A 144179-nucleotide genomic window follows, 5' to 3' on the forward strand; every position below is an offset into this window, starting at 1 on the left:
TTAGTTTTGCAGCAGGAACAGAGTGATCGCATGTGGAGAGGCATGTTGACAGTTCAGTAGCTTGAGGCTTGGGAGGCGTGCCAGTGGGAGGAGAGTATGTACACGTGGAGAGACAAGAGAGGGAGGCAGGAGGTTCACCTGCTGTCTGATCCTTACTCAAGGCTTCCAGACAGGACTCCTTTCCCTTCTCCCTTGATGTGGTTGAATGTTGAATCTGTAACAAATAAGATTGCAGAGCTCCAAAGAGCATATAGTCCTGGCATCTTTGAATGAAACTTTGATGGGCAACTCGAGTAATTTGGTGTTGTATCAGTTTTTTTTTAAAGTTTCACAAGAAATTGACTGTTTTGCTAGAGGTGGTGAAGGAAACGGCCACACAGCCAAAGATACCCATTTTCACAGCCTTTTCGTCACTGCAATGTCCTCTCCCCATTTTTCTTCATTATGGTGTGGTTAAGTCTGAAGACTGTTTTTGTTGCCTTAGACATTTTTTTGCTGGTTTGGTAATCCTGGTCATACTGCGTTGTTTCCTGGAAGCTTTTGCTGCCTGACTGAATTGTTTTTCATATTTTGTAATCTGCCCTGAAGTTCAGTAAGGAAGCCTACACAGGAAAGTACAATGACAACAACAATAAATAGAAGAGGATTCACATATGGGAGCCCTGCTTATTAGCAGCAATTAAAGAGAGACTTCTATGCAAAGAGAAAGGTACTTCTAAACATACATGGGAAGAAAAAGTGGTAAGTAGAACATTGAAAACTATACTTTAGAGAAAACAAACTTACTCACAGGAGACACAAAACATACATGAAGACTGAAGCACCATTGTAAGTTCACTTTCTGCTAGAATTGCTTTAAAAAGCTGATGTGGGCACATTAAAATCTGCACTCTACGTTTCACACATGCACACTGACAGCAAGAGACCCCATTCTTCAGGCTTCAATAACCCCAGAAGTGTCATGATCATGTTGAATAGGGTTGGGGGTATGTTAGGAAATACAATCCCATAACATTGGAGCAGATGCCTATGTGATAACTTATAATTTGATTTGTATTAAGCCTTCTTCAAACTGAGAATATATATAGAGAAGTAATCACTGAAGAAATATTGGGAAAATGGGTTAGAATACCTAGGACCCCATTCTGGTTACTCTACACATTGGAATTAACTTTTGAGAGACTTATTGAGCACATAAGAATTGATTTGTCAGCCTCCTGATTTCCTTTGCTTTTTCGTGGACTTCTTCATGAGGAATCATTGGTTCATTGCTGAATATGGTTGGGAAGCATAGCTGTGTACATGCCCACCTGGGGCCCCTCCCTTTCCCACCCCCTCCAGGCCCATCATTGGCTATTTTGAGGTCAACAGGACCTTATATGGTCATATCACTCAATAAATGTTTAACAAATTAAAATATATATTAAAAATTTACACCCACCCCTTTGGGAAATCCTTCCAGGGCTGTCAAGAAACCCTGGTTGAGAAAGCCTGCTATAGATGAATACTTTTGGATGATGTCCTTGATGCAAAGTTTCCAAGGCTGAAAGTTCAAGAGCACTTAAACTGCAGTCATGGCCTGACAATTGAATGATGGGAACTCTAATGATGTGAACTTTAAACATGGTTGCCTCAAGCAATTTTGATTTATGGATCATGTGCTTACTTTCTGTAATAAGAACAGAAAACAAAACATACTGCAGACTACTTACACAGCATGGCCAGTACCCCTTAAAACAGGAGGTATTTACATGCAAGTCATGTCTGCAGCACATATGAATGAACAGAATCTCCTTTCTCTCCTTTACACACCATATACATGCATGGATCCCATTTATACCATGTAATCTGATGCAGTTCCAGCAGGCACACCTCAAACACTGTTTGAATTGAATCCATCACATGTTTGGACCTCCAGCTTCATTCTTCCCGAGCATGATCTTCATATTAGTTACTACACACACGGCTACATATTTAATGCTTCCGCAGTCTCTTGTGCCAGTGGCAAGACCAAAATCATTCTAGCCCATGGAAGTAGAAACAATAAAAAAACATCTGATCCGGTGCAAAGAATGGAAGCATGTACAAGCTGCAAGAACCAAAACACAACAGCTATCATGTGGCTGAAACCTGGTGTAGCAAAATGTTTAACTGGAAGTTCTATCCGCTTTTCAGCCAGTTTATTCCTCTCTGCTTACACTTCATAGCAGTCATCTTGATCCATCAAATTTGTTTGCGAGAAAGACACAAGAATCACCTTAAACTTCTACTGTAGGGAATACAGACACACAACCACATGGAGAGGGTTTAAAGTGCACACTTTTATTTTCTATTACAAAGGCTAAAAGAAGCAAATCTGTCTCATTAAGAACAAGAAAGTTGTTAGAACATCTACATTATTATCTTGGATTCTAGACCTTGTGAAGGTACTATTAAATTCTTTGTAATAGTAAAGCGTGGTATTTGTAAAATATATTAATACAAAGACATTTTTGAAGGACTCTCCAACTTATTACAAGTCCAGCTTAGAAACAGAGCATCCCTCGTGGCTGGCTTTTCTCTGTATGTTTCTGTCACCATATTTCTTAAAGATAGCCTAGCTAACCAGCAACTTGTTTGCATAATAACCTTTCCTGGACAAAAGCCTGAGAAAGGAGTTTGGCTTGTTTCTTTCCAGCACCTTATATGATGATTGAATTCATAACTTTCATATTCATAACTTTTTTCATATAAAGAAAGGGCATTGCCAAGATGGGTTTTTTTTGGGAACATAGCTGCAGTATTAAAAAACAGAACAGTGACCCAATTTTATTATTATTCTCAGATGTGAACGCCTTCTGAAAACTTTACTGGTTTAACTCAGTTGCTCTAAGTACTGGGGTTTTCTCAGCAATCACTGCAGAAGTGATAGTATCGTCGAGACAACAAGATGGAATGGCAAAATCAAATAAGTTTATATATCATATTCAGGCTGGGGGAGGAATCAGGAAGGCAAAATCAAGCTTCCTGACCTCAACAATGCCTCTTTTTTCCCCCAATAAATTAACGACTCTCTCTTACAAATTAGACTTCACCTAGGGATTCAGGCTGACAGTCCTTTATGAAGAGTAGGTTCATTATTCCAATCAGAATCACAATCACCTCTCAACGACGATTTAAAAAATCCCTAGTAGAAATATTTTTCTCTTCCCAACATCAGCTGTCTATCAATGAGAGATGCTACATTCCCCAGCTAGAGTCCTTTTCCTTAACCCTCAACAAAAGATGCCTTCAATACCACATACATATATAATATTATATAGTGATATATTTAATACCTGTGTATATATGCTTTATGAAAGAGTTACATATATACACACTAGAACAAGTCTGGTGACAAAATACTGCAACATCACATATCAGGTTATCATACCAGGAAAAAAAAAAGAGTTGATTCTCATTGCAATGTCCAAGAATACGTGCTCCCCACCCCACTACTCTGCCTCCATTGAACCTCATCCATTTCTCCCTGCATCAAATAGTACTGACCAGGGTAAGAAGGGCCACAAAGCAGTTTTATTTATGAATTAACGAGGAAAGGAAAACTGTCCACCCCATAATCTAAAATAAATTCACGTATCATAAAGTAATGGCAGAGCATATATAGTTACATATCTAGATACAGATAGTTTAAGAATTTTAAACATCCATTTCTTATATGTGTTTTCCCACTATCTGCCACAAACAGCTAACAGCTCAACCCCAGAAGCTAACGTCAGTTGCTCTTGTCGGTGCTTTCCAAAGTAAGACCAACAGGTTGAAGGCATAATGGTTAATGTAGGCAACAGGCAACTACTCGAAATGTCTGGTGTATGGGGAAGGGGATGATTTGGCTCATTTCATTGCAGTTGGATTCCTGTGGCTTTGCTTACTCTAGTTTCGTATTAATTAAGACTATTAAAATAGCAAGACAGGAGACAAGTACACTCCTTTTATATCAAAGCAAGGACAATGGACAGCACCTAACATGATCTAAAAGGTCTCATTTCAAATTTCAGAACAATCAACTCAACAGGATGGGCCTGCTTACATCAACACAGCTCCCAAATGACGTGTATGCATGGATTTCCTCTCCCTCTCCTCTCCCTTTCCTTAGAAGGTTGTGAAGGAGGAGAGAAACATGACTTTCAATATCACAGAAATAAACCAAAACAGCCATGTTTTCATGGGGAACTTCAGGCTAATTTTAAGATCTACAAAAGTTTTGGAGTGAAGGTCAGGCATTTCCTAACACAAGCGAGACAGCAACAGGGGATCTGATCATCAGTTAAAAGCAGACGGCATAAAAGGGAGCTTTCAGAGACCCACTGACTTTCCCCCTTGGCCTACTCATTCCATTTCCAATCTTTTCTCTCCATATGAAGTGGTAGCCTATTTTATACTTTCATATTAACTCGTCAGTGGAAATGGGCTACAAATAAGGGAAATATTAAAACATCTGTTGGAAAGTTATAAAAAATGAATAATATCTAACCAAAACTGCAGATCTCTGAAAGAAATCTCACCACTTAAGTCCTAGTGCCATACTTCAGCTTGCAGAACATAAATTGTATCTCAGCTGTTCTGTGGATCAAGCATTTACATTATCCACAAATGCATTCCCTCCTAGAACCCAAGGAGACATTAGGGCAACCAATCACGATACTTAACAGAAGCATTGAGCCTTTTAGTTTGCAAAAGCATTTTCATTCGGAACACACTTCTTTTGGATCATGTGCTCCCTTACCCACATTACATGTTGCCACTGCTCAAAATAGTGCCCTGATAACAAGGTTTTTCCTCCTACCATCCCTTGCAGAATGACCACTCCACTGAAGATTCCTATCTGTTTTTTGCTAATTTTACAGCCCAATCCTGAACATCTGAAAGCCCCGTTGAGTTCATTCCTTTTAGGGATGCTTCTCATTATAGCTTCTGAATATTCACTTCAGAGGCATATTAAATATCACTGATACATAAAATGTGTAAACAGAAAGTTGTTAGTGGCTATTTTGGGGTATTCGTTTTGCAAACACCAGCTAGTCATCTTTCTTCCTTTCACTGATATTCTGATTAAATCATATTAACTCTTGCAAGTTGTTTTCTTTTCAGGAAACATTGTTTTTGTTGTTGCGGTTTGATTGTTTGTTTTTCCTCCCTGTTCAATTCTACTTATGATTTCAAGTGAAGTTACATTTCTCATAATCTGGTGCTGGGTTATTATGTGGCAAAATACGGTTCCAGGCCTCATTACTCTTAAGTGATATCCGTGGATTAATCGTTGTTTTCTTGGAGGCAAAATACTGCATGGTAATTTTAAATCCTTTTTTGCCCATTTCCACTATCAACATATTTGGGCCCGGGCACACAATTCTGCAGTCAAGTAATCAAGGGCAAATTTTTATGCACAGAGGGCATCACTGAACGTGGAAGACGCAGACCTTCCATAATGACTGAGGGGGCTCCCCCAAGGCTTCAAGCCCGTTATCCACTTTTCTTAAGCCCAGTTTGTGTACCCCGGCATAATGGTAAGAGCATCTTGATTTTAAGTGGCTGCTTCTTTGTGTCTGTGCCATAGGGAAAGACATTCAGAGCTATGCTTAAACTAAACAATAACCAAGTTTAACTCAACAAACCAGTATTGATTTACTTTCTGTATAAAATACAATCTGTAAACGAGGGGGGAGAATCAACCACTGCCTCTGCAAAAGACAATACACTAGCTACACAAAGGCCAGGATAGGAATCCAGTATCCTCCCTGACTTGATAGGGAATGGACAACATTGATCCTAGAAGAGAGAGAAAATTTCTCTCACTGCAATCTACAGATTATCAGAGTCCTTTTTCAAAATTTTAAAATCACACAGATTTATAAGACCTCATTGGCTACAGAGCGGATTTGGTGCCTGTGAAGATGAGGTACACAATAATCTATAGGGACACCGCCCCCCCCAATAAAATTCCACTTCCTTTTCATGTTTCTCCTATACTTGTTTCCATGACACTGCAATATCCCAAAAAAACTAGACAGTCCGTAGTAAGAATTCAGGAGGAAGGGATTCTGAATGAAAAATCTCTCCCTCAACCTTTTCCTCTCATGTCATCACTGCAAATAGCTTGTTTTTTAAGGAGGGGAAAATAAAGAGACTAACGGTGGCAGATTGGGGAAAAAATTAAAGGAAAAATGTAGAAAAAAAATCTAAAAGCATGATGTTCATTGGCTATTGTTGTTGTTGTTAGGTGCAAAGTCATGTCTGACCCATCGCGACCCCATGGACAATGATCCTCCAGGCCTTTCTGGCCTCTGCCATTCCCCGGAGTCCATTTAAATTTGTACCAACTGCTTCAGTGACTCCATCCAGCCACCTCATTCTCTGTCGTCCCCTTCTTATACGGATCAATTTATAATTGCATGGAACCCCAGTAAATTATCTTGATTATTTTACAACAGAAAGTAAGGTTTTTGGGGAACTGTTATTAGCTTCCCTGTCACAGCCCTGTTCCTTCCATCCCCAGCTCTGCAAATCTGCCTGCTTGTCCCCCGCCCAGTGATCATATGCTCTCCCGCAACAGAAAGTTGTATTTGCCAAAGTCGTCGTCTCTGGGGCACAGCAGCATATCCTTGCGGGCTTTGGCCAGCTTCTGCTTCATTACTTCCCTCCGATCCAGCCACTCTGTCAACTCATCCTGGCCGTGAGCAAAGCGACATTTTTCCCCTTCAGGGCAGGATTTTGTCTTCTGGAATCTGCCAGGAGGACAACACATGGCTTAAAATGGACTACAGATTAAACAACGGCTCTCTGCTATCTGTTCAATTCTGCTGCATTTGGAGACTGAAAACTAACCTCACTGCTTGGGGGGGTTTTCACTAGATGCCAGATTTCTTTTTAGTATACCAACCCAGGTCACAATAGCTTCAGACATGAAACAGCCGTATACAACCAGGGATACAACTGAATCTAAACTAAGAGCCTGACAATAACCAATCCAAATTTAGAGATGTTGCTGGGCACGATGAAAAAGCCTCTAATAGTGCAATCCTATGCAGAGTGACACCTTTCTAGGCCCAATGAAGTCGATGGGCAGTTCATGGAAGGGAGTAACTCTGCTCAGGACTGCAATAACAGGGGAAAAAATCCTAATATGATAGACTAAGAAGCACATGGGGTGCTGGTGCCAAACATACCAATCCTACTAGAACCCAGCACTGAGGGTGGGATTACTGTATATGAACTGCTTAGTGCCTTAATTCAGCATGTCTAATATCTTCAAAAGAGCCTCTTGTGGCGCAGAGTGGTAAGGCAGCCGCCTGAAAGCTTTGCCCATGAGGTTGGGAGTTCGATCCCAGCAGCCGGCTCAAAGTTGACTCAGCCTTCCATCCTTCCGAGGTCGGTAAAATGAGTACCCAGCTTGCTGGGGGGTAAACGGTCATGACTGGGGAAGGCACTGGCAAACCACCCCGTATTGAGTCTGCCATGAAAACGCTAGAGGGCGTCACCCCAAGGGTCAGACATGACTCGGTGCTTGCACACCTTTAATATCTTCAAAGCCCCTTTATTAGGAAGCACCTGAAGATCACTTAAGGAGATCCTGCTTTTGGTTTGTACTTTCATCACCTTTTATCATTTTAGTGACGCAGCAGGCTGAATGCAAGGGCACTGCAATCAAGAACTTTGTCTTAGCAATTACCGGCAATAATGGTTTTAGGACTTGAACATTTCCTCCCATTCCAGATATCTCCATTAAATCTGGAGCTACTTAACGTGACCACATCCCACGCCCTCCTTTCTCAGCCGTAACCACCACGTGAGAAAGGGGAAGCTTTGTGTGCTGTACCTTTCACACAGCCGGAACTCGCCCATGGGGAAACGGTAGCTCCAGCAGCTGGAGTCATTGTCAGACGTGAAGACTTTCTCCTTATGCTTTTCTGACTGGATGTGCTGCTGCCATTGCTTCTTGCTGTTGCTGTTCTTTCCACAGAGCCAGCAGTGGTAACCCATCTGGCAGTCAGAGAACAACACGTGGCCAAATCTGTTACTTTACCTGGCTCCACTGTCCAACTTCTCTTAAAAGGTAAATTAGAGAGGCTTTCCCCTGGAATGTCCTATTTGTCCTATTTACTGGAATGTCCTACTTGCTTCTATTCACGTTTATACCCATCATGTTTTATGGATCCATTTTCCAAAACGACTGGCTGTCAGCTGGGTTCTTTGGGAAGGACAAGAGCCAAAGGGATAAGGCTGAAGGGGAAAAGGAGGTACCCTTCCTTGAGGTCCATTGGCACCTGGCTCTTCAAGGCAGCATACTTCCCTCACAAAGCAGCGCATTCAAGATCTATTTTCTCACTTCATAATCAGAGTCGCATATGGCCTACTGGAAAGGCTCGATATGGTTTCCAGCAGCAACCTGACTCTCAGACTTTACTCTATGCAACTGAGTCCTGTAGCACAAGAGCTGAAATACAGGTGGGATGACCCTGCTCCATGTGAGCCTCTCAGGAGGTAACTGAAGGAAGTATCACCTGGGAGGAAAAAGGGTCATCAAGGAAGGCCCCAAGCATCTTGAATAAGACAACTGGCCTAGCCTCATAACATGGCCTCAGGGAAGCCACTTCTGCATTAAGAAATAACATAATGCACAATGAGAGCCAGCTTAGTGCAGTGGGTCTGAGATTACACTGGAGAGATCCAGGCTCAAATCTTTGTTCAGTCATGAAATTCACTGGCAACCTTGGGTCAGCTATTACTCCCTCAGTTTCACAGGAATGGGAGAACCATATAAGATGCCCTGCATGCCTTACATTATTACAGGAAGGGCGGGACAAAAAAACGTGAACAATAGCTAAGACATGTTTGTATTTCACTATATGTGCATGTGCTGAGTAGAAGAAAAGTTGGTTCTTATATGCCGCTTTTCTCTACCCAAAGGAGTCTCAAAGCAGCTTACAATTGCTTTCCCTTTCCTCTCCCCACAACAGTCACCCCGTGAGGTAGGTGAGGCTAAGAGAGTCCTGATGTTACTGCTCAGTCAGAACAGCTCTATCAGTGCTGTGGTGAGCCCAAGGTCACCCAGCTGGCTGCATGTGGAGAAGGAGCGTGGAATGAAACCCGGCTCACCAGATTAGAAGTCCCCACTCCTAACCACTACACCAATCAGCCATTTAGAATCAGTAAAATATACAAAATGACATTCCAAAGAGAGTGCTATAGGTTTCCTAAAAGACTAGGGATGAGAAAATGCAAACGAGGAAGAAGGATCAGGAAAGAGAGAGACCATACCATGTCAGCATAGTCAGTGGGCATCTGAATTTGCTTCTCTCCTTCCCTTGATGTTAGTGGCGTCCCCTCGCCTGGCTTTCCAGGGTTGTGTTTTTTCAGCCACATATCATAGGTCTGTTGCATATCCAAAACTGCAAGAAATAATAAGTTTGATTAATCAGAGAGTCTCCTTCCCATCATTCCAAAACTGCTACCCCTCTAGATAAGAAAGCTTTGAAGAAATCCTACTCCTAGATGAAAAAAGTGTTTAGCTGTCCTGAAGTGTGTGCAGGGTTGCCTAACAGGAGAAGGGAGTTCCTCCTCCAGCCCATCAGAGTTTTTTTGTTTCAGACAGGCTTTTAAACAACATCTGTTTCGAGTGCCCAGCACGTTCACGCCGTTTGTCTGTAAAAAGTCAACTTTAAATTCAAAAAGAAACCGACCCCGAAACGATACTTTGAGCAGAAAGGAAGGGGGAGGGCAATGCTTTCATGACTGCCAAAAAGCACTAGGCTGGGACAAAAGTTGCTCTCAAGCTCAACTCTGCTTGGTAGTTTGTGCATCTGACCAATAGGAGTTGAGTGTCAAGACACGGAAGGCTCACCACCAGAAGTATGCATGTCTCTATGCAGCTTCTGCTAGGCTTGTGGCCTATTCCCCATCAAACGCACTAGTATTCAAAGGGTTTTTTAAAATGAAAACAGGCATTTTCACTCAACACCCTGGAAGAGACCATCAGTCTGTTCTTTCTGATGCCACCAATTATACTTTGTCTGTCCAGTCTTCTTACTTATGGCAGTGGGGAAAATGGGTGTCTGCCTTTCTAAAGCAGGCTGGCAATTCAAGAGGAACTGCCCAACACTGTTCCAGTCATGCATATGGTCATGTGATGCTCAGCATAGATTTCAGGATAATATCATAGCAAGTCTGCGTTGGATGCCTAGGACTGGAACAGCTGGAACAGATCACATGGAAGTCAGGTGCAGGATGCAAGTAAGGCCTGGCCCCAGCACAGGGAGCAAGGTGGTGTTGCATAACATTTGGGCAACAGTGTCACAGCACATACTTGACTCCACATCACTGCTGATTTCCTATAAACACCCATGTGTAAATTTGAAGCCAACCTCCACTGACTCCCCATTCCTGAGTGATTTCCACCCAATCCCCTTTCCCAGAATTAACCATGATCTCACATTATGGAGGCGTTGACACAAACCGTAACAAATGCAGACCAGGTTCCTTTGGAATCCTGCTTCAAATCACAGTTTTTCTCTCTGACCGAAGAGGGATATTTCGCTGGCATGCAGTGGTCCAAGTGTGAAAGCGGCTTTTGAAAGGGAAGGGGAACTGATCCAGCGCACCCTTTGCAAATTGACACTCAGCTTGCAATCTGTGATACACAGGGAACTACTATTATGCCTGCAATGGGCCTCCTCTAGTTCCCCTCTTCCTCTCACTCACTTTTATTTTCTTTCATGAAAGTCCACATATCTCTCTCCTCTGGACTGTGAGCAAAGGAGCAGTTTCCAACATACTGGCACTTCCTCCCATTCTGGGCATGGATACATAGCTGTGAAGAGACAGAAAGCATATCACAAACGTAAATGCACACCCCTGCACTAGTGAGGAATGAGGCGGAAACCAGCCAAAAGGTCAGATCAAGCAAATTAATTCATGCTTTTAATTAGGAGCAAACAAAAGGATTGTGTATTCTGACACTTCAACAGCTGCAGCTTCCAGATTTATCCCTTCAGCTTGACAGATGATGGTGCCCTTGAGGAGCTTTGAGCCTTTTAAAGAGACCAAACAGTGGCCTTTCCCAGAGTATTTCAGAACTACTTTTGTGTTCTTCCTATTCTTCTCTTCTACCTCCAAACACTTTCCATGCGCTCTCAGATAAGACACTGTTCCAAACATATTGCTTATCTACTGTTATATTTACTTACATCACTTAAAGTCTTAACTTTCTCTCCAATGGGACCCAAAGAGGACTACATGATTCTCTTCTCCCCAGTTTTACTGTCGCAACAACCCTGTGAAGTGGACTAAGCTAATGTTTGTGATTGACCCAAGGTCTCACAGGCAAGCTTCCTTAGCAGAGTGGGATTCAAACCTGAATCTCCCAGATCCTAGTCTTACACTTACGTAGCCACACTTTGGGATAAAGGGCAAGGCCTTTTCCACAATGGCCCCTAATCATGGAATTCTCTCCCCAAGAAGCTCTATTTTAATTTGAAGAAGAGTTGTTTTTTTTACCCTGCTTGTAACTGCCTGAAGGAGTCTCAAGGTTGCTTACAATCACCTTCCCTTCCTCTCCCCACGAGAGACACCCTGTGAGGGAAGTGGGGCTGAGAGAGCTCTGACAGAACTGCTCTGTGAGAATGGCTCTAAGATGATTGTGATTAACCCAAAGTCACCCAACTGGCTGCATGAAACAAGCAGGGATCTAGGAACGGAAGGCACATTCATTCATTGTTGACATGCTGTGTCTAATGTTTTAAATATTTAAATTTTATCATTGTTAAGGTTTTTAATGCAAGTTTTGTTGCTGTAAGCCATCACGAGGGCTCTTTGGAACCATATGACGATATCAATCCCAAAGCCAAATTGAAAATGATGCACTGGAGGTTCATAAGGGTTATTTAGTTGTCACTGTGGTTGCCAAGAAGGTCTCTACACAGAATGCTGTGAAATGATTCCTGTACTTTCTGCCACATTCTCAACCTTCTTGAGATTGCTGGCTGTGGCATTTCCAGGTAAAGGCTTTTTGGACAGAAGGCACATCAAATCCATGCAAGCCACATAGGAAGAACTGTGACAGATGGTTGTGCAGGCGCAAGTAGGACCAGTGGGAATGGCATAGTCCAAAACTGCAGCCATTATACAGAACTCTACGTAAACTGCTGCCTATGTTTCTCAACCCATTTTCTCCTTCATCTCCAGTTTATCACTGCAGCACTAAACCGGAAATCTAGGCAGGATTTCCAGGTATTACAATCCTTTCCCTTTTCTTAAAGTCTGAGCACATTTTATGTTCCGTGGGGAAACAGACTGATCCTGTCCAAATTCTTCAGTTTTCTATCTCTAGGCCCTTGTGCATGCTGCTAAAATGTCCAGGGCTTTCTTCCCCCTCTCAGGAATTGAAAAATTCCAGCATGCAAATCTCATTCACATTTTAACCCACCCATTGCCTCAAAAGAGCATACAGGGTTCCTTCATTTCAGTTCCACAACAACCCAGAGAGGAAGAAACAGTGACCTTTCCTGGAATTTTGAATCTACTATGATGCTCTAGTTCCATCAACATCAATTCTAAAGAGAACTGCTGGCTTGATAAACTGATAAATGGCTCACAGGGCTCCAGTCTGCTCCTTTTCAAGCAAAAGAGAAAAAAGAGGTCATGAACCAAGACCCACTTGTTGACCTAGCTGCCCTCTGCCTCAGCGGGAAATTATTCTGAGCCAGATCCCTTCTCTCATGCTGGAAGCAGAGACCAGCCTATGTCCAGTTCCTCCCATTTTATAAGTGGCTTAGAGTCTGCAAAGCCAGCTTTGGCTTAGCCACTTGAATCCAGCCTCACACAGCAATGACCCCAGTTTACTGCCACACAAGAAACAGGGCCTCCAGCTTCATTGCAGCTTCAAGCCAGTACTATAGTGGACTAGCACATACCGCCAAGGTCCCAAGACCAAGCAGTCTTCCTATGCGTGTACTGCCCAAGTCCCCACAAGAGGATCTCCAAAGGAGGCATTTCGATGAATGACCTTCAAGAGGCCAAAAATAAAATACCCGTATTTGCCGGCATATAAGACAACTGGGCGCATAAGACGACCCCCCAACATTTCCACTCAAAATATAGAGTTTGTTACATTACATTACAGTACTATGGGCCACTATGGGCAGCTATGTCTATCCCAACTGAAGTGCACCTGGTGTATAGGACAACCCCCCCACTTGGAGGCATATTTTTCAGGGGGGAAAAGTAGTCTTATATGCCAGCAAATACTCTAATTACCTAAGCTGCTTATCATTTTGACAACAGAAAGAAAATAATATTGTGTATGGTGCCATAGGAAGCTAGACCGAGTGAAAGGCTTCACAATTCAAACATTCTAACATGGACACTTCTAACACATTTAAGCAGGAGTAGTCAACCTGTGGTCCTCCAGATGTTCATGGACTACAATTCCCAAACTCTGGCAGGGGCTAATGGGAATTGTAATCCATGGACATCTGGAGGACCACAGGTTGTCTACCCCTGCATTTAAGAACTCCCTCAATTATTACCTCTTATAATTCATTAGCACTGAAGGTCAGCATTTGGGAGGCAGGCATTAATATCTATATAGAACACAGGAGAAGAGTTAAAGAGACACTTCTCTGGCCAAGACAGAATGCTGCCCCTTTTACAGTCCCTCTTCTACCCTCCTTGCATTCTAGAATCTTGGAATCTAAGAAATGAAGAGGCTTTGTTTTTAAAGACCACACCCTGAGGCTGCATCTCAATTGGCCATCTACAGCTGAAATAATTCATGTGTAATAGGAGAAGGCTCTCCAAAGCAACCTCTCCCCACTACCCCTATTCCCTCCCACATGCAAACAGAAGATGTTGGCTTTGGGCTCAAAGGAAACAGGCAGACGTTCAGATTAGAAACAGATTTCACAAATGCTTCCCAAAACACAGACCATCCTCTTAATAGTCAACAAAAAGACACAGCAGGGATACGCTCTGCCCCCTTGGAGCAACAGTGAGCAAAGAACTATAGTTGCTGTCACTGCAGCACATGAAATCTGCTGTTTGCAAAGAGCGCTGCAATAAAGCTTCTCCAAAATAAGATTTTGGCCCATGAGGAATGTAGGACACTTGGAGCATGAATGTGCATAGATGCGTTTGAAGATGTACGGGCACACAAAAACAAGTCACTTGCTCTTTATTTATTAAAGATGCTTAAGTCCTCTCCTTTAAATACATCAGTTCTTTCCAAAACTGCCAGAAACATCAGGAACTTGACGCTTCATTATATTGAATCAGACCATCAAGTCCATCAAGGTCAGTACTGTTTACTCAGACCTTTTGCATCACCTGCTACCTGATTCTTTCAGCTGCAGATGCTGGGGATTGAAGTAGGGAGCTTTTGCATGCAAAGCAGATGCTCTTTCATTACTGAATCACAGCTCCTCAGATTTGCAGGCCTGCTGCATCTCTTTTGGTGGTAAATAAACTTTGGAGTATCACAAACTTTTCTCTACCTCTGGCCCAGATTACATGAGGGACTGATCCAGGTGAAATGTGACATCTGAATTCCATCTTTACAGCCAGCAAAGTTTTTACACAACCAATCTGCTTGAGCAGTTTGAAAATGCACCAAATCACGTGATTATCTAGTCGTGGTTCATAGCCAATTTGTTTTCTCCCTCCAAAAACTTAGTTCATTTATTTAATTAATTTATATTCCGTCTTTTTCTTGAAAGTGGCTCACATTATTCTTCTCTCCTCCATTATATCTCTATGCTGTTGACAGACTGCCACCTTAATTCACCATCTGGTTTTCCCTTCTTGCTGCTCAGGTGTAAAAGGCAAGGTCAGTGCAATCCAAAACCAAACTACCTACATCATACTGCTGAGGGAAATTACGGATAGAAGGCAACGGTCGGACAGACACCCACTTCTTCTTTGCTTTGGACATCACTAGCAGGACACGGCGTTCCTTGGTCCAACTATATGATGGGGAGGAAACACATAGAATGGATGAGAAAGACATGATGAAAAGAGTCTGCCAATTACAAAGGAGCACATATAGTCAGCTAATCTATATTAGGAGAGTCTGGCTTTCATAACTACTAATAAGAGTTTTAAGTCAGGGACTCAAGAGTTCTGCATGGGAAGAGTTCTGTGCTGTAAAGCAGTGGTCCCCAACCTTTTTATCATCGGGGACCGGTCAGCACTTGACAATTTTACTGAGGCCCGGGGGGGGGGGGTAGTCTTTTGCCAAGGGACGTTCCACTTGCTTTCCCACTGGCGCCCTTGACTTCCCGCCGCCTGCTGGGGGGTGCTACCAGCAGCAGCTCTGCAGTGCCATGTCGAGGGGGAGCCTCACCCATGGCATCCACCGGAGAGCACCAAAGGTGAGCTGGTGGCAGGCTGGCAGGGCAGCCCCCAAGGCAGCAGCCAGGGAGGAGGACAAGGAGGAGCCGCGGCCCAGTACCGACTGATCCACGGACCGGGACCAGTCCCCGGACCGGGGGCTGGGGACAACTGCTGTAAAGGAAAACCACTCATCCTATCAGTGTAAGCTATATTAAGTTGTAAAAGTACATAAGAAAAAAAGTCTTATTCAGGCAGACCAACTATCTGTCTAGCCCTGTATCTTCGACAACAGTCAGGTTGATAATCCCCCAATAGTGTGCATATTGTACCACCCTGCCATAAAAGGGCCTGAAGAGTGGCTTGGAAAAGTAAGGCTTAGGGTGGACGCATCTCTCCCATCAGTGGTCCTCAGAACAAAGAGGTCCTGTGCTGCTCTGGTCCCTGCCTCTGCCAATACCAGAACAGTGATAGACTACTAAAAAGAGAGGGAGGGAGTAAGGACACATCAGGATTTTCTAATGCAGCCTGTAGCCAGTGACAAGCATGGGGGGAATTCCCTAAGGTATCATCATTGCTCAGAAAGCACAGTGGACTAAGTGGGCAAAGGACTGGGCAGGATTTGGGGCAACAACATTAGCCAAGATGCCTTTGCATTGTTCTGGAAGATGTTCAGGGGGTTTAAAAAAGATATAATCTTTTGGAATGTAAACAATTCAAAAGAAATTCCGTCTCAACATCCTGAAGAAGTTCCTCACAGTTAGAGCAGTTTCTCAGTGGAACAAGCTTCCTCAGGAGGTGGTGGGTTCTCCATCTTTGGAAATTTTTAAACAGAGGCTGGATAGCCATCTGACGGAGAGGCTGATTCTGTGAAGGCAAAGGGGTGGCAGGTTACAGTAGATGAGTGATTGGGATGTGAGTGTCCTGCATAGTGCAGGGGGTTGGACTAGATGACCCATGAGGTCCCTTCCAACTCTATTATTCTATGATTCAGGGCTGCAATTTTAATTCAGGAGAGGGGGAAAAAAAGTAAACCGGTGCCCCTTTAATAGAGGGTTGTGGAACATAGCATTAGAAGCTTGTTGAGCAGGAGGCTGGCATAGCCTCTGTCTATCATCTGTAGATTCCCTCATCCTCATCTGTTCACCTGGGCTCCTCCAAATACATCTTGTACCATCTCCATCAACAGAAACCAATATTGGTACAGTCCACTAAAAATGGAATTCCCAGCAGTTATTTAACATCAAGAGAGGTTTCCACAGTGTGGTTAAGGGCGAAGGCAAAATAGGTAAGGGTGCCTACCAGTGGCGTGCTTTGGCACTACAGTATTTGAGATCCTTGTCTGGTTCCACCACCTGCCCATTCCTCCAACACTGGCCACAAACAAATTTCATCTGGAGGTCAAACGTGTTTGATGTGGGAGTCCTGGTAGAAGCCTGACATTGGGAAGAGTGGAGAAACACAGGCACTGAGAATGAATTCAGAATGCATGCTGAGATTTGGAGATCTAGATTGGAGATCCTTCACAAGCATGCTATTTTATGCAGAAAGCAGCATAGTTAACATGTAACGGAAGCATACAACAGAGTAAGAGTGGACAGCGATTATGCTTGTTTCCATTCCCTGGACTGACATTACCATTCTACCCAAGCACAAAGGAGCAGGTTATCACATCTACTAGAAGTTAAAGAGAAAGGTTCACCATAACATACATGCTAACTATACAGATTCTGCTACATGTTAAGCAACTGATGAAATATCTGCTTCTACTTCTCAACTTCTATTTGTGCTGTTACAAGTGACAAAAAGGGTCTAAATTTCATTTGCTGCTGTTCCAGCAAGACATTCATGATCCTTGGCATGGCATACCTTGGGTCCATTCAATCTATTCTGACATTATACCCAGCACCAAAGTCTTCTCATGAAGACAGAAAATCCAATACAAAAATAACTCTTTTGAATGTAATGTCCCCTTGGATCCTGGGCTGAGACTCCTCTGCAGTCATGTACAGAGTTACAAGAAAGCACATTAATATGTGTGAGCAACACAGTGGACCTGGGTATACAAGCCCCAAGAAAGATCCAAACCTGGAGATTTTCTCTTTCAAACCTGGTATTTTGAATCCACTGGATTTTTAAATCCTTTAAATAATCATTGAAGTGTGTTTAATAGTTTCCAAACTCTATATATATGTTATATATTTTACATTGTTGAATTGAATTGTCTTACATTTTTGAACTGTGATCCTGATTTTTATACTAGTCTAGTTGCAAATAAATGTCTTCATCTCTCCCAAACCACCATGGATGTATTTATACTCCAGTACTGCTTAACTCTGCTACTTCACTTGCCATTTGGGGAGATGGCATGCTCTTTGACTCACTGCTTTGACAATGACAACTGTTTTTTGGCTTGAAATAACGTACAGTTTGAGCAGATGAAGCAAAAGATCCTAATTATTCCAATATTCCTTGTGTGGACACTGAACTTGTAAAAGGGGGAAAAATCAAGGGTATAAACTGATTAATATATTGGTATTTTTAGGATTGCAAATCTGAGGAACACAAATTTGGGGGGTGGGGAATGAAGATCAAGAAAAGCAAACATTTATGGGCCAAACAGGATATGATTCTAGGATTTCCACAAATTTAACACACACACCCTTTTAAACAGCAGACAGAGAGCCCAATTAAAAGTAATGGCACGAAACAAGGCGTGGGAGAGGAGGGGGCATGCCACACACCCTTTTCTCAACCTGAAACAGTCTGACAGACCTACCTATTTGCCATGCTAGAGCACCACAGGACAGTTCCAAATCAATGGCAAGGGGGAGGTTTAACTTTTTTTTGGATCACATTCCCAATGAGTTAAGGCCCCACAGACTTGCAATTTAAAGTGTGTGTGTGTGTGTGGGGGGGATGCTGGGAACTCTATTCATCATGTCTAGTTTGGCCCCCAGCAAGAGGGAAGGAGAAGTGTTCCATTCCAGTGTTGAGGGAGTCAAGATCCTCACTTGCACTATTTAAGAGAGTCAGGAACAAATGAAATCGCTCTCAACATGTCCCCTGCATTGAAAGCTGCTCTCAAGCAAACAGAGCCAACTACACTGTCCTGTGTAAGCAAGCCTTCAGAGTACTTTAATCAGGTCACCAGAGCACACCAAGTCTCTTTCACCGACTTATTGTCCTTGCTGGCTGCCGCCTTTCATGCCTTTCACAAACGGGTGCCAGAGGCCAAGGGGATCTCCCTACGGAGCAGGTTCCTGCCTGTTACTTTATGCATAACCTACTAGAATAATGCAATGTGATCTGATATAGTGGAAATGGCAGGATACTATAGAGTGCTTCTAGATGGCTCACTTATGCCCTGAAGTAGTACTCATAGCAGTACACAAAGACAGGCAGAATCTATGGAATTTCCAGGATGGTAAGTGCTGTACAAACAGTAAAATAGGGTGAAACTGGAATAGCACAGTCAAAGAGAGATTAAAATAAACATCTGCAATGCTAGACACGTCCTTCTGGGCTAGTTTGCCACAGCAGAAGCTACTGCCTGTCTCAGTGTCAGGATTCATAAGAGATTTTCTTCAACCAAATAAACCTACTTAAGATCCTGCAGTGAATGGCGCATGTTCCATAGATACCTGCCTAGCTTCAGTCCTTGCTAAGGGCATGCAGGGAACCATGCAGTTACCACACATGTTACTATTTTAAATGTTAGTTAGCAAGGCAGTTCTGTCAGACAGCCCTCTCTGTGTTATGGCAAAGATGAAATTGCCTTAGGGACTAGAGGCTGCGACATAAGAAGATCACACCGATTAAAGCCTGGAAAAGCTTCTTCTGCCCGACATCAGCAACTCCAGGTGGCTTGTTTGAGAACATCAGGCAAGCGCAAACTGAATAGGTTTTCTGAGGTGAGTTGCCAAAGGCCCTGCATATGCACATTCCCTTGCCAAATAAATCCATGTTCATGGAGGGGAAAGGAATTGCAACGAGCAGCCAAAAACACCTACTTACACATGACTGTATCTGCAAGGACAAGACACACATACCTGGCAGATTGCTAATAAGCCAACGTTACATGGAAATCAAGGGTTTTCTTAAGCATTCGGTGGATTACACTAAGCCCAAGAAGCTTCAGGTAACAGCAGCACCCATTGTTATGGGGCCAACTCCACAAAATAAAGCTGGCAACTAAATCACACCAACCCACATGATTAAAAGCTTTGCCACAGCAATGCTGGGATTTGTTATTCCAAATAAGGCAACTGGCAAGCTGCATGGAAAAAGGTGGGAGGGCAAGAGAAGTCAGATGTGACTTCAATGCAGAAAAGCATTCTTTTTTTTTTTGCAAGCTTCTTGTTGGGTTTTTAAAACCAATCTGCAACCGACCATGCCCATGCCAGCCAGAGTTAGTCACACCCAACTATTTGCAAAAAAACAAACCAACTGAGCCTAGAACTGTACCATCGGCTGTTGGAGGCAAGCCAGATAAATGGAAGGACCGTTCCATGTTGATCCAGAAGTGAATACTTTCAGACATGGCAGAATTAGCCCAGGGCAGCATTGCATTTAATCACGGGATGGCAAATATGAGATGACAAGTGGGAGACTAGCAAAGACTTGCAGTGGGCATCTCATTTTCCCCTTCCTGATTATTTCCTCTTTCCCTCTGCTGAAAGCCCCCGTAGCCTCTCCCCTTTTCCTGTTTCCTTCTCTTCTTCCCATCTGCCAGCCAACCTGTTTTTCTGCCCGTGTGTTCAGCATCTCCTTTACTCCCCCACCTACATCTGCCAGCCCAGCAACAGTGTCTAGCAAGTGTCTAGCATAGGGCATTTCACTTTATCATGTATCTTCCTCCTCACAGTATTTACTACTTCCTTCCTCTGACAATTCTCTTTCCTCACCTCTCCCGGCTTCCCTCATTCCTTTCCACCCACAAATCAACCTTTTACCAACCTCCCATCTTCCTCTGATTTTTATTTATTTCATTTCTACCCACCAATATCCATAATGGGGGCCCAAAGTAGCTTACATCACTGACCTCTCCCCCATTTTATTCACACAACAATCTTGAGATTGTTCAGTTAAGGAAGTGCAACAGGAGCATCTAAGAAAGAGTGAGAAATCAAACCTGGATGTCCCAGTTCATAGTCTGAAACTCTAACCACTACACAACACAGTTTTCATGAGGGTGACTGCTGTTCAACCATCACAAGTTGACAGGTCTGGATGAGTCACGCAAGTTGTGTGGCATTATTGCCTAGTAGTTGCTGCTGGGTCTGGCCCCAATGAGTCTTCCCTCAAAGGTCAAAACAGTTGTGGCAAGGGTCCTACCATCTCTCTCTTGGTCTTGCCAGAAATCAAGGCTTGAAGGCTGGCAATACTGTTACAGATTTCACAATGGCCACTGAGAGGGCATTTGTTTCTTAAAGCTGCAGGTATCATTTCTATTTGGGTGGGGGGACCCAGATTAATCTTTAAAATTCTGACTTTTCTGCAAACCTAGGGCTATTGAAGATTTGTAGAATGATATGTGTTGTCTGTTCATAACTCCAGTCTCTGGATACAAGTATTCAAAGATCTCCCCATGTTGAGAATTAGAGGTACTGATTTTGTGACTTTTTGAAACAAGCTCTCAAAGAAATCCACTTTCCTGCTCTATTTTGTAATTTTTCCATGTAGTCATTTTTAAATGAGTCAAGGAGCTTAAAAAGGAAAAGAATTTGTTGCTTACTGATTGGGGGGACCCTAGACCCATCCTACTGATGAGACGCGAGAGATTCATTCCACAACTTCCCTCCCCCCTTACCAGGGGGAGTTATTTAGCTGGGAGCACAGCTGAATGACCATAATACCAGACTGGAGAAACAGAAAAGCAAAAGTAAACTTTTCACTGTTGACTGAGCAACATCTTACCCTCTCTGCGACAGTCATTTGAGAATCAGCTAAAGGCTGGTAGGATGGTGCCTGAACTGTGGTCTAGGAGGGATGAACCTCTACGACAAATTAGCTGCATTAGTATTTCTGTTCCATTTTTTAAATGATCTGTAATACTCCTGTTCATCAGTAACTTGTAGAGTCCTTAATTAGCAGAACATCACAAAAAGGAATATCATTTTCTTTATACACCTTCAGAATTCCAGCTTTTAAACAATCTCCTGCATTCTCAGGTTTAAACTGTGCAGTAGCAGTTCCAACTTCTTATTAAGAGAAGAGGAACTTGAACACCCCATTAATTCTTCCTGTGCGGCATCAATTCAGGAGAGTATTTTTATAAAGGGAATTAGATTGTAGTTTTATGGCCTATGAAATATTTTGTAGGCTTTTTAAAAGTTGTTTATTGAATGTATTATGCCATTTATTAAATTCTCTAATTTTGTAATTTGGCCGTACCGCACTGTTAATTGTATTGTATTAAGTTTTTACTAGTGTATTATGCTATGTATTACATTGGTCTCTAATTTTGTAATTTAGCTTTATTGCATTTTAATTATATTATAATAGTTTTAACTAGGTTGCATTCACGTCTATGCCTTGAGCCTCAAGAAGAAAGGCAAACTAGAAACAAAGTAAACAACCTCATCAGCTAAAAAACCTGATCCACCAATTGGAAGACACCATTTTAGGATGGACATTTGCTTTGTCAGGCCCAATTATTAGGAGGACTTAAAAAGCACAGGGCAGAGCACCTACCATCTCTTTTCACTTTCCCCCCTTGTATTGTGGGATTCAGTGTCCCACTATAATCCTAAAGTAGGTGACATACAAGATGATGTAGGACCCAAAGTGGTGGTTGAAAGTGCCCTCAAGACAGAGCTGACTTATGGCGATCCCATAGGGCAGCCTTTTTTAACCATTTGACGTGGAAGAAATCTTTTTCAGGCTTCAAGGAACCCCCAGAAGTGGTGACATGCCCCATCAAAGATGTGGGCAGAGAAAAAAGTTTGTGAGAGCCAGTCAATCAATCGAACAACCATTTAAGGCTTCCCTTGAGGAGAAAGAGACTAGGCCAATGGGCTCCAGTGATGTCTCATGATGTCAATGGTTACTTGAACTCTTGTCTCCCTCCAAACACTAATCAGGGTCAATACTGCTTATCTCCTGACAGCAAACAAGACTGAACTAACCTGGACCATCTAGGTCAAGAAGGAACATCAATTAGGGAACCCTAATCTCCCCTCAGTCATGAAGTTCTCTGGCTGACCTTGGGTCAGTCACTAGCTCTCAGCCTAACATACCTCACATTGAGGGTAAATTGCAAAGATCAAAAAATGTAATAAATCAAATGAGTGGTACTTGTATGCATAGGCATACAGACACTTCCTTTCCCTCTGTCCTTTATCATTTATTGTTCTAGCTCTTATAATACATTTTAAAAAGTAAGAAACTTTGACAAAATCTTGCAAGCCAAAGACCTACACAAAAAACAGCATGATGGTCCTCAAAACATTAGGCAGCAGCATGTAGCAATTAACAGCCTCAATTATGATCTGCACAAGGCCAGTTCAAATCTCATTTCAGCCACTGCTGGTGGTCTTAAGACAGCCATCATTCATGAACATCAGCTGAGGATATCTGAGATGGAGTGAGAAGAAAGTTTACTTCACAAAAACACGATTTTAAAAATATCAATGTCCTTCAGCATACTTAGCAATAAGACACTCAAAAGTTTCACCCAATGAAAAGACAGAACACCACCATCTTCTCTGACAAGCAAAGGTTGGATACACACTTTTCTTGGATGCTTTAGGATGCTTAGGGCTGATCCTGCGTTGAGCAGGGGGTTGGACTAGATGGCCTGTATGGCCCCTTCCAACTCTATGATTCTATAATTCTATGAATGACAGAACATCTGGATCACCCAAGGCCTCTTTTCTTGCTCTCCCCAAGAATGCTGTTTCTACTCTGAGATAGGCCTGGAATGTCCTCTGCGGCTAACCATTGTTCTAGCCCCAACTTTGGCCTCACAGACTACTTGAGTTCTCTATGCATTCTTAGAAGCCCATGCTCTTTCACAGAGCTAGCATGGTATAGTGGCTAAGCAGTGGACTCTAATCTGCCGCACCAGTTTGTTTCCCCACTTTTCCTCCATATGAAGCCTACTGGGCAACCTTGGGCCAGTCACAGTTCTGTCAGAACCCTCACAGTCCCGCTTTGAGACTCCTTAGGGTAGACCCCACTTCTCTTCTTCTTTCACATACAAGAACAAAGAGGCAACAGAACTATTCCTCCTCACTTGTTCTAGGAACTGGCCCTCTTCATCCCAGTAACCCTCTCACCTGCTTCCACTAAGTTTGTTCCCTTTCCACCAGCTCAAGTATCTTGCACCAGTATCTCACCACATGGCCCACCTCCATGTACCCCTCCCAGTCTCAGGCATTTCACCATTTTAAGTGCAACAATGAAACAAACATCTTCCTTCATACTTCTTTCAGAAAGCCTTCCAAGCCCTGGAGGTGATAATTTCATATTTATTCACCTTCCATAATAGGATCATGTCACCTTCCCACGTTTCTAGTTCCCAATTTTCTTCCCAACTGAAAATTTAAATGTGCAGATATCCCCATAGCCATGTACCAAAAGTCTGCACAAACACATGAAGCTCCTCTATACTGAATCAGATGATTGGGCCATCAAGGTCAGTACAGTCTCCTCAGACTGGCAGCATCATTCCAGGGATTCAGGTAGAAGTGATCACATATTAACTGATCCTTTTAACTGGAGATAGTGGAGATTGAAACTGAGACCTTCTGCATGCCAAGCAGATGCTGTACCACTGAGCCAGGACCCTTGTCCCCACGAAGCATTAACAGAGCAAGGAGAAAGTTACTCTGCCTTTGCTTCTGATCAGAAAGTTACTCTGCCTATGCATCTGATCAGTAAACCGGGGCATAATAAAAACTCAACTTCCCACATGCAGACTGGATGCAACAAATGAATTTTTGTTAATGCAAAATAGATTAAGCAGGGATTGGAATAAACAGTCACGAATGGCTGCCCAATGGGCTGATGCCATTCATATGTGGCCACAGATGCCTTAATATATTTGTTCACTTCTTCCTCAGCAGTTTCTCGGTCCTTCCTTGAATCTCAAGTACATCAGACCTTTCAGCCATGCTCTTCCTTACGCAACACATGCCTCTTCTCAGGAAGCTATCTGAGGCAAGTGCAAAGTGCAAAGTTTAAATATCTACCCTTTTATGATGATGATGATGATGATAAGATGAAGAATTGGTTCTTATATGCCATTTTTCCCTACCAGGAGTCTCAAAGCAGCTTATAATTGCCTTCCCTTTCCTCTCCCCACTACAGACAGCCTGTGAGGTAGGCGAGGCTAAGAAAACCCTGATATTACTTTATGAGTGCTGTGACGAGCCCAAGGTCACCCAGCTAGCTGCATGTAGAGGAGCAGGGAATCAACCCTGGCTTGCCAGATTAGAAATCCGCACTCCTGGCCACTACACCAAGCTGGCTCTCTTATGGTAGCATCAAGGCACATTCTATATGTAATATATCCTGGTGTATCCATAATATGTCTTCCTAGGCTGCAAATGGCTGTCAAAAAGAACCAGAGACACCTAGTGACTGAAAGTGGAATGTAATCCACAACAAGAAAGGATGGGAGGAAGTAAGGCCCTCTTGCCATTTTTCTCTTCTTCTTGTCAAGCCACACCTCCCAAAAGCAATTAACTTTGTGTTCTTGTCCAAGAGCTGTTTTAATCTGATTCCAGGGCTGGGCTCTTTTTCTTACTCACCAGCTAGGAACTTGCCCTGTGTTTCAAAATGCCACTCAAGAAGAGTACAATCAGTCAGCAGTCCTCAAAAAACTACCACTCAGTCTTCAAACAACTACAGATCAATGGCACTCTCCCCAGCCCAGATCTTCCAATAATCAGTTTTAACCTGTCCCTCAGTCTAGCCACTGAGCTAGAAAACTTGCAAAACCTTATGGCCTATGGGCTACTGGAAGATTTAATTTTGTTGTTGCCTGTTCCCTTCCTTTTCTTATTTTAATCTTACAAAAAACTTGGAAGTATGACCAGGACTTAAAATTATACTAAGAAATCATTTCCTAGTTGCAAACATGAACCAGAAAGACAACAGAGCCAAATGGTCAATACCACATTGCTTTTCTATTGACTTTCCCCCTTATTAAATAGCATTATTATTTTAGTAAATTTGCTACTTCAATTGTTCTGGAGTACAGACAAAGAGCCAAGTCTAGAAAGTCTTTCACTAGGGATTTGTTGAATCTGTGTAAAGAAGAAAACAGGAGCCATTTTTCTGCAGAATAAGATACATGGTTCTAATTGTCCATTCTTCAAAATTATATTGTATCTTAAATTTCCATGTTAAAAAGGAAATATAAAGGCTATATCCACTATGTAAAAAGACATCCACTTATAAATATATACAAATGGTCTTATGATTAAACCATAATACAGCTTCATTCATTCATTCATTCATTCATTCATTCATTCATTCATTCATTCATTCATTCATTCATTGTTTCAATTTATATCCCGCCACTCATCATGGACTTGTGGCAGGTCACATAAAACAATATAAAATCCCCAATAAAACCAATCCAATCCCCCCAATTAACATAGACCACAAGAAGCAGCATAATCCCAACCTCCCTATCCACCGCCAACCATCATCACAGGGAGGGAATTCACAAGATGGCACAGCGTTCAGCCGGAGGAGGGGCCTCAGTTGTTCCTGGTCCCAGCCTCAACCATTCACCTGGCAGAAGAGTTCCGTTTTACAAGCCCTACGGAACTAAGACAGTTCCATCAGGGCCCTCAGCTCTTCCAGGAGCTCATTCCAACAGGTCAGGGCCAAGACTGAAAAGGCCCTGGCCCATGTCAAGGTCAGGCATGCTTCTCTGGGGCCAAAGACCACATGCTAAGGGTTTCTTAGTAAGTGGCTCTTGTGTTATGTGTGATAGCCAAAAATGCATTTTGTCTTCCGAGACTTCTTTCTAAAATTCAGAGGTTAGTGGAAAATTCAGATAGTTTCAGTGCACCAACCAGTAGACATCCTTGTTCTAGATTTCTTACTTGAGGGGAGCGCCCCTGGAATTTTGTTAAAGAGGTCACATCAGTATCTGATCTTACTTGTAAGTTATGGGTTTCATCACCTGTCTTCTCTTTAAAGTCTCTGGAGCAATATCCTGAAATACCTGTGTGGTTTTGAAAAAGAACAGATCCTCTTGATTCCGGTTCTTTGGGAATTGTTTGCTTTGTACTATAATGAAGGAAATGGAAATTATGCTTCTGAGTCTGATGGTAATATTTTGGATAGGTCAATTCTCCATGCACTCTCTACCGTAAGAGAATCTTAATCTTCTAGCATTAGTTGTGACAGCCACCTGGCCAAAAAGATTAAGATCATCTCATCTTTGGGAATTTTTAAAATATAATCTGTCTTTCTATTTTCTGGATCCGTTTTCTAGATCCACTTTCAAATCACCCTTTGGATATCTGAAGTTTATTTCTTTCTTCAGTTATAGACTTAATCCCATAGATACTTCAAAAATGGCTGTCTCTTGAAGAATCATATGCATGATGTAGGCAGTCAGTGGTTCAATAAACAATTCCAAGAAGAAAGCTGGTCTTGATTTATCTTGATTTCTGCTGCTAAACCCTTGTGCATCCTCTTTGGTGGCTATATGAGCAGACTGTATCAAGAACTGTGCAGTCACACCCTCCTTTTTTCCTTTCCTGTGCTTACCTCTACAGCTTTAAAATGATGTTATAATACATTTGGGATAAAAACCTTCAAGTTGCATTGTGGTACTTGGAGTTCTTTAATATGATTTCCCCTTTTTCTGTTTGGTTCATGGTGCTACTTATATAGAACAAAGAATTTGGGAGTGAACAGATGACCTCACTTCTCATTCTTTAGTGTTTTGTTAGACAAAAAGAAGTGGATTTTTGCATCTAATAGCTTCATAGAGTGTAACAATTAATGATAAGGCAAGGACTTTTAAATCAATGAAGCCATAACATATACTCAAACATAAAATAAAGTGCTTCAGACAATGTACCATATAACCTCTAGTCAGAAAAGCAGACTCCTGAGATACTCTGAAAACCTCCATCAGAGTATAAAGATGTATTTGTATTTGCCCATAAAAATCTTCCTTGGAAGTTACTTCAGGGTTGACCATTCCACATCCCAATTTGTACATTTAGTCATAGAAGACATAACCTTTACTCCATGCAAATGGTTAGTTTAACAAATATTAAACTAATACAAGACAGAAATTAAACTAAGAAAGGTGGAATATCATATACATTTTAAAAAGTTAATACATGAGAGTAGGACCTTTTCCAGCAGTTCCTATGTCTGTCTTTGACCGATAAGGATATGCGTTCATGAAAACACAAACCCAGCCACATAGAGTGGCTCTTTCAAACTTCTTACCATATTGTTGTTAGCCTTGATGGCATGTGCCTCCATCTGCTGCCAATACTTTTTAGATTCCTGAACAATATCTTCATGAGTCATTCCTGGAATGACAGAAGACACTTGTTAAGAACTCCCAACCTCTGGAATCTTTTTAGAGACTTTTAAAAAGTTGATTTCTGTGTTACAAAAAGGTCAACTGGCTGTAAGGATTGGAAATTCAAGTTAGCCACAGGTCATGCCTCAGTATGGCACGATATCCCTTGTCATCAAAGCCAAACCAAAACATCCTGTCTCTCTTGGCCCAGGCTGCTAGTAACATAAGCAAATATTCTTGTGGATGCTTCCTGGAACCACCAACCCTATTCTACACCTGAGTACCAAAAATCCATCAAACAATACAGGATTTTGGATGATGTGATGTATGTGGAGTATCAAAATAGTTTTAATCTCATGTGGAAGGTCTTCCATTGGAAATAAGTTTTCCTCTTTATTAAATTAGTTAATGAATGTTGGTTGAGTTTTTGCTTCCTCTACAGTAGAGGTGAAGGTAAGAGGGAACATCTGATCCCAGCTGTTGTGAGTTGAGTCTGGAAAGTAGCTAAGATGCTTATGAAGACATACCTACACGGTTTTGTTCTTGCATGAGGCTGCAGTATAATAGTTCAGGAGGGAGGTTTTATAAAGGAAACAGTATTGTAGACTATTTCACTAGTTTTTGTATGCAGTGCTTTTTTGTTTTAAGAAAATACCCAAACTCATATACAAGGTTGTACCAATTTCCAAAAAACACCTCCCCCTCAGCAGATTTCCACTAGGCTGTTCCTGAGTGTCCACTCTCTCTTTCTCTAACTAAACAGGAATGCCCAATGGATGAGGACCTGGAAGGTGCCCTACAAAGTGCTCAGTATTCTAAAAAAAAAAAGCCCTGTTTATACAGAATCATAGAGTTGGATATACAACCTTGTATATGAGTTTGGGTATTTTCTTAAAACAAAAAAGTACCCAGCTTAAAACAAATGAGTACCCAGCTTGCTGGGGGGTAAACGGTAATGACTGGGGAAGGCACTGGCAAACCACCCCGTATTGAGTCTGCCAAGAAAACGCTGGAGGGCGTCACCCCAAGGGTCAGACATGACTCGGTGCTTGCACAGGGGATACCTTTACCTTTACCTTTAGAGTTGGAAGGGGCCACACAAGCCATCTGGCCCAACCCCCTCCTCAATGCAGGATCAGCAAAAAGCATCCATGAAAAGTATCTGTCCAGCTGGTGCTTGAAGACTGTCAGTGAGGGGGAGCTCACAGTCTCCCTAGGCTGTTGATTCCACTGCTCAACTACTCTGTGATTTTTTTTCCTGATATCTAGCCAATACTGTTCTACATGAAGTTTAAACCCATTACTGGGGGCCCTATCCTCTGCTGCCAACAGGAGCCTTTCCCTGCCCTCCTATAAGTGACAACCTTTCAGATACTTAAAGATAGCAATCACATCTGCTCTCAGCCTCCTCTTCTACAGGCTGAAGATTCCCAAGTCCCTCAGCCTTTCCTTGTAGGGCTTGGTCTTACATTACTCTTATTGCATTGCTTTCTACTTCTATAATTCAATTTTTGTGCATTATCTGTGATAGGGGTCATCAACCCCCAGTCCGCAGCCCGGTGCCAGGCCGCAAAGGCCATGGTACCGGGCCGCTGGCAGCCACGCCTGCCTCACACCGCCGGCAGAAAGAAGGAAGGGAAGAGGCAGGTGCAGCCACCGGCACGTCGGTGACGCAAACACACAGTTGCCGCACATTCGCGTTAGCGCCCCCTGGTGGCGAAAATGCGCATGCGCAGCAACTGCGTGCATGCACATTAGCGCCCCCTGGTGGCGAAAAGACCGCTAATCTATGACATATCGTCCGATAGCTTTATTTTGCATTGTTTCTAATTTTTGTGATCCTACCACGATGTTTATTCAATAGCTCATGCTATTTATTGTACTGTTTACACCATGTAATCTGCCTTGAGCCTCAGCAAGAAAAGGGGACTTAAAAGTGATTTACATTAACTGGCTTAACTCAGTGAAGCAAATTCTCACTGACAGTTCAGTAACTGAGAGACTGTACAAAGAAGTCTGTACAAAAAACTTTCTGCCCTCCTCAGTTCCTTCTCCCTCTTGCCCGCAAATCAAGCTAGACAGAACACTCACCAGAGTACTGTTGTAGTAGCCAGACCTTAAGCTCTATAAAGCTGTGAGCAAAATGGCAGCTATCTTCACGCAAGCAGCCGTAGCGCACTTCATGCCGGCATACGTCAAACTGAAAGTGCTCCTGGAACTGGCGAATCTTAGAGTATTTCAGGGAGGTGGAACGAACAATATGAACTAAACACCTAAAGTAACGAGAGGAGTGTTTACGAATAAATACTGTTTGCAAAATGTGAGCAGTAGTAATATATATTGTATTTTCCTGAAGTGTTCCAATTGTTTTTCATAACTGTATTTTCTGACTCTGTTCTTACTTTATTTTAGAGCAATGGCAGATACCTACAAATCAGAAACACATGGGAAAGAGTTTGACTGAAGTGGCACCCGAACAGTTGTGCTGATTTTAATCAGATCCAGACAAAATTTTTCACTCACACAAGACAAGTCTGTCAGTAGAACACAACTTTCCTGCTTCCTAACTCTTGCTCCAGCCTCGATCTTCTCAAAATGCGGCTGGAGGAACAGTCTGAATAAGAGGCAAATCTAGAGTCTGAAGTAGATAGGGGGAATTGGTGAAAATGCATACATTTCGTTCTTTTACAGAAACTTTAATCTGGTGTGGTTCAACATGATCCAGTCATGTGGGCATTACTTCCCACAAGCTGCTTCCTAGGCAGAATGTACTACAATGGCTCTAATTTTCCTCAGCTATTATTCTGCTATAATATGTGAATTTGAAATTGGTTGAACTTTACAACAATCCTGTAAGGTATTACTTCATATTACAGTTCACAGCACAGGAGATAAAATCAAGAAATCCTCACTTAATGCCACCCACTGAACTTGTGCTTCAGGTGTAATTTGAACTAGGGACACTCTGTATACTGTACATTTAAATTATCAATTCATTTAAGTCCTGAAAGCTCCAGGTCAATGATGATACACAGAGGAAGAAACAAGGGACTACATAAGCAACAACCTTGCCAATGAATCCTGAAAGGCAGAAGATTCTCATCACTCTGCTATTAGAGAAACTTTCAGATGCCAATGCCAGGGAGTACATCTGTTCTACAACTAAGTTCCACCTGCCTTACAAAACAGTGATCATTTCTTTACTGTAGGCCAGGGTTTCTCAGCCTCAGTTTTGTGAAACCCTGGGGTTTCTTGATGGCCCTATAAGGTTTTCCTGAATGGATGGGAATTAATTATTTTTTAAATATATTTTTAACATTTGTTAAACATTTTCCAGATGATATGACCATGTATGGTCATGTCAACCTGACTCCCCATCCCAAAATGGCAAGTGATGGGCCTGGAGGGGTTGGAAGGGAAGGGGTCCCTGGGTGGGCATTTACACAGCTGTGCTCCCCAACCATATGATTGTGCCACTTCTGGGGTTTCTCAACAGTAAAAGGTTGAAAAATGCTGCTGTAGGCCAATGAAAACAAATGTAGACTATGAAGGATAATTTAAACTATCCTGGCTCACTTGTTATCATAAAAGCTATGTTTTGCAGCAAGATTGGAGCAAACTGCTAGAGAGTCCTTGGTTCCCTTGCTGATTATCCGGGGTTTGCTGTCAAAGCAGATCTACAAAACATAAAAGAAAAAGATAATCAGTTTCTTAACACCTCTACAAATGATTATGATTAATAATATATATTTTAGATCAGCTTCAGTATGCTTCATTCAACAGGTCTATGAGAACATAAGGACATCAGAAGAGCCATACTGGATCAGACCAAATAGATAGTGGCCAACCAGTTACCTCTAGGAAGCCCACAAACAGAATCTCAGGTGTCCCAGGATAAAGCATAGTAGCCTTCTCACTAGCAGTTCTCAATATAGTCTCTTAGAGAGACCAGGATCTTTCTCTTTCTCAACTGCAAATCTATTAAATGGATCTATATACACAACAGAAAAAGGGGTATGTAAATTGGCCTGATGGATTTCCATCCAAATGCATCTGAAGAAGTAAGCTTGGACGCATGAAAGATTATGCTGGGACAGATTTTGTTCGTCTTGAAATTGCTGCTGGGTTCCTGTTTTATTCTGCTGCCAGACTACAGCTATCGGTTTGGAATTGTGCACGGGTGAATGTTGGGAATTCCTTTATGTTCCTCAATGACAGTCTGCTTCTGAAGACTGAACAGGGCCGCAGGAAATGTGCAGCAACTGCAGTAGGCTGCAATTCCAGAAGGTTGCCAATAAAAAAAAATCAATCAGCATGCCTTTTTAATCTTTTACTTCAGGTTCACTCATGTCTAAGGCAAGCATTGCACTGGATTCTAGGTGAGAAAGACCAGAATACTAAGTACACAGTTGGAATGGACAAGTAAAGGCATGTAGTGAAAAGGCATCTTAAACGCCTTCTGCGTACCTCACAGAGAAAAGTGAATATGCCTTGATGTTCCTTCAAGATCTTGGCAATGGTCAGACTGCCCCGCTTGACCCCACCCAGAGGGTCAAAGAGGAGATCACGATTCAGGGTTCCCTTCCGTTCCTCTGTCCACACGTCGATCTCCTCCTGGTGGTACGCGAAGGTGCAGTTATCCCCGTACTTACAGTCCTGCTTGTTAAGCATATCTACAAAGCAACAAACATCACACCACCACACACGGAGTGGAGGCTAGGATCAGAAACAAAGCTCTCTTGCTATCCTTCATTCTGTTTCCTCCTCTCTCCCACCACCCTGAGCTTCAAAGGCAAATAAAAACATCTTCATCTTGACAACTATTCATCTTTTACCCATGACCAGTTTAGTCAGATTTGGCTGGCCAAGCAAGACGGGACCAAATCAGAGGCATAAAAACTTGGGTATACTTAACTTGTTGACAGCCATTTGACCATAGTGAAGCCTCAAAAACATAGCTGGTCCCCGAAAACAGAGAAACATAATATCCAAGACCACCAAGGACTTTGAAGGTGAAAAACAGCACCTTGCATTTGGGCCTGGTAGCAAACTGGGTCGGCATAGGAGATGCAGTGCTGGTTTAAAATATTACAGCAGCACATCTCAGGAAGGACCCTAGCTGCTGCATTTACTACAACCTGTAGTTTCTGAACATCATTCAAGGGCAGCACCATGTAGCGTTGTGGTAATCAGGCCCCACCCCTACCCTGAAAGGGCACAACTAGTGAAAAAGTATCCGCTGGTAAAAATAGTTTGGGCATCTTTTCCCAGTTGCTTATGCAACAGACATGTTGAGTTTAAAAGTGCTTCCAAGCACATAACAGCCTTTCAGAGAAAATGTGACACTACCCAGAATGACCTGGCCTTCCTAGACCAGCCTTTGTCCTCACTCACAGCACTTCCATCTTATCCAGATAAAAAATGTAATGTATTAGACCCTAATCCAGCCCATGAACAAATTCATACATCAGTTTAATGCTTCTACCATCTCCCTAAATTATGAAGGCAACTAGATTCAAAGCCTGTTCATCAGAATGGGCTTTGAAAGGTCCTCGCCACCGCGGCCTCCTTCCCCCCCCCCCCGGGCGCAAGGCCACGGGTGTGCTTCTAGGCCCGGGGGAAGGGCCTCCTTCCCCCCTCCCCCCCCACATCGTGGCCTTCCCCCCGGGCCCAGAAGCACACCTGCGGCCTCAAAGAGGCCGCGGGTGTGCTTCTAGGCCCGAGAGGAAGACCTCCTTCCCCTCCTCCAGGATGTTAACTGGATACAGACAGGAAAGTAACTGTGGAGGAGGAATGGAGAGATAATCAACTTTAAAGGAAGCTTGCTTGTCATTATTAAACTTCAAACTGAGAAAACTTTCATAAGCTTCTCAGGAAACCAGGCTTCCTTAGAATGCAGTCTGAAATCTATTTGTTTGGTACCACGGGAGAATCCTGCTAAATATTATTACAGGTGCTTTCTGCTTTTTATAGCCAGAGATTTTTCCCCCCTGAAGAAGAGTGGTACATGGGGTGGGGGGGATGAGTGTGTCAAAAGAAAGGAAGTACCCCTCCCCCATCAGCAGATTGCATGGAACTCTATCCCTGCTTGAAATGGTCCCCATTCCATTGTGGCTTTCTCCTTACCTTTGCACAAATAATAAGATCCCACAAAATTGGTCTTGGTTGGGCGTGACCGGATTCTTTTCCAGGTCTTATCTTCTGCATTACGGCGTCTGCCTAGCAGTATGTCCCGCTTGCACTTGTGTTCCAGACCTTCTCGATAGGTATAATCACCAGCCTTGGGTCCTACAAAGGGAGGACAAAATTAACAGCAGCCCAAGGGTGCCATTAAAATTAGGGCCAAGTCACCATGAGAAGATAACCTGTTTTAGGATAGCAGATCTGACAGGCTTGTTTAAAGATGTGTGTGGATGCCAGCGGGTTCTTCACAAGCAGGGCTGTGTTTGACATCACTGATTCCGGTTGAGACATCAGCAGCTCTACTACTTTGGGTACTGTTGTGTGACTTGGCCCACTGTGGTTGGCCTGAAAAGAGAACAAAAATAAGTCCATTTTAAACCTTACAGACCTCTAGACAAGCACTTCTACTAAGGTTCTTTGGTTCCCATCTAAAAGGACTGGTGCCGGCTAGAAGCAAGCAGTTTAAGAAATTATCACTGCTTTGTTTTCCATTATAAACACACGTAATTCCATATACTCATCAGGACAAACACCTCCCCACTTATTGCAAATTTATCTTTTCCCTTTTGCTGTGTTCACAGATTTACTCATACAGTGAGCTGTAGGTCTAACAGTTCTATATAAAGTTACTACCAAACATGTTTAATGTGTATGTGAGAAAGGTTGAGAAAAAAATCAAGAAGTCCATCCATGTTTCAGATAAATACAGTATTTGCTGGCGTATAAGACTACTTTTTTCCACAGAAAAGCATGCCTCCAAATGGGAGGGTCGTCCTATACGCCGGGTGCACTTCAGTTGGGAAAGACATAGCTGCCCATAGTGGCCCATAGTACTGGACTGTAATGTAACAAACTCTATATTTTAAGTGGAAATGTTGGGGGGTCGTCTTATACGCCCAGTCGTCTTATACACAGGCAAATACGGTAACTAAAACCCTCTGAAGTGTAGACTACACAGAAGAAAGATTGGCAGAACTTCTACAGGGAGAAGTCTCAAAGATCTGGAAACAGCGTGAAATCATTTGACAATACAATCCACCAAGTGCTCCAACAAACTCTAAGCCAACAGCAAAGAGGAGTTGGCTAAATGCTCTCCGTATTGTGTCAGTTCAGCAGAATAGGTTAGGGTAGTCAACCTGTGGTCCTCCAGATGTCCATGGACTACAATTCCCATGAGCCCCTGTCAACGTTTGCTGGCAGGGGCTCATGGGAATTGTAGCCCATGAACATCTAGAGCAGTGATCCCCAACCTGCGGGCCGCGGCCCGCTGCCGGGTCGCGAAGGCCATGGCGCCGGGGCGCGGCTCCCTCTACCTGCCCCCCCCCCGCAGTAAAAAAACTTCCCAGGCCGCAAGCTTGCGGCCCGGGAAGCTTCTTACTGCAGGAGGGCGGGGAGAGGGAAGCAGGGCCGGCTGCGCCCGTGCGGGCGCAACCCGATGCGCGGGCGCGGCCCGATGCGTGGGTGCGGCCCGCGGGTGCGGCCCGATGCGTGGGCGCGGCCTGATGCGTGGGCGTGGCCCGCACGGACCGCGGGCCGCGCCCCAATGCCCTGCCGGTCCCCAACCTCAGAAAGGTTGGGGACCACTGATCTAGAGGACCACAGGTTGACTACCCCTGGGTTAGATGACACCTAGATACCCATACCTGGGCACCACAACTTACTAACCTCCCTCAAATCACAGGTAGTTAACTAACTCACCACAAGTGGTGGCTTCTGGATACTAGCAGGCTGCCGTGACTCTTGGGTGCTGGTTTCCTCTAAGCAGAGGGAGGGAACAAAACGAGAAAAACTAAGATTATTTCCTAATACAAAACCCTAGCGCCAGCAGGAAGAGCATTATCATACACTAAAAATTTCCATACGCTCTCACAAACTGGTCTTCTCTTCAGCACCCACAGAAAATACTTAAAAAAACACCAAATAACTATTTTCAAAAATAAAAACATCACTGTGGCAATTTTAACAGGGCTCATTAATGTCAGTGTAGAGGTTTTCATTGTGTTGTTCCCCATGGTCTTCATTTTAAATTTCTTCAGAGATGGAATTTCATGAAGAGGGGAGAGAATGATGATCTGGACCACTAGAGAAGGACTTTCTGACACTGAGCATCCTAAATCATCCTGAAACCTCTTGAGTTCCTTCAGTGTTAATGTTCTTTGTCCAATACTTTCACTTATTTACTGTAATGTTCACCTCTAATTTTTCATCCAAACTACAAATCAACAGCATAACTGACACTCTGCATGCTTACAAACTAAAATAGACAATAAAGGGTTTGGGGAAGAGACCAGGGAGCAGTGTGGGAAAGGAAAAGAGAGAGTCAGATGGCAGTAAAGAATCTCCTAAAGCCAAACATGTTTTACTCTTCCTGCACCACAAAGGAACAGGATCCCCATGACCTGCATACCTACCAACACCAAAGGAATCCAGCACATCCAGTGATCCCCTGCCAGTTCCAAAAGCATCCAGAACATCAAGCCGAGACTCGGTGTATGGAAGAAGATCTAGGGAATCCATTGAGTCCAATGGGGAGCTGCCATCACCAACCACTGGGGATTCAAAAGCATCCAGAACAGATGAGGAGGAGAGCTGTTTGGTGGCATCCATGACCAGGCCAAAGGAGGCGGGCGGGAGTGGTGTGGAGACCGGAATGTTGGCTGACACCACAGGGGGGAGCAGTGGAGTACCGCCTGGAAAGACGGGGATTAGCTGTGGCATCTCAGTTGGCAGGTTGGCGGGGATGGCACCTTGGACCAGAGACTTTAACAGGAAAGATAACAAACATGTTCCAATTAAAGCAGAGAAATAAAACTATGGCAGACACAGATTTAAAAGGCGCTATGAAGTTGGGAGTCTAGAGACTAGATTACACAGTTTCCCTATGTTTATTTATGTTATTGATGCTCCATCTTTCTCACTTGGACTCAAGGCGGAATTATACAGATTAAGCCAGTACAATCAACAATACCAGCTTGTAAACGGATGCATTCATGCCCTACACTCCAGAGCACAAAACCAGCCTGCCCTACACTCTAGAACATAAAACCTTACATTGACAATAATGGTTATCTATGGTTAAGTCTAACTGAATATTGGGTTAAGTCAGGAAGCAGGTGGCATAATTATCTAGGTAGAAAACAGGCAGCAGCCAGGCAAACCAAACCAATGGGTTACAGAAGAGGGTTCAGGGAGATCAGGCTAGAGCAAGACAAATTAATAACACTGAGCTACTAAGTAACCTGCCAATAGCCTCTTCCTGCTGTTTTTTTAAGGAACTGTTAAGAGGGCAGAGCAGGGAAGTAAAAGTGAACCTACATTCCAAACAAGGAAGGGATTAGGAGGTATATGAACATATAGAGTCATGACAGCAGGTCCCTTCTGCTTGAGATCTTGGAGAGTTGCTGCTAGGCCAGGCTTTCTCAACCAGGCTTTCATGAAACCCTGGGGTTTCTTGATGGCCCTGGAAGGGTTTCCTAAATGGGTGGGTATTAATTTTTAATATATATTTTAAAGTTTGCTTACATATATTGGGTGGTATGATCATATATGCTGATTTGCCCACCCCTCCCCAAATAGTCAATGATGGGCCTGGAGGGGGTGAGAAGGGGAGGGGCTTCGGGTAGGCATGTACACAGCTGTGCTTTCCAACCATATTCTGCACAGTTGCACCACTTCTGGGGATTTCCGAAACCTGAAGAATGTTTCAGGGGTTTCTCAATGGTAAAAAAGTTGAGAAAGGCTGTGTTAGACCAAGTGGAGGTATCAGGCAGAAGCCTCTCTTAGCTACCCAAGAATCTCCAGTGAAGTTGCCAAGGACTGAATCTAGGTCTTTCTGTCACAGTTATAAAGATCTCAATTCCCAAATCCTCTTAACTGGGAATTGATTAAGAGGGACTCTTACTCAGCTTTGATCATGCTGGCGCATACATAACATGCTTCAACTTGGATCTGGCAGGATCTGGGGAGATGAAGCATACGATCCTGCAGCCCACTTCCACATGCTTTACTATGGTTAGACAACTATGATCATCATAGTAGTCTTTCATTTAACAAATAATATGCCCCTACTTTCTGCCCTCATCAGAGCCACCAGGTCAGCTAACAAAAGCATACACAATAAAAGCACATCTTAAAAACGCTTACAACCAAACACACCATTCAAACAATCAAAACAAAGTTGAAATACACATACAATTCAGTACACATACATGAAAACAACATGTGACAAAACAAACAGTGCCACATGCCAGTGTGTATTCCTTTAACTCTTTAGTTCATGAGCTAATGTGGATTTTTCCCTGAGAGTTACGTATCCAAAGCTGAAATAAAAAACAACATATACCTTGAACCCTCTTTTGCCCATGAAGAGAAGAACATAAGGAGTAAAAGAAGAGCTTAAAGGGGTAACTGAGAGCTGAGGACAGACAGATTGATCTAGGAAGTCTCCTCTTACTAGTGAGTACTGTGACCCCTCTGCAATTGAATCCAGGATCGAGTCCAATTCATCCCCAAGAACACCTCCTTCAGTGAAGTCATCCACACTGTCAGAGCCTGACATAGACACAGTGTCTGTAGAAGGGAGCAGGGTAACAGCAGGCAGTGAAGTTGAAGGGCCTTTTGTTTCCAAGTCAGAAGATGAAAAAGCAGAGCCCTCACTCACAGGGACACTAGTGGCATTTGGAGAGCTGACATATTGGAGGCCCACAGAGCAGTCTGCAAAGTGAGGAAATGGGTCAGAGCTCAGTAAGGACACAGGCACAATCCAATCAAGTTACAAAATACAGACCCCAGAGAACTGTAGTCTTCAAAGAGTCTCTATGACAGGGGTAGTCAAACTGCGGCCCTCCAGATGCCCAGCATTTGCTGGCAGGGGCTCCTGGGAATTGTAGTCCATGGACATCTGGAGGGCCGCAGTTTGACTACCCCTGCTCTATGAGCTTCAAAATACAATTGCTTGTTTTTCACTGAACAGTTAACTGGCCAGCAGCTTACATTCTAAACTTACATTTCTAACATCTTCTTTTTGAGGCGTAGTTCACTCAAATGTTAGAGCATTCCTGGGACAGTGTGTCTTCTGGAAATAAAGGTATTCTTGTAGGGGATTCCATTGCCACAGTTTACTGCACAAGGAGCTTCATCCTGCACTAGTTCTTCTGCCCATCCACACAAATGAACGGCAAAATTGAAAAAGGACCAGTGGCATACTAAAGCCGGAACAATAGATATCTCAGAAGAAATGGAACCCCTCACACCTTTGCCCAACACTACTGCTTGCCACTGCAGCTATGCACTTTAGAGGCACACTAAGCACATAACCAGCTTTTTTGTTATCTCCCTTAGCTTTCCCAAGGTCAAAGCTGCTCAAATCATCAAGGGGAACAAAAATGGCCACAAACATAAAATTGTCACCTGTTTCAATGTCATCTACAGAGCCCAAGCCATTGGAAACGTTCTGTGGGAAGAAAGAAATGATTAGTCAATTCCATTTTGAAAAGATCTGGAACCTCCTAATGTTCCACCTGCTAGTTGCCTGGCTCTTGCATTAGCAGGCAAGGTTGCTAGGTGTTAAGTGGAACTGGGCTCCTACATCTTCAATAGCTGGAGATTTTGGCACCACCACGACCACTGTGCTTACTGTAGTTCTCCCTGTTTCCATCTATTGTCCATCCTGTCTTCAAGGCAGCAAATTATACTAATGTCCTATTTTCATAAACAAATAATTGAAACTTTAGGTTCTCCCAGGTTTGTAGCAAAGAGTTTGATGTGTATTTTTGGCCTCATTAACTGGGTTTTGCCAGTTAATCTGAAATGCAATGAATTTCCTTTCATCTTAGCATCAGAATACATGCAAAAAAATAACGAATTAACCCTTTAAATCAAAAGCAGATTAGTTCTAAAGTAGTTAAAATAGTCATATTCTTATCTTAGTCATTATCAATTTTCGTCACTTGCTTGAACAGGATTTAGGCACAATTAACAATATGAACTAGGGCCTTTGAGGACTGGTATCTCACAATAGTGAGAAAGTCCATTAAATTAATTAAGCTTTATAATTCTAGCCTCCATGTATAATAGGAATCCTTTTGTCCAAGACAGATGCAGAGACTTCCCAAAATATTATTTTATATTCATGTTTCGTGCAATGAGAATTTTTAAAAGATGAAAGGGTTATTAAGAAAATCGTGATTTCATGTTTTAAAAGTACATTTGTTATACATTAAGCCTAATAAATTGTGTATGCTCATTTCATATGGTACTTTGCTTGCATCAGATATATCATACTCAAAATTTAGCTTCATTTAAAAAAAACAAACCTTTCTGCTAACTCACGCCCAGCACAATTGCTTAGGATAGTTCAGTCCCTTAACCACCCTTGATGAAGGGCACCAACACAATAGTCAATCAGGTATCAGCTGTGAGGCATTTGCAAGTCATTTCACAGACAAAATCTTGACACTCTGCTATGACTTCCCTCCAGCCTTAGAGACAGAGAGTGAACTAGAGGCCCCTTGGCCATCTCTGGAGAGAACATGAGTAACTTCAGATGACTCTCGCTAGCTGAAGTAGACAGGATGCTAGCTGCAACGAGGCCAACCACAGGCCCTCTAGCCCCCTGCCCATTGTGGCTTCTAAAAACAACTGACATAAGAATTGGGGGGCCCCTCCAGGAAATAATCAGCCTCTCCCTCTCAACAGGAGAATTCCCAGAAGGGCTAAAAGAGGGAGCGGTACGCCTGTTGCTGAAAAAAAATCTTTGGACCCGTGGGAGTCCAACAACTACCGACCCATCTTGAACTTAGCGTTTCTGCCTCACGGGAGGGCAGTGTGTGTGTACATACACACACACACACATATATTATATATAATAAAAATAAAATATATAACATAATATAAACAAACATTCAGACATATTTCAAGCCAAATACTATAAAGTAATTGTAGCTATACATACTCTCATCACCAGAAGAAGAAGAGTTGGTTCTTATATGCCGCTTTTCTCTACCCAAAAGAGTCTCAAAGCGGCTTACAGTTGCCTTCCCATTCCTCTCCCCACAACAGACACCCTGTGAGGTGGGTGAGGCTGAGAGAGCCCTGATATCACTGCTCGGTCAGAACAGCTTTATCAGCTTTATCAGCACCATGGCGAGCCCAAGGTCACCCAGCTGGCTGCATGTGGGGGAGTGCAGAATCAAACCTGCCTTGCCAGATTAGAAGTCTACACTCCTGACCGCTACACCAAACTGGCTCTCTCACTAGTCTTCTCATTTTAAAATGACATCAGAAATTACATCAGAAGGTTTTTTTCTTTAACTTTAACAATGCACTATTCCACTAATGTATTCTTTTACATTTATTATTAAAAGAACAGAAAGTACACATTCTAAACTCTTTCTGCAATTTTATGTTAGTCTCCTAAACCTTAAAAGGGATCTGAAGAAAACATATGGCAACAGAATGTAGGCAAACAATATCTGCACTATTCAGATAGACTAAGCAATGCTGGGAAAGCCATTCCCTAGTTGACTTCTAAAAGGAAAACAGCTTGGAATCCTTGCCAAAAATTCCAACAGCAACACATTAAACAATATCTTAAGTTCAACTGCACAGTAATTTACATTCTTTAAAAAAGAAGAAAGTAGAGGAAGAAATAATTAAACAGGTTTCAGCTTCTAAAAAGTAGTTATCACCTAGAAATCCCCAGTTACTGTCACAGGCCTACCTGATTTGGTAAGGTGGAGGACATGCCATTGCTGAGGAGAGAGAATGTTTCCAATTCCTGCTGCAAGGAAGAGAGACAAAGTAGCAGACACTTAACAGAACAATGAGCCATGAGAAAATTGCCACACACAGTCACTTAATAGCCATGGCTTTGGGGGGACATGGTAACTCTACATTACACACAAATGTGCAATCTAGGAACTGCAGCAATCACTAGTTTCTCAGTGTTGTACATGTAGCACAAGACATGCTTATACAAGAGTCAGACGTAACAGTCTAATTTAGGAATTTCACCCTTTCTAAAGTAATTTGCGCATCACTAATAAAAGACTGTTACCTGAATTCAGTTATTAATAAATACACTTACAATAATTTTACAATAATACAATAATAATAAATACACATACAATAATTTTACTCAACTGAGAACCATCATAGTGTACTGGCTAGAGCAAATTGACCTGAAATCCACCACTAGATACAGACCACCAGCTACTATGGTGCACCATCAGGAGACCAGTGAATTTCCTGGGTTTGGTGCCTACCTAGGACTGCAAAAGCCGCCAGGATTATTGGCCAGCAAGCTATTTCAGATCAGTGGTGTATTGTGAAGATAAAATGTCATAACTCCAGTTAGGCTCCCCTGAGCTAACCAGTACAAATGCTATACCTGAGGCCTCTTGTATGCCTTCCGGACCCTTAATCCCAGTTTCTGTGCAAGTTCCTGGCCAAGTTGTGCCACACTTTCATCCTTTAAAAGGAGAACACTATTAATGACATTTTCTTCTGCAAAGACAGGGTTTCATTTGATTCTTATACAGCTTGGTAAGTCTCTCTTATTCTAAATTGCTAATGGGAAGTAAAACAGATGTCTTTATGATGAAAACAATATGAGGGAAGCAAATCAAAACTTTTGGCACAACAGCCTAGTTTCTCTAACCACAAGTAAAGGACGCTTGGAATTCTTGGCAAATGCTGACTTGCAGGTTGCCTAATACACTTCAAAATGGCCACTGAGATATCACAACACAGTCTCATTAGAGTTTGCACACTTCTCTTAAAGAAGTAGATAATGTCTCCATAATTTAGTTTCCCCCCGCAAACTCCAGTTTAATTTTTTGTTGATGTGGAACACACCTTCTGGTACGCCCCCTGAAACAGAAATGGTTATGAATGTGACATCCGTAGTCCTACCCCAGGAATCACATCAGAAGAGGCAGGGAGGCAGCTTGCTGAGGAGACTGATGCAGTGACTGCACTGAGCCTGGAGGCCCAGGCAGTGGCCATGCCACTGCTGCCCACTGCCTGTCTTCTGAGGCCAGTCAGGAGAATGGGGACGGCCTTGGAAGATGAGTGGCTGTGGTGGCGTAGCCAGCAGGGCTCAGTTCATCAGCTCCCTCGGTCATTATGTGGAATGCTTTATGGCCCAGTTTAGAATTAAATATATCTAATTCCAAACCAGACCACAGAATGTGGATTCATAAGTCTGCAAAATGGACCTATGGGCAGATATATGAGATGAAGCCAAGACAATCACTTAAAAAACATCACAAGTAATTGTTACCAAATACTGCAACACATTTGTCAAGCTTTTGTCTGCAAAAACAAAAGGCTGGAGACCATGATAATGACCATATTTTATGCTAGGAGTTTGAATCTGTATTTACAGAGGGAGCTTTATACTCACTCTAATATTAGTTATATCTTCTGCTTGATTTAAATATAAAGAAGGGCATTCTTCTGAGGTTTGAATAGATGCACAATTCCAAACTAGGTGAGACAAGGGACTTCACTCACTCACACTTTCTCTCTATTTATTTATTTATTATCGGATTTATATACTACCCCTCTTGGACAGACCATTTCGGGGCAGTTTACACAGTCTAACAACTCGATAAAACTAATTAAATTAACAATATAAAATTTAAGAATTTTAAAAATCACAATCAATCACTGTTGCATCAGCCATAAATCTATCATAATTTGTAGCCAACCAGATCTTAGTGAAGAAAAATGGGGGGGGGGGGGTTTGGAAGCAATTGTTGTTGCTTGAGTTCAAATTTTAAACTGCAGAAATACTAAACTGGGGATCTCAGTCATGCTCTCTTTTGACACTTCTCCTCTATAGCTCAGAGATTGCTTATGTGACTCAGAGTAAACCTTCCTCACCTTTTCTTTCCCAGTCCTAGCCCCACTTACCTGTTGCCAGTGGTGCCACCAAGAAAATTCCCCTTTTCAGTCCCCCAGCTCTACCTGAAAGGTGTGCACACTGGAAACACTTCTGAGGTTGCTGGTTAAGGGGAAGAAGGAAGTGGTGAGGTGTTTGCTCCACACTAGCAACAAGTAAGTGGGGGTAAGAAGGAGGATGAAATAGAAAGATGAAATCCAAGCTACAGGTCTTGGGGAAGACACCTTGGACATTTGTACTTGTATTTTGGCATAATGGTTTCACTTTCCAAAATCATGTCCTAATGCCTAACTGATGGAGGGAAGCACAACTCTACCTGAAAATCTCATCTCTGTAAAACTGCTCCCTTTTAAAAGTCTGCCTGGATAACTTTCACATTAAGTGAAACCAAATTTTCTATAGACCAGGAAAAGAGTGTGTGTAAAGGCCACATTGTCTTCTTTTGAAAGAAGAATTGGTTCTTATATGCTGCTTTTCTCTACCTAAAGGAGTCTCAAAGCAGCTTAAAATTGCCATCCCTTTCCTCTCCCCACAACAGACACCCTGTGTGAGGTAGGTGAGGCTGAGAGAGCTGTGATATTACTGCTCGGTCAGAACAACTTTATCAGTGATGTGACAAGCCCAAGGTCATCCAGCTGGTTGCATGTCGGGGAGCACAGAATCAAACCCACCTTGCCAGATTAGAAGTCTGCACTCCTAACCACTATACCAAGATTAGGAACAGTAATCTTGACTTCAAGAAGAAATATATTGTTTTCTTTTCTGGTAAGATATGGTAAAATATGCTTTGTCTTATATACTTCCTTCATAAGTACTGTACAGAATATTTGTATTTATATTTTTAGCTTCTACTCAAGGAAAAAATATAAATAAATACAATTATATATGTATATTCACATTTCCAGTTCTAAAGGGCTGGGGGGTTCATTTAAAAAGATACAACAAAATCTCATGTACAGGTGAGGGTGTTTAGCTGGATGCAAAGTGCTGAAAGCAATGGTGTACAGAGATATAAGGCAAGGGAGGGGGGCAGAATTTAGCTTCCCTTGCCCACACACTCCATTTTGGGTTAAAAATAGATCCTTTCTCCCTGCATCCCATGCCAACAGGAGGACACATGAGTAAATATATGCAGATAATTCTTGTCATACCTAGTTTAAACCTAAACTACAACTTACATGCGGGAGGGAGAGTAAACAACAGCTGTTACATTCATATGCTTCCTTGTGCCTCCCTAGCTCATTCAAGCAGCGGGCTTTCCGGAACAGCGCACGGATATTCTCCTTGTTAAATCCCAAAGCCTTGTCACAGTCTTCCAAAGCCTTCTCATACAGACCCTTTGGGGAGAGGAGACCATTATTATAATAAATAATTCTGCATGAGAGATATTTCCCAAATAATATGCTGCTTGTAGATAGAGTTTTTTTTTTGGGGGGGGGGGGACGGGAGAAAAAAGGTAGAGAGTCAGAGAGAGAAAGAAATATAGGTTATAAAGCACAGCCAAGCTGGAGATGGGATAGGTATCAGCAATTCTCCTTCAGGAACATAAATCATACACAAATGCTGAATAACAACAGCAGCATTATAGCACTTATAAAGATTTACAGTGTTTCATGCCCATTATCTTCCCAACCCCCCTAGAAGTCAGGTATTATCTCCGTATTGTGGCAGCACCACTAAGACTGAGAGTGCAGAGTTTATTGAGATTGACCATTAGTCTTACCTGCAAAAGGTCCTTCTCCCCAGAGGAAGACATCCTAGGATGGAAATCACACAAAGATGTCTTCCACCTCTGGGGAAGAACAACTAGTATGTTCAGGGAAAGATAGGGTAGGTAGTTTAATTGCTCAGCCATTACTCTGTGCCCACTCACATCACAATAAACACATGGTTTCCAGTGGAAAAGGCAAGTGGGAGAACACACCCGGGGCTACAGGAATCCATATCAGCCAATTGGTACACCAACAACCCATCAGCAGGGTGTCATATCCACCAGCCAGTGAGAGACTGGAAGGGCAGAAGAGAGCCTGGAAAGTAGATGGGGAAATAGGAAATTCTGTTCCCTATCCCATGAGACAGCTGGCATCATGTTAAAGTGTGGATCAAGCAGAGTCGTCTGAAACTCAACCCTGCAAAGACGGAGGTCCTGCGGTTGGGTAGGAAGGGACCATGTGAGGAAGCACGCCTGCCCACCCTGGACGGTGTGCAGCTCCTAGCGACTCACTCCGCCAGGAACCTGGGTGTGATTCTGGATGCTTCCCTTACAATGGAAGCCCAGGTCACAAAGGTAGCACAGCTGGCATTTTACCAACTCCGCCAAGCCAAACTGCTAGCGCCCTACCTGGAACCAGAGCACCTAGCCACAGTGATCCATGCTATGGTCAACTCTAGACTGGACTTCTGCAACTCGCTCTACGCAGGCCTACCCTTATCCTTGATCCGGAAACTACAACTGGTGCAGAACACCACAGCCAGGATTCTCACTAAGACATCATGGAGATCTCACATCCGGCCGATACTCAAAGAACTCAGCTGGCTCCCAGTTGAATTCTAGATTAAGCTTACGGTTTTGGTAATCACCTTTAAGGCCATACACAGTCTGGGCCCAAATTATCTGAGAGACCGCCTCCCTGCCTATACCCCCCAGAAGAGCTCTACGCTCCGCCAGTTCCAACTGGCTGCAGATCCCTGGCCCTAAAGATGCACGCTGGACCTCAACAAGGGCCAGGGCCTTTTCAGTCCTGGCCCCCACCTGGTGGAATGAGCTCCCCGAAGAGATCAGGGCCCTGCTGGAACTTCCACAATTCCACAGAGCCTGCAAAAAAGGAGCTCTTCCACCAGGCATTTGCTTGAGGCTGACTGACCCATAACATCTACAGGTGTCCCCCCCCCCAAAAAAAGCATCAATTGTTGAGTGATCCAAATGCACGTACTCACCATGGCAAAATAGCAGGCAGCCCGATTGACATGCAGCTTGCATAAGAGATCCACTGGAATAGTCACTTCGTCTGAAGCTGCATATTCAGCCACATTCAGGCCTTCTACATACTGCACCAGCGCCAGTTTGAAATCTTTCTCTCTGAACAAGTCATTGCCCTCTGCAAACAGGTTCCACACCAGCTTTTGCAAAAAGGCCTGTCAGGAGGATACAAACAAGAACAGGACACAAAACTTACAGGAGACTGGAACTTCTGCACGCTCACCCTTCCACTGTATCCCTGCTGCAGAGCTCTAGAAGCATCACCCTGTTTCCCACACATTCAAAGGAGAATACACACACAGTATAGGTAACTAACTGCCTATACATTTTGTGACCTGAAAATTGAAGGAAACAGGCATTCCTTAACCAACCTTTTCTCCCCTGGCACAATGCCATTATTTATGCATTTAGCATATTTTTAAGCCATCTCTTCAGAGGCCACCTAGCAGCTTACAATTAAGCAAGAGGGAGAGTATTTTCTAGGGTGACACCTTGGCTTTGGAACACCTTCCCCCTTCACCTGGCATCTATTTTACTTTCTTCTAGGTGACAGGCTAAAACATAATTTTACATTGCCTTTTAAATAGGGACTTTATCGTCTGATTTTTTAATGGGCAGTGTTTAATGGCCTTTTAATACTTACAACTAAGGCATTCCTTGGACTTATGGTTAAAAGTTGGAGAGCAACCACTGGCAAAGAGTTTTAGAGCAAACTACTGTGGATCCTCTCAACTGCTGGACTCCAATGAGGGGTCCCAACAGCACAGTAGCGGCTTATTACATGAGCTGGGTCAAGGCTATTTAAATCCCTATTCATGTTTCCCCATAACAAAATTCACATATTTACTCTGGACACTGAAAACTGGTCCCCACATAAAGCAAAAGGTCTTCAGCTAAACAGAGACTCATTGATTCTGACCGGAGCATAATTAGGCTAATGCTGAGGATGTAGGCAAGGTCTTCCACATCAAAATATACTAGTCCAGACATGACCGGAAATGATTTCCCTTTCCACCCAAGCACTAATCAGTATAAACTACCCAGTAAAAAGAACAGCACATATTGATAATATAATACCATTTAGCACTTTCAGAGAACAAGTCTTATATTACCTCATAATCTTCCTGGCTGAGGGGTAATGTGGATCTAGAAAGAGATGAAGAGTTTTGAGAAAATCAGAATTATGCAGGTACATGTGATGCAGTCTAAATGTGCACACTGTAGGATCCATAATATATGCAGGGGAGCAACTCCAAATTGCTTAATATAAACTTAAAATGTCCCTTAGAGCTTGCTGGACTACTATTACACCGTGTCCAGATGCTTGCTTCTAAAAAGGAGCTCCCAGCAAGCATCTAAGCAACTTTATTCATTACCTCAGTGTAGTAGATTGTGTTGCCTTTTTGGTTACCTCCTACTGCTGTGGATTGTAGAGATATAACAGTGGTGACACAAATACTAAGCTTAGGCTTATACACACACCAGAATATGACCTTTCTACAGAAATCCATATTATTTGGTTAAATATGAATCATTTACATTTCTTTTAACTTTCAAGAAGTGATCAGAGTTCGCCTGATTTTAGCCACAGGATAATAAATGTCCTCCATCATAGCCAATGAGCTATGATACAATTAGTCACTGGCTACTGAACATATCACTTCCACACCCTCCAAGTGATTACAACTTTAACTAAAAGAAAAATAATGAATGGGAATGCTTGAACTCCTCTGTCACCAAATAGTAAAGATCAGTTGTGTGGATGACAATGATCAGCGAATACCCTGCATGTAAAGAGGTTGGTATCAATAATAGACAGTGTGTTTTAATTTTTTTAATTTTCTCAAGAGTATGCTTGATGCATTAATGAAAACAGAAACATCTGTTCCCAAAGCAGGTTCACTTACTGGATAAACTGAAGCCCCTTCTCTATTTCTTCTTTTCGTTTTTGCCTCTCCATTACAGTTACTGCGGAGGGAGAAAGAATATATTAAATCTTTACAATCTGGCAAGTTTGAAAACCGTTGTGACTACTCCAGACCCACCTTTTAGATGTAGGATCCACCTTTAACAGCAACACATGACACTAATTTTTTACAAGTCTATCTATCTCCATTTAACTCTCCCTCCTTTTAAAGATTGTTGAAAAACTTTTTTAAAGCAAACAAAACCCACTTAGGAAACAGCCAGAGCAACCCTCCTTAGGTTAGGATGTGATTTTATTTTTACCCAACCTTCCTCTGGGGATATGGCTCCTCACCCCATTTACCCCAACTAGAACTCTATGCAATAGGTCAAAGAGCTTCAGTGGGCAGTGAGTTGCTGAAATGGGCATTAAGGGTTGATCCGGAAAGTACGTAGGAAATCAGTACATAGGAAATTGGGATCTAAAAAATAATTTTAATATTTAGAAGCAGTCAGGAAGGCTGACTGGATGACAATCACAAAGTCATGTATCTCATACTAGCCTCAAAGGCTGTTCCTAAGAACGGGCTTTGAAAGGGCCTCTTCCCTTGGCCTCTGGCCAGGCAGTTTAAGGTGGCTTTGGGCCGCAGCTCACAGTCAGATCAAGTGGGGCAGGCAGGGGCTGGCCAGCTTGTTAGCAGGCCCAGGACAGAGCTCCTTAGCAGGCAGTCAGCAGACCTGGAGGCCCTCGTTAGCAGGCCCTCCACCACAACCCTCTGCCCAGGGCCCTCGTCCCTTACCTGCTGCTGGCTCCATGCACTGAGGTGCATCTGAGAGCAAAGAGGCTAGAGTCCAGGGATAGAGGGCGGGAGCTGCAGGGGCAGGGCCAGTCAGGGTGCAGCCAACTTTGCTGGCTGCACCCTGATTGGCCCCATTCCAACTTGGACAGCCGGACACGTCCCACCCCCCAGGCTGTTTCACAAATATATAGAGGAACCATGGATAATGATTTGTCCTTCCCCCTCCCCCTGCACATTGGGAGCAAGAGAAAATATCTACTGTACATCTTCTTAGACCAGACTTTTTCAATCTTTTGATCATGGACAAACCCTGAAATGAATGTTCAGGCTCCGAGGACCCCCAGAAGTGATACCAGCTGGCCATGCCTCCCAGTCATTTCCCCCACAAGTGACATGTCACCAGAAGTGCTATCATCACTCACACTCTCCCCCCCTCCTGGCCTTTACTACTACCATGGCAGCTCTGCCTCATGTAGGCTGGAAAGAAGGAACTGAGAAGACAGTTTGGACCCCACCCCTTGATTTTTACACCCATGCCATAGCCACCAAGCCCTCCGAGCAGAGGCAGTCAGATCCCTAGCTTGTGGCCAAGTCCATTAAGGCAGGAGGGGAAAGGTAATGGACACCTGGGGATCTGCAGACATCTGGTTGGGAAACCCTGTCTTAGACACTTTTCTCAATATGATATACTGAAGCAGTTTATCCTAATAGTACATGTAGCACATGCTATGGTCTCCACGTTTCCAGGGAACCCTCAGTGCTGTACTCTTATGTTTAGGTTATTTTCTTCTTTTTTATGCTAAGGAAATTTAAGTTCAGAATGATACCAGTAAATGTTTTCAGCAAAGTGAAGTTGTCAGTTGCTTTCAAAGTTGCAACTATTCCTGGGAAGAGTGCCTTGATATTACTTGTGCAGCACAAGTAACAATGCCATTTGTGCTCTGCTAAGGCCCCACTATTTAATCCTTAAACTGGCTTTGCTGCTACAGGTCCTGTGAATGATTAACCCAGGCTTGTTGATATAGGTTCCCAAAGGAGAATTAGAACTTGCCCAGGAGGGGCAAGTACTGATCCCAAACCTAATGTTTGTTGTTTTTACTGATGTAACAGGTAGAATGCTTACCTGCCCCTTTAACTAATTGTCTGTGTCTATTGTGTATTGAGTCTGCCATGAAAACGCTAGAGGGCGTCACCCCAAGGGTCAGACATGACTCAGTGCTTGCACAGGGGATAACTTTACCTTTACCTTATTGTGAGCCAAACAGATCAGATTAGGTCATTTTTACAGAGGCAAAGTATAAGAGGCAATGTTTTTTGAAGTTCTTGCATGGAAACCCAATGCACTGTAAGCATCTTTAAAAAATTTTAAATGTGACTTTTCAGAAATGAATCATAAATTGTGCTATAAAAGTAAAAAAATGAAGCTGCAGCATAAAAAACCACAATCCAGTATCACCTCCTGCAGTAAAAGTCAACTAGGAAAACAGCTTCTCCATCTTAGAGAATTGTAAGAGACAGACATGAATTAAGCCATATTTACTTGTCAAGTCCTGGAAGGTTCAATGAGTACATAAATTGAAGCTGCTAGTGAAATTCCTTGGGCAGAGAGGTCTTAGGTCACCTCAATGATGTCCCACCTACCATCAGTCATAAATGTCTGAATGGGCCTAGAGCAGGCTTTCGCAACCAGCGTTTCATGAAATCCTAGGGTTTCTTGACGGCCTTGGAAGGGTTTCCCAAAGAGGTGGGAGATAATTAATTTGTAATATTTGTTAAACATTTATCGGGTGATATGGCCGACACACACACACACCCCTCCCAAAATGACCAGATTGGCCTGGAGAGGGTGGAAAGGGGAGGGCTCTCAGGTGAACATGTGCACAAGGAGAGCATTTCTTTGAGCATTCTGCAGCACCCTGCAAAACTGATCACCACCAAGCAACAGATTTTATAATCAAACCTTTGAGACAGCAGGGAGTTGTGTACATGTCTCTATGCTTCCCAACTATATTCTGCATGACTGCACTACTTCTGGGTAGATTCAAATGAGTAGCCGTGTTGGTCTGAAGTAGCACAATAAAATCAGAGTCCAGTAACACCTTTAAGACCAACAAAGATTTAATCAAGGTGTGAGCTTTCGAGTGCAAGCACCCTTCGTCAGACTATGATCTTCTTACATGACAGGGAATATATAGCAAAAATCAGTTCTGTTACATCTGTGTCACAACCAGGTACAGCCAATGATAATCCTTTGTCAAAACAGCCAATGAATCCCCTAGAATTCAGTGTACTTTACAAAGAGAAACCAAAGAGAGATCAAAGGCTATCACCTCTCCATATGTTGCTTGCTCCATACAACTGGGAGACATTCCTCCCAGGGAATTGCTGGTCACTTCCCAAGGACAGGGAGTCAAACTCAAACTTCTGGGGTTTCTCAAAGCCCGAATTCTATTTCAGGGGGTTCTCAATGGTAAAAAAGTTGAGAAAGGATGGCCTAGAGAGAAGTTATTTGGAAATGTACATGTACCTCATCAGTACAGGTGGAGCCCACAATAAAGCAGCTCTCCAGGGCTTCTAGTAAAAGCTAATCTCCATTCCTGGAAAAATGGCACTTGGAGCATTTCTCTTATCAGAAGAATTTAAGTCCTTCACTCTCATTTTTGGGAGGAAGCATTTTTTATTCTACCTGGTGTTTAGGATTTAACAGGAAGAATTTTTGTATCATTGTGTTGTTTTTTGCTTTATTAAAAATTAAAGTGTTATATAATGTTACACTTATTAAAACTTGTACATAAATTGTTTTGGGAATGCTTGTGTGTAAAAGCCAGAACAAAATATGCTAAATAATAAGATCACTCAGAATGTGTGTGAGATTTTATTTATTTATAATTGAATATGTATGACTGCTGCTCCCAAGATTGGCTTGCCATGGTTTACAATTTCAATATACAATCCATACAATAACAATTAAAAAAAACATTTAAAAAACTCAAACAAAGCTATGACGATACACAATTTAAATTTATATCCCACACAAGCTTTGGGTGGACCAAAGACAACCAATGGAAAATTGGGATGATGTCACTGGAGACCTGTCGAGTCAGGCCAGTCTAATACTAGCCCCGGCCCTAAGGGGAGAGGGGAGCCCAATCTTAATGCTCTGTATAGAGAAAAGACTCCTTTTTAAACCTCATTGATACACTGGTCCCAGCTGCCTTCTACTGTGCACAAAAAGGAATTTCCTTCAACAGTTGTTTATCATTTCCAGGCATCTTCTGTCCTAGCCACTACCTGTCGGAATGACCTCCCAGAGCACATCCGGGCCCTGATGGAACAGAGTACATTTTCACAGGGCCTGTAAAATGGATCTCTTCCACCAGGCGTTTGGGTAGGGCCAGTGAATTAGATAACATCTACTGGGACTCCCCATTAAAGCCACCTCCAGATTGCAATCTTGTTCTAAGAGAACTGAACAATATAATACCTGCCTGGTTGATACTGACACGGTTACACAATTTCATTTTAGTTTAAATTTTATTTTATGTTTTTAATTAATAAAGTCATTATGTTTACATGTTATACATCACCCTGAGCCAATGCACTGGGAGGGTAACGTAGAAATCAAATAAATAATAATATTTATAAACATTAAATGTTGTACACAACTATGGGGGAGGAAATTTCACATCAATGGAGAATGGGTTATGCTACATCACAATTCTCTTTCTGAAAACACAACACTGGCCCATTAACCAATATCACCTGCATCTGACAATTTCACAAATATGGGACCCTCCTAACTATCATTACTTCTGGCTTTTTCTGTTCTACTGTGTGTACAACTAACCTTCTACAGTATCTCTCCCCACATGCCTTCTTGTTATGCAGTTCTTCCTTTTCTGCACCTTAGTCTATCTGCATAATCTTCAACTTTCAATGTCTACAGAATATTTTCCTTTACCAAATGCACACCAACCAGTGTCAGGAACAACTGCTGCAAACATGATTGAATTCTATTCAGCAAAAGAATACCGAAGCCACAGGAAGTCAAAGTCATCTTGACAGACTACAAAAATTCTACGAGTCTCAGGTTATGTTTAAAAGAAACACAGAAGAATAAAAGCTTAAAACTGCAACGGTAAAGGAATTCTATGTGCTTAGAATATGCAGAGAATTATTACTGCTTATTAAATCTTGTAAAAGGCATACCTATCTCAGAATCTGAGATAGGTATGCCCCCTGGGATGTTAGTAATATAACATCTGGGGTCAGTAATATAAATGGGATTAGTACAAGGAATCATCTAATTGGAAACCAGCACTGATTATGAAGAAAGCAGACTCTCTTTCCAGACATTTTAGAGATGGAAACACAAAAAACACAACACTGTGCTGCTCATTTGCTTTACATAAATATTCAAGTACAGCTTAGCCATGGTCATCCAGCTCAGTAGTGGTGCCTTGAGCTGCAAACCCTAATTTAAAATTATTCTTAATGACACTCATGTCTCCAAATCCCCAAATATTTACAAGTACTGTTCAGACCCTTGCAAGATGCAGTGTGAAGGGAATGGATGAGTTTGTTCCAGAAGCAAAATCTTAACGAGTTTGCATTTCCCTGCTCTTCGTCCACCTAGTCTTCATTATATGCTCGTTTTAACTGTCAAATTAACACAACAGGCACAGAACATGGATTACTGTAGCCCGTTTGTGTACATTGGCTATTTTCCTTTTCTCACATTTGCATTTCCTGCCCTGCTCCATCCTAAGGTTTCTCTGACCTTGCCCTCATTAACGCCCCAATAGAAACAACTTCTGTTTTAATTTAACTTAAAGCAAATCGACCTTTCGCCACCACCAGCTCAAGGCCTCCAATCCCCGGCCTCGCTTAGCACAGGCCACCAGCATCACAAGTACATCAATGGCGGAAACAGGCAGGAGAGCGCCGGCTGCCTCTAGAAGCCACAATTTCCCTACGTGCACCGAGTGCAACCACATAAACTGTCTAGGGTGCTTTCAGGCAGAAAATCCCACAAAAGCTTAATTTTTCCCCCCATTTCACCCTATTCGCACGATGACTTTTTCAAGTCCGATTATAAAACGATTCTTTAGCAAACCAAGCCTCCCCTCATCCGAGATAAGTGTTTATTTAAGGTCTTTTTATGGCAATTGGACATCGCAAAAAGGAAGGGGGGGGGGCTCAAAAACAGAGACGCTACATAGCGGCAAGTTCCCTTCACTCCGGGATCGCCATTAGCGGCCAAATGCTGCCATATAGCCCCCCCCTCCCGCCCACCCACCAAAGGGGGCCCCGGGGTGGGAAGGATAATCTGGACGAATTCGTTACAAACTACACCGACGACATTTCTGGGTCTTGTATACCATATTTATTGCGGGCTGGTGTGAATAACTGCGCTTAGTCAATATGTCCTCTACTCCTCTGCAAACCCATGCAGCATTTCTTCGGAGGTATTGCTCAAATCTCCATCCACCCTTTTACAGAAAAATAACAAAATTGTAAGCAACTCACCTCAAATTAGGTATTCTCCCTATACTAAAATCAATTCTCCTTGATAAATGGTATGATATTACTAGAGATATTATTAGAGTATTATTACTGTTAGTAATAATACTAATAATTGTTATTTAATTACGGAAGGCAGCATTCTGTTGCTAGAGCTGCTGCCCCTGCAGCTCCCTCCATGTGCCTCTTGGTCTTTTTTACTTTCATTTCCAGGTCTCTGTAGCTCTGCTTCGCCAGTCAGGCAAAATGCTTCCTTGTGATCCCTCCAGGTCCTAAAGCCTATTGGTTTATGCTCTTTACCCCCTCCCCCAAACTTCAGTTATTACCAGAAAGTAAATCGATTACTTGGAATGTATAATATTAAGTGGGCAAAGGAAACAAAAATCAGTAACATCCAGGGTCAGTCTAAGACAATAAACCACAAATTGGAGTAAGTATTATTTCTCAGCATGACAAGTATATAGGGGGCATATTCCCAGTCCAATAAATTTACTTCCATAGCCCCCAAATCCCGATTTAATTTGTGCTGCAATCCCATGCATGGTTATTTGTGAATAAAACTCAGAGTTTAGTAGGATTTACTTCTGCAGATATTTGTTGTGCTGCAAATACATATACAAAAAGTTTATCCAACCATCTTCATGTGGTATTTTCCCACATTTGTTTTCCTAATTATTTTTATGAACAGGGGACCCAAAAGGATCTGCAGAGGACATATCATTTCCCCCCTCCCACAATTTCCTCTTTCCCTTCCCTGAAAGCATCAATAACCTCCGCTTTTGCCTGCTTCCCTTTCTTCTTCCCATCCATCAGCAAGCCTTTACATACCTGTCTTCCCACCCCCTGGCAGCCTCCACCAGGGAAACCTCTGGTCCAGTTGAGCAGTATTATCCACAAGGGCTGGGGCCCTGAGGCCAGTGGTGTGCCAGGATGCCTACAAGGACTTGCAGGGGAGACTGAACTTTCTCAGTTTCCTTTCCCCACACTATTACCTCTTTCTGTCTCCCTGACAAACCGCATATTATCCCCTTTCCCTGGTTCCTTTTCTCCTTCCCACCCATCTACCCACCAACCAACCTTTAATCTGCCTCCCAATATTTTGCTATATTTGTGATTTATTTACTTCAGTTATACCCCACCTTCCACCCTCCCCAATGTAGACTCCAAACAACTTATAGCATTATCTTCCAGTTTATTTTATCCTCACAACAACCCTGTGAGGTAGGTTAGGCTGAGAATGCATAACTAACTCAAAGTCACTCAGGGAGCATCCAGGACAAAGTGGTGATTCAAACCAGGGTCTCCCAGATCCTTATCTGAAACTCTGCAGCACACTGACTTTTCTGAGGGGGCTGCTGTTGCACAGTAGACAATAGCCACTGCTAGGTAAATCATGCAAGTCGTGTAGTATCAAGTCTCCTAGTGGTTGCTTCCCAGCCTGGCCCTGGTAAGCCCTTCCTCAAAGGCCAAAAGCAACCCCAGAAAGGACCCTGCCTTCTACTTATAGAAACCAACTGTGGAAATGTGGCAACACATCTAGTTGGCTAGCAACCCTCACAATGACCACTGCATTTCTTAAAGCTGCAGTCACTGTTTCTACGATTTGGGGGAGAGGTTAAGCCCCCAATGCAATTGTTTAAGATTTCAGATTCTGTCTGTTCATGTCTCTAGTACCTGGATTGAGATATATTATTGATAATCATGATGTTACTAATCTGCAGCTGGCATTGAAAGGCTTTGTGCAATCTATACCTTTTCACAAAGAATGAATTAAAAACAGTGCCTTTGGAGGTGGCAAATCCAGTTGAAGGATTCCTGGATATTTGGGGGTGAAGCTTAGGAAGAGGGGGGGGGAGAGGAGGAATCTCAGTGTGGTATAATTCTATAGAAGCAATTATTTTCTCCCTTCTGTTCCAAGGAATCTCCAGGCAGTACCTGGAGGCTGGAAAATATATTTCTGCCTCATGTGCTGTGCTGATAAACTTAAGTCTGCAAAGGCTCTTGTAAGTAACCTGCCTATGCTGAGCATCTGAGGGCACCTATACATTTTTCCAGATATTTTTTTTCATATTAGAGGGAAATTCCTACAGCATAAGTCTAAGCATGTCTACTCAGAAGTAAATATCACTGAGTTAAACTCATCCTGAAGTACAGGAAAACTTTCCGAATCTAGACCTCACAATGTTAGCTATTCCAGTAAGAAACGGCAAAACCTTTTATTTCTTCCTGTAAGCGGCCGTGACTTAGGAAGAGAGAGAAAAATAATGCAAGTAAATTACTGGTGTCGTCGGGAAAGGGTTGGACCATGATCAACGATGTCAATATGAGGGGCTACTATCAGGAGATGGCTGGCACTTCACAAGGGACAGAAAAAGTATTTTTGGGAGAACCCTTGCACACCTGGTGAAAAGATGCTTTAAACTAAATCCTAAAGGGGGAGTGAGATGAAAATTCAGAACCTGGTGTGATGGCAAAAACTGAAGATGAGAAGATTGGAAATCTACAGGGCACAGCACATAAGGAGGGAACTACTAACTTTTACAAGGAAGTTCAAAAAACAAAACCATGGGGCACATAAAGGATGGATTACAAAGTCTCTACACTAATGCACAAAGTATGGGAAACAAGCAGGAGGAACTAGTAGTCCTAATAGAGGAAGGGGACTATGACCTAATAGGAATCACAGAAACTCGGTGGGATAATGCTTACAACTGGAATTCTAGAATTTTGGGGTACAATCTATTCAAAAGGGACAGACAAGTAAAGGGGGAAGGTGTAGCAATATATGTTAAGAATCTGTATACTTGTGAAGAAATATACCGTAGGTACCTGAGCATGAAAGTTCAGTTAAGTGTATTTGGGAAAATATACACACACTTGATCTTAGCCAAAAGGCCAAGAAGCGATATTTGGGAAAATATAAAAGGAGTAGGAAATGAGAACAGTATTACCATAGGGGTCTGCTATAGACCATCAAGCCAGTCAGGGGACTTGGGTGAGATATTCCTGGACCAGATTACAAAATTGTCAAAGAGGGGTGAAACAGTGGTCATGAGTGACTTCAATTACCGAAATATCTGTTGGAAGACCTGCTAAAAATGCAAACTCCATTAATTTCTTGACCTGTCTTGCTGACAGCTTCATTTCCCAGCAGGGGAGAGAGAAGGAGGGCCAGCGCATGGAAGGGAAGCAATTGAGCTGTTCTGTGCATCCCTCTTTGAGGGGAAAGACATCCCAGGCTCAGAAACCAGTAGAGGAGTGAAGGGGGGGAAAGGTGCCACCATTACTGCCCAAAGTCACAATGGCCGTGGAGATGGGAGGCAGAGTATGTATGTGTGGGGGAGGGTGGAGGGACACCGAGCTCCCTTCTTCTTTTTCTCAACCCATGAAAGGAACAGTATCATAGGAGAAAAGCACCCTTTGGATTTTCAGAAACAGCCTCTCTTTCATTCCTTCTGCTCAGCCCTGCCACTTCTGTAGGACGTGCAGGAGGGCATGAGAACTGATGGTAGGGGATCTGGGACAGCCAGGTTCAGACTCCCCTCCCTTCCCGAGCCAAGACCCTGTTGTCTGGGGTCACTCATCATGGACCACTTCCCAGGGTTATTGTTGATGAAGATGGAGTAGTGGAGGGGGAGTGTGCTACCTCAAGATCCTCAAGGGTAGGACAGGGAAAAAGAGGAAACAGAGCAAGAGACAAATTATAGCCATGCTTGGCTGCTGAAGATGGGCATATGGGGTGTGTGCCAATTTATGTATATAATGCAGCCAGGAGGTCCTAGGATTGTCTGGCTTCCAGGCAAGAGACATTCAGAGGTGGTTTGCCATTTCCTGCCCCCACATCACAACCCTGGTATTCCTTGGAGGTCACCATTCCAAGTACTAGCTAAGGCCAACCCTGCGTAGCTTCCAAAATCTGACAGGATTGGAGTTGCCTGGGTTATTCAGGTCAATAGTTTACTAGCAAGAAAGATGACTAATCTCCTGAACGTGCTATATATACCCCAAATTACTACTTTGTATGGAAATATAATATCCAAAACTACTAATTTGTATGGAAATATAAAATAGCCCTTCTTGGAAATAAAACAACACATATGATTACATTCACTTATTGGGGCTTTTGTGGGTTCTGCAGTAAATCAGTTTCTTTCACTCTTAGGAATCAATTGCTTTGGTTTGTATTTTGAGTAAAAATAATACCATTGATTGGGTTGGCCTGCTATTTATAAAAGTTTATATCACTGGTACTTAGCATTACATTTTATGGCACAAATGGCCAAACAAAATAACTTGTATGTCAGGCTTGACCCTCATAACAAATGAGTTTGACACCTCTGCTTTAGGGTATGCTATAAATAATCATCACTTGACAAGATTCAGCATTATTTGCTCACAAATCTATAGTTTTAAATATGTACAAGACAACCACGTCACAAATACACAATGAAGTCCTACCTCACAGTAAGGGAAATGCAACCAATATATATTAGCAGACTGGCTCTGACCTGGATGGGCCAGGCTAGCCTTACCTTATCTTAGAAGCTAAGCAGGGTCAGTCCTGCTGAGTACTTGGATGGGAAACTACCAAGAAAGTCCAGGATGACTGCATTGAGGCAGGCAATGTCTAACCACCTGTTTGTCTCTTGCTTTGAAAACTCTAGGGGTGTCTCCATAAGTCAGTTGTTACTTGACACACTTTCCACCACCACTTTTGGCAGAATATACTGTTTCGTTACATGAATTATCATAGTGATATACTAAGACAATTACTGAGTCACGGGGCTATTAAAAGTCCTACCTCTATACTGAGGTAGGACTTTTGCTGTTATACTGTGTATGAAAAAATACAATAAAACTACAATGTCAGAGTCAATGAAGCAAGCTTTCATAGTGCCTTTATAAGCAAGAATTATAGTTAGAAAAGTATAAAATGACAAACTCCTTGGAAAAAGGGAGAGAGGATGTGTGACAAGTACTATCCTCATCTCTCCTTGCCCCTTATAAAAGGTTGCCTATCTCACCCCTATTTTAGATCCTACTTTATGTAGGTTTACAAAGTGGCCTCCCAGAAGAGTTCATCTACCTTTAACAGCAGTATGTGAAGAAAACTTTCAGTAAAAGCAGCTTTTAGTACATCTCTATAAAAGAAGTATCTTTAGCTTTTTAATTTTTGTATTATGTCAAAGTTACAGGTGCAGGAACTGGTAACTTAAATGTTAGGATCCCATGAGGCCTTCATCCTCACTCTAATCAGCATCAACTTTTGGTAGATATCCTGTATTTTTTCTGTGATGACTCTTATACTTTTCTTAACTTAAGGGAAGAAATATAAAAAGTGCAAGGCTCTCTGAGATGCAGCAATGAAAACCTGCTGAATTTCCATCAGACACGCCGCCGTTAAGGCAAAGTTGCTTGGGGGGGGGGGGAAGAAAAATTAAAAGCCCAGGGTTGCCAACCTCCAAGTGGGGCCTAGACCTGCGATCCCTGTGTTCCTTGAACTCCCTCTTTCCCCAGCTCCACCAAATCTCCAGGAATTTCATCACCTACAATGACAACCCTAGTTTACAAGCGTCAACACTACTACACAACACTCACAACCACGTCTCCATCTCCTAGCCACAAATGTGACGAACAGCGATATTTCTTAACGGAGTCCAACCCCACGCCCAAAAAATCTTTCACAGAAAACTACAACTCCCACAATGCGGCTCAGCTCTAGACGCGAAATTGTGATCGTCCATCTCCGGTGACTGAACTGCCACGGCCTACATTGCCTCGGAGCGGTTGGGAGGCGCGGGTGAAGGGACACAAAGCGCCTGCGCAGCCACAGGAGACGGAGGGACTGAGGAGCGAATCACAACGCCGGAAACAAAACTGCCGGCTTTCAAATCCTCCGCCTCCCGTAGCGCCATCATCCTCGGCAGTTGTGGCGGCGGCAAGTAGTTGCAGCGTGACAGGCGGCACTCGGACCCCGCGGCAGGTAAGCGAGCGGCCGGGCGGGGGTGTTGTCTCGCCCAGTCCGTGGCCCCATAGCGACATGGGCACCGGGGGGGGGGGGGCGCCGCCCGCCGGGCTTAACGCGTGCGAGTCTCCGCCCTGGGGAAAGCGGCGCTTCCCCTCCCCGCCCGCATCACGTGTAGCCGCCTCGGCGTTCCTGCCGCTGCACACGTGCCTGGGGGAAATGCTCCCTCGGGAACACGAGAAGCTACCTGAGGAGACCTGCCCACGCTAGGTCTCTTCCCTGGACCAGGTGATCCCTTTTGGCCGGCGGATGCGGGTGCCTGTTAGGAGTGCAGGATTGTGTAATTTCGGGTTGCGTATGTGGAATGCTTTCATCACACAGAGAGGATCCCGGGTGGGCTCCTCTACCGCTGTTTCCCATCACTGCTTGGCTTAAGAACACACTACGGAGGTAGCTGTAAGAAAAAGAAAGGGAAGACCTGCTTAAAAAAAAAAAAGACTTAAGTGTACCCAGTTTGGCCAAAAAAAGAGACATGACATACGAAAATAAGGATTGTGTCTAGCAAACTAAATCTAAGCGACTGACAGTAACGCTGGCATGCCAGCAAAGGAAAAAAAAGCTATTAAAAAACAACAACAACACCAAGGACCCTTTGATGCTTGCCTTGTGGCAGTGACAGTCATGCTGTCAGTGTTGCAGTGAGTTTTGTGGTTTGTTTATAGATTAATGAATGCATTAACTTGGCAGATGGCAAGACACATACAGTGCTACACACTGCAGAAGAAGGACAAGTCAGTGGAAAGAGTCCAGAAGTCCTGGTATCCTGTTATCTAAGTGTGTTACCTTACATTGCACCGCACAGGTGAAAATGAGATCAAATTAAAACAGTAAATTATACTGTTGTAGTGGGTGTAGACAACTTCTAATTGTTGATGAATTAGCCAAGCAGGGTGAATCTGTGTAATGTACCTACACTTGTCAGGAGGAGCTAGTGTGGTTAGAACATGTAATGAAACTCCCTGGGTGACCTCTCTCTGCTTAACTCTGTCCCACAGGGCTGTGAGGCTAGAATTGAGGAAGGGAGACACCTGCTTACTGCCTTGAGCTCCCTAGATGAGGAAGAGGATAAAATTTTACTCAGTAAGGAAATACTTTGCCAGTTCATCAGTAATTGGTAGTGGTCCATGCTGACTGGATCTTCTCTTTTGAATGGATATTTTCCATGTGAAATGAAGCATCTGTGTCATGGGATGTTGGGCCCTCTGGAGTCTCTTTGCAATATTTTCATGGACTTTTCTGCTGTTCATAGCTAAAGTATAATATATCTGCCAAAGTAATGTAACTTTTATGCATCTGATTTGGCTTGTAAGTACTTATGACACAGTTAAGCAGTCTTTAAGAGAGCATTACAGAGGCTCAGTGTTGGTTGCAGCAGACTAACATGGCGTCTCTTGTAGAATCTCAGTGCCAACTACCTATATTTTGTGACATGTTTGCGTTCAAACAAAATGGCAAGCATCATTTGTTGCTAACATGCTAGAAATAAATCATTTATGATGACAATAAGGTCATGTCTTTTGTTTACTTTGTAAGCTGCGTCATGCTTATGAGAAGAGACAGGCATAGATGTGGACTTTCTGGGGAAACTTTTCAGATTCAGACTTAAATAATTTAAATATTATCAATAGAAGGCAAATACACTGTGTAAAAGCCTGGACCATGTATAAACCCTGACGTTTATCCATGCTTCATAACTCATTTGTAGCCCATCATATATGACTGGACTGCAGCACACAGCCCATATTCATGAGTTTGGGGCAGACAATTTTCCATGGGAGAAATATGGTAAAAGAAGACCTATTTGTGATGGTGTTTGTTTTGGAAAATTTTATGCCCTACATCACTGGAGACAGGATATATAAGTGTTATAAAATAACTGCAGTTTAAATATACCTGAATTTGCTGTGATCTAGAGCAGTGGTCCCCAACCCCTGGTCTTTGGATCAATCAGTACTGGGCCGCAGCACCTCCTTGTCTTCCTCCCTGGCTGCTGCCTCGGGGGCTGCCCTGCCACTCTGCCGCTGGCTCACCTTTGGTGTTCTCCAGCCGCCGCCATGGCTGGGGCTCCCTCCTCGGCATGGCACTGCACAGCTGCTGCTGTCAGTGCCCCCCAGTGGGTGGCGGGAAGTCAGGAGCACCGGCAGGAAAGCAAGTAGAGCAGGGGCTCTGGCAGCGGCGGCAACGTCCCTCGGCAAAAGACTACCCTCCCCGGACCTCAGTAAAATTGTCAAGCGTTGACCGGTCCCCAGTGAGAAAAAGGTTAGGGACCACTGATCTAGAGCATAGCTCTCATATAAACACAGGTAGTTGCATTGTACCGAGTCACTTCTCCAGGGTCTCTGGGAAAGGTCTTTTCTAGCTCAGTTGAGTGAAATAATCACATTTATTTGTTTTTATCTCATCCTCCTCCTGAAAAGCAAAGTCCAAGATGGTGACTTGTAATAAAAAAAGCATACCAGTGAACAGCATCCACAATCTCAGTTGACATCAATCACTTGAAATGTCTGGGCTTGAAACTGGGACATTTTATATGCGAAGTCTGCTGTTCAGCCCCTCTTCTTGACTCAAACATTGTGTCCGCTAATACAGCTTTTATGCATGAAGACCAAACAGGCTGCTTTCCTTGGTCAATTAATAAAATATGTTTTCTCATCTTTAAGGTGCCATTGGATTTCTAATTTTACTTCCAAACTAATGGAAGCTTTGCATAGCCAATCCCCTTCTGCCTGTTAAATATGTACTCCTGTTCTTCCTTTTCCCTTTTGAATGTCTGTTCCTGGCATAAAAGAAATACTTATTTTTATCTTGTGTAATTGCACGTAGAGAAATTCAGTCAGTTCACTTTTTCATTTAAGAGCCCTCTCATGAGAAAGGATTGAGAACCTTAATTAGGGGTTGAGAGTATACTATTCTCACTATGGTTTTTTGAGGGGGGGGGTTATATTATATTCTTACCATGCTTGCTGGTTCAGATTGTCCAAACCTTAAGAGAGATGGTTGGTGAAATATATAAAGTAGGATATTTTTTCTGTTCATTTCCTTATCCTCACAAAAATGCTTAACATTTTTCATGCTAATCTATTCCCTTTTTATCTTCCAATTCTAACTTAAATGTTTAGAAACTTTTCCCGTGATATTTTATGTAATGCAGGGGCTATAACAACATAAATCCTACATGGGACAACATTTTCTTAACATACCTTTTTAAAATGTGTTACCATATGATGTGGACTCTTGAAAGCACTGAATCTTGTACAATCACTAGAAAATGTAATAACCTGTGATATAGACAGTGAAATATATTCAGGGCTTGCAAACACTTTATTGGGGGGAAAGCATTCTGACTTCAGTCTTCCTCCTGACAAATGTATTGAGGAACTGGTTATTATATTTGAGAGCTTTACTGTATTTGTTAGTATGCCCTAGTTCATTGCTGTCAAATATTGAAGAGGAAGAGCTGCACAAGGTTTTCTGTAGTCTCTAGTATGTCCCTCACTACTTCTTCCACACTCTATGGTTTGGCCTTTTTCCAGATCAAGGAAATATCGCAAGGAGGGTCTGACCTCACAAATGAGGTTGCTGTATGCCAGGGGGAGTCAAACTGCGGCCCTCCAGATGTCCATGGACTACAATTCCCATGAGCCGCTGCCAGCAAATGCTGGCAGGGGCTCATGGGAGGGCCGCAGTTTGAGTACCCCTGCTGTATGCCTTAGCTTCAGGTCCTAATTTATTTCTTCTAGATTTGTAATGTTGAGTGGTGTATAGTGTGGTATAGCATGAAGTTTGGTATTTTCAGGAGAGTTCCTTGGATATTTTCCCCTCCAGTTTTATTAGCATCTGGCTCAGTTGGAGAATCGGCGTGTATGGGTGGGAAAATGGGAGGGAGCGAGGAACAGGGCATTTGTTGGAAAATCTAACACAGCAAAAATAACATAGCAGAAATGATGCAATACAGACATGTGTGTTTAGCGTCTAATAAAAACTTTATTACATAGGGTTACATGGGGGAAGAAAGAGGAGGTGAAGCCTGTATTATTTTTTTATTTGCCACTGGAGTATGCTTGGGTTTTAATACTTTAAATTTGGTCTTTGTAACCTGCCACGAGACAATCCTTGATAGTGGCAGGTAATAAATCTATAAATAATATAATATAATAATAAATGGAAGGGGGGAAAATAGCAGAACAGATTTCAACAGATGCTATGTGGATGTTACTAATTTTTAAGTATGAAAGGTATGTGGCCCTGAGGTTCTGCTGAATAGCAAATTGGACCAACCAGCTGACTTGGATTTGACACTTGCCCTAGCTTATCCTCTGTCTCTTGCCAGCAGTCCATTCTCAGAATGTGCTGACACTCTGAGTGCAAAGCTAAGCCATTTTATTTATGTGGAACATCATAGGAGTATTATAGTGTGCAGTTCTCATCAACATTTGTTTTCTAGCTTCCCACTACCTGTTTCCCACTAGCATGTGGGAACTGTGTACTTCTATATTTCCCCTTCCCTGAACGTGTAACATGGAGTTTGCTAGTAATAGTCTGTTTCAACCCTTTCTGTTTTCTTACATAACTAGTAAAAAAAGCCCATTGTATTCTTTATACAATGGGCTCTAGCAGGCAGCGGCGAGAGCGAGGGACGGAAGGCTACCTGAAAGAGGGCTGCGGCTCCTCGGTGGCTCCTCGGCTGCGGGTTGGGCTGCGGGTTGAGCTCCTCGACGCGCACCTCCGCGGCTCTCCTGAAGTGGCTCCTCGGCATGCTGCCGGCTCTTCGGTGGCCCGTGGCGCTGGCAGGGGAGTTGCTGCTGCTGCTGCGGCTTGGTGGCGAAGCATGGGCCCAGCGGCGATCGCAGCCCAGGCTCCGCCGTTCGCTGGGAGGGCGGCGCCGCTTCCTCCGTTGATGGCGGCTCTTCCGGCGGCAACAGTCATGGCGGCATCGTCCATCGCGTCGCCGCCGCCGCCGCCGCCCGCATCTGATGTGGGACCTCGTGTCAGGCCGCCGGGCAGGGAGCCCCCGGCAGCCGCGCTCTGCGCGACTGCCGGGGGCTCCCTGCCCGGCGGCCTGATGCGAGGTCCCACATCAGATGCGGGCGGCGGCGGCGGCGACGCGATGGACGATGGCGCCATGACTGTTGCCGCCGGAAGAGCCGCCATCAATGGAGGAAGCAGGGAGCCCCCGGAAGCCGCGCTCCCGGAGGCCTGACGCGAGGTCCCACATCGGCGGCGGCGGCGACAGCGCGATCGACGATGGCGCCATGACTGTTAGCGCCGGAAGAGCCGCCATCAACGGAGGAAGCGGAAGAGCCGCCATCAACGGAGGAACCGCCATCAATGGAGGAAGCAGGGAGCCCCCGGAAGCCGCGCTCCCGGAGGCCTGACGCGAGGTCCCACATCGGCGGCGGCGGCGACAGCGCGATCGACGATGGCGCCATGACTGTTAGCGCCGGAAGAGCCGCCATCAACGGAGGAAGCGGAAGAGCCGCCATCAACGGAGGAAGCAGGGAGCCCCCGGCAGCCGCGCTCCGCGCGACTGCCGGGGGTTCCCTCGAGCGGCGGCCTGACGCGGTGAGAGGCGCTTTGCGCCTCTCGCCGAGTCAGGCCGCCGGGCAGGGAGCCCCCGGCAGCCGCGCTCCGCGCGACTGCCGGGGGCTCCCTCGGGCGGCGGCCTGACGCAGTGAGAGGCGCTTCGCGCCTCTCGCCGCGTCCGGCCGGGAGCAACTGCGAGCCGCGCTGCGCGCGGCTCGCAGTTGCTGGGAATCAGAGGGACCAATCGGCAGGCGCTTCGCGCCTGCCAATTGGTCCCTCCGATTGTCTGTCATGAGGAAGGGTCCAGTCCGGACCCTTCCTCATCCCGGACACATCCCGCCCCAGGAGGGCTTACGGTTTTATTTAGTCCGTGGCGCCCGCGGCGCCACGGGCGGTGTACAGATGGCGCCCGCGGCGCCACGGGCGGTGTACAGATAATATGTCACAAAAGAGCCACTGTAATTCTTCAGTTGAACCTGTTGACTTATAGACCACCTGAATTCGTAGTTTAATTCCCTGCTTCCGATTCATGGTGTTTTTCTTCTGTGCATACTTGAGAAATGAGGATATACTTGCTGGAACCCTCCCCCTGTGCTTGTTAATGCTGTGTAACTTTTGTTTTCAGTGCTTTTCTCAACTGGTAAGGCTGGCACAGCCCAGAACATGGCATCAGAAGACATTTCTAAGCTAGCAGAGTCGCTTGCCAAAACCCAGGTGGGTGGAGGACAGCTGAGTTTCAAAGGGAAAAGCCTGAAGCTCAATACAGCGGAAGATGGTAAGAGGAATAGGTGGTGTTGGGAGGGTGTGACTTGGAGAATATGAGCTTTGCCAAGGACATGTGAAGATGAAGAGGGAGAAGGTATCTAAAGCAGGGGTAGTCAACCTGTGGTCCTTCAGATGTTCATGGACTACAATTCCCATGAGCCCCTGCCAGCAAATGCTGGCAGGGGCTCATGGGACTTGTAGTCCATGAACGTCTCGAGGACCACAGGTTGACTACCCCTGATCTAAGGGACTGTCTAATTCCTTATGCCCCCTGCAGAGCTCTCCACTCTGTTAACTCTAATAGATTGGTAATCTCTGGCCCGCATGAGGTACACCTGGATTGATATGAGCCTGTGGAGTCAGGAATTTTTTTTTGGGGGGGGGGGGTTGGTTTTCCATCGTTAAAAGTTTTACTGTATTGGATTATTATAATATCACATTTTATTGTTGTAAACTGCCATGAGCCAGCTGGCCCGAGAACAGTGGTCATAAATATATAATAAATAAATACAAAGTGTTACAGAAGTATAAAAGCTCAGTCTCATTTAGGGAGAGGAGGATTTACTGACACATGAGTATTCCATCTCCCTTTTAAGAAAAATAGACTGCTATGCATTTGCTCTTCCCATCCTTCACTTGAGCAAACTCACCCCAAACCCTGCAGCTATATTGCTTTTATCTCCAGAGACAAAGGCTACCACAGTGGAAGGAGACGGGGTCTGTGAGGTCCAGTGACAAAGGGCTGCTGAAACAAAGACAGAGGAGTAACCAGCCACTGGGAGTGATTACTAATTCACCCTAGAATTACCAATTCTCCTAGCTACACTACACATACCATATGATGAATAAATACATAGATAACTTATTAATTTAGAATATTTCTATGTGACCTCTTCAGAGTTGTGAGGCACTTTACAATTTTAAAGGACAATTTGAAAAACCAACTTATTAAAACTCAAGTAGGCCATTTAAAAGCCCCTAATTAAAAGCTTAGGTAAAAAGATGTGTTTTAGGCTGGTGCCTAGAAGAAAGCAAAGTAGGCGCCAGGCAAACCTCAAGGGAATTACACTTTTTGCGGAAATGGCTGTAGCTCATGAAGCAGCTAATAAAAGACACTGCATGCTATGGTTGAGTCCTGACCCTCCAACTATAAACCAGGATCCATTAGCAATGCCCCTAGCTACAAATGTGCTCCTCTGTGAGAATGCAGCCTTATCCAGTTGATTCTGAAGACTGAAGGTGGACTTCTTTAGGGCCAGGGATCCTTAGCTGGTTGATAGCATGAGCACCTTCAAAGCAGAGTCTTCTGTATTTGTACACTGTGTAGGGCTGCTGTCAAGAGGGTCAGACACCAGTTGGTGACGAAGGGCAGGAAATCTCTCAAAGGGATTACAGCCCATTTAACCAGGAGTGCAGCGACAATTCATATATTTTGCTACAATCCATCAGTTCATATATTCATATATTTCGCTACAGTCCATCAGAGAGCCAGCTTGGTGTACTGGTTAGGAGCCCGACTTCTAATCTGGTGAGCTGGGTTTGATTCCATGCTCTCCAACATGCAACCAGCTGGGTGATCTTGGGCTTGCCACAGCACTGATAAAGCTGGTCTGATCAAGCAGTAATATCCAGGCTTTCTCAGCCTCACCTACCTCCCAGGGTGTCTGTTGTGGGGAGAGGAAAGGGAAGGCGAATGTAAGCTGCTTTGAGGCTCTTTCAGGTAGAGAAAAGTGGCATATAAGAACCAACTCTTCTTCTGTAAATCTGTAAAGCAACTATCTGAGCTTCTACATCTGCCATTTGTATGCCATTACAAAACATCTACATCTGGTTTGCAGTTTGAGTTGCAGGAGTAGTGTCCATTAGAGCTTCATAAACAAATGGTTTCTGATTGCTACTCCCGATCAAAGCCATGCTAGTTGTGAGAAGCCCGATCCAGGGCAAAAATTACAGGCGCATGACTTCAGCCTCTCCTGATATATATACCTAGGATATATATACCTAGGAGAGCCTCCAGAGCTTTCAAGAGTTTCATGTGGCACAATTGGCTTACTTAATACCGCAATCTTAACTTTGAAGAGTAATAACATTCTGCTCACTCCATGCAGCTGAAGAAGTAATTAAGGAGATCGAGGAGTTTGATGGCATGGAAGCACTGCGTCTGGAAGGAAATACTGTGGGTGTGGAGGCAGCAAAGGTCATAGCCAAGGCTTTGGAGAAGAAACCTGAACTCAAGGTGAGAAACTGAACGGATGATGAGCAAAAATATATTCTCTATTGATCCTGAAAGATAAATTTATGGTTATGGAAACGCACTTCATGTTCATTAACTCCTTGAACTGGCAGATAAAATTGGTCTATTGACATTCAATCTGTGTGAATGACAGGCAAACATAGGAGTAACTTAAAGCAGCCTTACCAGTTCTGTGGTTAAGTATGATAGTAACCACAGGGCTTCTTGCAAGTCTGCTGAAGAATTAAAACCAGTAGCAAATTGATTTTGATAAGCACTGCTGTTTAGCTTTAAAGCATGGCTCATATTATTGGAATACATATAGACTGAAAATCATTGTTTTTCAGGGGGGGAAATTAACTGGGAGGAAAACTCATTTAATTCAGTGTTTGCTAGGTTTTTCTATTGGGATAGTACTTCAACCCTTCTCTTCAATCAAAATCAATTTCTGTGTCTGAATGCTTTATGTAATGGAGGAAGAAGATAATAACTGTACAGATACTCAGTGGGGTGGATGCTTTCTTCCTGAATTTATTGTTTTCTACTCTTAGAAATGTCCTTCCACCTCACCAGGAATCTTTTTTGTGCTTATTTGCATTGTTAAATTGATAATTGGCATTCAGGGGCCATTTTGGATTTTGATAATCTTAATTTACTTCTTGTACTATTGTAATATTCTAGAGATCAGATTGCCAGCATACGCTGGATCATAAAGAAAGCTAGGGAGTTCCAGAAAAACATCTACTTCTGCTTCATTGAGCTAAGAGGAATATGCATAGTATACCCATAGTAGACAGCATCCTAAAAAGCAGAGACATCACCCTGCCAACAAAAGTGGGTTTAGTCAAGTCTTCCCAATTGCAATGTATGGCTGTGAAAGTTGGACCATAAGGAAGGCTGAGCGTCAAAGAATTGAGGCTTTTGATCTCTGGTGCTGGAGAAGACTCTTGCGAGTCCCTTGGACTGCAAGGCGAACAAACCAGTCAGTCCTAGAGGATATCAGCCCTGACTGCTCCTTGGAAGGCCAGATCCTGAAGATGAAAGTCAAATACTTTGGCCACCTCATGAGATGGAAGGACTCCCTGGAGAAGAGCCTAATGCTGGGAGTGATTGAGGGCAAAAGAAGAAGGGGACGACAGAGAATGAGATGGCTGGATGGAGTCACTGAAGCAGTCGGTGGGAGCTTAAATGGGCTCCAGGGAATGGTAGAGGACAGGAAGGCCTGGAGGATCATTGTTCATAGGGTTGTGATGGGTCGGACACGACTCCACATCTAGCAACAGCTATTTTAATGCACTCTACATGAGTCTCCCCTTGAAGTCCAGTCTGAAACAGAATGCCATGGCTTCATTACTATTGAGAGCTAGGCGGAATGTGCTTAGTATACCCATTCTACAGTCAACTCATTGATTCCTGATCAGATACCAGGTTCAATTTAAGGTACTGACTGTTGTTTACAAAGACCTTCATGTTCTTGGGCCCTCATATCTTCAGGCCCACCACCCCTGCTGTCTTACTCTGGAACAGCTTTGCTCATATGAGTGCAATCTGTACCACAGTTTTTGTTCTATTATCATCTTCTCACTACATTGTCTTCTACTTTTATAATTCCATGCCCTGCATTTGTTTTATAATCTTGTCTGAAATATTTTTGCATTGTTTTTACATTTTAAAATTTATTTATTTATATTCATATTTATTAATCCTTACTCCTGGACCCTGCTGGCTTGTGGCAACTTACAATAAATATTTAAAATCCTCCTAAAGTACACATCAGTACAGTATAAACTGTAAAACAACACTGGCAGCAAAAAACTATAAACCTCCCCTCTCCCACCCATCCATACCCTGTAGTATCAGCCACTAACCACGTCCCAGGGGAGGGCATTTCCTGGTGATGTCCTGCCCATGGGGCCTATACTGGGAGGGACCCGATCTTCCTAGCCTGGCCTCAACCGAATGCCTGGCAGAAGAGTCCTATTACGTTGGTTATCGACTGTGGCGTGCCATTTGATTGCATTGATTTACATGCAGTATTCTGCCCTGAGTCTCAGTGACAAAGACTGGCTACAAATAAACATTGCTTCTGGTCACTATTGAATAGCTGTTGCAGTATGAAGCAGCTGTCTTTTATTGAACAAACAAATACATAGCTTATGTAGCTCTGCTTATTGTTCAGCAGATTATTCACAGGTAAGTAGTATGTAATTGTCATTTAGGCCACTTTGATTTTCCTAAACATATATAACTTACATCTTCCAGAGATGCCACTGGAGTGATATGTTCACTGGAAGGCTGAGATCTGAGATCCCTGCTGCTCTGGTAAGTGGATTGCTTGTATATTTAGGAGTTTGGCATGACTTCTTATGAACGTGGCTCTAAAAGTGAAATCCTAAGAAAAGCCTACTGATTTCAGTGGGCTCAAACTGGAGCACCCCAAGTATGGGTCTCTATAGGCCTAGGGCCCATGCTAGCCAGATCTCCAAAGCTAAGCCCAATTGACCCTGGCTGTTATTTGATTGAGAGACCTCCAAAGGATACCAGGAACGCAGCACAGAGACAGACAGTGCTAAACCACCTCTGAACCTCTCTTGGAGTGACTTCAGAGCTTGATGATTAATTTTTTAAATTATGCTAAGTGGAAGAAGGTGTGCAGCTAGTGACCAGCCAGCTGTAAATAATCTTTTAAACATTCTTGGAGGAAAGTCTAGCCTGCTCAGGTTCTAAAATGGAACTCCTAAAATGAAACTCAGTTACGATCTACTCCTCCAAGCAATATGAGATTTCAAGCTTCTAAGGGTGAGCAATACAAGGACTGGATAACGGTGACTTGGGCTGCATGAAGATTACAAAAGTAGCTGGAAGTTTATGTCCTGGAGCATAAATGCCGTGAGCTGTGAACAAAATTTCTGTCTTTGTTCTGAAAAAGAAAGCACTTTGTCAGATGTAACCCTCTGGCTCTCTTGCAGATCTCTCTTGGGGAGGCCCTTGTTTCTGCAGGCTGCCAGCTTGTGGAGCTGGATCTGAGTGACAATGCCTTTGGGCCAGATGGGGTGCGTGGATTTGAAGCGTTGCTGAAGAGCCCTGCTTGCTTCACTCTGCAGGAACTCAAGCTAAACAACTGCGGCATGGGCATCGGTGGTGGCAAGGTGAATGGCTTATCTCGGGCCTTTAAAAAAGATAGGAGAGGCAGATCTCTGGCTTCTGACCCCCCCTCCCCCCACCCACAATTGGTTTTCATATTAATTATTATTAGTGAACGTGATTGGGGATTTGAGGGGGTGACGGTGGCTTCTGTTTATTTCACAGAGAAGATGTGCCTCATGGCAGTCACTTGGAAACCATTCCAGAGGAGAATTGTGGTAACCTATTGTAGCAAGCTTTCAAAAATAGTGTCTGCCTACTATTGCAGGGAATTAGGAGAAGGGTAAAAATAAAATCAATAACTTGTCAAGATTGGCCAAAAAAAGCTGCGACTTTCTCAAGAACAGAGGTCTGAATTGATGATCGGCATTATAACTGTAGCATCTTTCTGACTTAAAATTCCCTGCTTGATGATACAACTTGCAGTCGCATTGTTGTTGCAAAATATATTTAACAAAGGCTGATTCCTCTGTTGTATTTAGGAAGTGAAAGCTTAACTGTGCCTTGTATGGATGGAATCCTTCAAGCTGCAACGACATTACACTAATGTAAACTGTCTGATAATCTCTTAGATCTTGGCAGGAGCTCTGCAAGAATGTCACAGGAAGTCAAATGCTCAGGGCAAGCCTTTAGCTCTGAAAGTATTTGTTGCTGGACGGAACCGGCTGGAAAATGATGGTGCAACTGCTCTTGCTGAGGCCTTCAGAGTAAGTACAGACAGAGAGGTCCTATGATAAAGCAGCTTTGTTGACTTGGGTTGCATCGCAAGTGAGAGTTTGAGCCTCTTTATTAGTGTTTGAGAACATAATATATGATTTCTCTGAAGTATATCATACTTAATTCTCTAAACAAACAAAAAGCATGATTTTGGCCATATCATGGTTTTGCTCATGCTGAATGCCATTGAGTGCTGGGAATCTGGTTAACAGCATCATTAAAGCTCATTTGGTGCTACCTTGGCTACAGCTGATGATTCTGTTATTAAGGTCCTATATGTCAGGGGTAGTCAACCTGTGGTCCTCCAGATGTTCATGGACTACAATTCCCATGAGCCCCAGCCAGCATTTGCTGGCAGGGGCTCATGGGAATTGTAGTCCATGAACATCTGGAGGACCACAGGTTGACTCCCCCTGCTGTATGTCATGTCTTGTTCTTGGAAGAATAAATTTACTGTTTGTTAGCCTATGCTCCCTACCGCCATCTTGAATGCACAGTGGTATATCGTAGGAGGCTTGTCTACATATCTTCCTGTTGAGTTTTCTTTATGGAAACTATAGTGAGCTGAGCTATGAGTACCCCCCCAGTTTCCCTGTGTCATTGTTTTGCTTTTAGTAGTCAGGGCATGTTGCAGCCAAAAATATGAATTGTAAATATTCAACATATGCTGGGAGAGTTTTTAGTATGCTAGCATCCTTGTCACCATCCCTTACTCATTACAGAAATGCCAATAATACAAAAGGGGTAACTGTACTATACGTATGAGTACAAGGCTGTGTAGCATTTGGGTGGTTTTGGGTGTCTTCCTTTTCTGGTACTACGGCAGGCCCATCCCTTGCCTGTCATGTCCTTTCATCTACTGCTAAACCATAGAGCTGAGATTCTTTGGTAGGTGCTGTTGTCCAGAGGCATTCTCAGACTACACTGGTGCTGGACAGCAGCCATCCTGCTGTGCAGCTTTCTTGATAATTGCGTGGTGTTCTTTTGTTGCAACTTCTGTGAGTCTGGTGTGAAGTCTATAATTGCCTGCTGAGTGTAATCACTGCTTCCATCCTCTCTGTCCGTACAGCTGTTGAAATAGAACAGTTCTCTGGGTGCCAGTGCTATTTGAATAGGTCCTAGCTAAATCTCTTCTGGGTACAGAATGGCAGTTCTTTCAGAAGGACAACAAGTCTGGATTTCTAGGGTTTCAGAACAATTAATCTCTTATCACCAGCCTTCTCTGTAACCATATGCAGAGAGTTTGTATGATACTTAATCAGAAATGTGTTGATTGACACTTCATGGTAGAACAGTGGAAAAGCATTAAGGCAGCTTACTGTTACACATGAGTCATTTGAAAAGGAAGGCTAGGTAAGTTGATCTTTGAGAGGAGAGTTCCCTGCTGCTGTTCCTTATCATCTGTAGTGACTAAGCATTTTCATAACTCTGTCACAGGTATTGTTCCAGAAGTTGCTTATTTTGCGTTACATTCTGGTTTCAGGCTTTAAAAAATGTTGGGGACTAGCTGTTTGATTTTGTGTGATGTATTTTTGAGTGAAAGTAAAGTTTCCCGATTTAAGAAGGTCACCCCAGACTATAAGGTTGCTTCAGATTTCCAACGGTGCATGCTGGAGTAAGAGATTTTTGTTAGTTATTCAGAATATGCTGAAAAACTTGTCTCCTTCAGTGCTTCATGGGGTTCCAAAATATTCAGGCATATTATCTAAGAGTCAGTGCAGCTGACACAATAATCATTCTCTTTAATACCATTCTTGGAGAATCCTGATTATATTAATATATTCGACCATGTTGGTATAATGCCCTTCTTTTTTGTTGCTACTGCTCAGATTATTGGCACATTGGAAGAAGTGCATATGCCACAGAATGGAATCAACCATCCAGGCATTACGGCTTTAGCACAGGCCTTTGCTCTCAATCCCTTGCTGAGGGTGATAAACCTGAATGACAACACTTTTACAGAAAAGGGGGCTATTGCCATGGCAGAGGTGAGTTTCTTTCAGTTAGATGCAATCCTCTTAATGTTAACAGCAGTTACAAAGTCCTTGTATGGTCCGTTTCTGTGACTTTGCTTACATGTGATCTTTGTTCTGCTCAGACCCTGAAGAAACTCAGACAAGTGGAAGTGATCAACTTTGGTGACTGTCTGGTCCGTTCAAAAGGTGCTGTCGCCATTGCTGAGGCTGTTAAAGAAGGGCTCCACAAACTGAAGGTATTGACTACCACTTATTCCTCCTGGATATCTGCGTATGCCTCTTTTTAATCAGAATTGTTGAAGGGCATCTCAAATACATACAAAATCTTCTGCCCGTTTCTCCTCGAACAGGGGCTGGCAAAGTATATGTGATCAATACCCATGCCAGCAGTTGTAATCCATCCTCATACTAAAGATAGCATCTCAAACTGAAGTGCAACCACTGTGACTCTATGAAGCTTGAGTGCTGCAGTTATGGCAAGCTCCTTGCTTTTTGTCCTTTCCAAATGTAGTTGAAGTGGAATGTACTGGGTCTACAGTTACGGTGAATAAATTAAACTTCACCTAAGGTTAGGTTTTGTGATTCTTGGACTGAGTCAGTGAAAGAACAGAGCACTCCTGTGAGATTTTGCAGTTTGAGTCGTACTCCTTTTCCTTCGATGTCCTTTTAAATAAAGCATTACTGTGTGATCAGCTTTAAAATGTTTCTTACTGAGTCCATATGCAGGCAGTCCTCAGTTGTCCTCTCCATCTCGATTATTCCTAACAAACACACCATCTGTCTCCTAGGAACTCAACCTATCCTTCTGTGAAATCAAGCGAGATGCTGCTCTTATTATCGCTGAAGCTACTGAGGATAAGTCAGAGTTAGAGAAGCTTGATCTCAATGGTATGGAAGTATGGTGTTGATATGTACCTTAATTGTGTTGTGGTGGCAACAGATGTTTGTAATCCAATAATTAGCTTATTGGTTCAGGTCAGTTTGTGGTGTCATCTTTGTTCCTTGTTTCTTCTGCCTCAAGGAGGTTTCCATTTCACCTAGCTAACCTATGGGTGCCTTGTTCTTGGTAGATTACCTGCATTCTGTTACCATGGCCCTAGGCTCCCTATCCTAGTTTCTTGATTTCCTGGGAGCTTATCCCATTCCTCAGCTGTTGTGCTTGTGCTTGTGCTTGTTCTTAGGTATGAGTGAGAGATTAAGCCAAATGGAACAATTTATCTTTTCCCATTGAGGGCAGGTGATGAATATTCTGACAGCTTTGTTTTCCAATCAGATAGAATGTTTGCAAACATCCATGCATCATTCCAGTACACACAAATTAACTAAAGGTCACACATAAAATTTTACAGAATTTTTAAAAATTCCAGTATACAATGTACTTTTCACTCTAAGGACAAATTACGGTAGGCTGCTGGATAGTAAAATATTTTAATATAAAGGATAAAGGATGATCCTGAAATTAGTCTTCCCTAGATGGTAGCATAGACCCATTTTTATGTACTCCCAGACAAATTTCCTTGTAGGCCAGTATAGGATTTTGGCATGATATGTTTCTGTCTTTGCTGCAGGCAATTGCCTTGGGGAGGAAGGCTGTGAACAGATTCAGGAGATCCTTGAAAGCTTCAACATGGCAGAGGTGCTTGGATCCCTGAGGTAAGAAAAAACAGTAACCCACTAGATAGGGATTCCCAACGAGGGATCCACAGACCCCCCAGGGGTCCACGGGAGTCCCAAAGGGGGTCCGCAGTTTCCCTCTACTGCCTTAACAGACATATCCACAAACTAGGGAACTGGTAACTTCCATTGCCCCCTCCCATGCAAGAGTGAGTGAATACTGTCATGGTTTCTGTGCCTGGGAAGGGGTGGAACATACATGCCTACTTCTGTCTGAAAACTGTCTCCTGTCTCCCCCCCCTTCCCCCTCAAACTTATTTGTTAACATGAGTGGTAATGTCACTTCTGAATGGGGAGGCATGGTCAGCTTACATCACTTCCAGGAGTCCCTTAAGCCTGAACAATTATTTCAGGGGCTCCTCCACAGTCAAAAGGTTGAAAAAGTCTGCCCTAGATTATTGAATGAAATGATCATTTCAGGACTGTGGTATGATAGTGGTGGTGGTCTGACTCTTAATGGGTTCAAGGGCTGTTGGCCTGGTAGGTTCTGTATTGCAGGGGTAGTCAACCTGTGGTCCTCCAGATGTTCATGGACTACAATCCCCATGAGCCCCTGACAGCTGGCAGGGGCTCGTGGGAATTGTAGTACATGAACATCTGGAGGATCACAGGTTGACTACCCCTGCTGTATTGGTTTCCCTTTGATCTCCAAAGTCCTCTCTCTAGAAGTGCCCTATTTATTGTATGTTCATTATTTGAGTTTGCACTTCTAGTTAACCACTGCAACAATAGGTAAATATAGATAGTCTTCAGTTTCTGTTCATATTTTTAGAGAAACCATTATTAGGAGTGGGGGAATTATGCTGCTGAGTTTGCTGACTTGGAAGTTCCTGTTCAGTTTCTTAAGTTTCAGCCCACGTGAGCTCTAGCAGTTTATGGTAGAAGCAATTTGGCACCTTCCTAGGGCAATAAGATGCTTCCCTGTTTGCTTAAAGTGTTAGATGAGCATTAAATCAACATCTGAAGTGGCATGAAGATGTTAGTGACCTTGAATGAGAAGATACTTGTGAATCCAATGCACTAGACAGTGTGAGGAGTTGCAATGGGAAGGGAGAACTGGGTCAAGCGATCTCCTCCCTCCCCCCCCCTTTTTTTTTTGCCAGCACAATGACTGGAAGGAGTGATTTTAACCTAGATTCTCCTGTTTCACTGCAGCCTGTTGTACTGTGGTACAGCTTAATTTTGTGAGGAAACAGTGACCATAAGAATTCCGGAGACAAGTAGTATGCTGCTGCACTAGGGAGACAAAGATATGTGCTGCCAAATCCTGCAAGCTCTTCTGCAACGTTCAACCCAATATTTTTACAACTGCCCCAAGGCAATGATAAGTACATGCAGAATGATATGAACTGTTTCTTCTAAATTTCCTCTATTTAGTGATGATGAGGGGGAAGATGATGAAGATGAGGATGATGATGATGAGGAGGAAGAGGATGACGAGGAGGTAGAAGAAGAGGAGGAGGAGGAGGAGGAAGAAGAAGAAGAAGAACCTCCTCACGTGCAGGAGAGGGGGCAGGGAGAACAAGAATTGATGACACCTAAAAAATTTTTAGATACTCACGTAAGTACAGCCAGTTTCCGAGACCTTCAGGAGGTGGTGATGAGGAACTGCTATAGGTAGAGATGTAGGTAGAGATGTGTGTATTTTAGGCTCTCCTCTTGATGTTTGTGAGCCCTGTAAGTCTAAATAGGCTAATAGTTGTTGGTTTTGGAATTGCTCCCCCCCCCCTTTCTAGCTTGGCTCTGAGCATTGCAGTTCACGTGCTTGTGTGGGCAGATTGAGATCTATGGAACATTCAAAGATGAGCTGATGATCAGGGCAATCTATTTCAGGAGTCCACTCCAGTGTCCTCCACACTTCCTCCTGTGGATGTTGGTACATTTCTTGCTTTCCCCTCTCCAGAGAAGCTATTGCGACTGGGCCCCAAGTGTTCAGCCTTGGTAGTTCAACAGGTAAGTCTCTGCTTTCTTAATCCAGTGCAAGCAGTTGCTCTGCGCATCCAGGGTGCTTAGAGTTGCTTTCTTTGCCAGTAGTTTCTCCCCTCTTAGCTGGCTGCTGTGACCTTTGCGTCTGTAAGAATGCTTTTTGTATAAACATAGAAGTTATACATTCTTTTTACTGAGGAAGTGTTCAGCCTGTTTCCCCAAAAGGACATGCAGTTGTCCAGATTCCTTATTTATCAAATACACCTTCATGCATGGCATTTGAAATGGCTTGCAGTTTCTTTTTGCAAGGCCACAGTGGGGAATTTGGCTTTCCCATGTGTGTCAGGGAATCATCCTAATCCTCACCATCATGCTACATGAAAGGGTACTTTATTTATTTTATTTTATTTATTTAGATTTATATACCGCCCTCCCCGAAGGCTCAGGGCGGTTTACATTAAAACTAGTCAACGATACATGAAACAGTCTTCGTTAAAACATACAGTAATTAATAACAGTGGTTGTAACCATATAACAGAATAATGTAACAGTATAACAATATAATAAAATAATATAACGATGGAACGGTGCAATACCACAACAGGTCCAGAGCGCTCTGGTGGAGTTCTGGGAGGAAGGGAGGAGAGGGGGGGAGCGGGGGGAGCGGGGGCCCTTCATTCGCTGTTGGTTGTGCCTGGTCTCAACCAAATGCCTGGCGGAGGAGCTCCTTTTTGCAAGCCCTGCGGAACTGTTTAAGTTCCGTCAGGGCCCTGATCTCCTCCGGGAGCTCGTTCCACCAGGTGGGGGCCAGGACAGAGAATGTTCTGGCCCTGGTCGAGACCAGGCGGACTTCTTTAGGGCCAGGGACCATTAGCCGGTTGGTGGCGGTGGAGCGCAGAGCTCTTTTAGGGGCATAGGCAGGGAGGCGGTCCCTCAGGTACACTGGGCCCTGACCGCGAATGGCCCTGACCGCGAATGACCGCGAACTTGTGATGAAGGATGACTCACTAGTTTACCAGCATGCCCTGCAATCCAAAGGATCTGCCCAGTAACCACAGACAAAACCAGACTGCCTTTTTTCAATTGGTGAAATATTCTCCGCTCCGACCCAATTGTGACTCTTGCTCAGAATTCCACGCCCTCTCTCTCCACCAGGCCTGCTGTGAAGGAAGCCTCTAGCAGCAACTTATTAAAGTGAGGAACCTGATTCTCTGTGTCTCTGTGCTGCACTGAGGGGCAGCCATTTCTGCCACTCTTCTGAGAATGACGCAGGGGTGTCTGTGTGCACATGCATTCCTTTTGGAGGGCCAAGCATGAGGGCAGAGCTTTCTCCTTCAGCCTAATGGTAATCTGACAAAGAGGCCACAGAAAAGTCCCTTCTCACTTACAATACTGCTGTGGCCGGCCTCACGGCTGGTGGGAAGACACAGCCAAGCCATGTGTGTCTCTTCTAATCCCCACTCGAAACGTTTCAGGCCTACTGCACAGGGTTGCTGTGGTGTTGCAGGGATTCTTTTGCCTCCTGTTTCTTATACCCAACAACCTTGTGTGGTAGGCCTCAAGTGGCTCTTCTGCCCAGCAATCCTGTGTGGTAGGCCTCAGGTGGCTCTTTTGCACAACAACCCTGCCCCCTCTTCAGAGCTGCCATTTTCATCTGGGGAGCTGATCTTTATAGTCTGGAGCTGAGCAGCAATGACTGAGTCGCAGGGCAACCTGCAGACTGAAGTGGTGGAGTGGCGCAGGTATGTCCTGCCTGGCCAGTGGCCTCTAGGCGGCTTTCATCAGCCACAGTTTTCTAGCGCCTATTGTATTTTTTTGCACACCGGGTTTTATTGTTAGTTCAGAATATACCGTAAATACTAAAACAGCACCCAGAAAGCTACCAAATGGTAGTCAAGGAATTGCACTTGTCCCATAACACTATAACCTGAGATAACTAACTTGTGCAAGAATCAACTTTGTACCAGTTTAAGGCTTTTATGATTAGAAACTAGATCTTGTAAGCTCTTAAAATGTACCGTGACTGCTGCGGTAAGACACGAAAGCATTTTCATTTCTGTACACAATAGTTTCACACCCAGTTTAAGTTATAGGAAACTGAAATGAAGAGGAAGTGCCTTTTTAAAGGCAACTAAATGAGTTTGTGCTAGGATGGAGTTTGAAGTCTGAGCGCCTGAAATACCCAACTTCCCACCTGAGCACTACTGACTTGAGTGAAGTGTGCTGCTAAGATGCTAACAACTTCTGGGAGGGCAAAATGAGTTATAGCGCAGGCAGTGCTTCAAGATCACTTTAACAAGGATGTGCCTTTCTTGTGAATATTTCAACCAGAAAGACTTTACATGTGCAGTTTGTGCATTTGCACTTTCAGTGTGTTACTTTGCTTAACGATGCTTGATATATTTAGATTTTAGAAATTGCCTACATATGGGTGTTTTTTGTCTAGTTGTAAAGTGAAGCTGTTGAAGTGTAATCAACCTTGAGAATCTAAGCCAGCCTTTCTCAACTTTTTTACTGTTGAGGATCACCTGAAACATTCTTCAGGCTTCCAGAAACCTGGGAAGTGATGTCAGCAGGTCATACCTCCCTGCAACGCCCCTGGAAGTCACAGGTCACCATAAGTGACATCACCCAGAAACTCCCATCAGATGTGACATCAAGCTCCCTTGCCCCCATCCCCAATGCCAGAAATGGCCCAGCTGCCTACTCTGCTGGACCAGGAACACAGCTAGGGCAGGAATCCGCTGCTCCGTCACCCCCTACCAGCCCCCCCCCAACGCAATTAAGTTAAAATGAGAATTTTATGACCAGGGCCCCTCTCCCTTCCACTTCCTCCAGGCACATCTTTGGCCATTTGGGGGGGGGGGGGTCCAACATAACCATATATGTTCATATCATGATATTTTTTAAAATTTTAAAATAACTCTCACCCAATCTGCAAAACACTTCTTGAGAGGTCAGAAAAACTCCAGGGTTTAATGAAACTGTGGTTGAGAGAACCTGATTTAAGCCAAGCATAACCCAATTATTCTTTCTAGCAATAGGATATGTTGCTGTAGTCAGGACATTCTCAGATTCTGGAGTTGTGTTTCTTCTAGACAGACACATCTGATGTTGAGAAGGTAGTTACGGTTGTTCTGAAGATCTCTTCTGTGTTCAAAGATGAAATAACCGTGAAGACAGCAGTGCACGAAACAACAGGTGAGCTCATCTCTCTGGTTCAAATACCTAGGAAGCTGCAGAATAAATGATCCAGACAAACCCCAGGGCCCATATAGATGGCAGTTGTGGATCGAACACTACCAGATTCTTAAGACCCCTGTGCTGATGCTGGCCTGGGACACAAATCAGAGGTCATCCAGCAGTCTGTTTGTGGAATACATTACATGTGGACAGGGTTTTCCTTTCTTTGCATCATGTATAGTCCAACTTTCTCACTGAGACTCCAGGTAGATTACATAGCATTAAGTGAAATACAGTTGACAGGCTGGGATGTCAATAAATAATGCAACAGGTCTGCAAAAATCTCAAAACAGTTGAAACAAACCTGAATGAAGCAATTGAGCCCAAGGGCTGGCTATAAAACCTAAATGTATTTTACTATGTTAATGGCATAACATGCATAATTTAATATATATTCTGTGTGCAGTTTGGCATATTTATGGAAGTCAGAAGTACAAATTCCTTAAGCTTTCTACATGCAAGACTGAGAATCTATTCAGTGTCTGAGAGAGCTGTAGACCACTATACCCTGTGCTACCTTAAAAAAGGTAAAGGTATCCCCTGTGCAAGCACCGAGTCATGTCTGACCCTTGGGGTGACGCCCTCTAGCGTTTTCATGGCAGACTCTAGCATATATGCTTATTTTATGCCACCTTTCCACCACATCAGAGTCCCAAAACCGGCAACCAAGAAAACATTTGAACAATTTAATACAACATTTAAAATTGTGAAATAATTAAATAAAAACACAAACCTAGAGCACCGTAACCAGGGAGTGGACCATTAACTATTGTTGGGGGTATGCTAAATCAAGCAATAGAGGGAGACAGATTAATCTCCTGGAGAGGCAATTACAAAAATTTTCATGCCATAACCCAGAGAGTTCTTTCTTCTAGCCTCAGATTATGGAAGCAACTCAAGCAGGGCTTGCAAAGATGACTAGAATAAACAGGTAGATTCCTCTGGGATTCCTCCTCCCTTAATGTATGTTAGTCCCAGACCATGCAGGGCTTTAAAAGGTCAATACCAACACCTTGAATTGATCCTGGAAACAAATTAGAAGCCAGTGCAGACTGAACAAGACTGGAGTGATATGGTCCCTACTCTGGTTGGCACTCTCACAGTATTCTGTACCAATTATAGATTGCAGACCATCTTCAAGACCATGTTGAGTACATTGCAGTAATCTAATCCAGATTACCTAGACATGTAACACGGTGGCAAGGTCTTTACTGCTCAGTAATGGCTAAAGCTAGGAAAAACACCCCTGGGCCACTGCTGTCACCTTTTTACCCAATAGGGGGCCAAGGTCCAAGAGCACCGTCAAGTACAGATCTGCTTCTTTAGGGAGAGGGCTTTTGGGGCCATACCTTTCCCATAGCTATAGCACCTTCATCTAGTGGGATTGTTTTAAGGTCTTATTCTCATCCATTCTAAAATGCCTCCAAGCACCTCTTCATGGATTCTACAGCCTCCCTGAGATCTGCTGGAAGCATGAGCTAGAACTGAGCATCATCTGCATATTGGTGGAAACTCAACCCAAATCTTTAAATGACCTCTTCCAGTAGTTTTACAGAGGTGCCAAAAAGCATACGGGGCAAGATGTACCTTGTTGAAATCTGTAAGCCAAGGGGAAGTACAGCACCACAATCTGAAACTCGGCCTCAAGGAAGAACTGGAACCACCACAGAACCTGTCCTGATCCTGAATGGTGGTTTGAAAGGATACTGTAACCAATGGTATCAAAAGCCACTGAGAAGTCTAGGAGAATTAACAGGGTCACAACCCCTTACCCATCTTCCAGCATGTGTTATCCGAGTCCAAGCCAACAAAAGCCATTTTAGTCCCATAACCAGGCCTTGAACTAAATGGGGACATGGGAACAGATTGACTACCTGCACCTTAATTTGGGAATCCCTGAAGTTGGCCTGTCACTACTTACAATCAGGGTGGTCAAGAAAGGTGCATTTGAGACTCTATCATCTAAGAGGCAAGGGAAAAAAAAGAAACAAATAGGAAATAACTTTAGTAGTAAACAGTGTATTATTGGGACCAGAAACAGTCTCATGTAGGCTAGCAGTCTACATGGATTTCAAGTTAAGCTTTAACACTGAACTCCTGAATAGGGTTATATGATTATAGCTTATTAACTGTGGACAAAATTTGCTGTTTGAACAAGGATTATGTTGTATATATGTATATATACAACAATATAATCAAATGTATATATCTGCAATATAATCAAATTATAATAAATGCTGTAGATTTTTACATAAAAATTTTCATTCAATATATTTTGAGTAACTCCTTGTCTTAAAGAGCATTTCTGTCATTCTAAAAGAAATTATTTAAATAGGCGTCTCTTGTTTGAGATCTGCATATTTCCAGATGTTTAACTAAAAAAATAGATCCTGTGGGGTGGGGCATTTTTTTCACTATTATTTTCCCCTGGGTCTTCATATCTCTGGGCTCATTTCATAGTAGATGAAATTTAAAGTAGTCTGCAGCTGTGTGCTAGCCAGCCTTTAGGTTACGAAGACATCCATTAGAGTTATGGCAGCTCATCTCCCTATCAAATGCAAATTCTCCTTGTCTGATGGGGCTTCCTAAATTGGAGCCACTGCAGCCTCTTGCTGCCCTTGTCAAATGCCTTCAATGGTGCTGCTCCATCCTGTATAGCAGTCAGTTTCACTGCTTTAGTGCTGTGATGGCAGGTGCAGCCAGTTCATTACTCGATATTGCCCTGCAGTGGCCAACATGTTGCCCAAGTAGGGTGGAGTGATGGCAAATGCTCTGCTTGCCCTGACCCTTTATGAGCTGGGGAATGTAGCCTGAACAGTTAACTGAGTTGTGCAGCACTGTGCAAGATAAGTATCTCGTGGGCTCTTCAAATTGACAATTATCTATCTCTTTAGACGTGTTGATGAGGGAAGCCTTTTCTTCAGCTACCTTCAATTCTGATGCTTTCATTACTAGCCTCCTGATCCACATGGGATTACTCAAGGTAAAATGGAAGGAGACAATTTGCAGTAATTGGGGGAGGGAGGGGGTCTACGTTGTTTGAGTTACACTGAGCATCCTTGTTCCAAAACACCCATGATTCATTATCCAGCATCTTGCCAGCTATGGAAGTTTTTTTGTTTCTGTGACACCGATGTTCTAATGTATGCCTAGATAATAGAAATAGGCTATAGTAACATTAGGAAATCCTATGGAAATGGAGGTGGCAGTTCGCTTATATCATTTCTGTTCTTAGTTTGATAGAATGTGGAGACTTATGGGCAAAATAGAAATTGTCTAGGATTAATGGAATTGTAGATAAACCTTTGATCTCAGTGGTTAAAAGCACTTTCTGCTTCTTTTTGAATAATGACTCTTTAAAAAGGCATTTCACAGCCCTGTCTTCACAGATTATTTAAACTGTTCCGTACACAGATGCCGTAGTTCCATGCTTTCAGTCTGGCTGAAAGAGCAGCACATGGTTAGCCTTTCTTTTTCTTGGCTTTCAAAGATTGTTCCAGGCTGCCAACACGATTACAACAGGGACAGCATAAGGGAATGGATGTAGAAGTAGGAAGAGTGTGTTTTGTTACACGTGGAAAGGAATAGGAAGGAATACAGGTAAATGCTTGGAAATTTCATAGGTACCTGTAAGACTGGAGAACTTCCTGGGTCTCCCTGAGAATCATAGATTCACAGAACATAGCTCATCTGTATCTTGTTTCTAGAGTGAAGAGAAGATCAAGGCTGTTCAAAGCCTTTATGGCCCTCTGATGACTCTGAATCACATGGTCCAGCAGGATTATTTTCCCAAGTCTCTCGTCCCAATACTCTTGGCCTTTGTCACAAAGTGAGTACTGTGCCGCTTCATCAATGAAACTGAGTGTATATTGGTAAAAATCCACACTCTTACTTCTGCATAGTTCCTGTACGTACTGTTTTCAAGATTGAACAGAATGTTCTGTAATGTGGATTTGGAAGCTGACATTAACAGAACTTGCATAACTTGTTATAAAGTCTCAAAAACTCATCCAAAATTAGCACTGGTATAAGTAGTCATCTTTATTGATGTGTAGCATCATTAAATTAAGAAATTATGCCCATTGTGTGCTGAACAATACTTCTAGAGTTAACTTGCCCAGTTTCAAACGATTGGGGAAAATGATGGCAGTTACCTGTATGAGTAATATTTTTAAAAGGGATGAGCACAAAGAAATATGAAATTCTGTTTTCCTTATTGGCAGGAAGGGGGTCCAAGCAGTTTGAGTGTCCGTGAAACAAATTTCACCTGATAGTGGTTACATTCTTATTCTATGACATACGCTTCCTAATGGGTCTGTCTGGGCCTTGGAAGTAATTAAAATTGGTGATAATGTTCCAGGTGGTTTTCATAAGGCTAACTGAGTGAGAGGTTTGCACCTATGAAGTCATACAGCTCTAGTTAACACCCCAATGCTTGATTATTTGCTGGCAAAAGATACATTTTGGTAGTGTTTTCTTGCCATGCAATATCTAAAACAAACAGAATTCTGTTAACTATTAAAGTTACAGTCTTTAACTACAGTTACAGTCTAGCCCCCTTCAAGGATCGCTGCCTTGTTGTGGCAAGGGGGCTTGCGTAGTTCAGTGAAGCTATGAGCTATGCCGTGCAGGGCCACCCAAGACGGACAGGTCATAGCTGAGAGCTCTGACAAAAGGTGATCCACTGGAGAAGGAAATGGCAAACCACTCCAGTATCTTTGCCATGAAAACTCTATGGACAGTTCCAATAGGCATAACGATATGACGCTGGAAGGTCGGAAGGTGTCCAATATGCTACTGGGGATGAGCAGACGGCTAGTACGAGTAGCGCCAGAATGAATGAAGCGGCTGGGCCAAAGCCGAAAGGACGCTCAGTTGTGGAAGTAACTGGTGGCGAAAAGACAGTCCGATGCTGTAAAGATTTTTATTCCATAGGAACCTGGAACGTCAGATCCATGAATCAAGGCAAGCTGGACGTGGTTAAACAAGAAATGAGAAGACTGAACATCGACATTTTAGGAATCAGTGAACTAAAATGGACAGGAATGGGTGAATTTAATTCAGATGACCATCAGGTATACTACTGTGGACAAGAATCTCGCAGAAGAAATGGAGTAGCATTCATAATCAATAAGAGAGTAGGAAAAGCAGTCTTGGGATACAATCCCCAAAATGACAGAATGATCTCAGTTCGAATCCAAGGCAAACCATTCAACATCACAGTGATCCAGGTCTACGCCCCAACCACTGCTGCTGAAGAGGATGAAGTTGATCAGTTCTATGAAGCCCTACAACACCTTCTAGAAGCAACGCCCAAAAATGATGTGCTTATCATCATGGGGGATTGGAATGCTAAAGTAGGAAGCCAAAAGATAACCGGGATAACAGGCAAGTTTGGCCTTGGAGTACAAAATGAAGCAGGGCACAGGCTGGTAGAATTTTGTCAAGAGAATACAATGGTCATAGCAAACACTCTTTTCCAGCAACCCAAGAGACGACTCTACACATGGACATCACCAGACGGTCAACACAGAAATCAGATTGACTATGTGCTCTGCAGCCAAAGATGGAAAAGTTCTATCCAGTCAATAAAAACAAGACCAGGAGCTGATTGTGGTTCAGATCATGAGCTTCTTGTTGCAAAATTTAGGCTTAAATTGAAGAAAGTAGGGAAAAGCACTAGGCCACTCAGGTATGAACTAAATCATATCCCTGACGAATACACAGTGGAGGTGACAAATAGATTTAAGGAATTAGATCTGATAGACAGAGTGCCTGAAGAACTATGGACGGAGGTTCGCAACATTGTACAAGAGGTAGCAACTAAAACCATCCCAAAGAAAAAGAAATGCAAGAAATCAAAATGGCTGTCTGAGGAAGCTTTACAAATAGCTAAGGAGAGAAGGGAAGTGAAAGGCAAGGGAGAAAGAGAAAGATACACCCAATTGAATGCAGAATTCCAGAGAAAAGCTAGAAGAGATAAGAATGCCTTCTTAAATGAACAGTGCAAACAAATAGAAGAAAACAATAGAATGGGGAGGACCAGAGATCTTTTCAAGAAAATTGGAGATATGAAGAGAACGTTTCATGCAAAGATGGGTATGATAAGGGACCAAAATGGTAGGGACCTCACAGAAGCAGAAGAGATCAAACAAAGGTGGCAAAATTATACAGAAGAACTATACAAGAGCGAGCTTAACATCCCTGATGACCACAATGGGGTAGTTACTGACCTGGAGCCAGACATCCTGGAATGTGAAGTCATATGGGCCTTAGGAAGTCTGAGCAACAATAAAGCTAGTGGTAGTGACAGCATTCCAGTTGAACTATTCAAAATCCTAAAGGACGATGCAGTAAAAGTGCTACACTCAATATGCCAGCAAATTTGGAAAACTCAACAATGGCCACAGGATTGGAAAAGGTCAGTTTACATTCCAATCCCAAAGAAGGGCAATGCCAAAGAATGTTCAAACTACCGCACCATCGCACTAATTTCTCATGCTAGCAAAGTTATGCTCAAAATCCTACAAGCTAGGCTCCAGCAATATGTGGACCGAGAACTTCCAGAAGTACAGGCAGGATTTCGAAGAGGCAGAGGAACTAGAGATCAAATTGCCAACATACGCTGGATCATGGAGAAAGCTAGGGAGTACCAGAAGAACGTCTACTTCTGCTTCATTGACTATGCTAAAGCCTTTGATTGTGTGGAGCACAACAAATTGTGGCAAGTTCTTAAAGAGATGGGAATACCAGAGCATCTTATTTGTCTCTTGAGAAATTTATATGCAGGTCAAGAAGCAACAGTGAGAACTGAACATGGAATCACTGACTGGTTCAAAATTGAGAAAGGAGTTCGGCAAGGCTGTATACTGTCGCCTTGCCTATTTAACTTGTATGCAGAGCACATCATGAGAAATGCGGGATTAGAGGAGTCACAAATTGGGATCAAGATTGCAGGGAGAAATATCAACAACCTCAGATATGCAGATGATACCACTCTAATGGCAGAAAGTGAAGAGGAACTAAAGAGCCTGTTGATGCGGGTGAAGGAGGAGAGTGCCAAAGTTGGCTTGAAACTCAACATCAAGAAAACAAAGATCATGGCATCCGGCCCCCTCAATTCCTGGCAAATAGAAGGGGAAGAAATGGAGATAGTGACAGATTTTATTTTCCTGGGCTCCAAGATCACTGCAGATGGGGACTGCAGCAAAGAAATTAAAAGACGCTTGCTCCTGGGGAGGAAAGCTATGGCAAATCTAGACAGCATCCTAAAAAGCAGAGACATCACCCTGCCAACAAAAGTGCGTATAGTCAAGGCTATGGTCTTCCCAGTTGCAATGTATGGCTGCGAAAGTTGGACCATAAGGAAGGCCGAGCGTCAAAGAATTGAGGCTTTTGAACTCTGGTGCTGGAGAAGACTCTTGCGAGTCCCTTGGACTGCAAGGCGAACAAACCAGTCAGTCCTAGAGGAGATCAGCCCTGACTGCTCTTTAGAAGGCCAGATCCTGAAGATGAAACTCAAATATTTTGGCCACCTCATGAGAAGGAAGGACTCCCTGGAAAAGAGCCTAATGCTGGGAGAGATCGAGGGCAAAAGAAGAAGGGGACGACAGAGAATGAGGTGGATGGATGGAGTCACTGAAGCAGTAGGTGCAAACTTAAATGGACTCCGGGGAATGGTAGAGGACAGGAAGGCCTGGAGGATCATTGTCCATGGGGTCGCGATGGGTCGGACACGACTTCGCACATAACAACAACAACAACAACAACAGTCTTTAACTATTAACAAGTATATACTTTCAACTTAAACTGACCACTTAAATCATACTTTTTGCTGACACATTTGGCTTTTGAAGTTAAGCAATAGAATATAAACTTTGATATTGAGGAAGCTGATTTGAGTGGCGGATCTTGTCCGTGTTGAAAACAAGCCTGTATTCAGGCACCAGTCAACTTAAAGTCTGAAAATGTGTATCTTTTCATTTCTTTTTGTCTCTGCAGACCCAACCGTGCTTTGGATTCCTGTTCGGTTGCTCGCCATCTACTGTTGCAAACTCTCCATCAGCTGTAACACGGGAACAGCGGCCCGCATCCCTGTCATAGGACTGTCCGCAAAGCGTTCCAAGATGGAGAGCAAGAAAAGACAATTAGAACTTAGGGATGAAACCCCTTTCCTGTCTTGTGTCCAGGATGTCTGGCTGCCGCCTGCTATAACAAACTTGGAGGAACTCTGCACTATGCTTTTTTATGTTTTTTGTGGCGTTTTTTATTATTATTTTAAGCTCAGTTTTTCCCACGTGAACTCTGCCTTCCCTGTTATATCTTTACAGTTTTTATTCCACCAGTTTTCTCTTGTTTCTCCTGTACTTGTTTTGTTCAAATTCCTGTTTCCAAATTCAGCTTTTGTTTAGATTTGAGACCCCCCCCCCCACCTACTGTCTCAAATTGCATTGTGTGTCAAAAGAATCTCCTCTCTTGGTGTAGCAGCAACAAAATTCTGAATCTAGCTTTATTACTCCCTTGTGCTGGAAGCATAATTAGATTTGGGGGGTATGAAGCAGTGTTTCTGCTTTAGTTTCTCTGAGATTTCAGATGTCATAACTGTGTAGAATGTGGCATATAGCCCCAAGGAACAGACATTTCATTGCCTGTTTAGTTCTCATGAGTGGATCCTTCAGCACTTTTCATTGGATTTTCCCACTAATAAGACTGATTCTGGTGGCCTGTTGTTGTGATACTGCTTTATTGCACACACATGTGACCAATTAAAATAGATTTGGTTCAGAATAAGCAAAAACAGTTGTGGCTGACCTTAAAATCTGTTCCTCTTCATTCTTTCTCTTCCTGTTGTTTGTCTTCATTGTTGTCCATAGAATAGCAGGTTTGATTGGATAAATTTGAGGGATGCTTACAGCATAAGGAGGAACTAGGCTAATTATACAGAAGTAGAACCACAAGTAATGACCCCTCTTGATAGTTCCATTCTCTTCTCCTGCTGTTCTCTTCTTCGTACTTAGGATTTTTGCATTTGAATCTGCAACTATTGAGACTTTGTATTCTATTCAGAGAACACAAGCCACTAGGAGCATCTCTTGTGCAAGGGCCACACAAGAACAAATTTGGGGGTAACGTCTCTTCCATTCATAGGAGCACTTATTTCCAAAGTCTCCTCAGAAAATCAGGTTGAATAAATAGCACTGTGGCTTGAGAGCCAGCATGGTGTCAGATTTGGATCTAGGAGACCCAGGTTCAAATCCACAGACTGCCATGGAAACTTGCTTGGGTTTCCATGGGCCAGGTTCTCAGACTAACCTGCATACTAGAGTTGTGAAGATAGAAGAGGTGAGAATGTAAGCCACTTAAGAACTACACTGGGGGGTGGGTGGAAATGGGGTTTACATGAAGTAAATAAATACTTTGTACTTTCACAGCTGTGGTCTTTGTTATATTGTGAATTTTTTAAAGTGGGTCAGCATCTGACTTAAATTGCCTTATAAAATCTTATATTCTTCCATCAGGAATCTTGTAGAGCTGAAGTCTTCTTACTGTCGTTGTTATTTCCATCCTAATCTCACACATTAAGTGAAAAGTCAAGAGTAGGTAATTCTCTCCTTGACAGGCCAAAGGTCTGCCTCAATATAAATCAGCTTCATCTGTTCATGAAAGTATAGAGCCTGTGCTGTTGTAGATGTTAAGTTGTAACCCAGGATTTCAAAAACACGTGTTTTCTGGATTTATATAATCAGGGGAAAGATAAATTGATAAGAACTGTTGCTGTATATCCTTAACACTATTTTGCTCCCTTATATATTTGGGAAACAGCCTCCTGGGAGGAGACTGTCCGGGGCCCTGTCTGTCCAGATCCACCCTGACTGGCCCTCCCCCTCCAGCTCCCACCCTCCCTTCTTGCCTGCTAGAAACCTTGTGGCTGCGGCCTCCATTGTCGCCCACGAGGAGAGAGGCAGCAACAGGGCTTTGCGGCCCACAGGTAACTCTCCTGCTGGGAGGGAGCTGCGGGGGGGGGGGTTGCAGCCTCCCTGTGGGCCGCAAATCCCTGTCCCCGCCGGCAGTGGGGAGGGCTTTTTAAAAATGGGCTTTGATACTAGTTGTAAATAATAGGTTGGTTCCTACGCAGCACCAGTAGAGGTACATTTTTCCTTTTCTTCAGCGGTTTCCTTTGACCTGCAATAGGGGGTTGGAGACTAAAAGGCTATGCCAGTGCTACAGTTAGGAAGAGGAGGCAGAAGCAGTTGAAGGCACACATTTTCCATCAGCAGAGCCACTGGTGCCACTAGAAGCTGCTTGTATGGATGGAAGGGAGACCTGCAGCCCACCTCAATACAGCCCTTCAGAGATTCTTTTTGTTTAAAGAGTACATGTATGTAAATTCGGTATTATCGATGTGGCTCCTTAGTACAATGATTGGAGGGATGGGGGTCACAAAGCATCTTTGCCTGCTTATTGTCTGATCCTCGCCAAGCAATTTGAGTGCACTTGAGTGTAAGTGAGGGTAGATTTCTTTTCAGGATTATCCTACAAAACTGCTGTTGAAAAAAACCCAAGGAAAAATAGGTCTTCCCTCTGTGGTCATGAAAGCAAACAGCTACTTCTCTCTCTGGAGGACATATGCAAGGAAAAATGGCTAAGTTTGAGAAATCTTGCAGTTTTATGTTGAAATCAAGGATAAGCCAGGAATTTTCTTGCCTGGTTATGATGAGTTTAGGAGACATTCATAGGTTCAAGCACTCATTGATTACTGGAAGTAACTAATAAAGCTTGAGTTTGGAACTGGAATTTTATTTGTTCCGAGTCAGTCTATATGGAAATTGGGATACGTTGCACAGGGTGCAGTTTAAGGCAGAATCAATTTGAAAAGGAGGACAAATCCATTTCTGTGACAGGGAGGAGAAAAGGACAGGAGGTAAGTGTGTTTCTCAACCCTCAGTGAGGTCCAGTCAGAGCAGTCTGTCATCAGAAGGACCATGCAGTTTTTGTGTGGCATGATAACATGTATGTATTTATTGACCACCTTTCTCACTGATAAGGAGGATTACAAAATATGAAAAACCAATCAGGCATACACTAGGGAGGGGTTGTTTGCAAAAGTAGAGGGTATTACAATAAAAAGGGAGGAGATATGTGAAATACAGTGTAATAGTCTGTGATAATATTCCTTCTAGAAGCAACCTTTTGTGCTGTTCTGTCACCATTCTATTGTCTTTGTAAAATTGCTGTCCTGAACGTATTTCTTTTTTGCAGTTTGTGAAGTGTGGGGGCTTCCCTGACCCCCCCATGAAACGTCCTGAAGGTGGGGACCACAGCAGGTTTTCCTCCGGTAATAGCTGTAGCAGGAGAACTGGTCCTGCAGGTATGCGGGTCCAAGGCCATTATGGGCTTCAATAGGCGGGATGTACAAAGTTTGGGCCATTATTTGTGCATTTCTCTTTCAGCAGCCTGAGAGAAAAAGGCACCCTTCCTGGCTCAGGTCATTACTGATCATGCCTGTAGTTTTTTTTCAGAGTTGCAAAATAGGCAGCTCCCAGCTTCTTGCTCCTCTGGAGACACCATTATAATAAACTGTAGAATCCTAAAAATGGGAGTAGGGGTTAGGAAGGAGAAGCTGGTAGCTCAGACTGGGAAAGGCATGTGTAAGTTTTCTGGACCCAAATATTCACCAGCAAGTTTATTCTCTTATGAAACGAGTGCTGGCATTTTTTGCAACAAAAATATTTATGCACTTAAATGTGTGCTCCACCTCACTCCCCAATAAGACCCAAAGCAGCTCACATTTTAGCCTAGAATTCACTAATCCTGTATGGCAAAGCCATTGCTCTGTTTTCAGTACGTATCAGTTGTAATTGCTGGCTCTGCACACAACATTGTTCCACCTCTCGGTCAGTCTGGGGTTTTTTGCACTGCTGGGAATAGCAGACATGCAGAGATCAATGGACTTCCTGAATCAATCTGGAAACAGAGGGACATTCTTTCTCTAATATTTCTATCACTGTGGTCATTTCCCTGCATCTGAAGTCATTTTGCATTGGCAGTAGTTAAGTCAGTAAGGATAAACTCCAGCTCTGAAACCGATTCCTTTTTTAGCTGCAAAGCTGTCTAGTATATCATCAACCCAATGTCCATGAGGCTATTCAGGGTAAATGCACTAGATAAATTTTAGGCCCTGTTCTAAACTACGACTGTTTATGCGCTTGTCTTTCCCTGTGCCTACCCTGTGTTCACTTGGGTGTATTTTTCTCACTTGCATGCCAACTCACTTTCACTTTGTAGGTGGGTCAGGCTTTATATGGATTTAGCTCCCTTCAGGGCTCAGTTCATATTCTGTTCACTGTATGCTGATTTGTTTCAGAAGTCCTATTGCTGTCCCCCCCCCCCTTTTGGCTCCCAAGGTGAAAGAAATTCACAAGCAGAACTACTCCATCGGATTCCTCCCCCCCCCTCCACACACACTGATTTTTTTTTAGGTGGGTTCACCATCTTTGGAAATTTTTAAACAGAGGCTAGATAGCCTTCTGATGGAGAGGCTGATTCGGTGAAGGCTCAAGGGGATGGCAGGTTACACTGGATGAGCGATAGGGATGTAAGTGTCCTGCATAGTGCAAGGGGTTGGACTAGATGATCCATGAGGTCCCTTCCAACTCTGTGATTCTACACCCCCGGAAGCCATGTCTCCCCCACTGACATTGTGTCACAATCTCTGCTTAGTCGTCATTCTTAGGCAGGGACTATCTTTTGAAATTGTAAGAAGAGATTCTTAAGGCTTCTTTCACTGCTGCATTGCCATCTTTGTTGACTGGTTTCCTGTCTTCAAGTTATCTAAGCTCCAGTATTGAATAATCATTTCATTTTTTTATCACACACCCCCCCCCCGTAAGTATTGTGAGAATTAGGGTTCAACATCAATGTTGGAACTACAGCCAAGCCTTTCTTGTGGATCCCTTCCATCCGGTCCCCCAATCACAGTTCTTGTAGCTCAGTTCTACAGCAGTACTATCAAGTGAACATGTAACCAACCTGCACTGCTCAGCAGACTGCAGGGAACTATAGCACTCTGCTGCAACGCTTAATTTACAGTGCAGTCCTAAACAGTAGTTACATTAGTCTGTCTGCATGAAAAGTCTCCAAAGTGGCACCTTATGAGGGCCTGACTATGCATAGGAGGAGGGACCTACAAATGGTTGCCAGCCTCCCAATGTGTATGAATATAACATCTGAAAAACATTGTCCCTCAGATCATCTATATGGATTCACCATTTCCTAAAAGAGAGCTTGCAAACCTTTTGGTAAGGGATATTGAGCCTTTCCTCATTTAGAAAAACAATCATTTCATTCTGAGCTATCTGACCATACCAAGCACAGTTGGAGAGTTGTGTTACTTTTCACAAGTGCCAGCAGATCAGAAGATGCCCATAGCATTTGTATGTGGAGCAGTTTGAACCCACTTGCTCATGAAGGTGGGAATGGTGTTTTCCTAGCTCTTTGTAGTTCAGGTGGTTGAGAATGTCCAGTTTTCCCTTGATACATTAACTGTAGCCAAATATTTAAAACATTTTTCAGTCACACCTGTCAAGCTCCCCACAAGAAGGGCACAGTGACAGCACAATGAAATAACCATCAGATAGCACATCCAGCAGTCATTCATCAAGGCTGCTGTTCTGTATTGATACCCTACTCCAGTGGTCCCCAACCTTTTTCAGGCTGGGGACCGGCGGCAGCAAGGAGGGCGACTGCCCGGCCGTGCATGCCGCCATGCGTGGTTGGGCTGCGCTTGCGCCATGTGCGGCCGAAAACACACATGCGCTGCACTTTTGTGCATGCATGGCATGCCCGTTTTTGGCCGCGCATGGCGCATGTGCACGGCCCTGCTTCCCTCTCCCCCCCTCCCACAGTAAGAAGCTTGCTGGGCCGCAAGCTTGCGGCCTGGTAAGTTTCTTACTGCGGGGGGGCGGGCGGGGAGAGGGAGCTGCGGCCCAGTGCCAGGGTCTTCGTGGCCCAGCGGTTGGGGACCACTGCCCTACTCGATATCCATCCCTTCTTCTCTTTTTAGTTTGTTTTCTCATCCTCTTTTCAACACCCACTGTCGCTATTCTGCCAGACAATGTATTGTTAGGAAATCCTTGCACTAACATATAGACTGATCAATAGAAAGTTCCTTCACACAAACACACCTGATTATTATTATTATTTATTATTATTATTATATTTATATTTATACCCCGCCTCCCCCCGAAGGCTCGAGGCGGCTTACATAAACCCGTCCCCTAAAACCATAAAATGACAATAAAAACCAATGATTTACAATAATTGTAACAGCGATGGCGTAGCCTACTCATTTGCTCTCCGCATCCTCATCTACGGTGGGGGGTGACGCTCTCTACCACCAGTTTGTGAGGGGGGACAATGTCAAGTCAGCTCTAGATTTCTTTCTGCTTTGTTCCTCCCTTGTGTCATTTTTTAAAAAATGTTTCCCTGTAATCCATTGGGGCTGAGAATCTCGCTTACCTTGGGACTGCTTCTGTTGAAGGGCAAAGCCCCTCATGCCTTCTCCCTCGTTTCTTACTTATGCCTCCCTCGAGATACATAGATGAAGCATTCCTTCATCCCGAAGGAAGCTACATTCAGGCATAATGGTTTCCTCCAATTGTCTTATGGTGAAAATGATCACACAGCTGGGCTGCGACAGAAAGGAAGTGGCACAGCCAAACGAGTATTCTCTTTGAAATTTGGGTAGGCTGCCATTTTATAATACCATCGGCTTGCTGGTTAACACAAATAATATTCAGGTATTCAAAACACATTAAAGTAACCAAGTACAAACAAACAGCAGCAGGAGGAGCTGCTGCTGCTATTGATCATTAGAGCAGTCTAGTAAAAATGTTAACTCGGTACCAAAATAGACACACACACAAAAAGTGCTCAGTGCATGCTTCAAGGGAAGCTGAGCCACAGCCTGAGCATTACTGTAACTCAGGCTTGCTGAACCAAGTCTTTGTGAAACCCTGGGGTTTCTTTTCCCAAATGGGTGGGAAATAATGCCCAAATTTACTCCTGAGCGCTTGTCTTTTTTTTTTTTTTTTTGCAGTAAACACAGCTTTCTACAATGATTTTCTTCTGGCATTCCACAGGGCCTGCAAAACGGAGCTCTTCCACCAGGTCTATGGTTGAGGCCAGGGTAGTAAAGAAGATCGGTGGGGACCCCCTGGAGTTAGGCAGCAGTTAGTTCTTTGTTATCTTGGCCCCTCTTTCTGCCCCTCCAGAGGTTGGGTGGGTGGTTGGGGAGTTTTTGAAGTACTACCACCATGTTGTTTTCGCTCTGTTATGATTCTGTTGTCCACTTTTAATGGGGTTTTATTGGACATTTTGTAACCCGCCACCAGCCGGTCTCGGGAGTGGTGGGAAATAAATTGAATAATAATAACAAACAGAATGAAGGAGAGATTTTCAGTCCCTTTTCTTCTTTGTCCAACTTTCACAACCAAATATAGTAATGGGAAATACTGTCATTAATTATCTTGATCTTGGTCTCCAGTAAAAACATCTTTACACTTGAGAATCCTTCCTGGCTCCTTCATTAGTGCCCTTTCCCATTTTTATCTCCTGAATTCCTGGCTGTGGTTCCCTTTTTGGTTCATGATGAAGCCAAGGAATAAAAAATCTTGAACAACTTCAATTTCTTCCTTGTCAGCCTTAACATCGTATAGGGAAGGAGCTCAACAGTATAACCCTATGCAATCAAAATCCTATTGTATTGGATGTCTCATCCTGTATTGATTTACAGTATGTAATCCACGTTTGGGTATTTGAACTATTGGGGCAGATTTTTAGAGCAAGAGCCAGTTTTACATGAAACAGTTTTACATAAAACATTTATGTGAACTTGTGTTGCAACTAAGTATTGTTAGGTTTTGCCTTTGAATTAAAAAAAAATGTTGTTTTGTTTTGTTTTTACATTGCAGTTTTGCTGACAAGATGCACCAGAGCAGGCAGAAGGAAAAATAAGATCTGAGGAGAATCTTTCAAGACTATTTCCCCTCTCCTTTGGTCAAAAAATTGTTTGCAGAGCAAGGGTTTCTCCACTTAATAAAAGCACTATGCAAACGGCAGCTGGCACACCAGCCATCTTGAAAAGAAAGTTTAACACACCTTAATAGTAACATATGAGTGCCCTTGTTATTCCCTTCAGTTGAAGCACTGCAGTTTGCCCAAGCCCAGAGTTATTACAAAGAATCCAGTGTGAAAATAAACAGCTCCCACCATGTTTCCCATACCATCCACTGCAAAGGCAGGCAGCACAGAAGAGTACAGGAAAAGCCTTGGTTTATATGCAAGACTTCTTTCCACTTAGGGCTTGTAGCATAACATTTCAAAAATACTGTGAAGCTCTAGGATTTTTTGCATGGAATGCTCTAGAGATGGGTTCCGAAATGGAGAGAGCCTTTATTTTATATGCTTCCAAAGGTATTCCAGAAAAACAAGCATCTCGGCACAGCCTCACTGCAGAAAAAAAAAAGGGGGGGGAAGCTGTTCAGTCTCATTGCTGTCCATTTTTCAGCTTTTGTGCAGCCTCTGAAACCTGGTGGAAAATTCCAGCCTCTCCACGTACTGTTCCTCAACAGAAACAGCAAGGGACATTATATATCAAAAGCAAACTGCTTGCATTTTTATTTTTTACCTTGCAAAATTCCTTCCTTGAAAATAAGATAAGAGAGAGGGCTTTTCCAAATGGACTTTGCAGGGTGTAACAAGTGGCTATTATCATTATTTTACTGTGATTACCTAGACAGTGTACGTTTTAAAAGGCACGCTATTACTATGTATGTTACAAGCTACATGCAACTTCCTATTGATTTCTACAGAGAAGTATGTGTGGAAACAATGTAGATATGTAAAAGTATCTCTCAAAGTCATGTGGATGTCTTTAAATCATTTGAATTTATATATTTAAAACATTAGTATACGTTGATAACTCTTATGCTCCCTCATAGTTTAAACTGGCATTTTACTGATTAAAATGAAATGGCATTCCCTTTTTCTGGTATTTGCCTTGTCTCTGGCTGTGCTAGCGTGTGTGTGTGTGCGGAAGGTGGGGGGGAGCAGGCAGAGGAGAGGAAAACACCACTGAGAAAGCCGAACAACAGTCCATTCATCTCTTTCCACCACACACAGGCACATACCAAGAAAATCCACAGGATTCTGAACAGTTATTAGGTGAAGGTTTTTCACATAAGTTTTTCTTCACTGTTCCCAGTTTTAACTGAGCCAGAGCAAGGGACAAGGTAAGTGGTTGGGTACCTGGGGGAAGGGTACATCCCTGTGACTAGTTCAGCAGAGAGACTGCACAGTTGTGGTTGAGAGTTACTCTAAATTGCTTTCATCCTCGGAAAGGGGCACTCTCGGATGGCTGGCGACAGTTAGGATGCCACATTTGGTACGGAGAGTCTGTCCATTTCACAAAAGTAGGAACTAACTATATCGGTTATGTTTATGCTATAAAATAAGTTATTGGGGCTCAGGCTCACTCGGAAGCATAGAGAGTTATTCGGCATCTTGCATTGTAATCTTAATTCTTGAAGGGTCCTAAACGGGCTGAAGACACTCAAAGGAATTTATGCCTCTCATTCGCCGAAAGATACCTCAGTCACTGCAAACAGATTAAGTTATTGAGGGCTAGTCCACACAGCCATTCAGGCTGGGATTTAAAGGGGGAGAGTGGTGCTGGTAAGAGAGGCTATTGAACTCTCTTGCTATTTGTCCACTAAAAATCACCTCTCCAAGGCTATCCTTCAGGAGGAAATGTCTTAGTGTTTGTATTCTTCCCCTTAGCATGTGTAAAAGCCATTTGGGGATAGCAATTTTAACACTGTACCACACCCCATATGGCTTCCATCTGTTAAAAGTTGGAGGGGGGTGGGTGGAATCATAGAACTACGTGTTACAAATAGCTCAGTATTTAGGATTGTCAACTCTGTTGGGACATTCCAGGGGTGCAGCCCGATGGGTTCTGAATTAGAAAATACCAAGAGGAGAAAAGATCATGACGTTACAGCAGGTTGTTCAATTAAAAGTTAGGTGCAGTGAAAAATGCAAATCCCAAGCAGGGGGCTATGGGGAAAGGGACTGACATTTTGTATCTATTTATTTAGAAAATGGATCTGTCTTCTCTAAAGTCCTGCTCTAGGTAGCCTAATAAAATACCTCATAAAAACAGACCAATGCCATTGAACTGTCAGGTATACCAGCAGCCTAAAACCTGCATTATGCTTAGACTGACAAAGATAGAATAATCCTTGCTATGAAACAGGCATTGGGAGCTCTGATGATTTTGCCCTCCCTCACAGGCTTTCCTTCTTTTAACCTGAGTAGCCCCTTTTTCCATTTAATTTGAATGTGCATTAGTAAAAGCTGACCCAGTCTAGGGAACCAAGCGGAGAGACTAAAATCCTTCTTATGCCTGGTTTGATAATGGCACACAAGAGGCTGATGGTAATTCAAAAATAAGAGGCGGCAACCGGATTCTCGGCTGTTATGTGGAGGCATCTCGTATAATGACCGGAGCAATGGCTGGCGAATCCGGGCACCAGGCCCCACCCGCTGCAGTGCCTCCGCCTCCTCCCCCATCCACACTCTCCCGAGGATAGGGGCGGTCTCGGAGGGCAGGCGGCAGCAGTGTGGCGAATGGGGCTCAGCTCTGGGCCTTGCCAACCACTTGCTCTTCGAGGCCACCTTGGCTCTCCATCTACTGGTGTGGTCCCCGGGGGCAGGACTACGGATGTCATGTCCATAGTTACATCCGTTTGAGGGGGCACACCAGTAGATGATCTCACATCAATAATAAGCTGGAAATAGTCATACTGGCCTCTCCAAGATATGCTGTTTCCTGCTGCTAGCTCGAGTCCAAGAGGGCAGCATGTGTGGCGGGGCCAGTGCAGAGCATGTATGTCAAACAGACATTACCCTTGCTAGTTACAAAAGGGTTTTGTAAAGGCCTACAGGGAAGAAACTAGTTCACCCCCTTGGTGTACACAGTGTCTGTACAGCAATGCACACAAAACCTTATACCCAGAATCAAACTTTGCTGGGTTAAAGGTGCCACTGGACTCCAACATTGTTCTGTTGATCATAGAATCATAGAGTTGGAAGGGGCCATACAGGCCATCTAGTCCAACCCCCTGCTCAACGCAGGATCAGCCCAAAGCATCCTAAAGCATCCAAGAAAAGTGTGTCTCCAGCCTTTGCTTGAAGACTGCCAGTGAAGGGGAGCTCACCACCTCCTTAGGCAGCCTATTCCACTGCTGAACTACTCTGACTGTGAAAATTTTTTTCCTGATATCTAGCCTATATCGTTGTACTTGTAGTTTAAACCCATTACTGCACGTCCTTTTCTCTGGATGAAATGCTGATACAGCAGGACACTTTGCGGTGGCAGCAGACCCTCTATAGCGTCCTTGGCTCTTTTACTGCAATTATTTTAGCATGTGAAACAGGTGGGTTGGGAAGACATACAACTGGTCTCATAATCCAAGCTGAACTTTCAAAAGCAATACTAATTGCTTCTGGGGCTTCTTTGGTCCTTTGGTCACTGCAGCTTTTGTGTTCTTTTAGCGTTATATCTAAAATCATAAAAACTCCCCCCTCCCTTCTCTTTTGATTGTTGTAGCAGACGCTAAGGAAGTCTGCCCAAATACCAATCACTTGTGGGGGGGGGGGCAGCGCTAATCCCTGTCTTCTTTCTGTTTCTTAAATCTTCCTTTTTCATGCTGCCTTTCCAACAGCAGTTCAGGGTTAAGGTGTGCTAATATGAAGCTGCAAAAATGGACGTTTGCTGTAACCTCTTGCCATATAGCTTAGCCCCAGCCTTTAATATACAGCAGAAATGTATCATCTAACCGTCTGCCTTTGCTTTCCACTTTTTTCCAGCCGTTTCACAAGATGTGGGCCTGTCTGGGCCTTCTCCTGACATCCACTCTCTGGGTGGGGAAGGTGACTGCTGAACGCTGCCCACAAATCTGTATCTGTGATGGCATCAAGCGTCAGGTCTCATGCTTAAAGAAGAACCTAACAGAAGTTCCTGTTAACATCCCTCAGGTCAGTCTACGTGGAGCAGTAAGGAAAGGGCAAGATGATGGGAAGAATATTTCTAAGAAGGGGGGCTAGGGAGGCAAGCCTTCAGATGGCACTTGGGGATCCTCTGGAATTATAGTTCGTCTCCAGACGAGAGACAACATCCTCTGAAGAAAACATAGAGTGGACTGCATGGCATTGTACCCCACAGAGGTCCCTGTCATCCCCAGGCTCCATCCCCTGATCCAGGGGTGGGCAAGCTGTGGCCCTCCAGATGTCCATGGACTGTAATTCCCATAAGCCCCTGCCAGGGGCTCAAGGGAATTGCAGTCCATAGGCATCTGGAGGACCACAGTTGGCCCACCCCTGCCCTAATCTCTAGGAATTTCCCTGCCTAGATCTGGCCACCCTATCAAACATCCCCTGCTGTGGGGACATGGTAACTCTACGCCGGACTTGTTTTCTTATGCTGCAGTTTTTATGGGTGCATTTTATCCCTCTTTTTAGCCATAATTGGCTCCCAAAGCAACTCATGGGAAACAAAACAGTATTAAGGATAGTTATTTTTTGTGGGGAATATTCTTAGCAGATTTGAATCCAGCCATGCCTGAGGGGTTTCTGAGTCTCCCTTTCCTCCTTCTGAATGTATAATCGATGACTGAAAGAAGCTGAAGGAAAGGAGTATCTTGATTCATATTCACTTGATATGTCTGAAATGGAATCGGTGTAAACTCACAAACATTCCACATAGTATTACATACCTTCAAATATAATGACACTGCCCTCAATGTAGAATATTCAGTTCCTGGAGGCAGATTTGAGCTTTCCTTCTTCTGAGGTCTAGATATTTTGAGGGCAGAATGTTCAGATTCTTACTTGACTCTAGGGAACTGCTAGAGAATACTGGGGCCAAAATTCTACACTGCTCTGCAGAAGAGCAAACAGCACCCTTCATTGTCAAATCTGTGCTTAATAATGTTTTCATAATTTATAGGTCACTCAGAAACTGGACCTCCGGGGCAATGAAATCAAAGTCATCCCTGCAGGAACTTTCCTTCCCATCCCCTATCTCACACACCTGAATCTTCAGAAGAGCCAGATAGAAAGCGTTGAAGAAGGAGCTTTCAGGGGTTTAGGGCGGCTGGTCTACCTCAACTTGGCTTCCAACAATATAGCCTTCCTCTATCAAGAGGCCCTGGATGGCCTCTCCTCTCTTCAGCAACTGATCTTAGAAAATAATCGCATTGAAGAAATAAAGCCAGGGGCTTTTGGACAACTAGGCTTCCTTAGCTTTCTTAACTTGGCTAGGAACTCCCTGGTTTATCTGCCAGATATGGTTTTTCAAGGCCTTCAGGTGATTAAGTGGATCCGCTTGTCCCATAACACACTCCATGTGATTGCCAACGAGGCCTTTGGGGGATTACCAGCCCTTAGGAGGCTGAGCTTGGACTACAATGAATTGCAGTTCCTACCCACTGAGGCACTGTCTAGGCTCTCAGGCACAAACCGGCTGGAGATAGGACACAATCCTATCACCTATGTTGGTGAGGAGGCCATCGAGATGGCTTCGCTGAAGCAGCTGTTCTTGGACAACATGGCCCTTCAAGATGTGTCACACAGAGCTTTTGTCAGAAGCCCTCTATTGCACACCATTGACTTCCACAACAACCAGCTGTTTATGCTGCATCCCCTGAGAGAAATGGCCCAGCTAAAAAAAATCAACTTAACAGGGAATCCTGTGCTTTGTACCTGCAACATGCGCCCCTTCAAAGAGTGGGTAGAAAAAGCCAGAATTCATTTGGATGTGGCATGTGCTGGCCCTGCTGCTCTCAGAGGACAGCAGCTGGAGTCACTGAGGACAAGAGATATGAAGTGTAGTGGTCAAGGCTTTGAAGAGGAGCTCCTTGCCAGCCTGCCCACGCTTACCAGGGAGCTAGAGGAAGATACTCCAAAGTGCCCAGGAGGATGTACCTGTTCACCTGACTTCCACCATGCAAACTGTGAGAGCAGACGGATGCAGAGTATCCCCAAAGGGTTTCCTAGCAACACCCAGCTCCTGGACTTGCGCCACAATGAGTTCCATTCCATACCAAAAGGCTCCTTCCCTGGCTTGAAAAACCTAACATCCCTCCACTTGCAGAACTGCAAGATAGCTGCACTGCAGCCTGGTGCTTTCCATAACCTGAAAAATCTGGTCTACCTTTACTTGTCCAACAACAGCATCACTTCGATAGATGCTGATGTTTTTGAAGGAAATACCCAGCTGGCTTATCTCTACCTGGACCATAATGGGTTCACCCAAATGCCGAAGGGTGCCTTCAGCCTCTTGCCCAACCTCTTTTCCCTCCATTTGCAACACAACTCCATCAGTCAACTATCAGATAAAGATCTGGAAGGGATGGAGAAGCTACAAGGGCTGTATCTGACAGGAAACCGTATCACACATGTGGCCCCCAAAGCTCTGCGTGATGCCCGGATGCTGGAGAAGCTGCACTTAGATGAGAACTTTTTGCAAGAAGTACCCACCAGGTCTCTTAGAGAACTGCCCAACCTTATTGAACTGAAGTTGTCCAAGAATCCCATAAAGCATATTGGGGATGGAGCCTTCCTTCCAGTTGCAAGATCCTTGCAGCACTTGTACCTGGACAACATGGGGCTAGAAGAGGTTAGTTCTGCAGGGAGTAAGGATTAACTTCCTCTTCTGGATCTGTTCTATCAATGCTAATTTCTGCCATGTTGCATATTAATTTTAGCCAGGGCTGCAGTTATGCAAAACTAGTTAATGTAAAAACATGATATAAATTTTACTTTTCCTACAAACCATACTTTGATTTAAGTTTGTCATTAACTGGGAATTAGTAAAGACAGCTAAACTGTGGCTTTTGCTTTCCCTCCAAACCAGGGTTGCAATCATGGAGTTGGAAGGACAACTGTAAGCTATAGTTTTCTGGCTAGGGTGTAATAGACTGAAATTGAAGTCACAAACTGAATTGGATTGCACAAGGAGAGGCTAGAGCACGGGAGCGCACGACTTGGCATTAAGCCTGAAATGAGACCCGGTGATGAATAAGGGAGATCTGGACATCTGGAGAACTTAAATCTCTATGTCATAAGGATAGTTAATATATTCTTCACTGCAGTTGTCACTTTTGTTGTTCACACCTAACCTCTGCTATGTTCACAGGTTTCTTTCCATGCCTTTACTGGGTTGAGCCCAAAGTTAAAAAGCCTGCACCTGGAAAAGAACAAAATGCACAACTTACCCAGCCTGCACAGCATCACAGCCCTGGAGGTCATCAATCTGAGTGAGATCCCATTTTACTGTGACTGCCAACTCCTCCCACTACGCAAGTGAGTTTATGATTCCCACGTGCCACGCCCTGGTGTTGCAGCATAGCAAGAAATGGCAGAACTGAATCATTGTCTTATGCAGCATAATAGAAACACCGTCTAGTCACACCAGCAGACTGACAGGCAATCTTAGCAAAGCAGCTATTGGCACAGCTGTTGTGTATTGCCTCGAGTCACAATGTCAAATTCTGATTATTTATACAGCACCATCAAGCTTCATGAAGCATTGTTAGTAGGGCGTTACGATCCCCGTTGAGCCTGGAGGCTCTCTCGGACATTTGAGAACAGGGGAGGGGGCATCACCACAAATCACTTCCAGGGGAGACAATCACAAAAATGACGGCCTTGGAGTTCTGGATCCAATCACAGATGGTCAGGTGGTTGCAGCCCAAGTATCCTCCCCTGTGATAAATGCAGTTGTTTCTAAACAGGTGCTTCCCACAGGCACAAAGGTAAAGCCTTCTGGCTCCTTCTTTAGCACTTCTGGCAGAAAGAAACTGGAATCAGGCCTTTGCTTTGGGAAACAGATGGTTTTTGAAGACGCAAAAAGGTGTCAGAAAACCCATTAATGGACACTCTTTTAGGGATCACTACTTGATAGCATAACAGGCTCCTGCCCCCAAAAATTGCAATTTGAAGTTTACAGTTGTAGCTGTAATCTAAGAGTTATGCTGCAGTGGTCAGAGGTATTTCAAGAAATTCTGGGTGCACCTGTTACACGATACTGCTACAAACAGCATAATTCTAAACACTCTTCTAAGCACATATACTTCAATGGGTTTAAGAGGGTGCATCTTGTTGCTTAAGATTGCACTGAAAATGATTGGCTCTGCCAAAAAAGAAATGTAAGGTTCATTACATTTGCCAGCTGTTTGGAAGCGGTAGCTGGATGGCTCAGGCAGAGTCGCCTGAAACTCAACCCCTCCAAGACGGAGGTCCTGTGGCTGGGCAGAAGAGGGCAGGACCAGGAAGCGCGCCTCCCATGCCTGAACGGGGTGCAATTAACACCTGCACCAGTTGCCAGGAATTTGGGAGTGACATTTGATGCCTCCCTCTCTATGGAGGCTCAGGTCACCAATGTAGCTCGGACAGCATTTTTCCATCTTCGCCAAGCCCGGCTACTAGCGCCCTACCTGTCCTCGGAACACCTGGCCACAGTGATCCATGCAACGGTCACTTCCAGATTAGACTTCTGTAACTCGCTCTACGCGGGCCTTCCCTTGTCTTTGACTCGGAAGTTACAGCTGGTCCAAAATGCGGCTGCCAGGGTCCTCACTAGAACACCTTTGAGGGCCCACATTCAGCCGGTGCTTCGTCATCTGCACTGGTTACCAGTCTGTTTCCGAATCAGATTCAAGGTATTGGTATTGACCTTTAAGGCTATACGCGGTCTGGGTCCCATCTACCTGCGGGACCGCTTGGTTGCTTATGCCCCCCGCAGGGCACTCCGCTCTGCGGGTATGAATTTACTGGTTGTCCCGGGCCCACGGGATGTGCGCCTGGCCTCGACCCGGGCCAGGGCCTTTTCAGTCCTGGCCCCAACCTGGTGGAACGAGCTCCCAGAAGAGCTAAGGGCCCTGCAGGATCTACCAGCTTTCCGCAGGGCCTGTAAGACGGAGCTCTTCCGCCAGGCATATGGTTGAGGCCAGGGCAGCTCTCCCACTAACCCATCAGAGGATCCCCTCCAATATTGAGATCTCTAACACCGAGATCATGGTTAGATCTATTGTATTGGTGCCACCCTCTTCTGAACATTATTCTCTCCACCAGGCTGAACTAAGATCAGAATTGTGACCACCGCCGCTATATGTTATGTTATATGTAACTTTTAATTGGGGTTTTTATGGGGATTTTATTGTATTTTAACTATTTATGTTGTAAACCGCCCTGAGACCTATTGGGAGAAGGGCGGTCTAGAAATTAAATAATAATAATAATAATAATAATAATAAAAGTATTTGATCATGTTCCTTGCTTATTGCAAAGAGTAGTGGACTAAAAGCCCTGGCTCAGCATCTAACAAGCACATCTTGATACCAAGTTGCTTTGGGCAAAAGTGCTTCGTGTTTAAAGTTTTTAAAAAACTAAGTAGGTCACAAATTCTGCAGCCTCTGACAAGACAAAAGCTATGTTAAGTAAGGGAGACGTAACCCTTGAGAAACACTGCAGATGGGTCATTGGTCGAGCTAGCCAATCGGCTTGTGTTCCACACCTGCTGATGGTGACATAGTAAGTCTTTGGAAGCCTCGTGGTCAGGGAGCTTTTTTACCCAGCTATCTGCTGCACCCTAATGAACGGTCCTCCAGGGTCCAACATACGACCCCCAATAATTTTATAGAAATGTACTCTAGCTGGGTGACTGAATTTGTGAAGATACAGCAGTCAGATTATCATCCCTCACCACCCTTTTTCCCCCAGGTGGCTTGACAAGCTGAACCTGAGAGTAGGAGCCACTTGTTCCTCCCCAGCAGATGTCCGTGGCCAAAAGGTGAAACTCGTAACCAACTTTCAAAGCTGCCCAGGATGGGGTACCAAGAAGGCCAAGAGAACCAGCTCAACTAAAGCTAGGGCTGGAAAGCGCCATAATAGGAAGCGGTCGTCTGGAAATGTCCAAATCAAGAGAAGTAAGAAGAGCAAAGCATGAAAAAGGGAAGAGGGACTGCTGCTACTACAGATATGCTTCTGATCTTCTCAGATGTTAGGAAAAATGGTTACAGTGTATGCATCCAAAACCCATCCTAAGGCAACAATAAGAGCGCACATGAGAGAGAGAAAGCAGACCGATTATTAGGTGATGTTAATACTTTGGTGTAGGTAGATAAGAGAGCGAAGACTTTTCTGTGTACACATTAACTATCAAGAACAGCTGAGTTCTGTAAAACATGAAAATTAAGCAGATTTACTTATTTTGCAAAAAAATTACTTTGCTAGTCACCGAGAAGTGCAAGGACCACTCAGATCTTACTGAGCTCGTCTGATACCAGAGATTTCACTACAGAGCCAGGTCTCACTGGACAGACTTACTGAGGAGGAAGCAGCCTTCTTGTGTATACAAAGAGCCCGAGCCCACCCCCACCCCCGAGCGCTCTACAATTCGCCCTTGCAAACTTTGGTGTGCCTTCCAGCCCCTGTAGTACAACTGTTCTAGACCAGGGCTTCTATAAGTGGATTTCAGGCACTGAAATGACAGAAAGAATGCCAGGAACACACATCTAGCATCGTTCATGCCACTGTCTTAAGAATTTTTCACTAGCAACACTAAGAATGCCTTGCGGTACCTAATGTGTCATTTGTGATAGTTTAAGAACCACAGCATCCTGATCCGGATGGCCCAGGACAGCCTGATCTTGGAAGCTAAGCAGGGTCAGTTTGTTCTTAGGTAAGCGACCATCAAGGCCAGGGGTGGGCCAACTGTGCCCCTCCAGATGTCCATGGACTACAATTCCCATTCCCAGCAAATGGTGGCAGGCGGTCATGGGAATTGTAGTCCATGGACATCTGGAGGGCCACAGTTGGCCCACCCCTGATCAAGACAATCCAGTCGCTGTGCAGAAGCAGGCAGTGGCAAAACACCTCTGAACATCTCTTGCTTTGGTGTTGCTGTGACTTGATGGGAATTGGCACCTCTTCCAAGAATTACAGCAGCCCAGTGGAAGCCACTTGAAACAAGCCCTGCACGGTGGTTGCTCCGTGCAGTGGCAGAAAATTGCCTAGCAATTTGTCCCTCACATGCCTGGTTTCTGGAATGATGCCAGCAGGCTGTTTCAAGCCGTTCCCAGCTGGAGAGGGTAATGCACAGGCCTCTTGTCACAATACAGAAAGCACGAGAAAAGGCAATTTTCATTGAGGTTTCAAATGATGGGAGATGAAAATCCCACCAGGATCATATTGCCCTCCGCTAGGCCAAATTGCCTCATACACTTCCATGACGTCTTCAGTGCGAAATCTAAGGGAGGCAAGTCTAATGGACATAATAGATATATCTGATAAACAAGGTAGACCTCTGCTCCGCTCCAACAATGCTTTTCTTAAGGTTCTTAGGAATGCCTGAAAGCATCCTTGCATACTGAACTCAGGAGAAATGAGGAGACAGTGTGATAGTTATTTGAAATATCCTAAGACTCTCCAACAAACGAGAACGCACACAATAGTGTAGTAGGGCAATTGAGGGAATAACAAAGAAATCAACTAGGTACAGTTTTATTACAAAGCAGAAAAATATCCTCACCCTAACTCTGTTTAGGCACACCTTGAGAATTTCAAAGGATAATTACTTCTAAACAGGACAGAAGCCTAAAGCTGTGCATCAGGCAACACTTCCTCAATGCAAGAATGGTCAGACAATGTACCCCAGGGAAGTGACAAAGAGGGTTTTTAAACAGGATACTGGATGAGCCCATATTAAGCACAAGTATTAAGCCCAGGGTCCTTGGCACAAGGTTTGCCTTAAATATCAGCCATGCAGCTGTGAAATCCTTTCATTAGTTATCCACTCAGAGTAAACGAAGCTATTTATTTTAAGGATTTCAAACATAACCAACCCCCTTTTGCAAATGTTCCACTGGCCACTCTCTTTTGCCCCCTGGCAAAATGGCTTATGGAGGGAGCGTCTGATGGATTTACCTTCACAACGGCTGCTAAGTTATTTGCCAGGTCAGCTTCCAAGTGGCTTGCACCTATTTCAGCCATGTTAGGGAAATGCCTCCACTCTGCAGAAAAAAGAAATAATCAACTAGAAAAGTTAAGATCAAGGATGATACAAGATGTACTTCACACAGACCCCTGACCACACAAAGGAGCATTCACAGAAAATACATTATTGGCAGGAATCTCACAGCTTGAAATCTCACACATGATTTATATGCTGGGGTAGCCCTTCTGTCTCACAACCCAAATTCCCTCCATCCACCAGAGCTGGCTCTAAGGCCGCAAAAGGCTTGTTTCATTAAACGCTAGTCTTTATGGTGCCACAAAGTCCTTTTTGTTTTCCGATTTTCACTCAACTATCAGTTTTTTCTCTGCTTAAGCCCTTCCCCCCACTCATATCAGCCAGTGTTTTGATTCACATAAGCTTATATTTAGAAAAACGTGTTGGTGTCTATGGTGCTATTAGACTTGAATTGTATTCTCCCCCCCTCCACAAAAAAAACAACAACTGTATTTCTCTCAATAGGACCAAACCTGCTACGATGGCAGGAACACCTGCATAAAATTCACATTAAGTGGGAGTGAACAACTATTTATAAAATCCCCCCCAAAAACTGTGCAGACCAAAGAGGGGGACAAAGTTTCCCCTCCCTCATCTTCTTTTAGGTTGCATTGCTTGAAGCATTGTTTTCTCCCAGTTCTGCTCATCAGAAGTGAACCTAACTGCAAGAACAACGATCCGATACAGCACTAGCTAGGCAAAACAAAGGGAACTTGGCAGTATTTAGCTGTTCTTATTTTTGTGTGTGATTTACTGTAGTAACTAGATCCTTACATTTCCTCCAGGCCACACTGGCTAGGGATTTTGTGCGTGTAAACAAAAAAATAGTGGTGGTGGTGGGGGGGGAGAAGCATCATCTAGGCATGGAATTGGGGATTACTGTGGGTGGGATGGTAGTTGTGAACTTCCTGAATTCTGCAGTGGGTTCAATGATCCTGGAAGTCCCTTCCAAATCTATGATTACTTGCATCTCCAGCTTTCTACAGGAATATGCATGAGAGTCTCAGATCCCATTCACCACAGTGGTGCACTTCACAGCCCTCCCTCCATATAGAAATGTGTAATCTTCTACAGACTGATGGCTAAAACATGCAAGCACACAGATTGCCATCGATCAGGAAATTAGCTCCCATTGATAAAACCCCTACCAATCATTCTGGGTACTGGACGAACAAGGAAATAGGTAGCTGCTACAAGACTGGGACAGATTTCATATCTCATCAAACCAATGAGTTATACACATGACTGGAAACAAAATCTGGGAACCACACTGAAATCAAAATAAAAACATCACATTGATGTAGCCCTGTTCCCTATGTGTACTAAGTAAGTGTAGAACCTTTACCAGTATGCCTGTTCTTAGTTTATGTAATTCTGCTACCCTTTATGTTATGACTAATAAAGCTGATATGTAAGAGCCACGGGTGCAACTTCAGTCAATGCACATTTAGCAGCATGGTGTAGCAAGTTAAAGCAGTGGACTCTAATCTGGAGAAAGGGGGTTGAATTCCCAACTTTTTTGACTGCATTGAACATAGAGACAGTTATTGAGAAACCCACTGTAACTCTGCACCCATTGCAGTTCTGTTGGGGAGTTAATTCCCCATGTTTTGTAACTGATTTGATTCCATGATGTCTTTGAGAGACAAAGCAACACCACCAACAAACCTGTCCCTCTATGTCCTACCTACAGAGCTCATACCTAGTACTCCATAGATTCCACCCATTACAGAATGTTTCTGATGTGTCTGTTGTTGTTAGGTGAGAAGTCATGTCTGACCCATCGCGACCCCATAGACAATGATTCTCCAGGCTTTCCTGTCCTCCACCATTCCCCAGAGTCCATTGTGTCTACTATATCTAAATTGTCACTGAATGCCAATCACTCCATTTTGCACTATCTTGGCTTGTTAATCTAGTACCTTTTGGGTCATGAATCAGCCTAGTTACAGCTTCCATCTTTGAACAAAATGAATTTCAGACTAACTCAGGCTTTCTCAACCAGGGTTTCGTGAATGGCCCTGGAAAGGTTTCGTGATTGGGTGGGAGTTAGTTAATTTTTAATATATTTTTTACATTTGCTAAACATTTATCAGGTCTAGAACTCTATGATGGGCCTGGAGGGGGTGGGAAGGGGAGGGGCCCCGGGCAGGCATGTTCACATAGGGTTGTGCACTTCGGCTGCCGAAGTGGCCGTTCCAGCCCAAAGCAGTCAGCGCCATGGAACAGCCGCTTCGGCAGCTGAAGCACACAACCCTAGTTCACAGCTGTGCTTCCCCAACCATATTTTACAAGATCGTGCCACTTCTGGGGTTTCTTGAAGCCTGAAGCAAGGTTTCTCAACAGTAAAAAAAGTGAGAAAGGCTGCTCTAATTCCATGTAGTCTAACATCCATCTAACATCAGAAATTGTGACTTTTGCTGAGACTGCCACAATTACGCACAGAGTGATGGTTCTGCCTTCTGCTTAGGCACATCTAAGTGTAAAGGAGTGGTACACATTGGGAAAACCCCTTAATATTAGGGATGGACTCGAACCAGCTGACAAACCTAAGCTCATCATAAATTTTTGCACAATTTATGGATCTCTGTGGCAGTTTGTGAAGCAGCCAGGAGAAACAGAGAAGGAAAGCTTAGCTCAGCCTCATTTAAACTTTGCTATTAGCTCCTTGAGGCTTTTCACAGGAAGCAACAGTAGGGGATTTAGGCCCTGGTTTCTGGTTCCTGGCAAAAGCTGCAGCAAACAGAAAGAAAGGCTTAAATGGAAGGGGCAAAGTGTCTTCCTGGTGGCAATTCACCCCCACCTTTCTGCTGGCTGCAGCTCATAGCATCCGGGAAAGGGAAACGAAGCGTCTTCCCTGGCTATCCCCGCCCCCCTTCTCCAGGTGCATGGACAGGGAAAAAGGAGAAGAAAAGCCTCTTCCCTGTCAATCCCACTCTCCTTTCCCCTGGCTGCAGGCAACACCTGCAACTCTGATGAACAAGGCGCCCAGTCTCATGAGCAATGACAGCTCAGAGTGATGTGCTGCTTTGTGGTACTGAGAAGATGTTACAGGTATGGGGTTTTGCTTGGTGCCAAAGTAAACAATGAATGAGAGGGGAATTAAGCCATACCTGTCTCTACCCCATAGGAGTGACATACCAGCATGCTGCCCCCCTTGCCCAATCAGAAATGCAGAAAAGTCCAGGACGAAAACAGGTTTGAAACCCCAACTTTATTTTTTGAGCAGCTTTTCTTTGCAGTCCAGAAGTAGCCTTTTCTCTTTAAAATCCTCATGCCTTGAAGATTAGTTGATTAGTAAAAGCCTCTTGCTTCAACAACTTGACTAACCATGCTGAGCATGGAATAAGAGAATGGGACATTTTTGTTTGTGTCTGAGGGGTGGGCTTTACAAGGAATTTTACTGGCAGAAGCGTGTCCTCTCAGTCCAATGGCAAGCAAGCAATAAACAAAAGCTGACAACACAATACAGAAAGTGACAAAGGTAACATGGAGAACAGAAGCAAGACGTGTAGTGTTTCCCCCTCCATAGCACAGAATAGCCATGGCTTATCTATGCACAGGATCAATTTGACCACTTGAAGGGAGGGAAAAGATGCTAAGTGGAGAAATTCGTCTTCTGTTCCTGCTATAGTGCTTAGAAAAGCAGCACAGGTTTGCATTTCTACCCAGTATGATTAAGTCTATTTTCCAAGAGCATTTTTGGGGTGAAAAATGGCCATTTTCTACAAATTACAACTTCGTAAAATCTGCTCCTCATCCCAAGTCCTCAAACAAGCCTAGTGAGCCATTCTGTCATTCATAAGAATACTGTGCAAGATAACAAAGTCTCTTTGCTGCCCTAGAAGTTTAGTCCACATCCTCATCCTTCAGGCAGCCAATCAGCACAGGACTCTTCGGGGCTTCCTCTTCCATTTCCTCATCTTTGATGGAACTGCTCAATACGGCGCTTAACGGAGCTTCTGATTCCATGTCCTCGTCTTTTAAGGAACCAGTTAGCGCAGGACTCCTTGGGACCTCTGGCTCCATGTCCTCACCTTTTACACAGCTGATTGGTATTGGAAGTTGTGGCGCTTCAGAAGCTGTCCCTGAGTCGTCAAAAACTTCTTCTTTTACCTGCACAGCAACAACTGCTGTGAAAGAGAAGAGAAGGAGACATTCCCATCACTGGACTTCGCCTCAGTCATTCCCTCAGCCAGACAACACAGAGTGGTTGGCAAGAGACACACAATAATATGCCACTAAAACTGAATTCGTACTGTGTGCTATTCTGTGCTGAATACGACAAAAATAATGCATTTGTTATAAAGGGAAATGGTGATGGACCAGCTTTTCGGTGTTTCCTTTTGTCAAAAGGGTTAGAAGTTTATTGTTTTTTAAAAGGAGAGTTTTCAGAGTTTTGTAGCAAGCAGAATCAACACTGCAAGTAAGATTTCATTCTGTGATGCGTACTAAGTAACACCAGTTTTCCTAGGTATCAGTAAACGCCTTCCTCCCAATATCAGCAGAAAAGGAATAATAAGAGCTTTTTTACCTTGCTTTACTGTCCGAAGGTGTGTCAAAGTGGCTTACAATCGCCAACCCTTCCTCTTCCTACAATAGGCACCTTGTGTGGCTGAGAGAGCTCTGAGAGAACTGTAAGTGGCCCAAGGCTGGCTGCATGTGGAGGAGTGGCAAACCGAACCTGGTTCTCCAGATTAGAGGCTGTCACAATCACCACACCAAACTCGCTCTCAAATAAGGATAAGATCTCTAGCTATGGTACTCTGGAATGTGACCACAATTTATTAGAATATGCAGAATTCAATGCTTGCTATGGAATACTGAGCTCATTTTAATGAAATTGAGTAAACTGTCAGCCTTTGTGGCTCTGTAAGAAAAAAAACTTGGAAATGTTCTAGAAATCCCTTTTCAATGCTTGGCAGCTACAGGGATATACATGGAACTTCTTACTGCTAAGACAGCATAACGTAAACATCACTTAGGCAGTGCCTACAAGTTGAATATAGATGCATGTCTACATAAATTGCAAAGTGTGGTTTGGGCAGTTATATACAGGGTGAACTAACCGCACCACACAATTTGCATAGTGGAAGAAAGCTATCTTTGTATTTATGGTACAGCAAAAGAACAAATGGCATGAGTTATACTACCCATAATAATTTCTCTTTAAAATATACAATCAGTTCTTCTTGGCTGCTAAGACATGGGTGCAGGCACAACCCAAATGAAGACACGAGGCCCTTCAGACACGAGGCCGTCCATCATTTGCCCACTCTAGTTTGTAAAAATGTATGGGAACTACTACTACCAAAACACACCCACATAGTTCAAGAAGATGTAGCTGAGAATGGATCATTGTATTCCAATTTGTTACCAGGATTTAGAAGAAGAAGAAGAGTTGGTTCTTATATGCCGCTTTTCTCTACTTAAAGATGGTTCAAAACGGCTTACAGTCACCTTCCCATTCCTCTCCCCACAACAGACACCCTGTGGGATGGGTGAGGCTGAGAGAGCCCAGCTTTATCAGCGCTGTGGCAAGCCCAAGGTCACCCAGCTGGCTGCATGTGGGGGAGTGCAGAACCGAACCTGGCATGCCATGCTCCTAACCACTACACCACTACACCAAAATGGCTCTAGTTCACAGAGAAGACAAAATTACATATTATTATATGTTACTGTACTCTGAAGGGAAAATATACTTCATTTACCTCATGGCAGGATCTGGGATTTGGGCACTGAACCCTGTTTTGGACTGCTAGAACCAATAAATGGCATCATTTTTTTCAGTAAACAAGGGTCATTCCTTCTTCCAAGGTTTGGGGGACACTCACAGATCCTCCACTCCGTTAATGGTACTCTTCCCTTGCCCAGCTCTCCCTCATGGCCCAGCTATATCCCTCCCCCCACTTACCTTCATCAGGAGCTGGTTTCAGTGAGTCATCACTGCCCACATGCCTGCCTTTCTTTGGTTTTGGAGCTGCCAGTTTCTTTGCTGCTTGCTTCAGGGAACGGGCTTTAGCAGTCATTTTTTTCCCTTTGGAACACAAGAGGAAAGTGTTAGGAAAACCAGACTCACCTTATTGTTGCCATCATTTGCTGCCCTTCCTCCCAGGAGCACAGAATGCTGATGGCAGCTGAGCTTGTATCTGGGCTGTACCACTTTCAGCCACAGGAGAGGGCTCCTGTTACTGTGGCTACAGAGTAGAGAATAGATCTCAACTTGGGCTTCCTGCATATTATCCCACCCTTCCCTGGTGGCTCATTTAAAATAGAAATTCTCTTTTGCGCTACTGCAACCCCTTTGTTAGCCATTGTTAGACTGGCTGTGTTGGCCATTGTTAGACTGGCTGTGGTACAGAGCCATACTAAGACACTACGATTATGAGAGAGTGGAGTTAGCATTTATGTGGGGTTTGGAAGCATATTTTTTGCCTAATACTGAAATAGAAAAACATGTGCTAGACCTATGTCTGAATATGCCACACACAAAATAGTTTAATTATCACTTACTTTTCTTCCCATACGGCTTCCGCTTCTTCTTTGGCACTTCCTTGGCGGGTGCTGGTGACACGGGCTCTGTCACCAAGAAAAGAGAAGATTCATAATTTTTATCCGACAATTCCCCACAAAAGGCTGAAGACACATTACACAGGTGATACAAATTTAAAACAGTACATCTAATTAGCCAATAACCAGAACTAATCCCTATAACAGATCAATGCAACTACCAGATCAATAAAGAGGATTCTAAGCCATTCAGAGATCCATAATGCCAAAAGCTCTAGATTGTTTATATTTACCTGTAAGTTCACACCTGAAGCCAGCATTGAGCAGAAGATCCTAATTAAAGCTATAAATACAGCCATTAAGCAGTAGCTAAGTATGAAGTAGTCTCCAGGCAAGAAGCTTCAAGATTAGTTCCTGGTTTAAGCAGGCAAGGATTTTTTGTGTTGGGGAGCAGGAAAGTTGTGGGTCAGTCAAAATAATGATTCTATTGCTTTCCAAACATGCTTCCAAATTTATTCTGGGACCACATATGTTAACTTTGTTACTATATTAACTTTGTTTTGCAACGAAAAGCCACAAAGATAGAGCATAACTTGGAGTGAGATTGTAAAAGTCTGAACAAATAAAGGAGTATAATCCAAAGGCCACCGTTATTTGGTGTGAGCAGGCTGGATGCTTGCAAGGAGCTGGCAAGTGGGTGCTCTTGTTTTGTAGCAGCGGAGTCTACTAAATAACCTTCTAAATGCCCCTTAGAATTCATAGCCAAAACTTCATCCTCAACAGCAGAACTATTTTCAGGAGATGGAAGATGTTTTACATGTCCTTTTCAAATATGAGAGTCGGAAACATTTTTAGAGTTAAGAAGCAGATCATTAAATTCTGCATTAGCTGCTACATTCCTTGGCGTCATGGAGAATGAACAAGACAAGGAAGTAGGAAGCTTACAGGAAGTACTGGCCAAGATGCAGCCACACTGACCCCTGCTGATTATAGAAGAGAGCAACACCTGAAGAGACGCTCCACATGACTTGGGATGCCAAGGAAGACCTGGGAAAACTGACTAAGGTTGCATCTACTAGAGATCCCCACAGGAAACAAGAGCAAACCAAAGACATGCTAAGGCAGGGGTAAGTCAAACTGTGGCCCTCCAGATGTTCATGGACTACAATTCCCAGGAGCCCCTGCCAGCGAATGCTGGCAGGGGCTCATGGGAATTGTAGTCCATGGACATCTGGAGGGCCACAGTTTGACTACCCCTGTGCTAAGGCCTTAAGCTATAGTACTACCAAAAAGGAATCATTTAATAATTTTAGGGGGAGTTTTCATATTGAGAAACCGCTCATAACCTTAGGTCCCGAGCTGTAGCTTACTTAAATTTGTGTCTTAAATCCAGCTCTGCTGGTACATCTTAATTTCAGTTCCTCATTAGCCCCTGCCAGGGTCCTAGCCCATAGCACGTTCTGGTTTTCTCTGCAAATAAATTCAAGATTTTTTTCCTCACACATGAAAGAGCAACAGGCCAGCTCACCACCGAAGCACCTGTTGAAATAAGCCAGTGGAGACGGGAGCAAAGCCATCTTTCCCTTACCTGGGACCACCGGTGGCTGCAGCTGGTAACCTATGAGTTCACACCAACCCACAGGGTAGATATCCGGAGACTCGCAGTCCACCCACTGGTCATATTCACTGTCCCAGCCATCAAAGTGGATTCTGAGAAGCCGATAGATCACCCGCTTCACCGTGGCCACACAGATAAGCCTGGGTTCCATCAAATCTACTGCTTCTAGCTTGGTGCCTACCTTGAAGCCATGGTTTGGGCAATCCTGCAAAGCAAGAAATACCTCCAGTGTGGAGACTTGATTATGTAGTGCAGTCAGTTTTAATAAGGAAGGTTATTAGGAAAGGATTATATACAATATGGTGTGCCTGCACTTTGTATATTGTGTACAGTTCTGCCATCCTACTTCAGAAGAGATAAGATATAGCAGGAAAACACAAGCAAGCGAGTCAAGGGGTTGGAGCGCCTTCCCTATGAGGAAACAGAAAACAAAAGGATTTTTCTCTATGTATCAGACTTTTTCAACCTTTTGGCTGTGGAGAAGCCCCCGAAATATTTTTCAGGCTTCAAGGAGCCCTGGAACTGGACTGGCCACCCCTCCCTGCCATGCCTGAGGAGGACTGGGGGGAGAGAAAGGAGACAGGAGTAAGTGTCCAGGCTTCACCCCCTCTCCCAGGCACTGTAATCATGCGATAATAGTACCCCCCAAAGTCAATGGAAGCAACCATCTTCCTGTTTTCAAAGCAATGCCAGGAATAGCTTGTGCCAGCATTCACTAGGGCAGGATATAAGGAAAGGCTGGTAAGCTCTCAGAATCCCAGGATTTCAGGGAGCCCTGGTTGGGAAGCCCTGCTCTAAACTAAAATGGCCCAAATATTTGAGCCGTCCCACTTAGGCAAGGTGCGCCATATCCCTTCAAATTGCTCCTCTTTCATTCTTTCTTTAGAGGTATGATGGAATAGGGGCACCAGAAATGCAGACTATCAAAGTATCCACTCTATCCATGTATGTAGCAGGATTTCCAATGCAGCAAATTCTCCTCACCAACACAGCCACTGGAAAAAAAACAAAGGAAAAGTGCTGTTACGACAATATCCACCCATGTGGCACTCACCATATTGAACAGGCGTGTCGGTGCTGCCTTGGACTTGGTCTTTTCTAGGTAACTTGCCCAGCTGAAGGTCTTGGCATCATATCCTGAAACAATATAAAAATTCAGTTGTTAGTAGCATAAAATAGTGTCTTTGAGAGAAAGCCTTCGGGAGCACTAGAACAACAAGAACAAAAATATTGGGAAAATGTACGATGAGAATACATGGGGTATAGGTCAAAAAGAGGCACCACGACAGCTGATGCGTCAAATGTTTTTGTTTTTAGTAGAAACAATACAATGTAAGACTTAAGAGGTGGTGAAGAAGTCATGTCAGACTAACCTTATTGCTTTTTTTGAGAAAGTTACTACCTTGCTGGATCAGGAGAACATTGTGGATATAGTTTCCCTTGATTTCAGTAGAGCTTTTGATATGGTTCCACATTATATTGGCAAGTTGGTAAAATGTAGTATGGATCCTATTAGTTAGGTGGATCGAGAACTGGTTGACAGATTGTACCCAAAGGGTGCTTTTAATGGTTCACCATCCTCTTGCAGAGGAGTGAAGAGTGGAGAGCCTCAGGGATCTGACCTGGGCACTGTGTTATTCAACATATTTATAAATTATTTGGATGAAGCAACAGAGGGGTAATTAAATTTGCAGATGATACTAAACTGGGAGGGGTAGCAAACACACCAGGAGACAGAATCAGGATACATTATGATCCTGACAGACTGGAAAACTGGGCTAATTTTTTAAATGAATTACAGTATGATAAATGCATTTAGGTAGGAAAAATCAAATTCATCGTTATAGGATATGGGAGACTTGCAGTAGTATGTGTGAAAAGGATCTAGGGGGTCTTAGTAGACCAGATGCTGAACACAAGTTAGCAGTATGACTTGGTGGCTCAAATGGCAAATGGGATTTTGGGCTGTATCAAATGGAGTATCGTGTCCAGATCACATGAGATGATGGTACCGATTTACTCTGCTCTGGTTAGACCTCGCTTAGAGTACTGTGTTCTGTTTTAGGCACCACAATTGCAGAAGGATGTAGACAAACTGAAGTGTGTCCAGAAGAGGACAACAAAGATGAGTGGTTTGGAGACCAAGTCATATGAGGAAAGGTTGAAGGAGTTCAGTCTGTTTAGCCTTGAGAGAAGATGACTAAGAGTACCTGAAAGTACCTGAAAAGATGTCATAGAGAGGATTGAGCAGAGTTGCTTTCTGCTGTTCCAGAGGATACAGCCAGAACCAATGGGTTGAAACTAATTCAAAGGAATTTTAGGCTTAACATCTGGAGAAAGTTCCTGACAGCAGTTCCTCAGTGAAACAGACTTCCTTGTGAGGTGGTGAATTCTCCTTCTTTGGAAGTTTTTAAGCAAAGGCTGTATAGCCATTTGACAGAAATGCTGATTCTGAGAACTTAGGCAGATTGTGAGTGGGTGGGCAGAAGGGAATGTGTTGGTGCATGGCTCTTGTGGCTCTTTCTTGTATGCCCAGGGAAATGCCAATTTCTGTCCCTGGTCCCTGTGTGGATTCTTGTTTAATTAAATTCTGCAGGCAGCAGGAGAGAAACCAAACTCCATCTTTATTTCAGATTAGGAATCTTCCAATAGTTTATGCACTAGAAACAAGGCAACAACCAAAATGTGCCCTTTAGTGACTATGAGCACTGTCTTGATAGCTGTCACAAACAAATCTGGAGTTTCTGGTTACAATCCAGCTCCGGCAGTGTTTCCTTTCCTACAGGAGTAGTGAGGAGAGGGCAGGGTTCTCTTTGCTTCTGTGACAAAGTTGGAAAAGTAAAATAAATGAGTTTGAGTTGTCTCACCTTTTGGAGGAATCAGTACAATGCTGTTCTTCTTACAGAAACCAGCAGGGAAAATGGAGTGTAGGGAAGCATGGTAGCAAAACCAGTCAGAGCCATCCTCTGAGGCCGTGCCATCTATGCCAATCATCAGATAGCCATCCAAGAGGACCTAAAAGCAGCCCAAGGATGAGAAGAAAAATTGGCATCCAAGGCTTCAGCCCCAACAGCCTCCCCACAAAATATTTCATGGTAGCAGTTTCCTTACTAGTGGCCTTATGTGGCCTTGTTTATTCTCTTACTTGGCCTTTCTTCCACAAGGAAAGCCAAGGCAGGTTAATACAGAAGTATGCTCAGATACAGAAAGCACATGTCAATATCCTGTAACTGTAATGCATTCCAAAAATGCATACCAAGGCAATCTTCTAAATGTCTAACAGAAGAGTTCTATGATACCAAAAGAGCATAATACTAGGCTCTACACCACCTGTTTAGGGAAGATGATCTGCAGATTCCTGCTTGATACAAGTAGCAGGTTGCAGACAATGGAATCTGGACCAGGAGGTACCCCCTAGTGTAAAATCAAAGCCACCCTCCTGTCATTCCAGTTTTGTCATTTCTCTAAAACCTGACTCTCCTGGCCTTCAAAGGTTGTGTACGGAAGAGGGCGGAGCTCCTGCTTGATTCTAGCCTGCATACCTTGCGGATGGTAGCCACACAAATGTTGCCCAGATTCAAAGGGTCAATAGCTTCCAGTTTCATGCCCTCTTCAAACCAACCACCCTCTGGATAGACAGCACGCACCTGGAACAGATTGTGGTCAGTCTAGTACATTATTACACAGCATGGTTGCAAGGGCAAACACGATAAACATGCCAAATGCTTAATCATTAATACTGAACATTGTACCTAATTCTGAACTAGGCCCTAGAGATTGGGTTTTTAAAGAATCCACACAGGGACCAGGGACAGACAAGGAATATTTTCCTATAAACCTCAGGGAAGCCCCAAGTTTGCAGAAAAATCTGAAATATTAAAACACAAAAAACGAATACCTAGAACAACAGAAGCAACATTTGCAGCCTAGTGATGAATGCCCTCTTGAGATCTCACAAGGCTCCATTCTGAGATTTGTGGCCATTTTGGGGACTTGATTGACAACCACAACAGTATTGTCAAACTTTCCACACTTCAGGTTTTTGTCAGTTAAAATGGGGGGAGGGGACTTGAAATAAAGAAAATGGAAAGAGGAAAAGAACAAGGAAAGAGAAGCTGAAGAAAGAATAGGAAAAGGCAGATGGGTGGATTGGAAAGAAGAAACATAGAGAAGCTGCCAGGAGAAGAGAAGAAGGGGGGTGAGGGAAAGGTAGAAAGGAATGAGAGATGAAAATTTATATCACATTCTAGTGTTTCTGCTTTTGGGAAGTGGATTAAAAGACCATGCATGTTTTAAATTAGGGGTTCCCAACAAGGATGCCCCCCCTCATGGGTGGTAGAAGGATCCATGGAGCCAGTGAGGAATTTGGGGGGCAGTAGGGGGGCAGCAGCCTGACTCTTCCTGTTTTGGCTCTGTTTTCCTAGCAAGAGATGTCCCAAGGTGGCTTGCCACTGCTAGTCTCTGGGTAGTAGCAACCCTGGACTTCCCTGGTCTCTCCCCTGCTTAGCTTCCTGAAGGAAACAACAGCTTCAGAAAGTGGGCTGGATGGGATCATATAGCTGAGCTGAGCTCCTTCCCCTCCTCAGACTCTGTCCTTCCCAGGCTCCACCCCAGATCTCCAGGGATTTCTTAACCCAGGGTTGGCAACCCTTCCCCAAATGTCTTCATCATTGGGAGGCTGGTTTTCCTGCTTACTCCTAGCCATGGGATTTTCCACTGCTTGCTTCATTTTGTTTCTGTCTCTTTCTTTCCCCATCTGTCTTTCACCCCAATGATCCAAATGACTTTTATACGAATGACTTTTATAAAGAACATTTTTTCCCAGACTAAAATACAGCCACTGCACAACCACCAAAATGGAAGTGTAGGCAATATAGTATGTTTTGAATCTGCAGTAGACTTAACACCATGAAAGAAATGTACGTTCATATGGTGGGGACACACACACACTAGGGATGTGCCCTGGGAGTCAAGGGGGCAGCCCAAAAAAGTTTGGGAATCACTGGTTTAAAAATTCAAAGTTTTATGTTGAAACTTATTTTTAGTGGAATAATACTTGTAAGCACTGAAGACAATATGCCATTTATGCAATATTCCACCATAATTTTAAGAAAAATACCTAATGTACTGAATGTTGTTGACACTAATTTCAACAAACCCATCAGACACTGTTGGCCACTCATCTATTTCAACATGGGAGCTACTGGGGCACCTTGGTTTTATCAGCGTGTAGCATCATCTGATAGTTTTGGATCAGATTGGCGATTACAAAATAGTTTCCATCATGTGAGAAAAGACAGATAAGCATCAGTTTTAACTTGTCTTGATTTCACCTGAACATGCACAGCAGAATTCATCTTTTAATTCATATATGTCTATGACTTCATTCCCCTCTTCTCCCTCCATTCATGTACTACAAAGCAATAAAACATGTTCTCACACACAAAGCCTAGGGACAACCAGCTAGAAAACATTACAATTTTGAAACTACCAATCTTGCTTAGCGTTGTATTGGCACTTGCATCCCATTCATTCATTATTATTAATCTAGTAAAATCAACAAATCTTTAAAACAGAAAACAGAAAATTTTCTGCAGAAAAATTAAGCAGCAGGAAATTTCCTGTCCCATTTCTACAAGTCTGATTTGCTGTAAGACAGATTCCTGTGTACTCAGTTAGGCATTTGCCTATTTATCAAATGCAATGGTAGGGACTTTCTTCCCTTCTCCCACCAAGAGCTCTACCATTGGGAACTACCAGAAGAGCCAGAAGGTGATGTTCTCCTACCTTCTTAAAAAGATATGGAACAGCATCACAGTAGATCTTCCGGAAGGTAGGGTGGTTTGCCATGTCGTTGCACTTTTCTTCCAGGAAAAATAATATGGGAACAGAAAGAACTAAGGCATCTAGAATGACCTGGATAGCTACTAGTTACTAAGCTTTAACTGAGATATCAGCAACTCAACTTTGGCTTAATTCTTTGTTCTTCTTGCAATGGTGCAAGAGGGATCTACAGGAATGCATACATGACTGAAATAAATCTACTACATTTACAACACAGACAAATCTGTTTTAAAAGATATTACATAACAGAAGGAGGAAAGATTAGGCCCAGTGACCCACATGTTCCACTGCAACATCTGAGCAGTTCAGAGACATGAACAGAAACTAGCGACAGTGGCCTTAAGGTACAAGGCATGTGTTGTGGGCACACACTTCACACTTGCTGTTACAAATGCAGATTGTGTTACCTCCCTCATCAGAGAGCGACAACTCAAATGGCTGCTGTTTCCTCTGTTTCTTGTACCATCCTCAGAATCTCAGAGTAATAATGAACCAAAGTTAACTCTGCTGTAGAACAAAATCAGAGTCCAGTGGCAGCTTTAAGACCAACCAAGATTTATTCAAGGCATGAGCTTTCGAGTACAAGCACTCTTCCCAGACCTTCTGAGGACTCTGATTTTGTTTTGTTGTGCTGCTTCAGACCAACACCCACTTTAATCTGCTGTAGAAGTCAGTGCTGCTGGCATTTCTTTGCTGGCACTAAATATTTTGCTGGGGACTGGCAGCTAAGGCAATGGGAAACACACACCACCCATGATACACTGCAGAGGAAGCTAAAAGCAGATTGGAGAGACACTAGAATGAAATAAGGAACAGACAGCCTCCATGAATTTCACTCTCCTCATTATGTATCTCAAGCTCTTTCTCTTCTATTTTCAAGCATACAGAAGTCAGATGGCGGTCTTGGGACACTTGAACACAAAACCCAACAACATCTAACCATTACAGCTTCAGCAGTACATGAAGCCACTGCTCTGGACAAGAATATGATCTAACAGCCACCCCTGCCATTGAATACACTGGACATGAGAGCACTCACCTGATTTCTTCACATTATGGCCAACCCTTCGAGACCACCCCACTGGATGGATGAGAGGACTCCACATGTGACACCAGAAATCATCATCACTGTCTCCGTCCTCATAAAGGAGCCTCAGACGACCACCGATAACCGTGTCCACTACTGCCATCCGTGTCCGTGAAACACGTGCCTTGTCTACCACTTCAACTCTCATTCCTTGGCGAAAAGCATACTTCATGTTCTCAGTCATCTGCGTAAACAAAGAGGCAAATGCTCTGGTGCCGTCTGAATCCCACAACACAACTATCTTCCTACTGAGGCTTACAATCAACTGCCTGTGCTTCTCATAATGCCTCTGACCTCGGAGTGCAGGTGTTCCTGAATGATGGAAACTGCACTAATTCAGCAGATCCCTTTCCTGCGCCAGTATAGAATGACCTAAATATTGGGATGAATCATAGTCTTTGTACCTAAGTGCCCTGGAGGAAGAGACAATGAAGTGTGTTGAGTTATAGCTATAGTCTGAAATCCAGAACGAAATTAAAAAATTTAAACAAAAACTCCATGTGAATATTCACATCAAAGCACTGATGGTAGCAATGCTAGCTAGGGTAGTACACTACTAAGCTATGAATTGGGAAATCTTCAAATATCACCCAACAGATCGGCATGTTGTAGAGGTTAACAGTGGCAGACTCCAATCTGGAGAACTGGGCTAGAGTCGCCCCTCCTCCACATGAAGCCTGCTGGGTGACCTTGGGCCAGTCACAGTTCACTCCGAACTCTCTCAGCCCCACCTACCTCACAAGATGCCTGTGGTGGGGAGAGGAAAGGGAAAGGTGATTGTAAGCCTTTTTGAGACCCCTTAAGGCAGAGAAAGGTGGAGTATAAAAATCTACTCTACTTCAAGAGCGTTTCTGTCAACTTTCATCTCTTGGCAAACCTCCGAATCCCTCCTTCCTGCTATTTCTGGATATACCGTGCTCTACAAACACCACTTCAGGGGGCAGTTTAGACTTTTGTCTTGTCTTCAGGAACCTTCTGGTGGATCCAAGCACCTACCTACTATATACGAATACTTTTACCCTAGCTCACAAAACTATGATTATTGTGACCACAAATGCTATAGAAAACACATGCTACAGAAAAAGCTGAAAAACACTCTCATCCAGATCCTATTCATATTTACTCAGAATCAAGTCCAGCAGATTTCCAAGGGGGCTTACTTGCAGGGATACCTGCATAATACATGCAGTCCAAATTTCAGTAACTGATCCTGAAGCAACACCTGACTACTGATCCTCTGTCAAAAAACCCTCCTTTTGATCTGCTTTGCTCAACAGCCCACTGTCAGCTGTGACAATGTAATACAGGAAAAAGAAAGGAGACAGACTCAAGCAGTAACCATTCATCCAGAAGCTATTCGTCATCACCACTATCATGAGAAAGTGGCTGATGCTGTCAGTGAATCCAGATCAGCACTGCACACATTTAACACGAGAGTCAAAAGCCACAAATCGCTTCCTTAATCCGCCATCTCATTATTCAAAACGCAGGGATGACGAAGGAAAATGCTAGGCCAGGATGCTTTCTACAACGTGCCAGCAGGGGGAGCCTCTCCAACAGATACTCCCAAAATGAAGAAAGGAGCATGCAGTGTGCCAGCAGGGACAGATTCACCTGTTTACACCATGGTGATTTAATTCTGTGTCAAGGCTGTTTTGGATCACTTAGGGCAAGGTTTCAGAAGATGTGGGGTGTACTTTCCCTTTCCCAGTGTAGTGGCTACACTCTGACCTCAAAAGGGCTTTCCAAAGCAGACCTGGTGAGTTTGAACAACTGCTTTTCACTCCAGCTGGGCCATCAGAGACCAAGAGCCAGTGAGGTGTATTGGTGAGCATTCTGGACTAAGACCTGGAAGACCAGGTTCAAATCCCCACTCTACCACCCTTGGGTGACCTTGGGCCAGTCACAATGCCTTACAGGGTTGTGAGCCTAAAATGAAAGAGAAGAGAGCAATGTAAGTAGCTGCATTGAACTGGCAGTGCAAGGGTGTGAGTCTGGGCTGTATGTCCCCTCTTCTCAACTTCTCTTACTTCCTACTAGTCCTGTACGCACCAGCCAGGCAGTGCATGTGGAATTAATCCCTTTGCATGGTATGGGCGGCCTGTGTACATCAGGCACCACAATCACCTGGCATGGCCTGAGGCATGGAATGTGGGGGGACGTGCTGCAAAAAAGGTGCCCCTTGCATAAAAAGGGCAGGACTGCAATCACAGTCTTCAGAATGTAAACTGATTCATCATTCTCTGTGCCCCCAATAGTCACCCACACAGTCATAGGCACTTACCAAGGGAACTAAATGGTACTGGCTACTGGTATATATTTCTTTACTTCTGCATGGCCCTTCAGATCATACTGATCCCTGCTAGGTTGCACAGATGACTAGAACCCAGTCCAGCTGAAGACCACCACCTGTGCTCCACAAAGACAGGCATGAAAGATGGAGGAGGGCAAAGAACAAAAAAGACCACCCTAGGTCACTGCCAGTTGACATTATAGCATCCCATCAGGAGATCAAGAAACAGGACAACGCAGAGGAAGTTACCTTTATATGGAAATCTGCTGGGATGGTCCTGGCTCCTACAAGCTTCTTCATAAGGTAAGCCCTCCAGTTTGTGTACTTAGAGCGGATAGCTGCACAGGAAAAAACACACACACAAATCAAGAGTTGGTTTGGCATACTTCTTTACATCTTTCACAAGTTTCAAGATCACTTAGGAGGAAGCCTGGCACCTTCTGATAAGGGAATTCCATGAGGTTTGTGCGCATGTGAGTGTGTGAAAGAGACAGACAGACAGCAGAAACTTGCTGGCCAGGTACCTACCAATGCAATTTCTGTTAATGTGGCCACAAATAGCAGGGCAACAGTAGCTGATACTGGGTAATGGGGAGATGCATTCTTGTCATAACCAGACCAACTTCTAGACAGCAAGGAGCCAAATTCTGCAATGTGCAGTAAGCTATGCAAGCTGCTGCCTTTTTGTACAAAGTTTGATTTCAATTGAGTTTACCAAGAATAAGGTCATCTGACCTGACCTGCAAAAGTTCTATTTAATCAACTAGTCATTTCTGAGACTGCAAAAGGTACTGCATGCTAAAAGACAGGAAGGGAGCAAAAAGTAAGACCGAGGCCAATGAAACAAGGGATGACTGTCAACAAAGCTGATATCTGAGTAAGCTGACCAATTATGTGATTATCACACAAAACTATGTATCCTTGACCTACCTGCCCTGTGCAGCTCTCATAATGCAGTTACGGGGAATTAACAAATTGAGCCCAGTGGCACCTTGGCCAACAAAGTTTTATTCAAGATATGAGCTTTCATGTGCCTGCACACTTTCTCCAATACACGAAAACTCATACCTTGAATAAATTTTATTGGTCTTAAAAGTGCCACTGGCCTCTAAAATTTGTTCTGCTGTTTAGTCACCACGAACACGGCTATCCACTTGAATCCACTTACAGGGAATGTATTGTGAAAATGGAAATCAGCTATGTGACAAAAGAAAAATGAATAAGAAGCCTTTCACTAAAAGGCTGGAAAACAAAAGGAAGTCTGAGTGGTGTTTCCAGGGCTCTAATGCCAAGAAAATGTCGGTAAGGGTGCACATTCAGATCGACCTAAGCTGGTATACAGCTTCTCAAATACATCCAGGTTCTCTTGAGAAAAAAAGAAAAAAAGTATTTATTTATTGTGCACAACTTCTGGAGTTCAAAAGTTTAAAAGGTAAATGAAGCTAAGGGCTAAGTGGGCGGAGAGTGGGCAGGGCCAGTCTGGGTAAGGAGCCAATCAGAAGGCATGAAGCGCCTTCCAACTGGCCCCTCACCAGGACAGGCAGCAGTTCTAGCCAATCGGGTGAGGGCACAATCTAGGCCCTCACCAGCAGAGGCCAGAAAGGTTTATAGGCCCTCACCAGGACAGGCCAGAAAGCCATGGGGAAGGCCTTCCCCTCGGGTCTAGAAGCACACCTGGGGCCTCGAAGAGGCCCAGGGTGTGCTTCTAGGCCTGAGCGGAAGGCCGTGCCAATGCTGGGGGGGAGGGGGAGGGAAGCAGGACTTCCCCTCGGTCTTAGAAACACATGGGGGGGGGGGCTTTCAAAGCCCATTCTCACGAACAGGCTTTGAATCTAGTAATGCATAATACGCACCTTACAGTGCTAGACCTAACGTGTTTTGATCCCAAAATGGGTCTTCCTCAAAGGTCTAATCCTGAACACACATGTGATATAGTAATAAATGCAGATAGCAGCTGTGAGATTTTCTAAAATTTCAATCTGTAAAAAAATGAAAAGATAAATAACTGTTCTCAAATAATCCCAAATCCAAATACCATACCAGTATTTGGATCCAAGATTTTTTGGAAAGCCTAAAATTGTTCCAGATCCAGTTGAAGACCTGAACTGAAAAATAATAAAATAAAAACAAATTGGACATTCCTACATGTCTCATTAGCTATGTATACCTGGCTGTCCATCTACCTCTTTTCATTAACTAAGCCAAGTAAGACCATAGAGGCTCCCCACAATTTGCAAGCCCAAATGATTACCAGAAAAGTTGCCAGAGGGCTGCTGATGTTCATCAACAACCAACGCAAAGCTCCCAGAATTCTAATAGGACTAAGTGCGCTACAAGGTACACTTAGCAGTTTGGCTTTCCACCCCACTCTGCCGCCATGTTTTGGTCAGTAATGAGGGGGTGGGGGGCCTGGAAATGTTTTTATGCAGGGCTTCTATCTTTTATTTATGTAACCCATTGTGAGAGGATTTACCAATAGCAGCAGGGAATAAATACAACAAACAAGCAAACAAACAAACAAATGTTGCTTCGTATTTATGTAAAGGTGCTTGGTTTATTCCAAATTGCAGCATCTGGGATTTGTAGTCACTACTTCCAGGTTCAGGGAATACAACATAAATGTTTTAACTGCAAAGGAACCCCATAGTTGGGTGAGACTCAAGTACTTACTCTGGGGTGGGACCAGGATTTTACTGTTGATGGCGCACCAGCCAATAGGATGGATGTCTATCATGCCCAAGTTGACCCAGAAGTCGTGGCTGGAATCATTCTCAAAACCTTCATAACGTAGCAGTGCCTTGTAGCCTGCCATGGCAAATTTAGGGAAGGGGGGGGAGAAAGTGAAAGGAATGACGGAATTTGGAATACTGTTGCTTTCCTCTCTCAATAGCCACAATATTCCACACAGTAATAGGGTTGTGCGCTCTGGCGCACTTTGACAATTACTGAAGCCCGAAGCGGCCAGCACCATGGCACAGAGGGGAGGGGCGCCGCCAGCACACCAGCCAGCGCCTGCATGCAGGTGCAGATCTTTGCGCTGGCGTGAGGGCATCAGCTGGAGCGTTTCCACCAGCGTTGCCCCTCCCCTGAACTGCGGTGCTGGCCCCTTAGAGCTTCAGTAATCACCGAAGCGCGCAACTCTAGTACACACACACCCCACATCATTGGGTAAAAATGTCTCAATGCACAAGGCTCCCATCATGTTTTGAAAAATATTCTGATGAGTTTGCCATTGGAGCTACACCTGGTGCCTTAATTCAGCTCCACAAATCCTTTACAGGTACCTCCCATGCCTTAGTATTTAGGGCCACAAGCTCATCACAGCCTTATCTAGACATCTTTGGTAAATACTAAACATTATGCAAACAATCATTTACATCCTTTCTTCACAAGCCAGTGACAGGGGCTGATTTCAACCCCTGTCTGGCTATGTAGCCAGGCAGGCAGCGTAGCTTCCCTCCTTCTCAGAGATAGGAAAGAAGAAGAGTTGGTTCTTATATGCCGCTTTTCTTTACCCGAAGAAGTCTGAAAGCGGCTAACAGTCCCGTTCCCTTTCCTCTCCCTACAACAGACACCCTGTGAGGTAGGTGAGGCTGAGAGAGCCCTGATATTCATACTGCCTTCTCAATGAAGAACCACTATACTAAGGGGACTGCCACCACTACTGTTACCCATCTATTGTCAACCATGACGATCAAGATGTTAAAAGGCCACTGTTCTAGGGGGAGAGTACATATTTTGTATGTACAATGCTCCAGTTAAAGGATTCTAAGTAGAAAGTCCAGCAAAGGCACCAGGAAGCTTCTGACAGCTATATTAAGATAAAGGAGCCAGTGTTCTGAGAGCATACAAGTTCACAATGCCATCCGCATATTACCGGAAGGCCAGTGACCGGAATCGGGATTCTTATATCTAGAGAAGTGGTGGCTGCTTCACAACTAGGCAACTTGCATTAAGCAGAAAATCATCATTGCATGATTTGGGCATCTGTTGTAATAACTGAAGAATTTGCTTGGGTTGGGGTTGAACCCATAGGCAGATTATAGTCTGACACAACCTAAACAGCATTTTAATGTCTGGGATGGGGAGAGCACAGAGGAACTTTCTTTTAAGTCTGTTACTGCCTGCTCTGAACTATCACGATAAAGCAGGGAACCCTCATGAAGTGCTGGATTCTTCATTGTTGGGGACGTTATAGCTGTAGTTCCTCTGTGTTGGTAGAGGGCTGGACTAGGTGACTCCAGTAGTCCCTTCCAACTCGGAAATAAAATGAAGAACAAAGATTCCCAGTCTTTTCTACTGCCCACAAGAGACCCACCTGCAATCTTAACAACAGAAGCAATCCAGTATACACGACTAGGAAGCACAGCATCGCTGTTCAGCACTTCCACTTTCATCCCTTTCATCACATCCTCCCATTGCTCATAAAGGGGCACCTGAAAGATTTAAGGAAGGTAAGTGAGAGGAGGCGTGAAACAGGAAGAGAAAAGGTACAGAGGGAACAGCAACAACCAGACATGTATATACGCTGAGAGGTATGTCTGAACATAGCAGAGAATTGTAGGGTGTGAACTCTGCATATACAGTTTGCTTGTTTGCACAGAGCTTTCATTCTCAAATACAGCACTGATCTTTCTGACCCTCATGACTACAGATGAAACTGGGGGGTAACCTTGAGAAAAGCTAGGGAAATCAGAGGGAGTCCAGGATGGGCAACTTTCACAACTGAAGGCACATACAAATGGAGTAATGCAAAATAGATTTTCCAATTATAAAATATGGTCACTTATGATTTGCTATTTTTAATTGATACTAAGGAAACCATTGATGTTTGCTCCAGTCTTTGGCTGCTTTTGGAGATACTGACTTTAAAATGAATTGATGATACAATTTGTTTGTTGTTTTCCAGAAGTGGGGCACTTGTATGTGAAGGAACCAAATGTCTTTTGAACAGCAAAGTATCTTTACAATAGGGGGGGGGAACTTTCTATAAAAAGAACACTTCTGCTCAAAACCAAATGACTTCATGTTTTTAATTAACTCTTCATATTTTAAGCTGGGTGCTAAACTGGTTTTGGATCCATCTACAAGCTGCAAGTTAGCATTTCATTGCTTGGAAGCTAGCATGTTTTTACATAATTGTATCTTGTTCTATGAAATTGGTTTACACCGACTTCCTGCCACCTAACCACTGAGCATGCCCATATCCACTCAGCTTATCAAATTCTCATTGGGTCTAATCCACTGAACATAAATCAGGTCTGTAGTGGTTACCTAGACAACGTATATCTGCACTGACTGCTTCTCATTCTCTGTTGGAACTTTGCTTAGCACAGCCCTCTTTTATGCCAATTTACAGAAACATTATCAAATTGTTCACCAATTGTTCCTCAACAGGAACTGAAGGAAACTTTTAAACATTATTTAAAAGCTCTTAATTCTCCTAACATTTCCTCAATGTTTTCTCTTGCTAAAGGAATAGATTTTAATGTGGATATTTATATCTCACTATTCTCCCCAGTGATAGAATAAATGGACTCTGGGGAATGGTAGAGGACAGGAAGGCCTGGAGGATCATTGTCCATGGGGTTGCGATGGGTCGGACATGACTTAGCACCTAAAACAACAACAATTCTCCTCAGTGGGGATGCAAAGTGAACTTCTGACTATTCTCCCGTCTTCTTTTTTACCCTCACAACAACCCTGTGAGGAGAGCTAGGCTGAGAGAGAGTGACTGGGTCAAGATCACCCAGGGAGCATCATAAGGTCTTGCCCAGAAATCATGGAAAGCAAATAGGGAATGCTCACATGTTTGAAACTGCTGACAGGTGCAGCCTTGCATCCATGTTCTTGTAGGTATGTCCCCCAGTCAAATCCTACAACAAGAGCTGAAAGAGGACATAAGACTGTCACAGTCATCTCCAGTACTGAAGGCTCAAGATTAATCAACGCAGACAATTACTACGGCTAAAAGACTCGTATTACAAAATTGGGGAAATCAAAGCCCACCTCTGGTAAATCATCAGACTGAAGCCCTCAGAACTCTTATCAATATTTGAAAACATAGCATATAGATGATAAGTGCACAAACTTTCTTCATCCCATGAAAAGGAGTAGGAGGCTTTCTCATTTGGGGAAGCTACATGTGTATCTCTATTTTAAATCCAACTCATACATAACAGGATTTATTTCAGAAGCAAGGAAACACCCAGAAGCCAGGTGGAAAGCTCTACCCATGTTGGTACAAATTTTCCCCTCCATTAAGTATTCGAAGAAGAAGAGTTGGTTCTTATATGCCGCTTTTCTCTACCCGAAGGAGGCTCAAAGCGGCTTACAATCCCCTTCCCATTCCCCAACAGACACTCTGTGAGGTGGGTGAGGCTGAGAGAGCGCTGATATCACTGCTTGGTCAGAACAGCTGACGAGCCCAAGGTCACCCAGCTGGCTGCATGTGGGGGAGTGCAGAATCAAACCCAGCATGCCAGATTAGAAGTCCGCACTCCTAACCACTACACCAAACTGGCTTACAAATTGGGTTGCTGCTTGACCAGGTCTCACATACCAGTTTGAAGCCTTAATCAAGCTAGCCTTAACCAGTTATTATAGTTGTCAATTTACCTCTGGATTTAAGTTAAGTTTTGTATGATGGAAATAATCTACATTGTCTCTGATCTGCCCTTAAATGATAACATATAAAAATGTGCTGAATAACAATGTCAAAATTGCTATAATGGCCAGTTTTCCACAATTCAGTATAACCCCAAAGTTACACACATGTAGTAAATACAAAGGATCAAAAGCAAACAAAAAAAAGTCCCAAACATGTCATGTTCCATATTAGGTATCTGAACCAGGAAGATGTGCAGAAACCTTGAAAGAGGAGAGACAGTCAAGCCATGCACCCTTTAAACAAAAGCTTGCAATACACTGCAAATTTAAATCATGAATAGAGATCAGAACTCTCATCAATCTTTCAGAAATCAAAGTTCTCACATCAAAGAACAAGAGAAGACCTTCTACCCCACTATTTCTCAAACTGGGGTGCAAGGGGTGTCTGTGAGCCCTTTCAAAAAACCAAGGAAAGTCCCACATTAGGCTTATGTGAAAACAGAGCCCTCTCCTTTTCCTATGGATAGGAGCAGAGAGAATGAAATCAGGAAGGGTCAAAGCTTGTAACTCCAGGAGAAGATTCTCCACCGGCTGCCAACATCAGATGATTTGTATTTGATTAATGTATCCCCAAGTAGGGAGACACTGGAAGCTTTACCCATTACTTTCATGAACTCACTGGAGGGAGGAGAGTTTCAAGGATCTAGGCATGTTAAAAAGCCATGAGATTAAAATCAGGAGACTGTCTTGTTTAATCTTAAAACACACAGAGGAGTCCCCCCCATCCCTTTCTCTTTTTAAAAAAAAACATCCTGATAATGAGTTCTGAAGAACTCAAAAGCTTCCACTCTACTGTGCATTATTTTGGTTGTTCTTAGAAGGTATTATGTGTTTTACAGTCTCTGCTTCTGGTGAATGTGGCTACCTACAGCCTCTGAGTCAATATCAGCTACCCATTCATTTCCTCCCCCCACCCCCCAGTTGTTATTTAGACGGGGGGGGGGAATCTTCTGCAGAGTTGTTACATGCCATTTACTTTTCTGTTTGAAGTAAGTGACAACCTCTTATTTCCTCCAGCCACTGACTACTTACCATCCTGGCCAGTTGGAGTTCCATCTGCAAGCTGACCCGTCCCCTGCGTATGAAGGAATGCCCCAATTTTAGCAGACCAGGCTGCCTTGTGCAAGACTTTTGCTTTCTTCGTAGGTGGTTTTCCCTGAAAAAGCATTTAAAAAAACCAAAGATTTTTCAGAACACCAGTTCAATAAGGAACAGACAAACCTCACTACCTCCCACGAAAGGGTTTAGAAATTAAAAATGCGATCCTGAGCAGAGTTACACCTTTCAAAGGCTACTGAAACCAATGGTCTTATGAGGAACCAACTCTGTTCAGGATTGCACCACTAACTACCAAACCAGGACACCATTCCAGATGAGTAGTCCTCACTAATCTGTTTGCCACCAATAAAAGAGTCCTATAGCATCTTAAACACTAGAAAACACATTGCAGCACAACGTTTATAAGACTATAACTTGCTTTGTTAGTTGTATCTGATGAGACAGACCCTTGTTTATGAAAGCTCACAGACTCATGGTATAACAGCTCATATGTTAGTCTTTAAGACACCACAAATATTTTTGTATTTCTATTAAGGAGGCATACAATGCAATTCTTTAAGTTTCTAAGATAAACAGCTGCGTGTGTAATTCATGACTGACTTACCTTTATACTTGGGGGTGCAGAAAAGAGTAACATGGTTTTACAGTTAACAACAAAATAGTACCTGAAGGGCTAATAAATCTTAAATTCGTGTAGCAGAAAATTCTATAGAAATATTGGGGGTGGGGGAAGAAATCACTTCACTTTTCTACTCAGGAATTTCCTTTCTTATGTAACCCATTCTTCAACTCTTAAGATTATATCCATCATCAGCATCCTTCCCCTACAACATCTGGGTCTACAGTTTGTCACCATTCAAGTAAATGGTGCTTACTGAATGATCAGACCCTTCTCTTCCAAATTTAAATTCAACCATTACCTCTGGACCTATTCTTGCAACTTCTTCTATAGATACAAAACACAACTCCAAATTACTGTAGTTTACACAAGACCTGTTTTATTGTGTGGCTAGTGGGTTCCCTAATCACAATAACTAGTGATTAACTAGTGATTATGCATCCACACGGGCATGCATATAAAAGGATACAGGGAAAATATCTACCAGCTTACCATTCTTCAATACCCCTTCCTACAAACACAAAACAGTGGTTAAAAGACAACTATTCCATGTCAAGTAAGCTGTAGTATGTTGATGCAGGAGACTGTATAAATATGAGATTTAGAGTTCTTCAACCCTTTCTCCTGCACAGAAATAATTCCCAAATGCTTCCAAAATCAGATCTGTGATGGAAGCACAAGGTGTGGAAAAGACATCTATGAAGCAGCTACCATCTTAAGACCATAATTACCAATAGAATGGCTTTTCAGATGTTTCTGCCAAATAATGTCTTCATTCCTCTTTACCCCTAGGTTCAAGTGAATGGTGGACCTATTTGATTCTAGACTTCCATCTGAGAGTGAAATGCTCACCTGTAGCCTAGCCAAGATGCTGGCTTTCTTGGAATTTGAAGAGTAGCTTCTGGAGCAGGAGACGCTGCAGAAACGTTTGGTCTTTGAGAAGAAGGCATCTTTTGTGCCCACAATCCCACACATCTCACAGATAGCTGAGGGAGTATAAATATAACAATCCTCAGCCGTGGGAAGTGACAGCTTTGTAAGCAGCAAGCTCAAAGTTGCAATGTTACAAATATAAGAAAGCACCAGGCAACATTGGGCATTGTCAGAAATAGGACACACTTCCTCAAAGCAGTGCTTGCATCCTCCCGACCTAACAGCGGGGACAAAGCCCAACAGCACAAAGCAGCTAGGAAATCAAGGCAAAAAAAGATGGAGGTGATCAAAAGCTTTAAGTCCATGCAGGCTGTCCACCATCACTGTTAGTTTGGCACATGAATTTGCAGGTTAAGAAGAGAGCAAGAGCAGTACCCATAATGCCCTTTAAGGTCCCAGAGTGACACCAAGAAAATTAAGAGCATCCGTGAAACCCAGTTACTGCACTGGTTATCCAAAGTGTCAATCAAATCAGAGAGAAAACTGATAGCATTGCATCAGCTGAAAAGCACTGAGCCAATGAAGACTGCAAATCTCTTAAAAACGACTGCCAAGAGAAAATCATATTATATATACACATTACATGGAAGCTTCCAAAAAGCATTTTTGTACAACAATGCTCCAGGCATCTTATATCTGCATATGGACTGTCTTAATTAGGCAATACTAGTTTATTCCTTTGTTGCAAGGCAGAGTCAGATACATTCATGAAGAGGTCGCTTTATTCCCCACATACAAGTGGTTATCCATCAGTTCAGGACAGGCCTTCACTCAGTTTTCCAAAAATAAGGTAAAGGTAAAGGTATCCCCTGTGCAAGCACCGAGTCATGTCTGACCCTTGGGGTGACGCCCTCCAGCGTTTTCATGGCAGACTCAATACGGGGTGGTTTGCCAGTGCCTTCCCCAGTCATTACTGTTTACCCCCCAGCAAGCTGGGTACTCATTTTACCGACCTCGGAAGGATGGAAGGCTGAGTCAACCTTGAGCCGGCTGCTGGGATTGAACTCCCAACCTCATGGGCAAAGCTTTCAGACGGCTGCCTTACCACTCTGCACCACAAGAGGCTCTTCTTTCCAAAAATAAGGACTGCCCAATTGTACTCAAGACACTGCATCCAATTCCACTCACATATCACAACATTTGGAGGACTGCCTTGGAATGGGTGCTGTGAATTTGTTCTGATGCACACCACTGGGTGTGTCTATATCTCTTTGCTAGTCTACAGGTATGATTTCAGAGGGCACTGGTTCTGCAGTGGACAACCATCTGCCCTAAGCTCTCAGTCGCACCACAAACAAATCTCCTGGCCCTTAGTAATTCCATACATCTCATCCTGAAATAGTGCCAGGCTAAAGATAAGACTGGATTATTGGCCATGATTGTGGAAATGATCCCTAATGAAGTACAAGTTATGTATCCAAAACTGGCACCAACTCTGATTGGAGAGATATGCATGCAGGTGATTTCAAGTATGATTAACTGTATGAGTTTTAGTTAGAAACAGCTTCGATCCATGTTAGAGTTCAGTACTAGTTTTAAAACACTAAACATTTGAACTGCAATTCAATACTAGAATAGTAACTGTATGACAAGAAAAATGCAAGTGGTTAGCCATGATGGTCTGAAGTAGCACAACAAAATTGAGTCTAATAGCACCTTTAAGACCAACAAAGATTTATTCAAGGTGTGAGCTTTTGAGTGCAAGCACTCGCCCTCAGACAAAATGGAACAAGGATCATGAGTATAAATATATATAGAAAAAAGGTAAATTAGTAAACTGTGTAATAATATCCAAATTAAGCCATATTATGCCATATGATAATTCTTTGCTCAAACAGCTAATCAGTCCTTTTGAGTTCAGCTGCAGTTCACAAAAACATCCTTATCCATGGTTCCTCTATATATTTGTGGAACAGCCTGGGGGATGGAACATGTCCGGCTGTCCAAGTTGGAATAGGGCCAATCAGGATGCAGCCAGCAACACTGGCTGCACTCTGAGTGACCCTGCCCCTACAGCTCCCGCCCTCCCTACCTGGACAATAACCACATTCCTCTCAGCCATGCCAGAGACAGAGAGAGACACACAGAGCCCTGCCAGACCGAAGATGAGCCCTCATTCCCTCCTATTGTTCCTGCTGCGAGGGAAGCAAATAGACACACAAAGAGAGCTGCCCCAAGCTGCTGGTCAACACTGCTTCTCCTAAGAAGGGGCCCAAATTACCTGCTATGGCTCCTGCTGCCACAGAGAGACACAGAGAGAGCCGCCCCTGTTGCGACACAGGGAGAGATTCAGACAGAGAACTGCTCCGAACTGCACACCAGCCCGGCTTCGCTCCTAAGAATGAGCCCTAATTACCTGCTATGCCTCCTGCTGTGAGGCACACGAGAGACACGCAGAGAGAGGGAGAGAGACTGTCCCCTGGGTCATAGCACCCATTACATTCCTGGTTGCAATGGGCTTTTTTGCAAGTTGAAGAAATAAAACTGTCCATGTTTCTGTGTACTACAACTGATCTCAAAAGGACTGATTAGCTGCTTTAGCAAAGAATTATCATATGGCATTATATGACTTAATTTGAATACCAGCTTGGGATAGTGGTTCAGAGTGCGGACTTCTAATCTGGTAAGCCGGGTTTGATCCTGCACCCCCCCACATGCAACCACCTGTGTGACCTTGGGCTTGCCACAGCACTGGTAAATCTGTTCTGACAGAGCAGTAATATCTCTCTCAGTCTCACCTACCTCACAGGAACCCATTATGCACAGCAGCAGCCATGCTGGAGAATGTGGTGTGCCCCAGCGTAACGTGCGCAAAACGCCGAGGTTGTAAAGCCCTGTATGCTGCCTGGAGGCCACAGCATCAAGGGGAGGGGGGAATGGGGCCACTCTGCACAACAGCAGAGAGCTGCATGCCGCTCTCCCACCAAGGTGGAGGTGGGGGGACTCCCCGGTCAGCTCCAAGGAGCTGAGTTGACAGGCATGCGGTGTTCCTGTAGGGGCACAGTAGGTCGAGGGAAGGGTCGGGCCAAAAGGCCCGGCTCTGCTGATTATGAATGGCGCTGGTGCAGTCAGCATCCCAGGGAATGTGGAAAATTTTGCGTTCCCTTGCTGCGGGTCTTCCAGGGCGCTGCACCAGACCAGGGCTGGCTGCAGCTTTGGGCCCAACTGGGGCTGCCCTGCTGCTTCCATCCCGGATTTCCTGCCCCGTGCATAATCGGTCAGGGTGTCTGTTGTGGGGAGAGGAAAGAGAAGGCGAATGTATGTAAGCTGTTTTGAGACTCCTTCAGGTAAAGAAAAGTGGCATATAAGAACCAACTCTTCTTCTTCTTCAAGGTGCTATTAGACACAATTTGTTGTATGACAAGAACTTACATAGAATTCTGTTAAAATCGTCACATCAAAATTTGTTTACAAATAAGGCTTATAAAAATCTTCTTACATCTTGTTTAAAATTTAAACTCTACAGATTTTAAACAGATCAGGGAATCTCTTGGGGACAGACACAAAAGTAATTAAGGAACCAATTTCTTTCACATTTGCTCATACAGGTACTCTTCCATGTTGTATTGTGCAGCTAAGCGGCCTCACCCCCACACACGCAAGTGACTCTCCAATTCAACGTTGACATTTTAGTTTTGGTTCATATCCTCCAAATGAATTAAACCTTTAAATGTGATCTGTCAGCTACAAACTTTCTTCACTGCAGAAGGGCAAATTTGTACCTGGCTCAGATCCATTATCATCTGGTAATCGTCCAGCAGGTGCTTGGTTTGGTGTTGGGGAAGCAGGCACTTCCCCAGCTTCTCGATCCGCCGTTTCATTCTCACTAGAATCTTCCAGGCAGGAGGTGCTGCCGCTGTCCACACTGCTGCTGTAATGTCGAAAGCTATCATAACCCCCAAAGAGATCCAAGTCATCTTCTTCCTCTTCATCCTCATCCATCTGTTCCAAGGTTGAAGGTTTGTGCTGGACAGGAATCTCCAACTAGCAGTAAGACAGACCGGAGTTTGAAACACCCATAGATGGTAAAATAGCGTAACAGGAAAGAAAACAGATACGCACTTCAAAAAGGTAAGAAATACTTCTCTAGAGCAAGACGAGGAAAGGTGAGATAAATGATAAAGATGAAACTGCACTGATTTCACTGTTTTATTCAATGCTTTACATTTTAATACTGAAAGTCATTATTGCACTACCACTATAGACTACAATGACATAAAAATTACAGGGATTAGTTTACAAGCAGAAAAAAATATATAAACATGATTTTAAAACCAAAACACACACAGTCATACTAGAGGGATTCAAAGGTCACACAATTACATTAACCTAGTCTTTTCACAGAGAAAAAAAATATACTTATGTTCTGAAATATCTTGGCCTCCATTAATACTTTCCACATTAATCTGTCTGATGAAAAACCATCCAGTTTTGGAACCCCTAACTACTGCAGAAAATTCTTGAAATTTCATCACCAATTTTCACCTCATTCAGATTACCAGCCCCAGTCTTAAAACCAGCTGATACTTCACACAAACTGAAAGTATTTCCCTACAACAGGGATATCCCAAACAGGCATCTCCTGGGCTGCTGCAGCCTCATGATGTGCCTAGATGACCAAGGAAAAGATTGTGTAAAGATTTGGTATGGCCTTCTTAGAAAAGGTTTCTATGTTGAGAGCTTTATTTATGGTGCTCTTCCTAGTTCATGTCGTTTCTATGACAGAGAGAGCTTGCTGACATGATGGGGTGGGAAATAGCATGGTGCAGTGTTCATTACTCAGAAGTAGCTCAGATCTCTGATTAAAGGTTGCCAACTCCTGCCATAGAACACTTATGCCATGCCCAAGAGGTAGTGTATTACAGAGTAAAACCATTAACTAAACTTTTTCAGGACCATGTTTGATGTTACCCGTCTATTTTTACTCAATTAGCCTCTCCCAGGATGGAACTGCTACACATATGGAAATGGTAAACTGAGGACAATTTTTCAAGGCACCCACTGAGGTCTCAATCGTATGTTCTATTCACCAACAGCTACAAAGTAATAGCAATTAATCTTTATGCAGTCCTATTAGATCTCAACACCTTGATATGCTGCTATTAAATTGGTTTGATTGATGAGTACAGATTTGTTTCCCAAATTTCAAAGCAGGAAGACCACAATTAGACTCCAGTGGCACCTTTAAGGCCAATAAAGTTTTATTCAAGGTATGAGCTTTTATGTATCCGAGAAAGTGTGCATGCACACAAAAGCTCATACCTTGAATTAAACTTTGTTGTTCTTAAAGGTGCCACTGGACCCCAAATTTGTTCTGCTGCTTCAGACCAACAAGGCTACCCACCTGAATTTAAAACAGGTATTTAGACAAATTTCTAGCGGTGCTTGAAACTATGAAATCAGAATCGTCATTTTAGGTAAATGAAATAACACAGAAGATGCATACATGTGATTACTACAGTTTTGTACATTATCTTGACCTTCCTCAAAGAAAACTGCTCCATGGTTCTTCAGCTCCCATTTTACTAGTCTCATAACTATAGGTAGGATATGCCAATCATTCTTTCTCTACTTAAGACAACCCAGAGCACTTCACAGGTGACCCAGGTTTTGAGCATAGGTATCCCAAGTTCTAATCAAACACCAAGCTGGCACCACATAGTTTAATGGTCTTGCATGCATAGTGAGAGGGAAGGCAGAGAACTTGTTTCAGCTCTAATACCAAGTTAACAGGCACAACAAAATCACCTCTTACCTCAGCCTTAGTAAAGCCTTTCCACAAGAACTCTGCAACTTCCTAAATGACTCCTTTCTCTCATTCTCCCATGGTGCCCCTCCCCGCACATCTAATACTGTCTACCTCTTTCCGCACCAAACTACTCCCAACTCTACAGTATAGCCTTTTCTACCAGCATTTCGTGAACCCCCCATAAAGCTATCTACTCCGTATTCCTCATTAAGCCCCAACCTTCTTTACGCCATCCGCAAACCCTAAACTTACTCGTTATGCAGCCATATTCTATCTATAACACACTACGAGCTCCATAAGACATTAATCGGGAATGGGGACTGTCCAGCCTCAATCGTAATGAAATATTGAAATACCACCAGTTTATACGTGACACCCCCCTCCCATTCTACCCAACAACTTTTAAACACACACACAGCCCTGAACGTGCAACTTGTAGCTGGATTTTAGAAGCAGCCAGATACATTCGCGATAAATATCGCCGTTTCGAGATGCTGACCCCCCCCCCCCCCGCCCCTTCTGAGTGGTTGAGAAGTTCCCGTGTATGCGGGATCCGCCAAAGAGTGAACACACCCGGACGCTTCACGGATGCCTCTCGGAGCGACTCGAGCCACTTGGTTCGCCACCCCTCCCCGAGCTGAAGGGGACACAACCCCCTTGAACAGGGAGACATCCAGAGGCGCCGCTGGCCCCAGAACAGGGCAACGCATGAGAAAAGGGGCAGCCCGTCAAGGAACCCTGTTCAGCCTGCAGCCGCAAAGCAGCCGGGGAAGCTCAGCACGAGTCCCGGTCAGAGAACAAACAGCCCCTTCAGGCGGCCCGACAGTCCCTCCCACTGCATTTTGCACGCTCTCCTCCCTCGCCGCCCGGCCGCCCCACCCGCGCCGGGCCGCTTACCTCGCCTTCCCCGCGCTCCATGGCGCCCTGCGGACGGAGCGCGCAGCGGCCGAGAGGCCCCGCAGCACCTGCAGCCTCGAGCGCCAGCCCAGCGCGTGCTGCCGCCGGACTCCACACCGCCCCCGCCGCTCGCTTCCCCGCCCTCCGCGGCCAATAGGCGGCGAGAATAGAGGAAGGACGGGAGGCGGTGCTTTTGGCCGCGCCTCAAGGCATTTCGGGAGTTGTAGTCTTGGCCGGAGAGGGTGAGCGGCTTGTTTCTTGCGTTTCGCCCCCGCCGTTACTTCTCCGCTCTTGAAGGAAAAGGCGCCCCCCCCCACCCCCACCATCGTCCATCATCTTTGCGCCAATGGCGTCGCCTCTCTGCCAAA

General features: G+C 43.7%; 4 protein-coding genes across 9 annotated transcripts; 2 read left to right on the forward strand and 2 right to left on the reverse strand.

The window, feature by feature from the left end:
* Positions 1-2301: 2301 nt before the first annotated feature.
* Positions 2302-55388, reverse strand: ZC3H7B (zinc finger CCCH-type containing 7B). Of its 2 annotated transcripts, none has more exons than XM_077339380.1 (23): positions 55179-55388; positions 48852-48912; positions 48057-48090; positions 46902-47099; positions 45143-45301; positions 42447-42527; positions 41778-41834; positions 39467-39509; positions 38511-38770; positions 36469-36817; positions 35756-35814; positions 34240-34402; positions 34001-34162; positions 32342-32547; positions 31451-31551; positions 29966-30147; positions 27796-27881; positions 16663-16796; positions 14888-14993; positions 10738-10846; positions 9298-9428; positions 7856-8019; positions 2302-6764 (listed from the first exon to the last, which is right to left on the reverse strand). In XM_077339380.1, exons 2-23 carry the CDS (start codon positions 48902-48904, stop codon positions 6572-6574), a joined length of 3030 nt encoding a protein of 1009 aa, XP_077195495.1. In that variant the 5' UTR covers positions 48905-48912; positions 55179-55388; the 3' UTR covers positions 2302-6571. The 2 variants fall into 2 exon arrangements, with proteins under 2 accessions (XP_077195495.1, XP_077195494.1); XM_077339379.1 differs by having other exon boundaries at positions 41778-41837.
* A 5543-nt stretch (positions 55389-60931) lies between these two features.
* On the forward strand, positions 60932-91826 carry RANGAP1 (Ran GTPase activating protein 1). 2 transcript variants are annotated; one of them, XM_077339384.1, is made up of 16 exons: positions 60932-61155; positions 67346-67495; positions 69594-69721; positions 71981-72040; positions 72688-72867; positions 73435-73569; positions 75409-75567; positions 75678-75791; positions 76344-76443; positions 77124-77208; positions 78607-78790; positions 79063-79182; positions 82254-82356; positions 85293-85381; positions 86106-86227; positions 90400-91826. In XM_077339384.1, the coding sequence occupies exons 2-16, from the start codon at positions 67384-67386 to the stop codon at positions 90467-90469; spliced, it is 1761 nt and encodes a 586-aa protein (XP_077195499.1). In that variant the 5' UTR covers positions 60932-61155; positions 67346-67383; the 3' UTR covers positions 90470-91826. The 2 variants fall into 2 exon arrangements, with proteins under 2 accessions (XP_077195499.1, XP_077195500.1); XM_077339385.1 differs by lacking the exon at positions 60932-61155 and adding an exon at positions 61327-61425.
* A 7694-nt stretch (positions 91827-99520) lies between these two features.
* CHADL (chondroadherin like) lies at positions 99521-110364 on the forward strand. Of its 2 annotated transcripts, none has more exons than XM_077339383.1 (5): positions 99521-99621; positions 102331-102498; positions 103469-105139; positions 105659-105825; positions 108244-110364. In XM_077339383.1, the coding sequence occupies exons 2-5, from the start codon at positions 102343-102345 to the stop codon at positions 108467-108469; spliced, it is 2220 nt and encodes a 739-aa protein (XP_077195498.1). In that variant the 5' UTR covers positions 99521-99621; positions 102331-102342; the 3' UTR covers positions 108470-110364. The 2 variants fall into 2 exon arrangements, with proteins under 2 accessions (XP_077195498.1, XP_077195496.1); XM_077339381.1 differs by having other exon boundaries at positions 99525-99689.
* Positions 110365-113728: 3364 nt separating this feature from the next.
* Positions 113729-144152, reverse strand: L3MBTL2 (L3MBTL histone methyl-lysine binding protein 2). Of its 3 annotated transcripts, XM_077339388.1 has the most exons (17): positions 143812-143959; positions 140888-141149; positions 137085-137218; positions 135587-135710; positions 133694-133773; positions 132204-132321; positions 130556-130690; positions 128135-128223; positions 125545-125776; positions 124449-124525; positions 122204-122308; positions 121529-121676; positions 119716-119798; positions 118632-118866; positions 117047-117112; positions 116448-116570; positions 113729-114666 (listed from the first exon to the last, which is right to left on the reverse strand). In XM_077339388.1, the coding sequence occupies exons 1-17, from the start codon at positions 143830-143832 to the stop codon at positions 114383-114385; spliced, it is 2316 nt and encodes a 771-aa protein (XP_077195503.1). In that variant the 5' UTR covers positions 143833-143959; the 3' UTR covers positions 113729-114382. The 3 variants fall into 3 exon arrangements, with proteins under 3 accessions (XP_077195503.1, XP_077195502.1, XP_077195501.1); XM_077339387.1 differs by lacking the exon at positions 137085-137218 and having other exon boundaries at positions 113729-114663; positions 143812-144152; XM_077339386.1 differs by lacking the exon at positions 137085-137218 and having other exon boundaries at positions 143812-144152.
* Positions 144153-144179: the final 27 nt, after the last annotated feature.

The sequence above is a fragment of the Paroedura picta genome, chromosome 5 (assembly GCF_049243985.1).
Source record: "Paroedura picta isolate Pp20150507F chromosome 5, Ppicta_v3.0, whole genome shotgun sequence".
Classification (NCBI taxonomy): Eukaryota; Metazoa; Chordata; class Lepidosauria; order Squamata; family Gekkonidae; genus Paroedura; species Paroedura picta.

What these genes read in the sequence shown, in the direction of transcription:
- CHADL (XM_077339383.1), top strand. Translation starts at nt 102,343, where the DNA reads ATGTGGGCCTGTCTGGGCCTTCTCCTGACATCCACTCTCTGGGTGGGG. An exon ending in TTCCTGTTAACATCCCTCAG is followed by an intron (nt 102,499 to 103,468) that starts GTCAGTCTACGT and finishes CATAATTTATAG; the next exon opens with GTCACTCAGAAACTGGACCT. An exon ending in ACAACATGGGGCTAGAAGAG is followed by an intron (nt 105,140 to 105,658) that starts GTTAGTTCTGCA and finishes CTATGTTCACAG; the next exon opens with GTTTCTTTCCATGCCTTTAC.
- RANGAP1 (XM_077339384.1), top strand. Translation starts at nt 67,384, where the DNA reads ATGGCATCAGAAGACATTTCTAAGCTAGCAGAGTCGCTTGCCAAAACC. An exon ending in AAGGGCTCCACAAACTGAAG is followed by an intron (nt 75,792 to 76,343) that starts GTATTGACTACC and finishes TCTGTCTCCTAG; the next exon opens with GAACTCAACCTATCCTTCTG. An exon ending in CAGCCTTGGTAGTTCAACAG is followed by an intron (nt 79,183 to 82,253) that starts GTAAGTCTCTGC and finishes TGTTTCTTCTAG; the next exon opens with ACAGACACATCTGATGTTGA.
- L3MBTL2 (XM_077339386.1), bottom strand. Translation starts at nt 144,137, where the DNA reads ATGGTGGGGGTGGGGGGGGGCGCCTTTTCCTTCAAGAGCGGAGAAGTA. An exon ending in GTGTGGCTACCATCCGCAAG is followed by an intron (nt 121,677 to 122,203) that starts GTATGCAGGCTA and finishes GGCTGCTTTTAG; the next exon opens with GTCCTCTTGGATGGCTATCT. An exon ending in TGTACTGATTCCTCCAAAAG is followed by an intron (nt 119,799 to 121,528) that starts GTGAGACAACTC and finishes ATATTGTTTCAG; the next exon opens with GATATGATGCCAAGACCTTC.
- ZC3H7B (XM_077339379.1), bottom strand. Translation starts at nt 48,904, where the DNA reads ATGGAGAGGCAAAAACGAAAAGAAGAAATAGAGAAGGGGCTTCAGTTT. An exon ending in CTGCCTGCTATTTTGCCATG is followed by an intron (nt 45,302 to 46,901) that starts GTGAGTACGTGC and finishes CTCTCCCCAAAG; the next exon opens with GGTCTGTATGAGAAGGCTTT. An exon ending in TTTCATGAAAGAAAATAAAA is followed by an intron (nt 9,429 to 10,737) that starts GTGAGTGAGAGG and finishes TATTTCTTGCAG; the next exon opens with TTTTGGATATGCAACAGACC.